Below are 129,841 nucleotides of genomic sequence, written 5' to 3' on the forward strand. Positions count from 1 at the left end.
GCCAAGAGCACAAAGATCTGATGCTAGAGACTGGGTATCTTGGTGAGCCATTTTCACCTCTCCTGAGCATGTGCATACTTGTGTACACGGGCCACAACGATCCACCCCAGTAAATTAAGCAGCAAACTATGCCCCACCCAATTATGTCAATTGCGCTCTAGAGGAACACCACAAGTCTCTCCGCCTGCTTGGTTTACGGACTATAAAGTACTTCATAATCTGACTTCAAAGGGAAACTGGATGTAATTTCAGTCATATTTCATTCTGTTCATTGGTCCATCTATTCAATTTTTTTTCCTTTTATTTTTTTATTCTTGGATACAGAAAAGGAAAAGATTATTTTTATTTTCCGTTTTTATAAAAAAGATTTTTCTTTAATTTTTTCTACTACATTTTTTATTTTTTGCTAAGTCTTTTTATTCTATTTTATTTTAATCATTTCACTTTATTCTTTTTTATTGTATTTTTTTAAATTTTACAACGTTTTCCTACTTCTTTCCCCCTATTTTTCTTTTCTTTTCCTTTTTTCTCTATTCTACCAAGCTTCTTTCAACAACCAGACCAAAACACACCTGGGGTCTAGCATCCTTTATTTGATTTTTTGTGTGTTGTTTTTAATTTTTTAATTAAAAAATTTTTATTTTATTCTTTTTTTCCTCCAAAATGATGAAATGAAGGAATTCACCCCAAAAGAAAGAACAGGAAGAAGTGACAGCCAGGGACTTAACACAGATACAAGCAAGATGTCTGAACCAGAATTTAGAATCACGATAATAAGAATACTAGCTGAGGCTGAAAATAGATTAGAATCCCTTTCTGCAGAGATAAAAGAAGTAAAAGCTAGTCAGGACGAAATTAAAAATACTATAACTGAGATGCAATCTCGAATAGATGCCATAGTGGCAGGAGCGATGCAGCAAATCAGCGAAATAGAGGACAAACTTATGGAGGATAACGAAGCAGAAAAAAAAGAGGGAAACTAAGGCAAAAGAGCAAATACAAGAATTGGAGAACTCGGCCACTTATTGAAAAAGAATAACATCTGAATCATAGGGGTCCCAGAAGATGAAGAGAGAGAAAAAGGGATAGAAGATTTATGTGAGTGAATCATAACTGAAAACTTTCCTAACCTGGGGAAAGACACAGACATCAAAATCCAGGAAACACAAAAACTCCCATTAGATTCAACAGAAACTGACCATCAACAAGGCATATCATAGTCAAATTCACAAAATACACAGACAAGGAAAGAATCATGAAAGCAGCAACAGAAAAAAAGTCCTTCACCTACAAGGGAAGACAGATCAGGTTCACAGCAGACCTGTCCACAGAAACTTGGCAGGCCAGAAAGGAGTGGCAGGTTAATTCAATATGCTGAGTTGGAAAAATATGCAGCCAAGAATTCTTTATCCAGCAAGGATGTCATTCAAAACAGAAGGAGAGATCAAGAGTTTCCCAGACAAATAAAAACTAAAGGAGTTCATGACCACTAAACCGGCCCTGCAAGAAATTTTAAGGGGGACTCTCTGAGGGGAGAAAAGATGAAACAAAACAAAAAGACCAAAAGCAACAAAGGCTGGAAAGGACCAGAGAACATCACCAGAAACTCCAACTCTACAGGCAACATAAGGCAATAAATTAATATCTTTAATATTAATGGACTGTCAATGGACTAAATGCTCCAATCGAAAGACATAGGGTAACAGAATGGATAAGAAAACAAGATCCAGCTATATGCTGTTTACAAGATATCCATTTTAGACCTAAAGACACCTTCAGATTGAAAGTAAGGGGATGGAGAACCATCTATCATGCTAATGGCCACCAAAAGAAAACCACAGTAGCCATACTTATATCAGACAATCTAGGTTTTAAAATAAAGACTGTAACAAGAGACAACGAAGGGCATTATATCATAATTAAGGGGTCTATTCACCAAGAAGACCTAACAATTGTAAACATTTATGTCCCCAATGTGAAAGAACGCAAATATATAAATCAATTAATCACAAATGGAAAGAAACTCATTGAGACTAATACCAAAATAGTAGGGGACTTCAACAGCCCCTTACAACAATGAACTGATCATCTAAGCAGAAAATCAACAAGGAAACAATGGCTTTGAATGACACACTGGACCAGATGGACTTAACCGATATACTCAGAACATTCCATCCTAAAGCAGCAGAATATACTTTCTTCTCCAGTGCACATGGAACATTCTCCAGAATAAATCACATACTGGGACACAAATCAGCCCTCAACAAGTACAAAAAGATCAAGATCATATGCATATTTTCAGACCACAATGCTATGAAACTCGAAATCAACCACAAGAAAAAATTTGGAAAGACAACAAATACATGGAGACTAAAGATCATCCTACTAAAGAATGAGTGGGCTAATCAAGAAGTTAAAGAGGAAATTGAAAAGTACATGGAAGCCAATGAAAATGATAACAACACAACCCAAAACCTCTGGGACACAGCAAAGGTGGTCATAAGAGGGAAGTATACACCAATCCAAGCCTTCCTAAAGAAGGAAGAAAGAAAGGTCTCAGAAACACAACCTAACCTTACACCTTAAAGAGCTGGAAAAAGAAGAGAAAATAAAACCCAAAACCAGCAGAAGAAGGTAAATAATAACGATTAGGGCAGAAATCAATGCTATTGCAATTTAAAACAAACAAACAACAACAACAGTAGAACAGTTCATTGAAACCAGGAGCTGGTTCTTTGAAAGAATTAACAAAATTATTAACCCCCTAGCCAGTTTGATCAAAAAGAAAAAGGAAAGAACACAAATAAATAAAATCAAGAACAGGAGAGATCACAACCCAACACTGCAGAAATACAAACGATAATAACAGAATATTATCAGCAATTATATGCCAATAAGTTAGGCAATCTGTAAAAAATGGACAAATTCCTAGAAACATATAAACTACCAAAACTGAAACAAGAAGAAACAGAAAATCTGAACAGACCCTTAACCAGTAAAGAAATCAAATTATTAAGCAAAAATCTCCCCAAAAAGTCCAGGATTGGATGGCTTTCCGGGGGAATTCTACCAGACACTTAATTTTTTTTTCCTTAGTATTTATTTATTTCTTGAGAGACAGAGTGCAAGCAGGGGAGGTGCAGAGAGAGAGGGAGACACAGAATCTGAAGCGGGCTCCAGGCTCTGAGCTGTCAGCACAGAGCCTGACACGGGGCTTGAACCCACAAAGTGTGGGATCATGACCTGGGCGGAAGTCAGATGCCTAACAGACTGAGCCACCCAGGCGCCCAGAAGTCTACCAAACATTTACAGAAGTTAACACCGATTCTTTTGAAGCTGTTCCAAAAAATAGAAATGGAAGGAAAACTTCCAAACTCATTCTATGAAGCCATCATTACCTTGATTCGAAAACCAAACAAAGAAGCCACTAAAAAGGAGAACTACAGACCAATTTCCCTGATGAAGACAAATGCAAAAATCCTCAACAAGATAGTAGCCAACCAGATCCAGCAATACATTAAAAAAAAAAAAATTATTCACCACAACCAAGTAAGATTTATACCTGAATGCAGGGCTGATTCAAGGTCAAAATAATCAATGTGATACATCACATCAATGAAGGAAAGGACAAGAATCATATGATCCTCTCCATAGATGCAGAGAAAACATTTGACAAAACACAGCATCCTTTCTTGATAAAAACCCTCAAGAAAGTAGGGAGAAAAGGATCATGCCTCGAGATCATAAAAGCCATATACAAAAGACCCAACACTAATATTATCTTCAATGGGGAAAAACTGAGAACTTTCCCCCTAAGGTCAGGAACATGACAGCGATGTCTACTCTCACCACTGTTATTCAACACAGTATCGGAAGACTTGGCCTCAGCAATCAGACAACACAAAGAAATAAAAGGCATCCAGATAGGCCAGGAGGAGGTGAAACTTTCACTCTTAGCAGATGACTTGATACTCTATATGGAAAATCCAAAAGATTCCACCAAAAAACTGCTAGAACTGATCCACGAATTCAGCAAAGTCGTAGGATCTAAAATCTATGCACAGAACTCAGCTGCATTCCTATATGCCAATAATGAAGCAACAGAAAGAGAAATCAAGGAATCGATCCCATTGACAATTGCAAATTGCAAAAGGTAGTTAGTCTGCTGCATTTTATGCAATTGCCTTTTTAAATGTTTAATAATTTTTAAGTTTGTATGTATTTTGAGAGAGAGAGAGAGATCAGGGGAGGGGCAAAAAGACAGGGGGGGAGGGAGGGAGGGAGGGAGGGAGGGAGAGAGAGAGAGAGAGAGAGAGAGAGAGAGAGAGAATTCCAAGCAGTCTCCACACTGTTCAGCAGAGAGCCTGATGCAGGGCTCACATTCACGAACGGTGATATCATGACCAGAGAGGAAATCAAGAGCTGGACACTCAACCGACTGACCCACGCGGGTTCCCCAATAGGCATGGTCAAGTAAAAGATGACAAATGAAAAGCATCCATTATCCCAGATAATATCTGAAAAATTTGATTCCGTATTATTTCTTACATGATGAAGTCCTTTTTACATCTTTTCCTGGGTGTTTTTTGGTTTTGGGTTTTTTTGTTTTTTGTTTTTTGTTTTTTGTTTTTTTGTCACTTCCTATTGCCGTGGACATCTTTTACTGCTTTAAGAATACACCGTTTAGTGACTTGTTTTATCAATTTCCTTTTGTGGACATAAGAGTGACTCCTATCTTTTTCTGGTGTACGAACACCTCAATGAACATTTTGTAGAAAATGTAGCATATATCAGTCCTAGGTGTTTCAGGATATTTCCAGAATTTCGGCTTAACACATCGTTAAAGTTCTTGATACATATTTCCAAGTTACCTGCAACTTACATCCCATTAGCAATGAATATGGCACTGGGTTTCCGTCCCCCCATCAGGAATTTTCTTTTTTTTTTTTTTTTAATTTTTTTTTCAATGTTTATTTATTTTTGGGACAGAGAGAGACAGAGCATGAACGGGGGAGGGGCAGAGAGAGAGGGAGACACAGAATTGGAAACAGGCTCCAGGCTCCGAGCCATCAGCCCAGAGCCTGACGCGGGGCTCGAACTCACGGACCGCGAGATCGTGACCTGGCTGAAGTCGGACGCTTAACCGACTGCGCCACCCAGGCGCCCCAAGGAATTTTCAAAACATAACCTATCTCCTACAAAATGTAGCTAGACAATGCCTCCAGCAGGTCACCAACGTTGTGGTCACTGAAGTGCTTTAATGCTTTTGAAAAGCATCGAGGACCTCAGAGAGCTTTTGTTTACATGGGACCTATTTGTCAATATAGAAATTAAAACTCAGACATGTTAAAGACATTTAATTTATGGTAACATTAATACACCATTATATATAAATATCTTTTTATGTGAAAGACTATATTTTACGCCCAAAAATGTCGTGAGAAGAGTGGCACTGCTTTACAGGTTTGCAAATCTGTTCAATGTATTACTAGAAGGCAGCTAGATTCTCATTTCTGCCTCTACATTCAAACGGTGACGAAATCCCAGGTCACACAGCCTCTGGAAAGCTCAGCTATGCGCCCATAAGAGAATCAGGATAAAATCGGCAAATAATATTTTAGTATTTTCCTGAAAATAGCTTTAACCACCTGACAAGGTCTCAGGAATCCCCAGGGGTTCCCCCGACCATACCACAAGAACTGCTGATACATACACTGTCAAAGACATAGTGATATTTCTAGCTTTAAGGGAGAAAACAAAAATTAATTTCCAGACATTGTGAAAGTCAGTATCAAATTTTCATCTGAATTATTTAGGAGGTCTTTTTTTTTTTTTTAAGAGAGAGAACGTGTGTGCATGGGAGAGAGGGGGAAGTGGGAGAGGGAGACGGAGAGAGGGGGAGAGAGGGAGGGAGGGGGATAGGGGTGGAGAGGGGGAAGAGAGAGAGTGAGAGAGAGAGAGAGAGAGAGAGAGAATATTAAGCAGGCTCCACGCCTGCTCAAGTTGACTTCGGGTTCGATCCCACAACTCTGGGATCATGACCTGAGCCAAAATCAAGAGTTGGACCATCAACCAACTGAACCACCCATTTCAGGCCGTCTTAAAAGACTTTTTATGCTGATATAAACCGCAAATAAATTAGTTATTATTCAACTGATTTATACTTTTCTTTTGACTTTGTGATCATCACCCTGCGTGTGATACTTGTTCTCATCCACTTTCAGTGGCTCATCCTGAGTTTTGCTAATAGTTGTAACCGGGTTTTTCTTCCCCAAAGGTAGTATGGATCCTACATCGCTTTTCTGACTGACCTAAGAGGAAAAAGAGAAGCTAGAATCATTGCATTTCTTTGAGTCAAGGCCAACTCCTCATGCAAGTACTTTCCTTTCCCTTGGATGAGGACAGTGGTGAGGAGAGAAATGGAACTAAAAATCAGGTCCTTATTTTCCTACCCAGTGATTTTTGGTCCAGTGTGGGGATAATGACATGGATACTACTGGCTAATGAAAAGACCTTCAAATCTCCGTCAGTATAATCTCTCCTTTTCTCTGAAATGTTTCCTGGTCAGCGCCTGCCATGTCCCTGGTATCTCTGAGCTGATACTGACCCTGAGTGCGTTTTCTTTCATCCTGAGTTAGCTGGGAACTTGATCAACTTTCAGCAAAGTAACTGGATGGGAGCCAGGCTAGAATTCTGGCTCGCAAGGAGATGGTGACATCCACATTTCAGAAGTCTCGTGGCATTTAAAGTGGGCTCCACTGTTCCCGCTGCCCATCCTCCTCCCCTTCGCTCTCCCTTCCCCACCAGGAGAGAGGCCCACACTGCCCCCAGATTTGAGGCCCGGAGGGCCATTTTGGTGGCACGATGACACTGGAATTACTAGTCAACGTTTTGCTCCCTGCTTTTGCAAAGACCTAGTTCTCCCTGAAACTTGTAGATAAAGAAATCCACTTTCAAACCGTAATGATTTAATGACTCTTCCCTTCCAGTAGTTTTCAGTTTCCGAACAAGCATGTTATGGGAAATATCAGGGCTTCGCCGTTAATGTTTCAAGCCAAAGGCCCAGCCTCAGATTCCTCAGATAAAGAATTGTCAGAGGAACAAGACTGTCTCCTCATGGATCTTGGAGGCACTCTCAAGGATTTTACTGATGACGACTTCTGTAGCCGTGGTTTCCCAAACCGATGGCAGATAAGCCTGCTGTTAGTAATTGCACGTACGTAACTGAGACAAATGTTTTTTTAAACATATGTAATTATCTACAAAAAAAAAAAATAGATTGGCAGTTCTTTGAGGCAGCTGATACAGGAAGAGAACATTCTAAGAGTTTCATTTCATCTCCCGTGGGGCCACCTGTCACATTTTTATTGGCTTGCAATGGAGCCCAGGCACAGAAATTCTACCTAGAAAATATTTTTAAGTAAAATATGCTCTATTCACCCTTTGTACATACAATTCCTGTGCCTAGGTTTCACTGAAAGCCAATCAATCAGTGGTTGAGCAATTATGTTTCATCACTTAACAAATATTGTTGAATAAATTAATGCCAGAGCATTCTCCTCTTCCGCAGAGAGGTCAACAGAACAGAAGTGGGTCCCTACATATCAAGCGTGGAGGTTGAACCAGGAGAGAGAAGTGGTTTGCCTTTCTGTGAGTTTTGTTCCAGAGCTCACCTAGCTTCTTCCTAGAGAGTGGAGTTGGAACATTCCCCAATAACCCAAGCCTACAAATGGCTTTCCTGTTCTAACTTCCCCATGGCAGATACTGAGGGGCCAGCATGTGGCTCTTAGTCACCATTACACATGGTCAGACTTTTCTCCTGTTTTGCCTGGGGGTCGTCCCTTCCGTGTAAGTTCCTAGAAGGCACATGTTTGGCAGACGCTTCTTTTATTTTCTCCACAAAGCCTGGAACTGGGTGTAGGGCCGCGGCGGCCAGTGCTTGGGACTAGAAGTTTAAACAAGCAGCTGAGAAACGAGGCAGGGACTTGCCGCACCTCGAGAACGGACACCATCCCTCCCGTCCCTCCGTTCACCGCCCACCCCCACCTCGCATCTATCGCAGGGCCCACCACCCGCCTCCTGGGGGCTCCCAGGTGTATCCATCTCTCCGTTTCCGCCGGGCGGCTCCTCCCCGCTGTGATCCCCATGGGGGGAGGCTGTGTGTTGCTGCTTAGCACAGAGTCAGAATCGAAGAAACCCCAGTGTGAGATCAACCCCCCAAAATGGAAAAGTGATCCTAATCACTGTGCACATTCAAAGAAATAACGTAAGCAGCCGCTGGGTGTTTACAATTAAGCCTTGCATAAATGCAAATCACGCCATCTGTATGTAGACTCCACTTACCGGGATCAAACCCTCCGCCTGCGGCCTTGGGAGCCTGGAGACTCAGACTGGGGAGCTGTGTCTCACCTGTCGGGGAAGGGAGAAGAGTAATCCAGGTGTCGTGGTGGGGATTAAAGGAGGTCGCGCTTCGCTGACAGTTTGGCACGAAACCACAAGCAATTTTTAAAAACACAACACCACAAAGAGAGTCACTACCGAAGGCTCTTGGGAGTTTGTTAGATTAACATTTCCCAAGGAGGGCCCCAGCTGCGGGGTGGCGAGCCTCGGTTCAACAACAGACCACCAGAGAAATTAAAACGGAGGAGTTTACTACCGAGGGCCCCGGAGGAGCCCCACAGCCCGCCTAGGGGCGCCACGCTGGGGTCAAGGCCAGGTGCAGGCAGAGGGAGCGGCGGGACCGGACGCACAGCGCACGCCTCTGTTGGGCTGTGCGGGTGCAGTGCTTCCGCTAAGGCCTGAGCGGTCAACTCAAACAAAAAAGCGGGGTTTGGGTCAGCTTCACCCGGATCTCACCTGAGGGGTGCACGAGGGAAGGTTCGGGGAGGCAGGAGGGACGCAAGGGCTGGTGGGGGAGTGCTATGGGATCTTACCTTCGCCCCGCGACGGCCAGCGCATGCGCTCAGGGACTCACCGGAGGGCTGGCGTCTGTCCAAGGGCCTGTGGACGCCACAGGGTGGATGCCGTCGCAACAACGTTGTAGAGAAGCTTAGCTAAACTCTCCACAGCTCTCCAACCTCCCAAAGCCAAAAACAAAAGATAAATCACTCTCTGGGATAGTTCACCCAGGAAGTATAAAAATCCTCCTTTAACGTTCTCACCGGCTCCCCAGTGAATCAAATCACAATAGCTGTGCACAAGTGTCGGCTACCTCCCTGCACATCACAGTCATGCCCCAGGCCCGCTCCTGCTCCTTCCCACTTCTCAGTCTCCCCTGTCCGCTCTCAGCCTTTTCCAAAGTGCACACAATCAGGCTGATAAGGCGCCTCCCAGGCCTCCCCCTCCCCCTCCCCTACAAACAAGGCGTCAGCTTGGTGGCCAAATGGAAATCTGGCACAGCGGGAAAAGATGGCCACCTGCCCCCACTCCCCGGAGCTGCCCCCATCCTTCGCTTGGACTGGTGTGCTGTTCCCTCCTCTCTGCCACCCTCATTATGCATACATGAGGCCAGGTGATAGTACCCCTTGGCTCTCGGATGTTCTTTTTCATTCTTTTTTATCTACGTTTCAGTTTGGATCATTTTCCTCCTCCTCCCCCTCCTTCTACTCCATGTTTTGAGAGAGAGTGCATGAGGGGGGAGAGAGATGGGGGGAGAAAGAAAGAGAGGGAGAAGGGAAGAGACAGAGAGAGAGAGAGAGAGAGTGAGAGAGAATCCCAAGCAGGCTCCACACTCAGTGCAGAGCCAGACACAGCACTCCATTTCATTAACCCTGAGATCATGACCTGAGCAGAAACGCTAAACTGCCTCAGCTATCCAGGTGCCCCTGGATCATTTCTATTGACCACCTTCAGGTTCACAGAATACTTCCTCAGCTGTGCCCAGTCTACTGATGAGCCTGTTAAGAGGATTCCTCATTGTCGCTGCTGCTTATTTCTAGAATTTCCGTTTGACTCTCATCGTCTTGACTCTAGTGACCTTCCCCACTTCTTCACGTGTTGTCCACCTTTTCCATTAAATCCTTTGACACCTCAATCATAGGTTTAAAGTCACTCTCTGATAGCTCCAACACTGGGTCTCATCTGAGTCTGATGGTTGTTATCGCTTTGCCTCTTGACAATGCTTTTTTCTAGGTCTGATAATATTTTTATCAATTACATTATCAAAGTTTTTTTTTTAATGTTTATTTTTGAGAGAGAGAGAGAGAGAGAAACATGCAGGGAGAGGGCACAGAGAGAGCAGGCCGAGGGTCTGAAGCAGGCTCTGTGCTGACAGCAGTGAGCCTGAAGCGGGGCTCGAACTCACAAAATGCTGACTGATGACCTGAGGGAAGTTGGACACGTAACTGACGGAGCCACCCAGGTGCCCTGGTCTGATCGTTTGTTGCTGAAAGCCAGGTATCATGCATAGAACAGAAGTAGAAGGAAATAGTTTTATACCTGGATCTGTGCCCATGTCTTCTATCGGGCGCTGTGGAGAGCTGAGTCCGTCTAGACTGGAGACGGCTGTTACTATGGGCACTGCAGGACAACACCAGCCTCCAAATTCCCTGGTGTTGTGTGGGCCGAGTGCGGAGCCCAGGTTGCTGGAGAATTTTCTCAATATTTTAGTCTTGCCAGGGCCTCGTAGAACAGGCCTCAGGTGCCCCCATGGGCAGGCGGCTGTTGCTGGTTACCCGATGTGCTGTGTTAGCCTCTGGGGCAACATGGGGGGTTCTTGGATGTCCCAGACAGGCGTGAACTTTGATCTGAGGCAGGTCCTCTGTGCCCGGTCCTTGTGGGTGGGCCTTTCTCAGCACACCTGCCCCTTCTCCTTGTGTCTGTGGTTGGTCTTGGGAGGAAGTTCCGGGCCCCTTCCCAGAAGGAGTGTTGGTATCCATGTAGGCCCAAGCCCTTCCTCCCCTCCTTCCTCGAGGGTAGAGGGTTTATGCTTCTGCCCCTGCAGCCGTGCGTCCGTGCCTGTGCCCAGGGCCAAAGCTTTGGCTGCCTCTCCTCCAGCAGTTTGAGGCTTTGGCTCCTGGGAGAGAAGGGCCTGGGCAGAGGCAGCGCCCATCTCAAGGCCACAGCCAATTCCCTGCTGCCGGCCTGCCCCACAGGTGGGGCTTCTTCTGGCCCCCTGCCTTGCTCCCATCTCTCTCCTGAACCCCTACTGGAGGCCTGTGGAAAAGAGCCCACAAGTCGGTGTGAGTCCCATCTGACACATGGTCCCTCACCGGATGGCCAGCGCTTTGTTAACATTTTAGCTGATTTCTTCTGGAATGCACGGCACACACCCCTTCCTCCTGTGCTGTGCCCACGTGAGCCACACGTCCCACCTCTCCCTAGAGGGGCCTGCCTCTCCTCGGAATTTGCTTTCTACTTTGCCTTGCAGAACTCAGCTAAGTTCAAGAAAAGTTACGATTTTGTAGTTTACAAACGACGTTTTTCCTCATTGTTAGGGACCCAGTGGCGTTCCTCATTTCCTCCATCCCAGGCGGAAGCGGGAAGTAAGAGCTGGCTGCGCTGGCCCCGTCTTAGATGCTCTGTCCCCCTCCAACCCACTCCTCACACTCCCCAGAGGGATAAAAGACAAGTCTGCTGGTGACACATCTTGCCTTCAATCCTTTTGGTGGCTTCCTGTCACTTTTAGGACGACCAAAATCACTTAGGAGGCCTAGACTTGGCCCCTGCCTACCCCCCTCCCTTAATCTGTCCCCATCCCCGCTTTGCTCTCTGAATGACGGCCGACAGTCTGTGCTCATTCTATTCCCTCTACCCCTGCTGCCTCTCTCCCTCGGCCAACCCTTTCCCTACCCATCCAGACCTCAGAACCAGCTCCATTTCCCCAGGGAGCCCTCGCCTGGCGCTTTCCCAACCCCAGCTGTCATGCTCACAGATCACCCTGAACCCGGCAGCACTTAACGCCTCTCTCTAGTCGCCTCCCAGCCAGTGTCTAAGCCGCTGAAGTAATCGGACTGTTTATGGTGAACACAGCACCCAGCACCCAGCTTCATAAATGCTGCTGTTGTGCCAGCTGAGAACAGGTGGAGACCACTCGGGAGCCCTGCTTTCCTGAACCTGCTTTTGCTCTGTACGTGGCAACCGTCTGGAGAGCTGGGAAATAGGTTGATGTTTCTGGGGATGACAGTTAAAGATACTGGTTGGTACTGGCCTCCTTGGACTGGGTGCCTGCCTGTCTTCGTGCTGCCTGCCACCTGCATTGTTCTAGAAGTCAGACGACCTTGGAAAATGGCCGGGCCCAAGTGAGTCTCAGGCAGGTACTGACAGGTGCAAGTGCAGGTAGCACTGGGAAACATGCTTGTATTGCTGGAAAGCGAAGACGCACCGCATTTCATGACATTAACAGGGAAAGGTTCCGAGACGTCGATGATGAAAAGTTACTAACCAGCTCTTAAGATTTGCTGCTTTGATCCACCATCCGAAGCTGTTCCTTCCTGTGATTTAACACGTTTTATTGGATCTGAAGATATAGCCAAGGATATAGAAGGTGAAATTGTTTTGATAGTTTGCTGTATTTCCAGGGATTTGTTTGGGGATTTTCAACTAATATCAACCAGCAGTTCCTGCGGTAAGTAGAAGATTGGCCGAGGCTTTATTTAGTGTAAACGGAGAGAATGCTGATAATAGCACTGTATACTGATAGGTCTTAGAGAAATTAAAAACGCAGGACTTACAGAACATGAGACCTTAGACGTAACTCTATCGTCGGTGTCAACTTTAGAAAGGCAGTATCTGGAAGCAAATCTTTTGTTGGCGGTGGTAGGCATCGCTTGTTGTTAAACGTAATTTTGTTCATTTTTGGCCTGGGAAGATGTAACTGATGCCAGTGTTGATAGTCATGTCCTTCCAGGAAATCACTGTCATCTTTATGGAAACTTCCAAGGAGAAGAACTCCCTCAAGAACTACATAACCAAGTGTCTACAGCTACTGATACTTGCCTATTTTTAGATATTTTCCCTTTCAGTCTGAAGGTAGCCCCAAGTGATTGTATGATACTCTTCAATTTTTCAGAAGTAGTTTGTTAGGGTTTTTTTTATGTTTATTTTTGAGAGCACGCTAGTGGGAGAGGGGCAGAGAGAGGGGTAGCCTGCGGATTGGAGGCAGGCTCTGGGCTGCCAGCAGTGAGCCAGACGCGAGCCTCGAACTCCTGAACCACCGCCTTATCACGACCTGAGCTGAAGTCGGAGGCTGGACCGACTGAGCCGCTCAGGTGCCCCGCGGAGAAGTAGTTGGTTAGCTTTATTCAGAGGTTGGAAAATTACGCATTTGCTACTATCAGGGGTGATGTGTTATACAGAAATGTATTTCTTCACAGAGCAAGTTTCTGCATCTGGAGACAAAAGACGAATGGGTAGAGAATATTTCTGGCAGGGTCCTTTATCTTCACATCAGAATCTCAGTTGAGACTCATCTGTGAGAGGCGTCTCATCTGTCAGCAAAATTTCTGCTTGGTGAATCTTCCATTTTTTCCCTTCAATTATTTTAACAGTGGAAATGATGGGGGGAAATGCTAGAAAATACATGGTTTCATCAACACGCTTGGTTCAAAGCTTGATCCATAATTTGAAATGTGGGGTCCTCCCTTTCAATGAGAACATGTAACCTCTTGCTGTTTTTTTTTTTTTTTAATTTTTTTTTTCAACGTTTATTTATTTTTGGGACAGAGAGAGACAGAGCATGAACGGGGGAGGGGCAGAGAGAGAGGGAGACACAGAGTCGGAAACAGGCTCCAGGCTCTGAGCCATCAGCCCAGAGCCCGACGCGGGGCTCGAACTCACGGACCGCGAGATCGTGACCTGGCTGAAGTCGGACGCTTAACCAACTGCGCCACCCAGGCGCCCCCCTCTTGCTGTTTTTTAAAGTAAGAGAGCCCCGAGCGATCACCGCCGCCTCCACGGGCCAGTCCTCAGAAAGCCCCCAAGCCCGGCCGCTCCCAGCGGGCCCCTCCTACACCCGGCACCTGCTGGCTCCGTGGGCCCCGGTGGCACCCTGCAACGACTGACTCGGGCCTGCAGGAGTCCTCCCCAGGACGGCCAGTCTGGTATCCCGCCTCCGGTGTGAGGAGCGGCCACGCGCGAATGCCGTGCCCGACACGAGGCCTCAGGCTCGCCCTGGGACAACGCCGTGCGGACACGGGGAGGAAGCAGAACAGTTGGGGGACACAGGAGCTCAAAGGGGAGAATGCAGAAGTACAGGGAAAACCAGCCGAGTCCGCGGAAGGCACAACACCGCACGTGGGATCACAGCCTCCTGCTGACGGGCCAAGAGGCACCGAACGCTTGGGGCTGGCAAGTCCAAGTCTGTGTTTGTCTCCGGAACCCCGTCGGTGCAGAGACCCGATTTCCCATGTCCTGTGGGTCTTCGCGATAAACCCCGCTAAGTGGTGCCGCTGATGTGTCTTCCCGAAGGCTTCCGGTGCCTAACACAGCAAACCGTATTAAAATGTTCCATTTTAAAGCATCGGTTTGGTAATGATCACATAATAGGGGTTCACGTCTGTGTTAGTGAATGAGGTAGAGCAAAATGCCTGCAGGACGTAGTTTTCATAGTTGATCATTCCTAACAGAAGAGCAAATAATATAAAAAATTCATTGTGGGGTGGGGCACCCGGCTGGCTCAGTCGTGGCACGTGTGGCCCTTGATCTCATGGTTGTAGGTGTGAGCCTCCAACTGGGTGAAGAAATTACTTATAAATAAAATCTTTAAAAAATATATTAAAAATTCATTGCGGGAGGAGTTAGAATTCATGTAATCAACTTGAGCTAAAAATAGCCTCAAGCCAATCATAATACGTGCTTAGTACCTGCTGTGCTTTTTACCCTTTGGCGTGACACCATCTCCAGGGCTCCCTATGGAAGGAGCGACACAAAAGTCATTTGATTTGTGATCATTCATTTGAACAACTGTTAGTTAATATGGTCCACAGTGGGAATTGCATGATGTAGCCGATGTCAGGCTGTTGAGGTGCGCCTTCTCGGCCGCCTCTCCTCCCGGTGAAGGCGAAGTCACATGGGAATAGCTCTGGGAGCTTCCAGGCCCTCGATTAGAAGGAGCGGCCCCGTTGTTGCTGACGTCTTCATTTTCTTGGATTTGGACGCTGACGTCATCATCGAAGACTCCTGACTATCTTTAGGGAAGATTTAGTAGAGATGAGAATCATCTCTACTTTCCAAAATTTTCCGGAATAGGAATCGACTAGATTCTTTTTTTCATTAAACTTGTTATTTTGAGATAACTGTATATTCACATGTTATTGTGAGAAATAATACAGATCTACCCCGTTGCCCCCAGTGGTAACATGTGCAAAACTCAGTGTAATGTTACAGCTAGATGTTCACTGTGAGTTGAGGGACAGAACATTCCATCCCCACAGGATCCCTTCTGCTGTTCTTTAAAGCCACACCTACCTCCCTATTCCATCCTCTGTGGCAATCACTATTCCGTCCTCTATGTCTGCCATTTCAAGAACGTTACATAAATGGAATCATACACAGCGTAATCTTTTGAGACTGGCTTTTTCACTTCCCTGGAAATTCATCTAGTCAACCTAGGTTGTTTGTTTTCTTGTTTTTTTTTTTAAAGTCACATGAAATGAACTGTCCCTCACTGGTCATAGCATACCAAATGCACACCCTTATCCAGGGAATAGAGTTACACTGGTTTTGATGATGTTTATCCTATGCAATCTCAGACAGATTCGAGAACTGCTAAAAGAAAGCCACCTTCCTCCAGGGAAGCTGTGTGCCCACAAGAAAGACTGAGGATTAGGCCAATATGATATTCCAGACTCTGCATTTTCACTACGATACAAATTGAGCTTAAGAGGCGGAGTAGTTGTAGGTTTATTATCACTAGATACTACATTTGATTTTTTGGTTTGTCTTAAATGTAGAAATTTAGAGAAAAAATAGTTGGTAGTTTTTTTCTTTCTTTGAATAGTCATCGACTCATAAGTTTCTTTTTAAAATTTTTAGCTTATTTGTTGTTAGGCTTTTCAGAACGTGTGCTTTAAACTAAAATATGATGATTACAGTTTCCTCATTCAGTTCTTACAACCCTGTGAGACTGATTTTCCCCCTACTCTATAGAGGAGGCTGATTAGCGAGGTTACATAATTTGCCTCAGTCACCTAGTAAAGAATTACAGAGTAAGGACAAGAACCACAGATGTCTATGGTTGACGAAGGCCCCAGGTCAGTGAGAATCCCAAAGCTACACGGTGCAACAAAGGAAAAACCTTGTTACTCGTTCTTAATAAACTGTTTTGATTATACACCAATAATGTTAACTCTCTGTAGAAAAACTGGTAAGCCAAAAAAAAAAATTGTTAATGTTTTTGTGCACATACTACTGGAGCAAAAAAATTTTTTTAAAAGAACTTTTACAATCATCTGGTTTAGGCAAGTAAAATTTCATTACATAACACAGTTTCAGTGTACCACTAATTAAGGATTACAATTCATGTTAATGGCAAAAATATTCACGACATGTAGAGTTAACCGTGCATTTCTTATCCAGATGTTAGGTCATGATAGCGTTATGAAGGTTTCAAAAGAAAAACTTTCTCATAGCCGAATTTTAAATTCCGTATTTTTCTATCAGCTCTTTTGCTTTAGCAATGTACGCACTCATGGCATCTTCCTTCGATAACCCTAGAAAGACAAGACAGATTATCTCACTGATGTATCGGGCAGTTAAGAAAGTTTATTTCACTTATTAAAGAATTAACAACCTTTTTGGAGGTTCCATGCTTCCCATTTAGCCTTGCCTTTTAAATCTAATATTCCTGGACACTCTGCCAAAAGAAGGACAGATACATTTTCAAGGTTATTTTTCACTCTATACTTCTAACAAACATTGTTCAAATGAAACTTATCATTATTTTTAAATATATTATTTAAAAATATTAACATACATATACATATATATGAAATACCAATATTAATGTCGCCAACTACAGATTGTTTGTAGAGCCCATAGAGTTCTTTCAGTTCTCCGTCATTTGGCCGTGTTTTCATCTTCTTCACATCTTCGGCGATTCTATCAAAATCAGCCTAGAACAAAAGGAAAAAAAGGTGCATGGTGCATTCACTAACTTTCGGCAGGCCCATCTATCTTGGGGGCATCTACCACCAAACACCGGGAACTCAAAAAGAAAGAGGAAGCTTTCAAACAGAATTGGAACCATTACAGTCTGGCTCCACCAGAACTATCGTTTACAGATACCTCTCCTGGTACCTGATAAACAGAAAAGATAGGGACAACTATATAAAATTCTTAATTATGAGCATTCTTTTTTTTAATGTTCATTTATTTATTTTTGAGAGAGAGAGAGAGAGAGAGAGAGAGAGAGAGAGCATGCATAATCAGGGAACAGACAGAGAGAGACACAGAATCTGAAGCAGGCTCCAGCCTCCAAGTTGTCAGCTCAGAGCCCGATGTGGAGCTCGAACTCACAAACCCTGAGGTCATGACCTGTGCCAAAGTTGGATGCCTAACTGACTGAGCCACCCAGGCGCCCCAATACTAAAAATTCTTAATACTGAAAATTCTAAAAACTGAAGAAGACACAAATAAATGGAAAGCTATTCTATGCTCATGAATTGGAAGAAATAATTTTGTTTAAATGTCCCTACCACCTAAAGCAATCTACAGATTTGTCGAAGCCAATCCCTATCAACATTCTAATGGCACAGTTTACACAGAAAAAAAAAAAAAAAAAACAACCTTAAAGTTTGTATAGAACAGTGAAAGCAACCTTGAGAAAGAAAAACAAAGCTGGAGTCATCACACTTCCTGACTTGCAACTACTGTATATTACAAAGCTAGAGTAATCAAAACAGTATGGTACTGGCCTAAAAACAAACAGATCAATGAAACAGAACAGAGAGCCCAGAAATAAAAGCATGCGTATACGGTCAATTAATTTTTGACAAAGAGCCAAGAATGTAGAATGGGGGAAAGGTCACTCTCCTCACCAAATGGTGCTGGGACCACTTGACTGCCACATACAGAAGAATGAAACTGGACCACTATCTGACACTATGCACGACCCAAAGTGGATTTAAAGTAAGGTCAAGTAAGACCTTTGGTTTAGACCATAAAACTCCTAGAGAGAAAATATAGGGGGCAGACACTGGTCTCGGCAATGATCGGATCTGACACCAGAAGCAAGGGCAACTAAAACAAAAATAAAGACGTGAGACTCCGTCACACTGAAAAGTTTCTACAAGGTAAAGAAAAGCATCAACAAAATGAAAAAGCAACCTATGGAATGGGAAAAAATATTTGCAAATCATGTATCTTTAAAAAGTGCTTAATACTGTTGGTGGGAATGCAAATTGGTACAGCCACTCTGGAAAAGTGTGGAGGTTCCTCAGAAAATTTAAAATAGATCTACCCTATGACCCAGCAGTAGCACTGCTAGGAATTTACCCAAGGATACAGGAGTACTGATGCATAGGGGCACTTGTACCCCAATGTTTATAGCAGCACTCTCAACAATAGCCAAATTATGGAAAGAGCCTAAATGCCCATCAACTGATGAATGGATAAAGAAATTGTGGTTTATGTACACAATGGAGTACTACGTGGCAATGAGAAAGAACGAAATATGGCCTTTTGTAGCAACGTGGATGGAACTGGAGAGTGTGATGCTAAGTGAAATAAGCCATACAGAGAAAGACAGATACCATATGGTTTCACTCTTATGTGGATCCTGAGAAACTTAACAGAAACCCATGGGAGAGGGGAAGGAAAAAAAAAAAGAGGTTAGAGTGGGAGAGAGCCAAAGCATAAGAGACTCTTAAAAAATGAGAACAGGGGCGCCTGGGTGGCGCAGTCGGTTAAGCGTCCGACTTCAGCCAGGTCACGATCTCGCGGTCCGTGAGTTCGAGCCCCGCGTCGGGCTCTGGGCTGATGGCTCAGAGCCTGGAGCCTGTTTCCGATTCTGTGTCTCCCTCTCTCTCTGCCCCTCCCCCGTTCATGCTCTGTCTCTCTCTGTCCCAAAAATAAATAAATGTTGAAAAAAAATTAAAAAAAAAAATGAGAACAAACTGAGGATTGATGGGGGGGTGGGAGGGAGGGGAGGGGAGGGTGGGTGATGGGTATTGAGGAGGGCACCTTTTGGGATGAGCACTGGGTGTTGTATGGAAACCAATTTGATAATAAATTTCATATATTGAAAAAAAATAAAAAATAATGCAAAAATGAAATAAAATAAAAAATGCTTAATATTTAAAAAATATAAAGAACTCATACCACTCGATAGCTTTAAAAAAATCAATTAAACAAAATGGGAAAGGAAGGCAAATGGAGAGGGTCCGATCTGCACAGATCCTCTCGCACCTCGTCACTAGTGATGTGGGTGGAGAGCCAGCCCGCCCAGCGTAGGAGGTGGAGCACAGAGCACCCTCTGGGGGAGGACCCAGAAGCAGGGCATCACCTGGGGGTGGGGGGTGGGATGGTAGGGGAAGCGGAGCACCCCCTGGGGGAGGAGAAGGAGGCGCAGCCCAGCAGCAGGGTAGCAAGTGGAGCTCCCTTTTGGGGAAGGCTGAGAAGAGGAGCGGTGGTTGGGCTTCAGGTGGGGCGTCAGGGGTGCGCACTGATAAAGGGCTTCAGAAGAAGGCAAAAAGAAAAAGAAAAAGAAAACCCCTCCCAGATAACATTCCAGACAAGTTAACTACAGCTGGCCAGACAACATAAAGAAGTCATCAGGAAAGTTGAAAGAAGCTCATTTGCAGAAGAAAAATGAAAAATACAAAAAAAGAAACGATTCCCAGAAAGCTGAAGAGAAAGCCTAAAAAGTACAGTCTAGAATGAAAGCTACTTGCTCTAAGGCTGGAAGATCAGGATCTGAGAGATTCAAGACAACAAGCAGGGAAAGCCTTTAGACAGAATTCTTCGTATGGTCCCAGAACCGACAGAACCGTTGTAAATAAGTGCCTGTCTCTTGAAAAGAAGAGGTCACCAGTGAGAAGGGCCGCAGCCCAGTTGCTGAATAATGCTTGGGGAACGCAGAAAAAACAAAATGCCAAATGGTTTAAAAGACAGTGGATGAAAAAAATTATGTTAATTAACTTGAATTTAAATAAATAAGTTAAAAATAAATAAATAAAATGGAGACAATAACAAAAAAAAAAGATGGCAGATGATCAGAAACATGAAAACTAAGAAAATCAAGGCTAAATGAAGAATGAGAGCTTGTCTGTGTAGAACTTAGTTATGTAGTTTAGAGAATTTTTCTGAAAAAAATCCAATACATCCTTATAAATTAAGAAAAAATAAATAAGACATAGAGATGGCCAACAGACACATGGAAAGGTGCTCAACATCACTCATCACCAGGAAATGCACATCAAAGCCACTATGAGATATGACCTCACTCTTATTAGGACGGTTAAAATCAAAAGACAAGAAATAGTGTTGGTGAGACCTTGGAGAAAAGGGAACCCTCCCGCGCTATGGGTGGGAACAGAAACTGGTGCAGCCACAGTGGAAAACAACAAATTAAAAATCCAGCTCCCACGTGATCCAGCAATTCTACCTCTGGGTGGAAGCAAAACCCGTCTCACAGCGATGCTGGCACCCCCACGGTCACGCCCAGTGGTTTTGGTTTTTGCTCTTCACAAGAGTCAAGACATGGAAAGTACAAGTTGGGTGTCCTATCAATGAGGTTTTGGGGTGATGGAGGGGGTTCAGAACCGATGGCCGAGAAGGAATTCTTGAAGAGGCGCAAAAGGGTGATTATTATTAAAGCACGGGGACAGGACCTGTGGGCAGAAAGAGCAGCACTGGGGTTGTGAACAGTGACTGGTTATACACTATGGAGATGGGGGAGGTAAAGTCAAGAGGAAGTGTTTTTTTTTTTTTAATGTTTATTTTTTTTCGAGAGGCAGACAAGTGCGAACAGGGGAGGGGCAGAGAAAGAGGGAGACGCAGAATCCAGAAGCAGGCTCCGGGCTCTGAGCTGTCAGCAAAGGGATTTCCAGATGCTAAAGAAGACTCATAGATCACTGGAGGCCTAGCTATTGTCAAGCTAAGGTTGTGTTTCCCTCTAGCAAAGCATTAACATTAGGAAAGTAGGCAGTCCCTGGACTTTAGGCTACTGATAAGATTGCCTTTTTCTTGTGATATTACTACTAAAATATTTGTAAATTGAGGGAGACTCTATCAGTCTAACCATTTATCTTCTGTCCTTTCCTTTGTTCTTGGGCAGCCAGGAGTGTCTGAGGAATGTCACACATATCCCACCTGGAGTGGCAAGGGGGGGTGGGTTGTGCTAGCTTGTGCTTGACCCTCAGCTTGCCTTATGGTCCCTCATCACAATGATGGATGAATGGATAAGGAAAATATTATACAGACACTTACACACACATCCTGGAATATCATTCAGCCATAAAAGGGAAGGAGATCCTGCCATGAGCAGCAACAAGGATGAGCCCTGAGGGCATTATGTGAGGTGAAGTCAGACAGAGGCCAACAAATACTAAAGGACCTCACTTGTATGTGGAATCTAAGGTCACTAAACTTAGGGAAAAGGAGGACAGATTGGCAGTTACCACAGGTGGGGATGAAGGGTGGGGAAAATGGATGAATGTGGTCAAAAGGTGGCAAAAAAAATCGATCAAGAGAAATTTCAACCCACATTTCTTGTAAGTTTAAAGCATACAAATATAACTTTTTAAAAACAACATTACACTTAGTGCAGCTTTGTTGATCCCCCTCATGGACGCTTCCCCCTCTCCTTCCTCAATCCACCCTTTGCCATTTGCAATAGCTTTGCTACCAACCAGTCTTTGTCTAGCGCTTTCACCACCTGGTTCCTCTTTGCCCAACTCCCAAAGATCGTCAGGCTGGCCAGCAGCTCCCCGTTGACATATTCTGCACAGAGGAATGTCTATGGGCTCCCAGGATTTTTAAAAAGATTTTGTTTTATATTTTACTTAAGTAATCTCTGCCCCCAGTGTGGGACTCGAACCCATGACCCTGAGATCAAGAGCTGCCCGCACCACAGACTGAGCCAGCCAGGAGGCCCCTATGTGCTCTTAGCTTTATCCCTTGTCTTATAACCTCTTCGTTTCTCTAAAAAGGGCTCTGGCAACTATTTCCTTAATAGAATTTTTCTATTCTTTAAAAAAAATAAATAAACGTTATTTTATCTTGTGTTATTTAAATCAGGGATAAGCAGGGGCGCCTGGGTGGCTCAGTCGGTTGAACGGCCGACTTCGGCTCAGGTCATGATCTCACAGTCCGTGAGTTCGAGCCCCGCGTCGGGCTCTGGGCTGACAGCTCAGAGCCTGGAGCCTGTTTCAGATTCTGTGTCTCCCTCTCTCTGACCCTCCCCTGTTCATGCTCTGTCTCTCCCTGTCTCAAAAATAAATAAACGTTAAAAAAATAAATCAGGGATAAGCAGGAAATGTCACCGGCCTGGGTATCAAACAAGAAAAGCTCAAGAAGGCATTCCACCCCCACCCCCATTTTCTTTCTCCAATGCAGAGCTGCCTTTGATCCAAATATCCAAAGTCCCAGTACAGAAAGTGGATAGCCCCAATGTAATGTCAGAACCTCAGTGATCTCAGCAGAGGTGCTGGATAAAGTTTCCTCCAGCGCCAAAGACAGAACAGTAGCACAACTAGGACAGTTGTTTCGTCGTGAACAAAAATCACTTGTAAATCAGAGAGACTGGGTTCTCCAACCTAAATAACCTGGAAAATGGCCCAGCCTCCTAATTAATCCCTACAAGGGTCTAAGAAGCATGGGTGCATGTGACAAGGGTCATACACCCTGCCTTCTCTTTCCAAGTTTCTTTCTAGGAAGTTGCCAACTGCTTTCAACAATGTCATGGTTAAGAACACAGGCTTTAGGGGTGCCTGGATGACTCAGTCAGTTGAGTATCTGACTCTTGATTTTGGCTCAGGTCATGATCTCAGGGTCGTAAGATCAGGCCCCACATCGGGCTCCGTGCTGAACACAGGGCCTGCTTAGGATTCTCTCTCCCTCTACTGCTCACGTGCACTCTCTCTCCCAAAAAACAAAAACAAAAACAAAAACAAAACACTGGCTCCAGAGCCAGACTGCCCCAATTAGAATCTCAGCTTCACCTCTTAAGAGCTATGTGTCCTTGGAAGTTATTTAACCTGTGTCTGTTTTCTCAGCCAGAATATGGGACAATAATACTACCTATCCACAAGGTTGTTGGCAAGATTAATCAGGTTAACACATGTAAAACAGTTACTTAAGTTTATTTATTTACTTGGGGGGGGGTGTGGAGAGGAGAGAGAGAATCCCAAGTAGGCCACACACTGTCAGTGCAGAGCCGACGTGGGGCTCAAAGTCACGAACCATGAGACATGACCTGAGAGAAAGTCAACAGTTGGACGCTTAATCAACTGAGTCACTTAGGCGTCCCAACACATATAAAATATTTTAAATAGTGCCTGGGACATGGTGAGTGTTTAACAAAGGCTACCATTATTATTTTAAGTCTCTTTGTGGGGAAAAAAAAACACCTAATGCTAGAGAAAACTTATTCACAATGAAAAATATGTTGATTTAACAAATAATACCAAATTGTCTTTATACACTCAGCTTTATAAGCCATGTAGAAAAAATAAAGACCAGCAAGAAGTATACTAAAATATGCAAACAGTAATTGCCTCTGATTATTGGTAAGTTTTCTGGTGTTTTACCACTTTCTATACTCTCCAAATGTTCTATAGTGTGCCCCTCTTGTGTCTATAATCAGGACAAAATGAAAATGCTCCATAAGTGCCCACGGCTTCCTAAGGGCCAGGCAGGGCTATTCAGAGGCATAGGGATCTTTGCCTCCAGATTTGCTTGCTGTAAGGTCTTATGCCCTTTCCCAGTGACAGAAACCCAATTCCCCTTGGCAAGCCAAGCCTTGAGGAGAATTCTAAGGATTCTCAACAACCATGCTAGGTCCCTGCCTTCCAGGAAGGAACTTCTGGAAAAGCATTCCTCATAATGTGGGGGAACATGGAACCATTTGATAACCTAATGAAACGCTTGGCCCTCTTTACAAGAGGTCAGCCCCTGACACAGTTTCACACACATCTTCAAGGATCCCCCTTTCTTCTCCCTTCCAGGGTAGAGAAGCCCATTCCAGAGCAGGGACCAAGATCATTCTTTCCATCCAGCGTGCCATTTTGTGGGGCCACAACTTGATACATTCCTGCTCCATGGTGTGGCTCCCATGTACCCTCTCTATGGGGCCCTTCCCAGTGCAACCATGAGGAGCTCAAGTGGGAAGAGCACTGGCCTCACATCAGGATCTTGGGTTTGAATTCTAGCTTTGAGAGACAATGCCATGGGACTCTATGCTAGCAACAAAGTTCTTGTGATTCAGACTCCGCCCTCCCCGCACCTTAACCTCAGGGGGAAGGTGTTAAGATTAAATGCCATTAAGAAAGCACATATTCTTGATTTCATTCTGTTGACTCTGCCCAGCCAGAGCTCATCACTTGGATCATACTACTTAATGCATGTACTGAACACCTATGATGCGCCAGGCCTTTGCCAGGCACATGGGGACGAAACAGGGCAGCCGGCGCCCAAGGAGCTCGGGCTCCAGTGGGAGATGAGCAAGTCAACAGTGATCACGTGATACTTGCTATAGTGGAGGAGCTGCAGGCACTCTGGGGACACAGAGGACAGAGTGTCAGCGGGCGTGGAAGAAGCCTTCCCAGAGGACATGGCGCTTAGCCCAAGCCCGAGGGATCAGCACCCGAAGGACGGACAGGGGCTTGGAAGGGGGCTCAGAATACAGTGATAGGTACAGGAACAAAACTGTATACACATAAGAGTATAATCGAATCAGTGTGTGTATATACACACTTATACCATGCACATGTATCTATGTATACATGCACCTGTATGTGCAAGCACGTACAGGCATATATATATACACGTACACATTTTTCACACATACTAGAAACGAATCCATCGTGTTAGCAGTGGTTGTCATTTGGGTGAAGGAATTCCTGATGGCCTTTATTTACATTAGTTCTCTTTCCCCAAAGTTCCCACCCTGAACATTTACTTTTTTCGCATATCAGCAAAACAGTATTTTTTATTGTAGTTTTACAGCTCTCTGCTGCCCAAAACAACTTTTGCCTGAGAGAGGCCCCTGGCCGTACCAAGGAGCGAGGCGGTGCGGGTGGGACCCCAGCCGCCCTCGCCTCCATTTCTCAGATGGGAAGAACTGGAGGGGCAGGGCCGCCTGGTCCTCCCGGAGCAACTCGGTGTCTGCCCTCCTGGGAACGTGAGCCTACTTGGCGTTTAACCAATCCCCGGGGTTCGCAAGGGTTGCCATAGGGAGCCCCGGCTCGCCATCCATAGATGGCACCGGTGCGGTCCCCACTGTCCTAAGTGGACGCTCGCGAAGCAGGTGGGAGTGTCCTCGGGGTCACAACGGACAATTCGGGGCGGGCGGGAGCGGGGATGAGGGAAGGGGAGGAAACGGGGGCAAGAGCACTGCAGGCAGCAACTGTGCCAAGTTCCAGGTCCGAGCGGCCCGCCGGCCAGGAGCGTCACGCTTGCCACACGCCCCACCGTAGCGATTCCCTCGGGGGGGGCGGGGGGGACAAACCCTCCCTCACGGCCTTCGACTTACCTGCAGAGACATGGTCACAAAACCCAACCGCAGCCACACTCCCGACGCACACTCACCCAGACCCCGCCCCGCGGCTCCTTAAATGGCGGCGCGCCTCCGCCCGCCAGCTCCCATTGGTCGCGCTCTGGGGCCGGATGGTTCCCATTGGCCATTGGTTCTGGGGGCGGGGCTGAGCTGTGAGCCGCACCTGCCGTGTAGGAGGCAGCCGTCCGGCTCTCCAGCCTCTGCACCCTCGGTTGCGAGCGAGGGTGCAGCGTGGAACTGGAAAGGGAAGGAGCTGGGAATTTAAATGAGTTCCTCTCCGCTCTTGGCTCGCTCCCCAATTCTTTCTCAAGAGACCATTTTCAGGAAATCCAGAGAGGTCTCTGCAGGGCACGGAAATCAGTGGGGATTCCTTTTTGTGTATATATGTAAACCGAGAAACCTGGACTGTAGGCAGTATATTGAGACCTCTCACGTCTCCTCTCCCATCTCTAGGTACAGTTCATCGGCAATGAAAAAGGCGTCTTCTCTTTAAAAAGCAAAAATACGTTCTGAACACGTGCTGCAACCACCCTAACTAGTTCTCAGTTAGGGCAAAGGCACAAAACTACGTGCGTATTCAATTTGAGCCCTTTCGCCAGGGGAACAAATCCAACGTCACCGCAGCTCTACAGATACACAGAATGAGGTTGTGATTCACATTGGATTAATTGTTCAAAGAACTGGAACAGCATTTTCTGGTGATATGAGGAGTTAATTTTCCACTCTTCATTTATGTTTTTATATATTTTTAAATGTTTATTTTTGAGACAGAGCACAAATGGGGAAGGGACAGAGGGGGAGAGAAAGAATCCCAACCTGATTCCACGCTCCAAGCGGGGCGGGAGGCGCTCTGTCCCACAAACCGTGAGATAATGACCTGAGCTGAAATTAAGAGTCAGAGGCTTAACCCACCGAGCCCCAGGTACCCCACCTCCCCCGCCCACCACTACCTCCAACTCTTCATTTAAAAGAAACTTTCGTGGATGACTCAGTTGGTTGGGTGTCCAACTTCAGATCAGGTCATGATCTCACTGTTCGTGAGTTCAAGCCCCCGGATCCGGCTCTGTGCTGAAGCTTGGAGCCTGGAGCCTGCTTTGGATTCTGTGTCTCCCTCTCTCTGCCACTTCCCTGCTAGCACTCTATCTCTCTCAAAAATAAACAGTATTGGGCGCCTGGGTGGCTCAGTCGGTTAAGCGTCCGACTTCAGCTCAGGTCACGATCTCGCGGTCCGTGAGTTCGAGCCCCGCGTCGGGCTCTGGGCTGATGGCTCAGAGCCTGGAGCCTGTTTCCGATTCTGTGTCTCCCTCTCTCTCTGCCCCTCCCCCGTTCATGCTCTGTCTCTCTCTGTCTCAAATAAACATTAAAAAAAAAAGAAACAATATTAAAAAAAAAAAAACTTTCATGGAGCCAGGTGCCCAGAAGAACTGACAAATTCAGGATTTAGAAAGTTACTGACTTGAAACGTCTAACAATACAACATATAACCATTCAAGAGATGGGAAAGATAGGCCCTAAAACACTTTAGCTTGTTTTTTTTTTCATTTTAGCTTGTTTTTGCATAAAACTACATTTAAAAAAATATTTGCTTGTCTTTTTCGTGTAAATCCCTTGGTTTTTAAATTTTCTCCTTGAAAATTTTTTCATGGTGTAATCAATGAATTTCCAAGTAAAAGACAAAAAGCTAATGTTAACAAAACGCACTGGCCCGGCTTTTTTTTGGTTTTTAGTTTTTAAATTTCCAGGTGATGGGAAATGCACTGTGGGGTACAAAGGCAAAAGGCAGCTTCAGGACAGTGAGTGCTTTCTCAGCTGGGGAAGCCCTCAAGTGTTCCAGTAGGGAAATATGGGGTGAGGGCCAGTATCCGTGTGGACCTGTAGCTGAGACATTTGGGCATTGTAGTCATTATAAGAAATCAGGAAAAGAAGGGCCTCTGACTCCTCCGGGTCATGATCTTGAGGTGCGTGGGTTCGAGCCCTGTGTGGGGCTCTGTGCTGACAGCTCCCAGGCTGAGCCTGCTTGGGATTCTGTGTCTCCTTCTCCCTCTGCCCCTCCCCCACTTGCGCTCTATCTCTGTCTCTGTCTCTCTCTCAAAAATAAACATTTTTTAAAAATCAGGAAAAGGGGAAAGGGAAGGTACGCTGTGCTGTTTTATTATCTAATGTTAAGAACTCTTTTCAAAGCATGTTCTCTTGAGTTGCCCTCCTCTGACCAGAGGCTAGAGCCACGGTGCCTTGTTCCAAGGAACAAAAAGAAAGAAAAGACAATGGATATATTGATGTCTCTGTCCAGTGATAATAATATACTAGGTACAGTGAAAACCCAGCTTTCTGGAGCCCTTAGGAAGTGAATCAATTTGGACAACCAAGTTCTTTTTTTTTTTTTTTTACTATATTGTTAAATATTGATTACAGATCAATATACATACATACACTCATATATATGTAAAATTTTAAAAATAAAGGGCACATTTATGAAACTACCACCAGTTTAAGAAATAGAACATTACCAGGGTGCCTGGGTGGCTCAGTTGGTTAAATTGACTTCGGCTCAGGCATGATCTCACAGCTCATGAGTTAGAGCCCTACTCCAGGCTCTTTGCTGGCAGTGCAGAGCCTGTGTGGGATTCTCTCTCTCTCCCTCTCTCTCTCTGCCCCTCCCCACTCATGCCCTCTCTCTCTCTCAAAATAAATAAGTGGACATTAAAGATTTTTTTTAAATAAATAGAACATTATCCTTACCTTTGTGACTCCCTTGATTCCATTATATCCTATCTTCCCCATTCATTCATTCAAATAGTTACTGAGTGCCCACTATGAGCAAGGCACTGTTTTAGGTTCTTGAAAGACATTAGTCAACAGAACAAACAAGAATCCCCATCCTTGCATTACATTCTGGTAGGGCATTGCAGACAATACCATATATAATAAGTGAATTCTATAGTCTATTAAAAGATTTTAGATTATAAGTGCAATTAAAAAAATTTTTTTAAGTTTATTTATTTATTTTTGAGAGTGAGAGAGCGAGAGCATGAGAGGGAGAGACAAAATCCCAAGCAGGCTCAGTGCTCTCAGCACAGAGCCCGACATGGGGCTCGATCTCAGGAACCAGGAGATCATGACCTGAGCTGAAATAAAGAGTCGAACGTTCAACCAACTCAGCCACCCAGATGCCCTGATAAGTGCAATTTTTAAAAAGAGCAAAAGAGATGGTAAGTCTTTTTTTTTTTTTTAATTTGAATCCAAGTTAATTAACATATAATGTAATAATGATGTCAGGAGTAGAATTTAGTGATTTATCACTTACATATAACACCCAGTGCTCATCCCAACAAATGCCCTCCTTGATGCCCATCCCCCATGTAGCCCAACCCCCCACAAACCCCTCCAGCAACCCTCAGTTTGTTCTCTGTATTTAAGAGTCCCTTATGCTTTGCCTCCCTCTCTGTGTTTATCTTATTTTTCCTTCCCTTCCCCTATGTTCATCTGTTTTGTTTCTCAAATTCCACATATGAGTGAAATCATATGATACTTCTCTTCCTCTGACTGCCTTACTTCACTCAGCATCCGTCTTGTTGCAAATGGCAAGGTTTCATTCTTTCTGATTGCTGAGATGGGCAGTCGTGGGTATGTGGGGTAGAAGAGGTGACCTGCAATGGTAAGTAGGGAACACAGGGCAGGTCTCTTTGAGAAGACGGCACTTGAGTAAAAGCTTGAAGGAGGTGAAAGAGCTGATCAGGAAGACCCCCTAAGAGCTGCATCCAATACAGAGACCCTCAAGAGTGAGCTTCCCTGGCAGGTGTGAAGAACACCAAGGAGCCAGTGTGGCCAGAGCAGAGGAGCAGAAGAGGCCACGGAATAGAAGATGGAAACCGGACAAGACCTTGCACAGAGGCATTTGGGGTTAAATGGGAGTGAAACAGAACCACTGAAGAGTTTTGAGTGCGATCTGCCAAGATACCACTACTTTTTAAAGGGATCACTCTTGTTGCTGTGTTGAAAATAGATTGCAGGGAAACAAGGTTGGAAGCAGAATCTTTACCATAATTATAATCCAGGGAAGAACTTACGGGGTGTCTCAAACTCAGGTGGTAGTAGTGAGAAGTACCTCAGATTCTGGATATATTTTGAAGGTAAAGTCAACAGTAGTCCCTCAAAGATTCTACATGGGATGTGAAGGAAAGAGAGGAGTCGGGATAATTCCAAGAGTGTTGGCCTGAGTCACTGGGAGGCCCACTGGTGGAGTAGGTTTGGCGGGGAGCAAAGATCAGAAGTTTAGTTCTGGACATGTGAGTTTTGAGATATCAGACATCCAAGTGAGATGTCAAATAGGCACTTGGATATCAAGTCTAGTTTGGGCGGGGTACATTAATGTGGTACTCATGAACAGAGAGATAGTATTTAGAACCCTCGGACTGGGTGACTCTAGAAACTGAGTGTATATAGATGAAGAAAGAGGATTGAAGACTAAGCCATGGGAAATCGCAACATTAAGAGCTTGGAAAGGAGAGGAAGAATGAGCGTAGGAGACAGAGAAGAAGTGGTCATTGAGTAAGAGAAAAACCAAGAGAATGTGGTGTCCAGAAAGCACATCAAGTGAGAAAGCATGTCAGGGCGGAGGAGGACTGAGAGTTATCGATTGGATCTTGGTCATTGTCAAGATCACTGACAACTTGGAGAGAGAAGTTTCAGTACAGTGGTGGGGGACAAAGGCTGATTAGAGTGTGTTTAAGAAAACACCAGGTGTGGCGCACCTGGGTGGCGCAGTCGGTTAAGCGTCCGACTTCAGCCAGGTCAGGATCTCGCGCTCCGTGAGTTCGAGCCCCGCGTTGGGCTCTGGGCTGATGGCTCGGAGCCTGGAGCCTGTTTCCGATTCTGTGTCTCCCTCTCTCTCTGCCCCTCCCCCGTTCATGCTCTGTCTCTCTCTGTCCCAAAAATAAATAAACGTTGAAAAAAAAGAAAATTCTAAAAAAAAAAAAAGAAAACACCAGGTGTGGCGCACCTGGGTGGCTCAGTCGGTTAAGCATCCAAATTTGACTCAGGTCATGATCAGATTTGACTCAGGTTTGTGAGTTTGAATCCGGCATTGGGCTCTGTGCTGACAGCTCAGAGCCTGGAGCCTGCTTCCAATTCTGTGTCTCCCCTGCTCACACTCTGTCTCTCTCTCTCTCAAAAATAATAAAAACATTAAAAAAATTTTTAAATAAAATAAAAAAAGAAAACACAAGGTGCAATTATATAATCGTTTTTTTGGACTCTCCCTTTGTTTATCCCTCCACTCATGTCACACTGTCTTAATTATTAAATCCTACCTATTTTGTTCATCTTCACAAAGCGTTGTTCTGACACTTTGCTCTTCCCTCTAAACTCTAACATCCATGAGTCATGTTCCACAAAAGAAAATTCTTGAATTTTTCTTAGAATTGCATTGAAAAGCCACATCAGTTGGGTGGGGGAGGAGAAGCAGATATTTTTGTGACAGAGTTTCACTATTCATGACTCATATCTTTTTCAATTAGTTTTCTTTAATGTTTTCAGAGAGTTGTCCAATTTTCTCCATTAAAGGTCTACACATCTTATGTGTATTTTTTTTTTTTTTTTAAGTAGGCTTCATGCCCAGCACAGAGCCCAACTCGGGGCTTGAACACACCGTCCTGAGATCAACACCTGTGCTGAGATCAAGAGTCCGATGCCTAACTGACTGAGACACCCAGGAGCCCCTTAAGGGGATTTATTTCTAAGTATCTTTATAATTTTTTTATTATGTTATAGATGAAGTCTTTAAAAATTTTGCATTGTTCATCCTTTTGTAACTGGTACAGAGAAAGGGAATTGATTGTTGTCTATTGACTCTTTATCCAGCAGCCTTGATAGATCTCTTAAGTTTTAATTACTTTTCAGTAAACGATTTGGGGTTTTCTATTTATCAAACAATAGTCTATGAATGATGATAGTTTTACTTAGTCCTTTGCATTCCGCAAATCTTTCTTTTCCTTGCCTTTCTGCACTAGCCAGGACCTGAGTATAATAATGGCCAGGAATAGTATATGGTTCCTTAAAGGTAACGTGTTCAGTGTTTCACCATCAAATGTGATATGTTCACTGCAGCTGGCTTATTTTGATGGATATACATGTTTTAGTGGGTTAAGGAGGTTTCTTCCTATTTGTAGTTTGGCAAAACTTGTTTTCATAAATGGATGTAGAATTTCATCAAAAGCTTTTTTTAATGTCTCTGTTGGGATTGGGATGATCATATGTTTCCCCTTTAATCTTTTCAAGAGAGCTTACATGAATTGATTTTCGATTGTTAAACCAACCTTGCATTCCTTATTAATTTTGACTTGAACTTGATGAAATGTTTCTCTTTTTTTAAATACATGACTGGACTGTGAGTTATATTTTGAGGGATTTTTCATCCATCTTTATTTTGTAACTTCCCTTCCTCATACTGTCTTGTTTTGTTTTGGTTTTTTTTTCCTGTATCAGCATTATGCCGGCACATAAAACGAGCTGGGAAAGCATCCTCCTGTCTCTGCGTTCTGGAATAAATTGTGTAGAATGAAGAAAATTACAAATGAGAGAAGGTCGCACAGCAGCCAATGACACAAAGGCTGATTTTCTGCTTGCTGCCTCCTTCACTTCCAGTCCCTGAGGTTAAAGCCACTGTCCAAGCACAAGGGAGTCTAATGCTTACCCCACCCATCCCCCAACTCGCGGCCAGAAGGAGCATCCGAAAACACAAGCGGCATTAAGCGTGCATATATCAGGGGCAGCCGAGCTTTCTTATGATAAACTCCGAAGTATTTTTGGCAGCAGACTTTGCGCTAATGCTAGTGAGGCCCTCGGTGAAAGTCACCCGGGAGATTTTTCCCAGAAGAACCCATTAAGGGTTCTGACGCCCTGCCAAACTGCCCTGTGGAAACACCAACTGGCCTCCCCCATGAGCACACGAGAACCGCGGGCCAAGCGCTGCAGAGCTTTGGCGGCTCCGGCACAAAGAAGTCCACAGGGCCTCCGAGGTCTTGCCCAGGTGGGGGGGCCGGTGCCCGCCCCTCCCCTTGTCTCCCTGGAGGCTCCTGGCAGCCTTTTAAAGGTTAAGCTGCGTGGTTTTGGAAGCGATGCTTTTGAATGCCGCAGAGGTGCTGCTGTCCACTTAAGTGGAACTCCACTGAGAGATGGCTGTGAGCGCGTGGACCCTTCTATCCACCGTGCAAAATCCCCTCGGCCGGAGTACGCTGCACACACAGCGGGGCAAATTTCTTCCTCGGCTCCTACTGGCCACTCTCTGTGTGCAGCCCCTGGCCGGTCTCCTGCACCTTCTCACTGGGCTGCATGAAGTTCACGTTCTTTCTACCCCGTGTCAAGTGTAATGAGCACGGCTTGGCCTCCCCACAGGTCTCCTTTATCACCGTTTCTGCTCTCAGTCTGTGAGGTCTGAGTGTCTCCTATCAGTGTTTGCTTTCAGGTTCCTTCTGGCAAACCTGAAACACAGATGTCTCAGTATAAACTTGAACCTGAACCGGCTGAAGAAGTTCTCAGTGGTCCCCTGCCGCCCCCTGCCTCCGGAATGGCTCATCTGTGGGAAGTTGCCAAGGGAGATCGGGTTTCCTCCGGCCACACCCCGGAGGAAATTGGTTCCCTCTGTGGCTTTGCCACTGCTTCTGATGTGTGGACGGAAGAAGTGGCCAAAGGGACACAATTGGGAGTCTGTGCTGGGCTGGGGCACCTGAGAGGTCTGGGGGGCACAGCCCTGAGGCCTGACTGGGCCGTGGCACTTGGGTCCCTGTGGGTGCGGCCTTGTTGGGAGACTGGGGTGCAGAGGTGGAGTGTGGAGGGGAGCACAGGCTGTGGAGGCCCCAGACTCTGGCAGGGTGAGGCTGTCTCTGCCCTTGTGCACGGAGGCCTGGCCGAGGCCAGCCTCCTCCCAAAGCAGGGAATTCAGAAGTTGATTTGTGCTGGTGGAGGGGCCACTGTTTCTGAAGGTGAGGGTGGTCTCTTCCTCTCCAGGCAGGGTGGGGGACTGGTGGAACTTCCACCCTGACACCTGACCGTTGTCAGGTGGCCCGTGTTCTGTGTTGCTCCTCTGAGCGCTCTTAGAGCAGGAATCAGAGGTGAGAACAGCCAGTTCACGGCTACCTCGCTCCGTGTTGCAGACTCCACGCTGTACCTGGTGAGATGAGAAAAGCATGCTGCTGTTGGTTAGCTCAGCCGAAGCCTGGGGTTTCTGGGCCACGACATGGCCCTCCAGCTCGACTCCCTCGTAACTCAGGAGCAAACAGGAGGTCATTGCTTCCTTGTGCTTACGGCCCATCAGCGAGTCTTGATCTCTTCTTTGTGTGAGTCCCGGGCACGATCAACTCACCCAGGCTTCGTTGTAGTCAGGGAGTGGCTCCGCCTAAGGGTTTTCTAGTTCATCTCCATGACCTGTATTCATCCATAGATCTTGGGCTCTAAAGTGCTCTCTTGCTGAGACTGACAATGAGAGATTTCTTGAGCAGTTTTTCACATTTCCTGCATATGTAAAAGGGGATATGGTCTATTCCACTGAGTACTCCTTGGAGGCAGGGGTCCGCTGACCAGTGTCTACAGAACACCCTCAGATTCCACACACCCACCACGGTTCCATCTTATCTGGCCCTGGAGGGGTTCCGGGGCAGCACGGAGAGGGGGCTGCCAAAGGAGACACCCAGCTTGTTGCCAAAGGTGAATTGTGACTGCAGCCAAAGTCTTCAAACTTACCACGTCAGCATCCAAGAACATGCCTTTAAATCTACGGACAACACACTCCTGGTGACCATACCCCACAGACATTATCTGATGGAATTTGCCTGCGGCCTTCTTTTCTTGCAGACTGCCGTGAGCCAGTAGGAACTCAAGTTCCTCTCTTTCACTAGAGTATTCCAGGACAAGGCAGAGTCTGGATCACTTCAAATAATTGTTTTGGGATGGTTCACGGCCTTCCTGATTCTTATTCACAGGATAGTCTCTTGAGTTTGGAGGAGTTCTGCTAAGTCTTGTCAATGATTTTAATGACCACCTCTTTCCTAAGGCAGGATGCGTCGAGCCAACTTCAGCTTGGCCAAGTTAACCTTTGGTGATGGTCTTGAGAGCTGGTGGCTGGCCATATGGATCCTCGTGAGCAGAGACAGCAGAGAGGCCCGGGGGCATGTTGGACTTACTGTTGACTTTGGAGTCAAGGTATCCCAAGGCCAACTTAAAATTGGGAGAAGTTGGTGAGAAGCTTGGCCCACGTCACCTCAAAAGAAAATTCCAGAGTCCACCTGATCAGCTGATCTTTGTAATGGAATCAAAACACAATGCTAGAGGAGCATACAAATAAACAAAACTGAACACTAACAAACTAAGTAAAAGGAGAAGATGAGAAAAAAATTAAAAGGAAGAAATGAGAAAAAAGTAAAGAAAAAAATGAAAATGAGATAAAAAAAGGAATAGTAAAGAAAAATGAGTGAAAAAATAGTATTTAGAGTGGTATTAAGTACATTCATAATGCTGTGTAACCATCGCCAGTATTTCCAATATTTTTTCATCCTCCTAAATAGAAACTCTGTGCCCATTAAACACCTTCTCCTCCCCTTCCCCCCAGCCTTGGTAACCTCTCTTCTATCTTTTAATCTATGAATTTGCCTAGTCTGGGGACTTTATACAGCATAATTGCACAAATGTTTGTCCTTTTGCAACTGGCTTATTTCACTTAGCATAATGTTTTTCAAGTTCATCCATGTTGTAGCAGGTGTACGTTATTCCTTTTTATGGCTGAATAATATTCCATTGTATGTAAATATGACATTCACTCATTCGTTGGTGGACATCTAAATTTTTTCTACCTTTTGGCTCTTGTGGATAAAGCATCTATGGCCATTGTCATACTAGTATCTGTTCAGTCCCTGCTTTCAATTCTTTTGGGTATATCGTAGGAGTGGAATTGCTGGGTTATATCATCATTCTACGTTTTAACTTTTAGAGGAATTGACAAACTGTATTCCACAGCAGCTGCATCATTTTACATTCCAACTGGTGATGTAGTAGGGTTCTGGTTTCACAGTATCCCTCACCAACACTGGTTATTTTCTGCTTTTTTTTTTTTTAATGTTTATTTTATTTTATTTCTTGAGAGAAAGACAGAGTGCAAGCCGGGCAGGGGCAGAGAGAGACGGAGACACAGAATCCAAAGGCGGGTCCAGGCTCTGAGCTGTCTGCACAGAGCCCAAAATGGGACTTGAACCCATGAACCGTGAGATCATGACTTGAGCCAAAGTTGGATGCCTAACCGACAGAGCCAACCAAGCGCCCCTCTGTTGCTTTAATAATAGCCACCCTCATGGATGTGAAGTGGTATCTCATCATGGTTTTGATTTGCATTACCCTAATGATTAAGGATGTTGAGCATCTTTTTATGTGCTTATCGGACATTAGTATATCTTCCTTGGAGAAATGTCTTTTTCAAGTCCTTTGCCCATTTTTGAGTTGGCTTTTTGGGAGACTAACTCACAACCCCAAGATCAAGAGTTGCATGCTCTACCAACTGAGCAAGCCAGGGGCCCCATGGTTTTTTGTTTGTTTGTTTTTGCTTTTTGTGATTGAGTTGTTGTTCTTTATATATTCTGAATATTAGTCCCTTATCAGATATAATTTGCAAAAATATCTTCCCCTGTGGCTTTTTACTCTCTTGATGGTGTCTTTCGATGCACAACATTAATTCTGATGAAGAACCAATTTATCTATTTTTTTTTTGTTGTCTGTGCTTTTGTTGTCAGATACAAGATATCACTGCCAAATGCAATGTCACAAAGATTTTCCCCTATGTTTTATGAGTTTTATGGTTTTGGCTCATAAGTTTGGATCTTTGATCCACTTTGAGTTTCATTTTTCATGAGGTATAAGTAAGGGTCCAACTTCATTCTTATGCATGTGGATATCCAGTTTTCCCAGCACCATTTGTTGAAAAAACAGCTCTTTCCCCATTAAAGGGTCTTGGCCTCCTTGTCAAAAGTTAATTGACCATTTATGTGAGAGTTTATTTCTGGGCTCTCTGTTCCATGTATAAGTCTGTCTTTATACCAATACCACACTGTTTTGATTACTGTAGTTTTGTAGTTCGTTGTTAATATCTGAAAGTGTGAGCCCTCCAATTTTGTTCTTCATTTCCCAAGATTGCTTTGGCTGTTCAGGGGTTCTGTGAGATCTGATATGAATTTTAGGATTAAAAAAAATTTTTTTTTAATATTTATTTATTTTTGAGAGAGAGAGAGAGAGCATGAGCAGGGGAGGGGCAGAGAGAGAGGGAGACACAGAATCCAAAGCAGGCTCCAGGCTCTGAGCTGTAAGCACAGAGCCCAACGCGGGACTCGAACTGATGAACCATGAGATCGTGACCTGAGCTGAAGTCAGATGCTTAACAGACTGAGCCACTCAGGCGCCCCTAGGATTTTTTTAAATTCAACAAAACGCCCATTGGGATTTTGATAGGGATTGCAATGACTCTTTAGGTCACTTTGCGTAGTATTTATCAAGACGAGCACTTCTTAATTGTGGCTGAGCATTTAATCTGGAAGACAAACCACAGACACAAACCTAATGCCTGATTCCTGCCACCAGAGATTATGTTAAAGGCTGTGGGGTGCAAGCACCAGGAGTGACACAGCAGGGCTGAGATCTATTGTCTGAAGCAAAACGGTAACTCTTTTATTTATTTTTATTATATTTTAAAATGTTTTTTATTTATTTTTTGAGAGAGAGCACGTAAGCAGGGGAGGCGCAGAGAGAGAGGGGGACAGAGGCACAAGATAATGACCTGAGCCAAAGTCGGATGCTCACCCAACTGAGCCACTCAGGCGCCCGCTAACTCTCCTTTTAGAGTAGCCTCTGCATAGTGTGTGTGGTGGTCCAGGATTATTCAGGTCCTACTGACCTGTTCGACCTCATCTTTCACTGCTCTCCTTCCTCACATGCACATCCCACCCCCAGCTATCCAGGCCCATGGCTAGCTACCACCCCACTGTCTGGAATGCTCTTCCCCATCTTCTTAACTGGCCAGGCCCTCTTTCAAGACTCGCACCTCCTCCTCCAGGAAGCCTTCAGGGTAAGAATTCTCTTTAGTGTGGGCTACAAGCCTGCAGCCACTTCTCTCCTCTCCTGTCATTCTCACCTTCCTTCCGAGGGCTCCCCCTGCTGCTTGGGTCTCTTTCCCTGTTCTAACAGATCAAGCACACTCCTGCCTCAGGGCCTTAACCTTCCCCCACTCTTCCCCGGCTCAGTCCTCCACTTCCTCCAGGTCTTGGTTGAACCGGCACCTCTCTGCGAGGCCTTTTAGCACCCAGCCCAGCTGAGACACAGAGAGAGAGGGAGACACAGAATCTGAAGCAGGCTCCAGGCTCCCAGCTGTCAGCACAGAGCCCGACGTGGGGCTCGAACTCACGAACCATGAGATCATGACCTGAGCCGAAGTCAGACGCTTAACCACTGAGCCACCCAGGCACCCCAATATAAATGTCTACTTTAAAAAAGTCTAAAATTATAGGTTTATTTTTATGTATATCTATGGTACATTGTGAATAGTTACCTGTAGCTTATTTTGTATCATACAGACACTTTATTTCCAAAATTACTGGTGCTGGCTCTTTAGGACCTATAGAAAATCTAAAGCCTAGATTCCTATCACATTAGGCCTCTGCCCTTAAAAAGAAAACAAAACAAGGGTACCTGGCTGGCTCAGTCAGTGGAGTGTGTGACTCCAGATCTTGGGGTTGTGAGTTTGAGCTCCACATTGGGTGCAGAGGTTACTTTAAAAAAAAAAAAGAAAACCTCAAAAAATAAACAAAACAAAACTCTAATAAATAGAATCTATTAAAAAAAAAAAAGAACATCCCCAGACAGCTCTTTGACCATTTAAGATCTTTCAAATATCTCTTTTTGAATAGGACAGCTCTCCTCCAAGGCCCCCTGCCAACTTTGCATGTCTCCATCTAGCCATGTAGGCAAGGCTTGACTGCAGGGGCAGAATGCCTGAGAACCCTTCTGCAGCGATGGTCCCTATCTTGTGGAAGACTCCCACAAAGGTGTTTCTCTTCGGGGCGCCTGGGTGGCTCCGCTGGTTAAATGTATGACTTCAGTTCAGGTCATGATCTCATGGATCGTGAGTTTGAGCCCTGCATCAGGGTCTGTGCTGACAGCTCAGAGCCTGGAGCCTGCTTCGGACTCTGTCTCCTCTCTCTCTGCCCCTCCCCAACTCTCTCTCTCAAAAATAAACATTAAAAAAAATTTTAAAAAAGGTGTTTCTCTTCCATATCCCTAGTTTTAGTGGAGACTAATGCTTTTCACCTTGCCCCCTGCCCTCTCTGCTCGCCACCTTAGGGTATATATAGCTGCAGGTCTCTGTGTAAGTCTATGAAACTGCTCAGCTGAAGTTTAAAGCTGGCTTGTCAATGCAGTGACCCCATCACTCATGACACCTATGGTTAGTGATCTCTGGGACTAGGGATGTCCCGTGGGCCTAGGGAGGCAGGGAACTGATAAACATGCTGATCTTGCTTTTGCTGTCTCAGAAGTATAATAAATGGCCTACATCCAATTAGATTCTTTTTCTCCTTACTGGCCTTATCTATGGATGTGTGGCACGTCACCATGCTGTTGCTTAGAGATCGCTTAACGGCTTGAAATGTCTCACGTTTAGGTTGCATCTACAGATACCTAATGACACGACTTATCACCAAGGCCCTTAAACCACTCTTACATCACGACAAGCATATAAATCTACCAAGAGTCCAATTCTGGAATTAATGTAAAAAGTAAACTTCATTATTCAAAGACCAAATTGAGGCTTTACAGGGCAAAATAACTGAATAGCTGTCATTACAAGGTTGTATATACAGGGGCGCCTGGATGGCTCAGTCCCTTAAGCATCTGACTTCAGCTCAGGTCACGATCTCACAGTTTATGGGTTCAAGCTCCTTGACCGGCTCTATGCTGACAGCTCGGAGCCTGGAGCCTGCTTTGGATTCTGTGTCTCCCTCCCCGTCTGCCCCTCCCCCACTCACACTCTGTATCTCTCTCTCTCTCTCTCTCTCTCTCTCTCTGTGTCTCCCTCCCCGTCTGCCCCTCCCCCACTCACACTCTGTATCTCTCTCTCTCTCTCTCTCTCAAACATAAACATTTAAAAAAAGGTTCTATATACATATGTACATATATATACATATACACCACGTGAGTTAAAGTGATAATTTGAAGACTATGTGAGAAACATTGAAAAAAGTTATATGGAAAGAAAATCAGAATACAAAATTTAATCTGTATTATTGCACAATTTAAATACATGCACAAACGTGAAACAAATCAGAAAGGAACACTGAAAGGAAATGTGTTTTGAAGTAATTGGGTCACGGGAGAAGCGTTTGGTTTTTTTCTTGCAATGTTTGTGTGATCCAACTTCTTTGAAGTGTGGTTATTCATTTTAGCAAAATTCTTGTGGCAATTATATTGGCAGTCTCAAAATAAAACACATGCACTAAAATCATAGAGGCTATTGTTAATTTTTATTAACTCTTAATTCAGATTGTTCCTAGATTTATCACAGTTACACTTATCCAGCACTTTTTCTGTGCCACTGTGCTAATCATCTTACAGAGATGATCTCTTCTAATAAGCACAACAGGTACTATTTTTATCACTGCATGGAGAGGGTTAATTAGCTTGCTTTAGGAGTCAGATACTTGGCCAGGGATGGAGTTAGGATTTCAATCCAGGCAGCCTGGCCCCAGAGCCATGGGGTGTAAATGGTAGGTAATACTCACAGAGGGAATGCAAACTGAGAAGATGCTACACATCTAACTACACAGTCTGGAACCTTAGGGGGACAAAAATTTATTCACATTTCCTTCCCATCACTCTAGCATTTCAATTAGGTATGTGCGTCTGCATTTCTGTTACAGTTTAAAAGCTAGAGATCTAAGACTACTTTAAAACTGAATGTTGGCAGTTCATCACGAACCAATAAGATTCATTTTGTGAAACAAAAGCCTGTTGTTACACTCAAACTCATTGTAACTTCATTCTTTTTAATCTTTTCAATTGTGATTAAAAAAAAAAATCAAACTGTGCTTTAACCCTGTGTAACCTGCAATAATTTTTGACCCAAGGGAACACGGTTTTTTGTTTTGTTTACTTTATCGCCAGTTGGGCGCTATGTAGGTGACAAAAACTGAAAATACAGGAAATAGATCCAAAAAATGGAAAACAAAACGAGCAGTGAAGAGATTGAGGACGGAAAATGTTTGAGAAAGATGGAGAGAGGAAAAGTAAAGTGGGGGAGGGGCGCTAAATTGGGCTGGAAAAGAGAAAGGAATGGGGTGGGGAGGGAGCAGGCTCTTTAAGTCAGAAGCAGCCTACTTTCTTCTAAGTTCTCGCCACAGCTAAATCAACAGGTTCAGAGGCCTGACCTTGCAAACGTCCTTCAGCTGTTTTGCGGCTGTCCGTGCCTTCCTAGCGACTCCATTCATAACCGTTAGTTACCACTGGTCGGAGTTGCTACGGCGGACATTTGGAGGACTTTTCTGAGCCGCTGTCGCAGAACGCAAAGTCTTCTTTACTCTCTCCTTTCAGGGGGCTCATGATCGCCTACATTGTTGCCTGTAAGCACTTTTTTTTTTAAATCGCAAACCACCCCTCATCCCCCGTTTATCTTGATTTTCCTGGTACTGGGGATGCGACGGAGATGGGGGCACTGGGACAAGGACTAGGGTTTTGCGTCCCCTTAGGCAAGCCAAATACAGAAAAGCGGGAAGAGAGACAGAGCCAACACCGCCAGGCGCTGAAAGGTAGAAACTGGATTAGTAGGGCGTGGGCGACGAGTGAAAAACCAGCCCTCCCGCGACTACCGTAGAAGAGCCCCCAGACCTAGCCTCGGAGACGGTGAGCGGCGGGTTACCACGGCAACCGTGATGTCTCGCGAGACAGACATTGCGCCTGCGCACTGAAGCGATAGGACGCGGTCCTGAGCCTCCCAACCCCGCTCCCAACCAAACTCAGGCTTTTTGCAAGTTCCTGCCTCCAGACGCTGTGGGCAGACTCTCTCCCCGGTGAGTGTCAAGGCGGGATGACGAGATGGGAAGCTCTCTGAGCATTTGGAAGGCGGAGCCGGGTAGGGCGAGGGCTCTGCGCACGCGCGTCGCGGCGCACGTGGGCGCCGTGGGGTCGCGGTCGTTAGTGGAAGTCGGACCAGGGGGACGCGGAGGACGGGAGGGGCGCGCCGGGTGGGATCGAGCCCGGGACGCCGCGGAGGGCGGAGGCCTCGGGGCGGTGGGCTCGCGAGCTCCCCAGGTCTTCCCCGGGAACCCCGTCTCCTGGGCCGCACCCCCCTCGCCCGGACCCGCGTACTTTCCTGCCTCCGGCCCTCGGTTTACTCCCCTCTGTCCTCCTGGAGTTAAGTGTCTGTAGGTACGAGAAATAGTAAGACATAGTCCACCCTGGTCCTTCAGTGCTCCGCTGCCTAGAAGCGGGGACGGACCACAAGGTAACTACAGTTAGGTATGGTAAGTAGTGAGGAACGAGGGTACTAAATACGGGGGGGGGGCATGCACGGGGAAGGGGTGACTCTGGGACAGGAATGCAGCCCCCGGGAACTGAGGCTGTCCTCCCCTCTGCTACCGGATCCGGAGACCGGAAGGCATTTCTGAGGCCTTCCTCTGCTCCGCTCCCAGTTGATGACACTAAGCCGAGTAGATTCTATCTCTTAACTGTTTGAGCTAGGGTGTATTTCTGTGCCTTTCCTTCCGCGGCGACTCTAGTGCAGGTCACCGTCAGGCCTTCTCTGGGAACCTCTTTGCGCCTTCCGCTCTTGGCAGCGGACGCCACCAGGCCGGGAATCCGCGAAGATCTTCTTGCATTGCCTTTCTAATCACTCCACTCTTCTGCTTTAAACGTTACGGTTGCTTCTCATTACAAGGCTTGCAAGGACTTTCACCCTCTGGTCTTTGTCTACCTTTGCTAATAACCTCACCGTTTCTAGCATCTCTGCCCCAGAGACCTTGAACTTCACTTCCGTGAATGTGTTCCCTGGGATACTCTTTCGGCTTCCTACTCCCTTTGGCAGGCACTCTTCAGATGTAGGGTTAAAAAGGTCACTTTCTCCAGGACTTCCTTGCTGACGCCCTCAAATAAGTCAGGCTTCTGCCACGTGCTTACTGTCCTGCAGGTTCCAGACCTCAATGTGCACATCTTGTTTTATTACCTGCTGATACGTCTTTTTCATGGGCTCTAAGCCTAGTGAGGCCAGGAATGGTTTTTACTTGGTACTTTATGGCTCCGTGCATTGTGGATAATCCAGAAATACCGGAAGAAAGAACGACGGTGGTGGGGCTGAAGGTGGGAGGGTATTGCAGGCAGGCAGAGGGAATAGTGTGTCTGAACATGTAGAGCTGGGGAACCGGGGGCCTCGTTAAACAATAAGTGGTTCCGTGGCGGGGTGTGATCGTGCCTGGTGGGGCATAGAAGGTGAAAGGCTGGTGGGGAGACGAGGGGGGGTGGGCAGAGTGGGGAGGGCCTTGTATGTCAACCTTAGAGGGTTTGTACTTGAGCTTCTAGGTCGTGGATGCCCCCAAGACATAGCGCAAAAGGCACCTCAGCAAGGCCTGTTTTTCTCCTCCAAAACTGTTACTTCTCATCAGTCAGTACTTTGTTTTCTGGATCATGTGACCTAAGACTGTGCTTATTGAACTGCTTGGTTCTCATCTCCTCGGCTAGATTCTGAAGGTGGGAGTTCCCACGCCTGTCTTGGCCTCCCCTCCGGAGCACATAACTGTAAGTATTTACTGAAGGATTTAAGTATTCTGTGCTGTTCGAATACCGAGGCACGCGGACAGACTCGCGGTTTGGCAAGAGCCCTGTTAGATTTGTCTTGCTCGTCTTCATGACCACCTTCAAGCTGATGCCAGCCTCCCCCAGTCCCCACTTCCTGATTCCCGGAGCTTGAGGGGAACACGGGGAAAATGCAGGACGAGGAGTCCTGTGCAGTGGGCTTCTGCGGCAGATACCGAGGCTCCGGCAGAACTGGCACGAACAGGGTCTGACCTTGCCTGAAGGAGCTGAATTTTGGATTTCTGTTAGAAGGTGACTTAGGAGGAGGAGTGACTAGTGGAGGTCAGGAGGCCATTTCCAAAGGCCGTCCAGTTTTCCACAGCCCTACCCCAGCAGTTCCTAACCCTGTTCAATATCAGATTCACCTGGGCAGCTTTTTACAAGTATAGACGCCCTGGCCCTATTCCCAGGGCTCCCAGTTCAGTACATGCGGTATAAGGACCAACCCATCCGTAGGTTTTAAAAAGCAACAGGTTATTTTTGAGGTGCAGCCAGGATTGAAAGGACATCAAATTTGGGTCCGGAAAACCAGTTGTGACTTTGGGCAAGGTGCTTAAAGTCAAGGCTATTTTCTTACCTGCACGTTGGGCAATCATATGGGAGTTGTGTGAGAATCAAGTGATACATGGAGAAAGTGCCTTCTCGCTTCTGACACGCTCCACAGAGACGCCTGTCACCATCAGTAGTAGCCAGCCTGGGTGAGCGGAAGTTTAACTGGAGCGGACTTCATTGTGCAGGGGGCATGTCGGGGAAGGCAGGCCTCAGTGGGATACATGGTTTGGAATGAGGGACTGTCTGGAAGGAGAACATCTGGTTACCTGAAAACAGGGACAGTTCCAGACGCCAGACTCGTCGGGGGCTGGCTTGTTTAACCCCCTTCAGCTTTGCCACGTAGGTCACTATGGGCTGAGCCCCAGGAAGAAAGGAGGCATAAAAGTGAGGGAAGAGAAATGCGCTTGCTCTGGGAAGGAGAGCCAGGATGTGCTTCCCACATCAGTGGTTTACAACAGCTTCTCGAGAAGGAGCCTTCCTATTTTTCAAGTTTCATGACAAAATTCCCCTGATTTTCAGCAGATTGCCAGTTGGAGGAGCAGTCTCTTGGAATAACCGGGCAGGGGGAATGTATGCCCGTGTCTCTAGATGTTCGAGGAGGGTCACACAGAAGCTTAGGGTCTGGGGAGGGAGGGAGGCTTACAAAGGGCATAGAACGAAAATATCATTTGAGTTTTTAACTGTGTGCGTGAATTAACTCACACCTGGTCGGTAATCATGAATGGCAGAGGCTTCCGGGCGCTCACAGTGAGCTCTGTGCAGGTGGACTTGGTTTTGGTTCCCTGCCGAGCCCAGTGACTGGAACGCTGCCTGCACGCCGGAGGTGCTCAGGGAGTGTTTGCTGAATGAAGCCTGAATGGAGAGCATCTTAGAAAATGTTGGCAGAATTGTAAGATTAATACCACACAGTCCTTAAAAGAATGACCATGAACAGGTAGAAACATGGAACGTTTTTAATAAAGGAAATAAATAGAACGTCACGGTGATTGCAGTAATGCAAAAACATGTATATATTGCTTGTATACGAATAAAGACAAAGTCATGAAAAAATGGGGAAAATAAATGCCTTAGTCTTAAAAGAGGTCTGGTGTACGGTCACGTACTCAGTTCTGTGGAATGAGGCTTGCTGTGGCCCATCGAGAACCAAAGTACAGGTAGGATACTCTTATGACATGCACTGCCAGTAACACGAGTTTTACTTTGTCGTTTGCTTCTCCACGAGAGATTTTTCGGAATGGCCGCGGCTCCTCAGGCACCGGGGAGGGGCTCCGTTCGGAAGACGAGACCCTTAACCGTAAAGACCTCGCTGAACAACCCTTACGCCATCTGCTGGAGCGCGCTCGAGAGAGAACACATGCACTTCATACTGCAGACGCTTGAAGACAGATTTAAATCTCTTGGGCTTCGGAAGATTGAGGATAAGAAGAAAAAGAGAAAGCAGTTTTTAAAAAAACCAAGCCCAGACAGGTGTGGCACAGAGGTTGAGAAGAGTGAGGGCCCGAAGGAGAAACCGCCAGAAGGTAGCGAGCAGGGGTCAGGGTGGACCCCCGTGGACGTCAGGAAGCAGCTCACCATTGGCATCAATGAAGTCACCCGCGCTCTGGAAAGGAACGGGCTGCTGCTGGTCCTGGTGTGCAGGTCAGCCAAGCCCGCCATCCTCACCTCGCACCTGATTCAGTTAAGTCTGAGCCGGGCGGTTCCCGCTTGTCAGGTTCCCCGGCTCAGCGAGAGGCTCGCACCGGTCATCGGCCTGAAGTGCGTCCTGGCCTTGGGGTTCAAAAAGACCACCACGGCCTTTGACGCTGAAGTCAGAGCTATAATTCCCCGAGTACCCAGCTTACACGTGCCCTGGCTTCAAGGCAGACCCGAGGACTCCGGGGCAAGTTTAGACACTGTGTCCTCAGAAAGCCGAGACAGAGAGGTTTTGGACACGTCCTTTGAAGACCTCTCTAAACAGAAAAGAAAGCTTGTTGGAAGTCAGCAGGCTGTGGTGTTACAACCCCTTAAAATAAAGAAACTGATTCCAAACCCCAATAAGATAAGGAAACCACCCAAAGGTAAAAAAACGACCTCAAAGTAATCTTGGGTCAACTTATCATTTCGCACAGTTGTAAGATGACACTTTATGAAGAAGCCTTGGAACTAATAAAATTTGTTATTTTTACGTATATTCTTGAATACTTTTGGTAACATCCGTTTCATACGTATAAGACTCTTTGTATAGCCGGATGGGCTGACGCTTGAAAACACTAAGTGCAGAAAATATCCAGAAGTACGAATATCGTAACAAAAGTTTATTGCAACTAATGTCCATGCTTGTATAAATTCACTTTCCAAGAGGCTGGTACCAATGCTAGTAAGCAAGAAAATCTGCATCCCACGACACTTAACATCTTTCTGGCAGGCTTGGAAGGTGTGCCACAGTAAACAGGTTCTAGTTAGTGCTGCCGGTGAGAGTAGACTGCAGATGCATCATCAGCTTTAAAAGAGCTATGAAACACCAAACAATACATCGTCTTTAGAAACATCACAAAAACGGGGCACCTGGGTGGCTCAGTGGGTTAAGCGACCGACTTCGGCTCAGGTCATGATCTCGCGGTTTGCGGGTTTGAGCCCCACATCGGGCTCTGTGCTGACAGCTTGCACGGAGCCTGGAGCTCGCCTCTGATTCTGTGTCTCCCCCTCTCTCTGCCTCTCCAATGCTCATGCTCTGTCTCTCTCTGTCTCTCAATAATAAACATTAAAACAAAAATAAAAAAAAAAATCACAAATCTTTTTTTCTTAACTTCCTGTTGATTTAACTTTGTAGGTAGGCAAATGCATGAGCTTGGGAGAAAGGCTTAATGTTCATAAAAAAAAGCCAGACACGGTATTTTGAATGGCTGAAGTTCACCCCTTTACATGGTTAACTTACTTTCTTGGAAATATAACATGGGTACAAAGTAGGCCGGTAATTAGGTGAAATAAGTCAGGAAGAGAATTAAAAAAAGTAAACTGATGGGGCGCCTGGGTGGCTCAGTCGGTAAGCATCCAAAGTCGGCTCAGGTCATGATCTCATGGTTCATGAGTTCAAGCCCTGCATCAGGTTCTCTGCTGTCAGTGTGGAGCCCTCTTGGGCTCCTCTGTCCCCCTTCCTCCCTGCCCCTCCCTTCCCTTTCTCGCAAAAAGAAACATTAAAAAAAAATTTAGTCCTAATAACTTTATCAACACAAGCGATTTTACTGATTTTCAATTTTGAAATATTTACTGGTAATCTGCCTAAATTATAAAGAGGGAAATGTGACATTTATTAACTAGTGCATTTAAAAATGACAGGAAAACTGAATTCTACAACAATTATGTAAACAAAGGAAAAGTGCCATAGTCTCATCACGAGGGGAGCTTGTGATAAAATCTGGCAATTCTGCAATTATTTGAAAACCTGCTTCATGTAAGACTGTGCCATAAAAATGAGTGGAATATAATTCCCAACTATAGTCTTGACGCCAGATTAAATTAAAATCCCTAATTCCCAGCTAGAGCCTTGAGTCCAGATTAACTTAAAATTCCATTTACTTGGGGCGCCTGGGTGACAGGTGGTTAAACACCTGACTTAGGCTCAGGTCATGATCTCGAGGTTCGTGAGTTAGAGCCCCACGTGGGGCTCTGTGCTGACAGCTCACGCCTGGGGCCTGCTTTGGGTACTGTGTCTCCCTTTCCCTGCCCCTTCCCCGTTCATACTGTCTCTCTCTGTCTCTCTCAAGAATAAACATTAAAAAAAAATTTTTTTTTAATTAAAAAAAAATCCCGTTTACTTAATTCTTGGTGTTTCAATGAATTAGTTCAGTTTTGCTTCCAAAGCCACTCTCCTGTTAAGGAAGAATGGGGTAATGCAGTTGGGTCCGAATCATTGGTCTTCAAAAACCATCCCCGTCCTCAGGCACTACTGTGGCCCCCCCCCCCCCCGGCGCCCTCTAGTGGTGGTCTCGGGGCTGCCGCGGCTGTGGGTTTAATCTTGTGCAGAAAGTGGCTTTCAGCTCTTTAGTGTAAGTCAGAGCTGACAACATTTTTTTTCCTGTAAAGGGCCAGGTAGTAAATACGCTAGGCCTTTTGGGCCATACAGTGCTGTCAGAATAACACAACTCTGCCTTTTGTAATGTGAAGCAGCCACAGGAAGTGCGTAAGCAAGTGAGCGTGGCTGTGTTCCAATGACACTTTATATATGGATGCTGAAATCTGCATTTCCTAAAATTTTCACATCACAAGATGTTATTTTTCTTTGATCCTCCCCCCCCCCCCCCAACCCCCGGAACCATTCAAACATGTAAAAACCATTCTTAGCTCACGGGCTGTACAAAAAGAGGTGATGGGCTGGATTTGGCTCGTGGGCCATAGTTCGCTAGGTCCTGCCTGGTATAAGGTACGACCAGTTTCATCTGACCGCTTACAACATGAAGACTATCATATTGTCGAAAATTCAATTTTTCTGGACTGAAGAGCCTAGGCACTGGTACAGTAAAGGCAGGAACAAGTATATCTACTTTGTGGTATTTGAGCCAAAGCCAGTTTCCACGTGGCCTCGTTCACGTTTTCCCCCTCCTGGACTACTGGCAGTTAATATGCACGTAGATATGTACACTGAGAAAACTGGTTTTCAAATTCTAGATAAAAACACCATCAGTAACAAAATTATGAACACTTATTTACAAATAACATTTTCCATTAGCATGACAGCTTTCATGATAAATTAAAGTCAGCATAAAGGAACATGTGCAATTTTGCATAAGGAATAAAAACATTCAACTATCAATGTCCTGATAGCACTAATAAATTCCACTGAGCATTTCTTTTGGCTTTAGAGCTTTTATTTTCTTTGCCTCACATCTCTTGTTGCTGCCGAGAAGAAGCGAGTATGTGCAGCAGCAGCAAAGTCTAGTCAGCCATGGGTGTAGACTCACAGAGACCGTGTTTGCACAAAACTTTGCTTCTGAAACCAATCCACTGACCTGTTGAAGATCAAAGTACAAATCTATGTGTTTACTTATTTGGCGACTCTGCTCCTGGAGAAATAAATGTACTTACTAGTCCCCGGTACATTTTGATCTCACTATATACTTAGACACCCCCCACTCCTCACTGAGTTACACACGTCCCGGTTCCATAAACGCTCTCAATCACACTGTGCAAGGTGGGGAAGTACCGATTTGCCAGATGGGTCCTTCATTCTGTTACATGGACAAACAGACCAACACTTAATCAAAGAAATGCAGCAGTTCATCTCCACACAACAGCAAAGATTTGCTTACACAATTCTGTGACTTCTGTTCAGTCCATAGAAAAACAGTCTCTTTTCTACAGAGAGGAAAATTCCCTTCTCTTCATCAGGAGACAGCCAAAAGTCTGAAAATACGAGGAATGTGCTCTTTGTACCCTTTCATCCCTCCTACAAATAGGTGAACAGTGGAAAAAAAGAATGTTAACATTCTAGCTAGAAAGATGTACTATTGGTCACGTATGGGTGTTTTTTCATCTTTTCTGATTGTTACCGACGACATCGATTTTGCCGAAGTTGTGCTTTTATTTTATTCTTCTTTGGAATGGCAGTTCCAGGAATCATTAAATAGAATATTAACAAATGATGATGCCAGAGTTCTAGAAATAGAAATATCCATCTATTGTAATACTAGTCCAACCTAGGGAGGGAAGAAACATAACAGGTAAGCAAGAAAAAAATAAATTATCGTGTAACAGATCTGTGTTTTAAAAGCTACTAAAAAACACCTTACCAATCCTAAGGGAAGCAAGTATGGGAATTCCTAGGTAAATGTATGAAGTTTATAAAGGGTGTGTCAACTTCACTTACCTTTTCAGAATCTGTTCCTGGACATCTCCAGTTGTACAGATAATACTGCAAATTGCCATCTCCTATGCCAAACTTGAGTTTTTCCAAGAAGGTCTTATTTTCCATCAAATCTAGTGCATTGAATACATCAAATCCTTTCTGCCAATATAAAAAGGATTTAAAAATTTAAATTTCAAAGGACCAGAGTGTTTCCTCTATTATGTATTTCAGTGTAATATTTAATTCATCTACTAACAGCTTGAATATGCATTTCTCCTAAAGAGGTTTAATGTCTATAATCTATGTGTAGGTGAAGAACTCAGTTCAAATGGTCTTACAAAACTAGCAGCGAGTCTGATGGAGTCAGGAGGCTTACCCAGAAATGCTCAGTCCAAATCGGTAGTATATTGGCTAACACTAACATAATCTATGAAGATCTCAGAGAATATTCTGTCCCTGTTTTAGAAGGAACATTTTGGGGGCGCCTGGGTGGCGCAGTCGGTTAAGCGTCCGACTTCAGCCAGGTCACGATCTCGCGGTCCGTGAGTTCGAGCCCCGCGTCGGGCTCTGGGCTGATGGCTCAGAGCCTGGAGCCTGTTTCCGATTCTGTGTCTCCCTCTCTCTCTGCCCCTCCCCCGTTCATGCTCTGTCTCTCTCTGTCCCAAAAATAAATAAACGTTGAAAAAAAAAAAAAATTAAAAAAAAAAATAAATAAAAAAAAAGAAGGAACATTTTGCCCAGATGGCTCTGTCTCCAGAACTGTTAGTTATTGGCCTTTTGAAGTTCTGACTTAGCTAGAGCTTTAACGACTTCAAGTGTATCCTTGTCTTGGGCTGCTGCTGGGAAGTAAATTCAGTAACATTTTACTAGTAAAAATCTAATTTCTTAAAAATGTTAAGTAATAATACCATGAAAGACGTGGTATAGATGAAGCCTAAATTTCTATTTCTCAGGGGTTTTGGTTTAAATCATTTATTGTCGGCCTTTTATGGGGGGGGAGGAAGTAGCTGAAAAAGAACAGGATCAAAGAATCTGGATAACATTGACTTGGGGATCCAAGAGTACAATGTTAAAAAGAAAAATGTTTTCAGTTATCAAATGCCAGATAAATGCAGATATGTCTCATGTGTTGTTCCCGGTTTCTCACAAATAACATTTTCTCATGTTTAATAATTACATCAAAATAACTGTTAGCTAATTTCAACTTTTTTTTTCTTTTTTTTTTTTGAGAGAGAGAATCTCAAGCAGGCTCCGTGCTCAGTGTGGAGCCTGACGTGGGGCTCAAACTCACCATCGTGAGATCATGACCCGAGCCAAAATCAAGAGTCAGACACTCAACCAACTGAGCCACTCGGGTGCCCCTCAACTTCCTTTTAAAAGAAAATGTTTATTTGTAGCAAGAATTTAACAGTTATCCTAATTACTACAACTAGAAAGATACTGCAAAAATAGGACAGCACATTTTGAATTTCTTTCATTTTTCAAAATGCCTTTTAAAATTCAGAGACTAGTTGAGTCCAAAAAAAGGTTGTTGTTGCTAATTATTCACTACAACACAAACACGTATGTTCCTTATATCAAGCATCATGTATTTTCCCTATATTCCTTGTATTATGAGTTTTATGCATTCTTATATGAGGGTTAGGAGTTTCTAATTTGGGGGCACCTGGGTGGCTCAGTCGATTAAACATCCGACTTCAGCTCAGGTGATGATCTCAAGGCTCGTGAGTTCGAGCCCACGTCAGGCTCTGTGCTGACAGCTCAGAGCCCGGAGCCTGTTTTGGATTCTGTGTATCCCTCTCTCTGTCCCCCTCCCCTGCTTGTGCTCTGTCTCTCTCTGCTCTCAAAAATAAACATTAAAAACAAAAAAGTTCCTAATTTGCACAAAATGTTTTTGGTTAAGTTGCAAATAGAATTAATGATGCAAACAGTCACTGAAGTTTTAAAAGAAACTCTTATCAAAATTGTTCCTCTGATGGTCAACAGTAAAAAAACATCTCAAATGAGGGGCGCCTGAGTGGCTCAGTCGGTTATACAACTGACTTCAGCTCAGGTCACGATCTCGCAGTTCGTGGGTTTGAGCCCCGCATCAGGCTCTGTGCTGACAGCTCGGGGCCGGGAGCCTGCTTCGGATTCTGTGTCTCCCTCTCTCTCTGTTCCTCCCCTGCTGGTTCTCTGTCTCTCTCTGTCTCTCAAAAGCAAATAAACGTTAAAAAAATTAAAAAAAAAAAAAATCTCTAATGAATTGCACCCGTGTGGAGGAAAATACAGTAAGAGGTTTTATACACACTGACACGCAGATATGGAGAAACAGACAAAAAAGGAGTCAGTCACTTACCAGCTTGGCTATAATGAGTGCGTCACTCATGAGGTCCAGCAGGGGCGTCTCGGTGTGAATGTTGTAGAAGGAGTAGGCAGCTTTGAGGCTCTTGTGAGCAGGGTGGTGCATGACTGTGGAGGGGAGTGTGTAGAAGCTCAGGAAGTCAGTTAGTTTACCACTGGAGTTCTAAAGGACAAAGGTAAGTCAGGTAAATACCTCCTTGAACACGCTGCATCCGTGCATTTAAGCGAACTTTTTGATTTCTGACTTGTACGGGAACTTTATGAAAAAAGGCAGCACCTCCTACCTCTCTGTCAGCAGTCTGGGTCTGGGGGGTCCTTAGGGTATGTTGGGTAGAGCCTGAGAAGCAGCATGGAGTTAGGCCCTACTTAGCCTAGTGCTGGCTGGCAATTTGCCTAACATTCTTAAGAAGCAGAATGTTCTAACAGGAAAGTTTCCCTTAGCTTGACTAATGAGTCTCCCTAGACCCTTGGAACAGAGATGAAAGCAGATTCACTGTTTTTGCAGAAACAAGAGCTCCAGGGACTGGAAGGCCATCTTCCCCAACTAAAAGATACTGTATCAATCTAACATCTTCTTGGCACAGAGCAAGAATTTTATCAGCTTAAAGTGAGGTCAACAGAGTGTAGCAGCTGTTTTGAGAAGCTTGTGAAAGGCAGACACACCTGTGAATCTGAAGCAACCAAAAATCAAAAGGGACCCAAACAATGGTCTTGATTTCACCATCACTGGTATACCTTTTAATATAAAAAGCCAGTATTGTTTGGGTTGTTTACATTAGCTCTGGTGGCCTATGCGGATGGCATACAATTCAAACTGTGATATGCCTGAATTATACACAGCTGGAGAGACTAGACAACACATATGTTCTTGCTAGTATTTCTTTTGGCAGAAAATTCCATAAGGAATATACTGTTTTTCTTAATGCTTCTGATATACGAAACCGGTTTTCAGACATTAAGAAACTAACCATGTTTTGCTAAAGTGATTCTCTACTGCTCTGTATGAGCAGCTAGCTCAATATTCGAGTTGAATTAAAGACCTCAATTTTCAGCTTTAATAAGGACTTCCACTTGAAAAACAAAACTCACTCGATGGGCTCAATAGTGGAGTGAAGATGACAGAGGACAGAAATCACTGCACTTGAAGAATTCAGTAGAATTTACCCAGTATGAAAAAAAAACAGAGAAAATAGACTGGGGAAAAAGAAAAAAAAAAAAGAATTAAGTCTCAGGGATCTGTGGGAGAACGACAAAAGACCCAACAGTCCTATCAGTAGAGTCCCACAAGAAATCAAAGAAAAAGAAAAAATGTGGAGCTACAAAAGCAGAAGAAATAATGACTGAAAAGATTCCCAGATTTGGCAAAACACACACAATAAATTCAAGAAGCTGAGCGAATCTTAACAGGAAAAACCCAAAGAAATCTACTCCAAGATGGATCCTAATTACAGTTCTGAAAACTAAAGACAAAGAAAAGTCCTGAAAGTAGCCACGGAGAAATGAGACATTACCGAGGAGAATACCATTACGTTACCATTACCAAGAGATTCATATTACAGCAGGTTCCTCATCAGAAGCCACAGAGGCCAGGAGGAATGCACATCATTTACAAGTGCTGGAAGAAAAGAACGATCAACCATGAATTCTGCTTCTGGTGAAACTACCCTTCAGGAATGAAGGAGAAATGAAAACTAAAAGAATTTGCTGCTAGTAGACATACCTTTAAGACTGGCCAAAGGACATTCTCCAAATAGAAATGAAATAATAACAGAAGGAATCTTAGTGCATCAGGAAGTAAGAAGGAACAACAGAGCAGAAATCCTGGTACATACTGTAAACTATGCTTCTCCTCATGAGTTTTATAAATCTACTTGATGACTGAAACACAAGTTGTAAAACCATCTGATACTCAAGACAATATTTAAAAGTCAAAAAGATGGAGAGCCTGGTGGCTCAGCCAATTGAGTGTCCGGCTCTTGGTTTTGGCTCAGGTCATGATCTCACAGTTTCAGGAGTTTGAATTCCTGCATGGGGTTCCGTGCTGGCACAGTGGAGCCAGCTTGGGATTCTGTCTCCCTCTTGCTCTGCCCCTCCCCCAACTCGCACTGTCCCTGTCTCAAAATAAATAAAAAGTCAAGATAAAGGGATCTGATGGAAGTAATGTCACTTGAAGTGGTAAAATGTTGATTGTTGAGACCAGTTGCCTGTGATGAGTCACACACACACACACAGACATGCCCACAGCAACCATCATGCAACCTATATAAATATGCTCAAATGCACCATAAATACATCAAGATTAATCCTAAAGAAATGTTCAAGGGGCGCCTGGGTGGCGCAGTCGGTTAAGCGTCCGACTTCAGCCAGGTCACGATCTCACGGTCTGTGAGTTCGAGCCCCGCGTCGGGCTCTGGGCTGATGGCTCGGAGCCTGGAGCCTGTTTCCGATTCTGTGTCTCCCTCTCTCTCTGCCCCTCCCCCATTCATGCTCTGTCTCTGTCTGTCCCAAAAATAAATAAAAACGTTGGAAAAAAAAAAAAAAAAAGAAATGTTCAAGTAATCCACAGGAAGGCAAGGAAGAGAAACAGAGGAATAAGAACCAGAAGAAACAAATGGAGAACAAATAATAAAATGGTAGACTTAAGCTTGAACACATCAGTAATTATCAAACATAGATGATCTAAATACACCAATGAAAAGACTGGCAGAGTGGATAAAGAAACATGGCTCAATGACATGCTGTTTTTAAGAAACTCACTTCAAATTCAATGATGTGGGTAAGCTGAAAGTTAAAAGGCTATATGAGTCATACCATATAAACATTAATTTGAAAACAGGAGTGACTATATTAACATCCAATCAAGTAGACTTCACAGCAAAGAAAGTTACCTTAAACAAAGAGGGATATTACATGTTGATAAAAATACTGATCCCCTGAGAAGACAGAAAGGTCCTAAATGTATATGTACCAAACAAGACCGTCAAAATACATCAAGAAAAACTGAGAGAGCTGGAAGGAGAGATGGGCAAAATACAAAGTTATAGTCGGGGACTTTCATACTCCTCTCATCAACTGACAGAACTGCTGGCAAGAAAACCATCAAGAAGCAGAAAATCTGAATAATAACAAAAGGATCTAAATGGCATATAGAGAACAAACACCCCACCTCAAAAGAGCAGAATACACATTTCACACACATTCACCAAGATAGACCACATGGGCCTAAAACAAACCTCAAGAACCTTAATAGAGCTGAAATCATACAAAGTGTCTTATCCAACCATAATAGAATGAAACTAGAAATCAACAGGAAATCTCTGAGCGTGTCAAAGTTGAACAGAATTCTAAATAGTCCGTGGCTCAACGAGGAAGTTCCAAAAGAAATTTAAAAATATACATAGAACCAAACGAAAATGAAAATACGACACATTAAAATACTAGGATGAAGCTAGAGCAGTGGAGGGAGGGACACTTAGAGAACTATGTGCTCACATGTAACAAGGAAAGGCCTCAGTAATCTAAGTCCATCCCTCAAGGGACAAGACAAGGAAGAGTATGATAAGCCCAAAGAAAGCAAAAGTAAGGAAATAATAAATATAAGATCAGAAATCAATGGCACCAAACATAGGAAAACAGAGAAAAATCAATAAAACAAAAGTCTTGTTATTTGTGGAAAAAAGTCAATTACAGTTGATTTGATGCAAACATAAAAAAAGAAGACACAAATGTATCAGTATCAGGAATGTAATAAGCATTATCACTATGGATCCTGTAGCCATTAGAAGGACGTGAGAAAAATGAAACAACTTTACTCTTATCAACTTGAAAATTTAGAATTATAAAATGCTGATAAAATAAAATTGAAAAGATTAAAATAAAGAGAGACATATCATGTCTATGGACTGGAAGACCTGTCAGTTCTCCCCAAATTAATTCATAGGTTAATGCATTCTTTTTTTTTTTTTTAATTTTTTTTCAACATTTTTATTTATTTTTGGGACAGAGAGAGACAGAGCATCAACGGGGGAGAGGCAGAGAGAGAGGGAGACACAGAATCGGAAACAGGCTCCAGGCTCTGAGCCATCAGCCCAGAGCCCGACGCGGGGCTCGAACTCACAGACCGTGAGATCGTGACCTGGCTGAAGTCGGACGCTTAACCGACTGCGCCACCCAGGCGCCCCCATAGGTTAATGCATTCTTATCAGAATCCCAGCAAGGTATTCTGTAGACAAAGACAAGCTTATTCTACAATTTATGAAGGAAAGGTCAAGGAAATAGATCAAAATAATTGACAAAGAAGAATAAAGTGGGATGAATCACTCTGCCTCATATCAAGGCTTCTACAGAGCTATAGTAATTAAGACAGGTGGCAGGAACAGACACCACAGATCAATGGAACAGAAGAGAGAACCCAGAAATACAGCACAATTCGAGTATTATTATTCAACACATCCAAAAACTTTTAGAAATCAAGATGTTAAAAAAAAAAAAAAAAGGCAAAGTATATGACCAGCATACAAATGGCTAACAGACGATGTTCAAATTCATCAGTAATAAGAACAGATTAAAAACAAACCATGTGATACCCATCAGACCAACCTAAATTTAAAGTCTGATAATAACCAAGTGTTAGGATGTGCAGAAAGAGGAACTCTCATTCGCTGCTAAGAGATACTTTGGTGAGCTATCTGGCAATCTCTAGTGATGGTTAAAGACGTGTCTGACCCTTAGACTCTGCAGTTAGACTTCTGAGTATGTATCCTAGGGCAGCAGTTCTCAAAATGTGGTCTGTGAACACCTGTGGGTGCCCGAGACCCTTCCAGAAGCCCGTGAAATCAAAACGATTTTCGTAACAGCACTAAGAAGTTCTATGCCTTCTTCACCGTGTGGACATCGGCACTGAGGATGCAGAAACAATGGCGGTGCAGCTCCCCGTGCCTCAGCACAATACAAGGCAGTGGCACCAAGCTGTACGGTGGTCATTTTACTCTTCACCGCCACCCCCTCGTAATTAAAAAGAAGCTTCACTGAAGCATGTCCGTGACTAAAGAATTATTAATTGTATTAGCTCTCGACCCTTAAGAACTCATCCTTCTAACATCCTGTGTGATGGCCTGGAAGGAAGCAACATCTAGCCCTTCTGCGTCTGCAAACACAAAGGTTGTCTCAAAGAAAAGCCCGAAGGTATAGGGTTTGGACGATCTGTAACTCAGCGAACCAATTATTTCCCAAATGACCAATCTATGACATTACAAAGTCATACACTGGGGAAAGAATGATCAAAGCACAAGATGCACCAGTGGGTTTTAATCTAACAGAATATGAGCCGTTCATTAACACGCTTTCAGAGAGAGACTATTCAAAATGATTTGAACAGGCTATTAAAATCCTCATTCTTTCCCTTCTCTTCAATACTTCCCGTGAAGGATTTTTCCCCACATGCTTCAGCCAAAAGAGCACATCACAACAGATGGGATGCAGAAGCAGCTGGGAGGACCCAGCTCTCTTCTAGTAAATCGGATGTTAGAGAGATTTGCAGAAATACAAAACGTACCATTCTTAATTTTGTTGCTTTGGAAAATAGGTGTTTTTCATGAAAATCATGTTATTTAGGTAACATGTTTATTCTTGTCCTATTGTTATTAAATAGTATATATATATTTCAATTATTTATCGTTTTTTAAACTAAGATACAACTGACACATAACATTATATGACTTTCAAGTGTACAAGGTACTAACTCAATATTTGTATATACTGCAAAATGATCCCAGTAAGTTTAGTTAAAATCCATCACCGCATGCAGTAATAATTGTTTTTTCTTATGCTAAGAACTTTTAAGATCTACTCTCTTAGCTCCTTTCAAATATATGACACTATGCTGTACCTTACATCCTCACGACTTATTTTATTAACTGGAAGTTTATAGCTTTTGACCCTCTTCAACCCACCCCCTACTCTGGGCAGCCACCAAGCTGTTTCCTGCATCTGTCAGGTGTTTTTGTTTTTGTTTTGGATTCTACATAGAAGTGAGAACATACAGTATTTGGCTTTCTCTATGTGCTTTATAAAATAATAAACATTTTTGTTTCAACTTTCAATGTAATAAATATCTGTAAATATTATCCCTAGAAATAAAAGAAAAATAAAAACAAAAAAAAAAAATTGGGTCCTCAATAATTCTTCAGTCAAGAAGTCCTGAGATCAAAAACTTTGAGAACTGCTGACCTGGAGAAACTTACACAAGTGCATAAAGATCTGAGTATCGAGATGTCCACTCCAGCGCGGTTTTCAGAAATAAAAGCTTGCTGTTCTCCAGAAAGGTCCTTTGAATTCACCCTGTCCATTTTCGCCGCTTCTGCCCTCACTTGGCTGTCATCCCCTATCCGGACCGATGCCCGACAGGGCTGGCAACACACTTCCGGCTCAAGGCTCGCAACTGAACGGGTGAGTAGGCCACCACCAGGACTTCTAACTGCCGCCTCACTCCTCCTCTCCTCCAGGTACTTACCAGATTAAATCTCAACTTTCCAACCTAATCCCATGTCACCCAAAAGAGGTTCTAAGTGAAACGTCATTTGAACAACAAATTCCAAGCTTTAAAAAAAAAAAAGGGGGGGAGGGAGGGAGGGCTTAGAAAGCATCATGTTAAATCTGTCTAACCAATCAACAGAAAATCCAGACTGTCACTTTTCCTTCCTGAACAAGGGTTTCTTTCCTTCCTTTCCTGAACAAGGGTTAAGTGGCTGAGTTTTACCATCTCAACCAAAAAGCAGTTCAGTTAAGCCAGTTTTGTGAAACAAAAGGGTATTAAACTTTGGAGTGTATGTCAGCCAAACTGGCATTTTCAAAACTGGATAAAGCAATTGATCACACAGGGACCAACAGAAGAGCATCCTAATTTCCCATTAACAACTAGTAAAAATGTGCTCTACTCCAGGAATGGAAACTGTAAGAAGAAAGTGGTTCTATCAGGGTGAGCAGAAATCTGGTCTAGAACCAGAGACACTAGAGAAAGAAGGAAAGGGAGGGGGGCATTCTTTGATTCTTCCAGCAAACAGACCTGACCAGATGGTGTTTTCACACTTCTCTGTACTATCTTATCACCTCATCTTTACCTCCACTACAAACGTGTCGATAATGTGCTCCTGGGGGAGGAACCAGTGAGCTACGTCCTCTTCATCCATCACCGGGGCGAGATGAAACTGCTTCAGGTAAGTGTTGGTTAAGTCGCGAACCGCCTTGATGTCTCTCGGTTCCATTGGCCTCAAGCCTGAAGTCTTGGTGGCCTTGTTGCAGTAAAAACAAAACAAATTGGGAAGTTTAAATAGAAGAGGAATAAAAGGCCAGCTGTCTCGGCGTCACCTGGGAGCTTGTCAGAACTGCTGAGTGCTGCGCACCACCCCCACCACCTGCACGGGTCAGAATCTGCAATTTAACAAGATTCCCTGGTGATCTGTATACACATTCAAGTTTGAGAAGCACTGACTGAGAATATACGTTCGACGGCGTACTGTTCCCTCTGTCCGTGTGCCTGCTCTTTGGTCAGTACTGCCCGTGACAATACTGCCCAAAGTCAGAGGGAACACTACAAGCTGATCCGCGTTCCAGAGCCGCGACTTTTAACAGCTCACATCACAGGGCAGAACGATCTTATCAGCATGTGTTCTAGAATACTGTGCTTTAAAACTGCCCTGACAGGTTGAAAATGCAGATGAAAACAGTTAAGAATCTTACTTTATTCAATGGCCTGCGAAAAGGCTGTTGGAATTTTGTTCTTATGAGCAACAAAAATGAAATAAAAGTAAATCATGTTGGTCAGAATGGGAAGGGAGAGCGTTTTAACAGTCAGCTATTTTCTAAAGGGGAATGGCGAGCGGCCGAGTCCTGGCCCTGGCCTCTCACGCCATCTTTTGATTCAAAGGTGATCAGAGCAGGCAACTGAATCCATCATTCCAGAGCATCACGATTTCTGTGAGGAACAGAATTAACCTAAAGGTCCGAACAGGTCACCATGTGGATTTGTTCAACTGCTTGTCCTCAAGAGTTCCAGACATCACTTAGCTCCCTGGGAACTGCCTGGACACCAGGACACTTGAGCCTAGAAGCGGGAAAACCCACTACATGTGCTTGTTTGTACAAAATATTAAAATAGTTTCATTTGTCCAGTTAACTTGATTTTCTTTTAGAAATAGTGGGCACATTAAAAAAATATTTTTAACGTTTTTATTTATTTTTGAGAGAGACAAAGCATGAGCAGGGGAGGGGTAGAGAGAGAGGGAGACACAAAATCCGAAGCAGGCTCCAGGCTCCGAGCTGTCAGCACAAAGCCCATCACGGGGCTCAAACCCACGAACCGTGAGATCATGACCTGAGCTGAAGTCAGCTGCTTAACCGACTGAGCCACCCAGGTGCCCCTAAATAGGGGGTACATTTTAACCAGTAAGTAACTATATATAAATACTGCTAGTCTACCTTTCCTATTCTAAGTTATTTTTAAATACTTTAAAATTCAATAGTGCCTCTAAAATTAGACCATTACAGTTCCTGCATGCCCTAGTCTAGAAGGACAGGAGAAGCCGATGGTGGAAAATAGGTTTTCATCCTGAGTGCTGGCTCCGATCCATCTCAGTGGCTGTGCTGAGGTTGCTAAGGGTCCATGACAAACAATGCTGACTGATTACTGATTAGTGGGATTGAGCAATTTGTTCTTTGTATTTACAGACCAAATGTCCTTACTATGTGCCATTCTGTTATGATTCATGTAATCTATGAAGACACAGGAATGCAGCTAAAATACAGTGTAATCGTCTAAACTGAGAGAATATAAGTCCTTAACACTGTAGAGAACTCATGTGGCCTTTCTGTGGAGCACAAAGCGAAAGGACGGGAAATCTCCAGGTCCTAGCTTCCATCGAACGCTTAACCCCTCAATCAGGCAGGGCAATAATGGCCCGAATATGTGCTGAATGAATGCATGAATGAATAAATTCCTATGTTTTGTACCACAATCATTTACCTAGTAAGCTGTGGTGAAGGCCGCAGACAGGGAAAAAAAGTCAATGTCTGCTCTGCAAAGATGAGATTTCTTTGCCTGGCACTTATGCGTAAGCCTGGCGTAAATTCTTTTCTTCTTTTGTTTCCCCTGAACCAATTTTAGTGTTTGGTAGCATTTCTATACTGCAGATTCACGGGAAGATGGAACCTATGTGATTTCCAAATACTGTTAAATGTAATCAATACATATATATATTTTTAAATAGTTTTATTTATTTTTGAGAGAAAGATAGAGACGTGCAGGGGAGGGGCAGAGACGGGGGGGGGTGGGGGGAGACACAGAATCCAAAGCAGGCTCCAGGCTCCGAGCTGTCACAGCACAGAGACCAATGTGGGGCTCGAACTATGAACTGCGAGATCATGACCTGAGCTGAAGTCAGATGCTGAGTGACTGAGCCACCCAGGTGCCCCTAATCAATGTATATTTCTCAATGCTAATAGGAAAACTAAAATATATATACAAAGAATATATATTTTTACTTTTTTTAAGTTTATTTATTTTGAGAGAGACAGAGCATGCACAAGTTGGGGAGGGGCAGAAAGAGAGAGAGAGAGAATCGCAAGTGGGTGCAGAGCCCGATGTGGGGCTTGAACTCACAAACCGCGAGATCATGACCTGAGCCCAAGTCGGATGCTTAATGGATTGAGCCACCCAGGAGCCCCTAGAAAGAACGTATTTTAAAAAGTCATTTAAAAAGATGATTTTCTTCCATGAGGATGACCTTGATAAATTTTTAAGCAGCCCTGCTCAACATTAAACTGCTTTTTCTTTTGCCACTGGTTCAGTAACAAGATCAAGCGATTAGATTCACTAATGAAAGCAACAGGATACATGCATCTGTTAAGCAGACATTCAGAAATGAAGAAGAAGCTTGCCAGCTTCTTCCTAGACCAGAACATTCTTCTGCAGGACAATTCTCATTCACTGAATATTTATACTGCAAAATCACTAAAATCAACATCTTTTGCCCGGCAGACATCTTTAAAGCAGCAGTTCCCAAATATTTTTGTCTGAAACCCCTTTACCCTCTTAAAAATTGAATATTCCCAGAAAGTTTTGCTTATGTGGGTTCTATCTACCTATATCTATCATACTAGAAATTCAAACAGAGAAAATTTTAAAATAAAACAATACTGGAGCACACATTCCATACGACCACTGGTAGACTTTACAGCACATCTGCAGGATAATTTCAGCGAAAAATGCATTTTATGTTTCAATGTTATTACAAAAATAGTGTTGACATCACAGACTCCTCTAGAACAGACTCGAGGACTTCCAGGGGTCCCAGGACTACACTTCGAGAAGTGCTGACTCAGGTCTCCAAAGGTGAGAATAAGGGGTGGTAGAACTGAGAATGGAAAACTCAGGGAAACAGTGTTTGGGCCAACAGGCAGAGAGAATGTATATGCACTAGGCAATTCGTAAGCACTTCAAGTGCTTTTATGCAGAATTTTTTTTTTTTTTTTTAAAGGAACATCAGACAGTATCAGCTATAAGAAAAATGCAAGGGGAGCCTGGGTGGCTCAGTCAGTTAAGCGACTCTTGGTTTCAGCTCAGGTCATGCGATCTCACAGTTTGTGCCTCACATTGGGCTCTGCACTGATGGCATGGAGCCTGCTTGGGATTCTCTCCTTCCCTCTCTCTCTGACCCTCTCTTGCTCACACTCTGTCTCAAAATAAATAAATAAACATTAAAAAAAAAAAAAAAGCAAGATCCCAGAAAACAGAGGAAGAATATTTATTTTTGCTGGCTCATAATGGCCATGTGTCTCAGGCCCTAAACTTGCTTCTAACATCATAAAGTCACACACTCTCCAACACATCTACAGAAGCAAGAAATAAATTTTAAAATGTGAAATAAACCCTCAAGTTATAGCTGTGGTCCTCAGAAAGAGGGGGGGAGAACGCTAAGCCTGGATAAAAAATGATTAAGTTTTGGCATAACCCGAAAGAGAAAGGTGGTCATGTTTCGGAGAATTCAATAAAAAAAAAAGACATTTCTAGTGACTGAGAAAATCCAACGTTTCATAAGCAAACTCTGTGGTCTCAATCAGACTTACTTTCCCAGGGTCCAACTAACATGCATCATTCGGACTCTGTTCACTGAAATATGTGTAAAATCTGCTTATCAGTACATCAGAGAAAAAAGGCTCAGCGCTCTATTAAGAAACAGAAGCTGTGTTGTTCTCTGTCGAGCTATGTGGTGTAAACTGTCTTAGAGCCAAGATTCCAGAGCAGAGATGGAAGCACTGATTACGGTTATTGGCTTTAAAAAGGCAGCAGGAGGGTGCTAAATGGCAAAGAACGCTTCTGTGGCTACTGAAGGTAGAACGCTGGGTCTCAGGACGTCTTCCTAAGTGTGTCCTGCCAGCAGCACCGAGGGGGGACACTGGGACATTAACCTGCCTCCAGTGTTTTGCCTACATTAAGTGCCTTCACCTTTAGGAGCACTGACCAAAAAAAAAAAATCCAACAGCAAACATAAAACAAAGCCAACGTTTACAGGGCAGGGACAGGCTTAACTCTTGGGAAGGCCCCAGCATCTCAGAGAGCAGAGGTCATGGCATGGGCCTGTGCGGTTCTCTCCCACCTAGGAGACTCTGGGCAAAGCAATTTCATTGCTCTCTTCCGTGAAACCGGGCGAATGCCCCGCCCCTCTCTGTTCCGAGTAAGAAATGAGGCCGTGGACACGCGGTGTCTATCTAGTACCGCGCTCGCCATAACAATCCTAGCTCCTGTGTTAAGAACTCCATGAATACGACAAGTAAGACATGAAGCGGAAACAGTAATGACGAATCGGAAGATGAGACTGACCCGGAGCAAAAGGTGTATTCAGGAAGGTTCTTCTTACACGTCATGGTACAAAAATGTTCTTAAATCACACGATTGCTTAAAATCACCCACCTGGGCCCCTAGGAGGGGCGGCCGTGGCGTGGTAAGCACTGCAGTGTCCCCCGCTGCTGCTTTTTAAGATTTTAGTTTTAAACCCTATGACCTAGCAAATGCACTAGTAGCTATTTATCCAAAGGATACAAAATTCCTGACTTGACAGGGCACATGTACCTCAGTGTTTACAGCAGCACTCTCAACAATAGCCAAATTATGGAAGGGGCCCAAATGTCCATCAAATGACAAGTGGGTGAATGAGATGTGGTGTAAACGTGTACACACACACACACACACACACACACACTCACACTCACACACGAGTATTACTTGGCAATGAAAAAGAATGAAATCTTGCCATTTGCAACGTGGATGGAACTAGAATGTATTATGCTAAGCGAAATAAGTCAGTCAGAAAAAGACCGATATCCTCTGATTTCACTCATATGTGTAATTTAAGAACCAAGATGGATTAATATAGGGGAAAAGAAAGAAAAATAAGATAAAAAACAGAGACGGAGGCAAACCGTAAGAAACTCTTAAATACAGAGAACAAACTGAGGGTTGCTGGAGGGGAGATGGGTGGGGGATGGGCCAAACGATGACAGGCATTAAGGAGGTCACTCGCTGGATTGAGCACTGGGTGTTGTATGTAAGAAATGAATCACCGCATTCTATTCCTGAAACCAATACTACACTATGTTAACTAACTTGAATTTAAATAAATAATTTTTTTAAAAAAGATTTCATTTTTAAGTAATCTCTGTACCCTACGGGGGGGCTCAGACTCACAACCCCAGGACCAAGAGTCGCATGCTCCACCGACTGAGCCTGCCAGGTGCCCCAGCACTGTCCAGCGGGCCCTCAAGAGGCAGACCCTCAGGTGGCTGCCGTGAGCACCTTCCAGTTTTCTAATATCTGTACTCTCACCTCTTCTGCCCTCCTTTCCGTCATTATCTTACTCTCCCTTTTCCTCTCCTTCCCTATAACGGGATGCAGGGAGGGCGACTGACACACACACCAGAGAGCTCCCACCCGGACCCTGTCGACCATCCTTTCCTGTGTGTGCCTGTGCTCCAGTGACGGCAGGTAGGGACGCCCGATGGGACCGGGCCATGCCGCCCCCCGGGGTCGTCAGAGGTAACGGAGGCGGGAGCTCAGGGGTCTAACAGGCGAAACGCGGGTGTCTGGGGTGCGCACCCCAAGTCCCCACCGGTCGGTGACGGGCCCGTGTCGACCTGCACGGGCCTCCATCTTCTCACAGGAAAATGCAGACGAGGCACACCAGCTTCACAAGGCTGTCGTGAGAACACGGCGAACGACATGCGTGACAGCACTCTGTCAACTTCAATTTACTGGGAAAAAACAAGAACAAAAACCCAGTGCCTGACCAGTCAGTGACTTGTTACCAGCTTGTTAGAGCTGTTACCTGAGTTGATCGATTTTTGTGTAAAAACGTAAAGGACGAAGGACAAAAGTCAAAAATCCTCTTACCAGCTCAGATTCTAATCACCCTGAAAAAAACCCGATGAGAGGTATTAAAAAAATCCTTCTACAACCTACACGTAAGCAGGCACTTTCCTTACACACAAGCCGGATGGCTTTGGGTTCAGAAAAATGAAATTTGGGGAGACCACCACAGCACAGCACGAGCCCCCCGTGAAAACTGTAGGCACGCCTGCGGGTTTCCAACTCCAACGCCCGGACGGCGGAGTCTTTCTAACAGCTAGAAGGAGGACGCTGACGACAGCCGGTGCCCGCAGAGGGGGTGTTTCGTCTTAGCTGTGTGCTGTGCTCACGGCCGCCTGCGCCTCTACGTGACTCTGTCCCTCTCGGGTCACTCCAGGTCTCGGCGGTTGGCTTCAAAAGAATCCTGGCCAGTAAACATTAGCTGTTATGTTGACAGTGTGACATCTTTGAAGGTCTTCCTACTTCTGCAGTTCGGTGCGTGCATCTCCACACGCGGGCCCACCCTCCCTTCTGCTGCTCCAGCCCCGGGGCATGTGGACCCTCCCCTGTCCTGTTGCCGCAGTTTTTATCTTCCTCTCTTCTGATCTGTGTTTCCTCTCCCATCATGGCCTCAGAGGAGGTGAGTTAATTGGCTTGCGCCCCACTCTCTACAAAAACAGTTAAGACAAGGGAAGAAGAGGCCTTCTGATCCTTCTGCCACGTTGCGAAGCCTGGAATGATGATCTTGGTTATCTCTGGCGATTGGTTTCCTTCACCTCCGGTTTTGTCCTTATGAAATTCTGCTTAAGGTCAGAAATTAGTTGATTCCTGCCTGTCATCAGAAAAAATACATCAAGGGGCACCTGGGTGGCTCAGCTGGTTAAGCGTCTGACTCTTGGTTTCGGCTCAGGTCATAATCTCACGGTTCACGGGTTCAAGCCCCGCTTCGGGCTCTGAGCTGACAGCACGGAGCCTGCTTGTGATTCTCTCTCTCTCTCTCTCTCTCTCTCTCTCTCTCTCTGCCCCTCCCCTGCTTGCTCTCTCTCAAAATAAATAAACATAAAAACAAAACAAAACAAAATACACCAATTCGTGTGGCAACTACTGATTACATGTACTTGGTAAACACGAAATGGCCAAATGACAAAAGGAACCAGGGTCTACTGAACCTAGAAAGGCCACTACAGACAGCTGAAGGCCTCCCAATCTCCCAATCAAGCTAAAATATTCACTGAACTACTTTCTAACAACCCAAAAGAAAGAACAGCTCTGATGAAATCAAAACTTCAAATGAAAAGATCCCATCTGTGATGGACAGATTCCAAGATGGCCCCCAAGTGATGCTACCTCCTGGTGTTCACACCCCTGTGCTCCTCCTGAGTGTGGGTGGGACCTGTGACTCACTTCTAAACAGTGAAATACAGCAATGGTGGTTGGCTGTCACTTTCATGAACGACTACATAAGGTTCTAATTTCCATCTTGCTAGCAGATTCAATCTGTAGACTCTCTTCCTCACTGGCTTTGATGGAGCAAGCTGCCATGTTGTCAGCTGCTGCCCTATGGGGAATCCCATCTGGCAAAGAACTGAGGGAGGCCTCTGACTGGCAGCCAGCAAGGAATTAAAAGCCCTCGGTCCCACTGTCTGCAAAAACTCAAGCCTGCTAACAGCCATGTGAGTTGGAAGTGGACCCCAGTCAAATTTTCAGATGAGACCCAGCCCTGGCTGATACCTTGAGAGAACTTCACGAGAGACCCTGAGGCAGAGGCCTCGGACAAGCTGGGCTTTGACTCCTGACCCACAGAACTTGGGAAATTATAAATGTATGTTCTAAACTGCTAAACTGGGGCCCCTTATGGCTCAGTTGGTTAAGCATCCAACTCTTGATTTCAGCTCTGGTCATGATCTCATGGTCATGAGACTGAGCCCTGCGTCAGGCTCTGCACTGGGCATGGAGACTGCTTAAGACTCTCTCTCTCTGCCCCTCCCCAGCACTTTCTCTCTCAAAAAAATAAATAAATAAATAAAATAAAATAAACTGCTAAACTTGCAGTAATTTGTTACACAGCAATAGAAAATTAATACACCATCCAAGCTCCAAATAAGGCAACACTAGTAAGCACGTTTAACTTTTCCCCTATTAAAAGGCAACTTACCATGTTGAGAATTTGCTAGTTTAAAAAGATAATTTAATGAAATATTATTTCCTCTCCTTGGCCTCTCCTCTAAGCCTTATTCCTTAGTTCCTTTGTGTTAAGACAGCATCAGAAGCCTCAACTTTTCTTTCTTTTTACGTAACAGATGGTAAACACTCAAAATTTCAAAACTTACATGTCTTGAGTTCAATCCCATCCAACCACAAACTGAAGACTTAAAAAGCCTTAAACAAAACAAAATAAAACCCTGGTATTTTCAAATAAGCTCCCTGATTTTCCTCACCCAGAATTCTAAAAAGCTACATATTCACATCCTCAAACACATGAGCCAGTTTTTAAGACTCTTGCAAATAACCTTTTTCTACATTAAAAGCTTTAGCTGTTACAGCTTCGAAAAACTCCAGACCATTCTTACTTACATCCGGAAGTCTGTAGAGCTTCATTGTTCTCTGTAAAGTCATATTTCTACTCAAGTGAGAAAATTTCACTTCTACCAATTTTCTGGGGTTTAGCGATCGATGCCAGTATCTGGAATACAACGAAGGTTTTAAAATCTGATCGATTTTCTAACTCTACCAGCTTTTACCCTTTGTCTCAGCTCAGTTGTCACAGAGGCATTTAACGAACACCCTTGCCGCCCCCTGTGCAGTGTTGGATGCTGGCCCTGTTCTTGTATAATTAGCTTGGTTCTTTTACATCTAAAACATGTCCTGCTTTCCAGTTACATTCCTTTGTATTTTGTGACCTTTCATCTCTGCCAGTAAAGAGCTATCATAAAACTGTAAGATAAAGTTAAAAATGCCCGGTCTGCAAGTATTTAACGACCACTGTTGATTCTACAGAAAGCAAACTAAGAAGTTCTAAAAACATAGGAAAACATCCCCTCTAAATTAGTAGCCGTTGCTTTCATCTAACGCACATCAAAGAAAACAACTTTCTGAGAAACGACCTTGAGTTTCTTAGGGATTCCAGTTTAGACAGATGATTTGTATTAAGATCTACCTGTGAAGTATATAACTAATTGAATGGGAGACAAGCCATTTTACAGTTTCACATTTTTTACTGTTTAGTGGAAATTTCATCTTATTTGAGTCAAAAACAGTCAAGGGAGAGAAACTCGTTCCCATGCTTCACAAACAGGTTAGTCAAGGGAGAAATCTGATAAACCATTTTCTCCCTGGATTGACCTCTGAAAGCGTGATGAGAACAGATGAACTCCCATAAAGAGCTTAAGCTCTTCCTGCTCTTCGCAAGCAAGTCTGTTTGGGCTTCCCAACTGGTGTTTACCAAACTTTTGGAACAGTTCCTGAGAGCAGTGCAGAACAACGCGTGAATCTAAGCGTTTGGAAGGAAGAAAAATGGTAGTACTCTGGACATTTGAATTTCAAGACCACGGTGCCCTGGGTTCCCCAAGGTAGGGGCAGCACTAGTCTTTCCAACAGAAGAGACGCAGGAACACAGAACCGGCGCTGTTAGCAGGAAAACTTTTTATCGCCAGGTGGCTGTATGGTAGAATGGAAAGAACACTGGTCTCAGTGGTGCTTGGGTCTGGTCTCCACCTCTGCTACCAAACCAGCTACAAAAGAACAGGTAAAAGGCAAAGTTTCCCAGTTACATGTGAGAATACTACTGGTAGCCACTTGGCAGGAGGCAAGATTCAAGGTGAGCGTGCGGCACTGTTACCTGCATGTGGCCACTGGCTTGGGAAGAACCACTCCAGCGGTATAAACGGCCTGAAAAATACCTTCCAGGTTTACTCTTCTGGTTATTTCTCGAATTAACACCGGGGCTACCCGCTTTGATCTCAATTTCTTATGAACACAAAGAAAGTTGATTTCTACCATCTTCTTCACACTAAGAAAGATGTCAAAAAGTAGAGCAAATGTAAGACGAAAACGTTTTTAAAAACAAGACAACTCCCATAAAATTGCAAAGAGTAAGAAACCGAGAGACCTCCTTCAACAGAACATTAAAGAAAAACAGCCCATCGTTTAGACATTTCACAAACTCCGATGGATACGCTACTCCCCATATGTCCCCTGCCAAAATCACTATCACTATAGGCCATGGAGACCCAGACCCCCTTGTCCTGAAGACACTTGAGGACTCTGGTCTTTTGTAAGTTTTCACTTTAGAAAGTGGATAAGATGTACCTCGAAGTTTCTACATCTGTTTTTCCTGTAATGTATGCAATGAGGACAAGAACGGGGTCACCCAGATGCAGAATCTGGTAAGATGTTGCACTGGAATCTAATGCAATTCCTAGGTCCCCAACAGGTACCTTGGCCAGACAGAAGCTGGTAAGTTTCTGAGCTACGGTAAACCTTTCAGGGCTTCAAAGCCCATTTCCTGCACTGGTTCTAGATACACGGGCATTTCATTTGGCACCAAGATACCTTGACATCAAAAGTTTTTGAGCAGCAAATCAAGTAACCCAGTACAATGAAAGGTAAACAGACCTGTTATGGATTAGCTCTCTGACTTTCTGGGCTAAAGACCGGAGCAAAAACACAACATAGTTATCCAATGGATAAAAAGATTTTTTAAAAATCTCTCCTAAAATTTATTAAGATAATTTTTTTTCTCTAGAAATAAGTATGAAATACCTATTTATATCTTTATTCAGACACACACATAAAACATCTGGGTGTGTGGGGTGCCTGGGTGGCTCAGTCGGTTAAGCATCCGACTTTGGGTCGGGGCATGATCTTGAGGTTCTCAAATTCGAGCCCCGCATCGGGTTCTGTGCTGACAGTTCAGCACCTGGAGTCTGCTTTAGGATCTGTGACTCCCTCTCTCTTGGCCCCTCCCCTACCCAAACTCTCTCAAAAAATAAATGTTATAAAAAAAATTAAAAACAAAAAAAATAACATCAGAGTGTCTGCATGTATGAGACTGAGAGGCAGACACAGAGCTGCCCTTTTTTTGTTGTTCACGGTCCAGTTTTCTTTTTTTTTTTCTTTTTTTTTTTTTATATGAAGTTTATTGACAACTTGGTTTCCATACAACACCCAGTGCTCATCCCAAAAGGTGCCCTCCTCAATACCCATCACCCACCCGCCCCTCCCTCCCAGGTCCAGTTTTCTTTGATTAAATCAACTTTATCTTTTTGAGCAGTTCTAGGTTGGGCAAAACTGAGCAGAAAGCAGAGTTCCCGTAACCCCCTGCCCCCACCGTAAACAATCTGCAGGAGTAATCTTAAAAGCCCATTGGAACTGCAATTCTGGAAAAGTAACACATCAAAACTGACACGGACGAGCTTGAATACGTACCTGTCATAAATCCGAATGTTTGCCGGGATGGCACTGATGAACCCCACTAGCTTTTTGTTCGAAGACACTCTGACCCCACAGTGCCACTGAAGGAGCCAGCCTGGGGGACGCAGAGCCCTGAAGTCCATGCAGGCAAGGGAGACAGGTGCCGGTTAGTGTCCCGGGACCCGGGGAGAGACGGAGCCACGCGGTCCCGACCGCCCGCGCCCGGGGCCGCCCCTCGTGGCGCCAGCGACACTCACCAGAGCAGGAACTCGGGCGAGTAGTCGAACCGGAACATGCTCTCCTCGTCTTCCACGTAATTCTCATTTAACAGCGTGTACAACTCCTTGAGCTGTAATATCAAGCGAGCGTCCTTTCTATGGCGCTCGGAACCAACTCGGAAGCAATTTGTGCGAAGGCAGGTGCTGAACGGAAGGCCTGTACTCACCACATCGGCATTACCCAGATCTAAAGTGTCCCACATGAAACCCTGCGGCAGGGAATACGGCTCCCGACGCACGTTGTCCTTATCTGCTTCGATGGCACCGTGCGAGGTTATCACTTCATCTGGAGAGGGACACAGAGAAAGGCAGAAGGACAGAATATTCAACGACAAAGTATTCGGATGACCCAAAATGGTCCGTTCCGTAAAACGACACCATTTTTAGGGGCCTGGGGTGGAATATAATCTTTGAAACCATGCTACCGTTTCAGCCACTTCTGGAGTGACAACAGGGCAGCTGGGTAGTGGAGAGGGGCTGCTATCTCACCAATTAAATAAGAGGAGAAATCCTTTGTCATGCAGTGACAAGGTGTTTATTATGAAATGACAGGGACTTCTGAGCCTCAACCCCCAGATTACAGAGCCCCCACAGAGCACAGCTTGGAGTCCGTGTCCTCTTACTCTGCATTTCAAAAACCTGGTGGGGGGGGGAGGGAAGGGCTGCAGTGACCTCTGACCCCTCCCAGCAAAACCTACAACTAATTTCAGGACTGTTCACTGCTCTCCTCCTGGAATGTTGCCACTACAGCCAAAGTCATAAACGTGGCTAGCGATTTCCACAAAGGCGCCCTTTCCAGGTTCCTTCCCCACGGCTTCCCAATGCAACTGGAAGAGAACCCGGGCTCTTCCTGTGGCTGACGTCCACCTGGCCGCCCACCTGGCCTGGCTCTCCAGATCCATCCTCAGGGACCACCCTCAGGCTCATGGCTCACGGCTTCCCTCCCTCTGCGCGTGAGGCCCTTCTCCTGCTCGCCACGTGGCTGGCAGCTTGAGTGTTTTCAGATAGAAGCTTACGCATCGCTTTCCCCACAGCATCTTTCCCTGACTAAAGCTTTTTCCTGCCTGGAGGATGCTCTCCCTCCACCCCCACCTGGCCACCACTTTTATTGTCCTTCCCCATCACTGTTTCCCCGGTACGTTGCCCACGGCATTTAATAATGGACACTCAACAAAGAACTGATAAATCTTACTCAGCTGTCAAAAAGAAAGAAACCTTGCCGTCTGTGACAACACGGATGGACCCTAAAGGCATCATGGGAAGGGAAGTAAGTCAGAGAGAGAAAGACAAATACCGTATGATTTCACTTATATGTGGAACCTAAAAACCAAAAATTCTCAGCTCACAGACACAGACTGGTGGTTGTCGGGGGGTGGGGGTGTGTGTGAAATGGGTGAAGGGGGGTCAAAGGTACAAACTTCCAGTTATAAAAACAAGTTCATTCTGGGGATGTCATGTACAGCCCGTGATTTATTTGGAAGTTGCTACGAGAGAAGATCTTAAAAGTTCTTACTATAAGAAAAAGAAAAACTGGAACTTTGTGTGGTAATGGATGGTAACCAGACCCGCTGTGGGGGTCATTTTACAATGTATGCAAACACTGTATCCTTATGTTGTACACCTGAAATTAAAACAATGCTATATGTCAATTATACTCCAATGAATAAATAAATAAACAGAACCGGAAGGAAAACAAGGAACAAATACCTGCTGAATTAATGACCCTCAGGTACAGGTTCATGGCATCACCTTTTTAGGGGTGGAAGCCACAGGATCTGTACCAGCTACAAGGGGTTTCATTTTCTCTTTCTAACCCCTGCCTTTGTCACATCCCTCTTTATATCCGCTCCACCAGCTCACCCCCCCCCATGAATACCTGAGGCTCCATCAGGCCAGTCTGAGTAGTCAGATTCTCAGCTGCTCCCTTAGAGTCCCTCCAGGACCTCTGCTTAGAGTCAGGCTACAGGAGGCTTTCTTGTCCCCCAGGGCACTGACCTAAAAACCACCAACAGCTTGCCAAGCAGCACTCAGCTAAACCTAAAACATTCAGTCAATAGACCTACACTGCTTTAGCTAACGGTCCCTCGATTCAATGGCATTTAAAATCCTGTAAATTCATGCTAGAGTCTCCCTCCACTACCAAATACATTTATTTCTAGAGCCTGAAAGAAAAGACCAGTGAGGATAACTGCTTTCTTTTATCTTTCACACTCCAAATCCCATGGTTTTTAACATGTGTGGCTGCGAGATGAGCGGTAACTTTAAAAAGTGTGAAAACCACTATTTGAAGGCACAGACGATTGTTCTCTGATTTTTATACGACAAAACTGGTTATTTGTACGTAAGTGAACTATTATGAGATCTGGATGACACGTAACCCTTTACCTGACACAGATGCTGGAAGCTGAACAATCAAGAAGGAAAAACACAGAAATAATTATCATCTATCTTCATATGAGGATAACAGTAAGCAGTGGGTTTAGATTTTAATGCAGTTAAAACAATTTTAGTGCATTTACATCATCACCCTTTTTACTGTGAAAAAGAGAACACTTCAAACGATGTTTATGGACGTGTAACAGGAGAAAGAGCGATGCCCGCTGCCCGAGGGGCCCCCGGAGACCGCCCGAGGGGCCCCGTCCCCTCGCTGTGCTGCCATGTTCTCCCGCCGCTAACAATTAACACCAGTGGTGAGTGTGCAGAATCCTCTTGTTAAGAGGCATAACATTTTCCATTTCAATTAGGTTTAATAGGGAAAATTTCCTGTGTCTTTTGGAATAACTGAGATGTGAGACGGCTAAAAATTTATGTACAGGGAAAACTCTTCCGTGAAGCTTAAAACCAAAACTGGTTCTGAGACTGTCTTTTATATATATATATATATATATATATATATTTTTTTTTTTTTTTAAGTTTTTTTAAAACTTTTTTTATTTTGGGGGAGAGAGAGAGGGCATACAAACAGTGGAGGGGCTCAGAGAGAGACTCCCAAGCAGGCTCCACACTGTCAGTGAGGAGCCTGATGTGGGGCTCGAGCTCATAAACCGTGAGATCATGACTAAGCCGAAACCAAGAGTCGGATGCTTAAACAACTGAATCACCCAGGCGCTCCCTTTTACACATTTTTAAAAATATACCAATGTTTCAAGTGAGAAACCTGGTTTTTTTTTATAGGAAGAGGAATGCGACTCTAAAACTGTTTCTCCTGAAAGCCAATATCATGACGCGATATTTATATTTTAAAGAAAAATATGACTTTTGTGTAAATTTCTAATCTGTGACATAAAGCAAATATGTTAAGTGAAGTTCCTTTTGTGTTTTTTGTTTGTTGTCAACCTAGCTGTGTTTTGGGGTGGGGGAGGGGGGGTGCGGAAAAGGCAGAAAAGCTTACTTAATTTGGGTACCGGCTGGGTGTCCCAAAACTGGTATCTGTGTTTGGCAGCCTCATCAATGTTCCTGGCGGGGCCCTGGCATGCGGACAACAGCTCCATTGCTCTCTGGATATCCTGCAACTTCTGCATTGGAATGGTGGGATTCTATAACAGCAAAGACACACAGACACAAAGATGAGGAAGCTTACATGGCTCCAAAACCTGGGCCAGACACGTGTGTATCTGCCCTGGAGACTACAACACCAAAAACACAATCTTCCTCTAAGCCTGGTCAGGGTCTTGGGCTCAAGCGCTAACGCACTAAAACAGAAGTGAACGCATTATGTTAAAGATCACAACAGCTCTGTAGCTTTAATGGGGCTTTGACAGTTTTGGAAATCTGAGGTAAAGCCAACCACCCGCTGGCTTCAGGGTCCCACCTGGCTGCGAGGGGTCGTCACCATCACTCATCTGGAAGGAGTGGCAGGGAGGAGTGACACGCATGCATGAGTCACTGCCCTACAGCAGCCAGTCAGGCACACCCTTGGTGTCACTGTTAGGGTTAATGCTCGGCAGCGGCAATGTGGGGACAAAGGAAAGGACTGCTAGGATGCAAACCAGGCAGAAAAGGGAAATTTTAGTTCAAAAAAAAAAAGGAAAAAGAAGACAGAAAGAACGGTGAATTGAGTGCTAAGCTGGGAAGGAAGTTAACCAAGAAAGAAAATCTCACTACGTATGCCTTCCTCCTGGACCACCCCCTGCCCTCTCCCAGCCCCGATCCTCCTCCAGAGACAAAACCTTCCAAAGAGCAGTTTCTTCCGAGAGTTTAGCTCTTTGGCAACCACAGCCTGTTTTCCCCAACCCAAGTGTTGGAAACTAACCTTTTTTAAGTAAAACATATTCTCAGTCTGGAAAAATGAACGTATCTTTAAATTCTAAGGTTCCTTCCTCGAAGCCAATATTCCTCTTATCTCTGAAGATTCCCAGCTCTTTTTTTTTAATCCCTCAAATAATGTAATTCCACATGGAAAATGAGACTATTCCTAAAATGAGAGCACGCAGTGCTGAATAGTAAAATCACAGAGTTTTTTCAATACACAAAATGATTAGTTTTTGAACTTTGATGCCACACGAAGAATGCTCTTCATGTAGTTCAGAAGTGGTTGACGAGAATTTCAGAGCCCTTCGGTTTTCCTGTATGTCAACACACCATGGGCACCAAGGAGAGGTACCATCGACACTCGCTGGTTTATTAACAGTGGCTCTGGACTTCTGTTCAACTTTGAATCTGAGGTCTGTGGTCTGGGGTTGATCCTTTGACTTGGGAAGCTATACCCATGTGCCACAGTACAAAACAGGGTTTATTTAACACGGACTGCCCTGTCTTTGATTTGTCACTGGGTTTGCTTAGGATTCTTGCCACTACAATAACTTAAGGAAACAAAGTGCTGGAGTCTAACCAGAGATGGGCTGAGGTCAGTATCGTCTCCACTTCTAAGTCCAACGGCATCACCCAGGACTGCCACAATTCTGTAAGCTGTTTATCTGGTATTTTCATAGAGGTCTAAGTCACGAAGATCAGATTTCAATTACACATATTAACTTGAAAAAATACTTTGGCTAGTCCCATTTATTGTATTTTTAGATTTCTCTTGCTCTGGTCTCTTCTGAACCTCCAACATAAGAGGGACTGATTGCCAGCAAAATGAAATTTACATGCATTTGAACCCCCAACAAAGCAGTCTCTTTGAAGACCTATAATTTAACCAGGAACTCAGAGCACAGCATATTTCAACCAGTAATGCTTGAACACGCACCCGTTTATCTTTTTAAAAGCAAATCTGAACCTACACAGTGCCTGCACTGAATCTGTCATGCGAATTTTCCTTTCCTAATTTTGGAGTTAAATTCTCAATCCCTAACATACCAAACTCAAGCAGTTTTGCGACCGACATGAATCAGCATCTTTGCTCCAAAGGAGCCAATCCTATCTCAGCTCCATAAAGACCTCAGAGTGGTGTCAACCCTACCTCATTAGCCTCATCAGGTTGACTAGCAGTCTTTCCACAAAATGACCATTCATGAAATATTTATATCTGAATGCTCACTATTTTAAGTGCTTTCTTAAAGTAGATACAAGTGAGCACAATTTTCAAATCCGTGGTCATAAAGCAGCAAGGAAAATTCAGCTATGGTATTTTCTTTTTTTTTTTTTAATATAATTTATGGTCAAGTTAGCTAACCTACAGTGTATATACAGTGTGCTCTTGGCTTTGGGGGTTGATTCCCATGATTCATCGCTTACATACAACACCCAGCACTCATCCCCAGCTATGATATATTCTTAAAACTATCCATCCACCTTCCACACAGCAGCACCACCTGAGGGGAAACGATTTGGTGTTAGGGGAGGTGAGGACGTGTATCAACCCCATGTTAGCTTCCCGCTACCATATCCCTACGTCGGGCACACCTCTTTTCGTCGGTGGAATATTAAATACCAACAGTGCCCTTTACCCTTTATTTTCTCAATTTAATACCTTGGAAAAATGTCCAGGCCCTCCACCACTAAGACGTCTAAAGAATCCAGACAAATACCATCTTATTCTGGCCCGTGAGTGCAGAGGAGGGCATGGCCGAAACACCACCCGCTGTAATTTACAGGGTTATCCAGAGCCAGCATCTGGTGTAAGGGAAAGAAGCCCCAGTTTAAAACAAAATGCAATGGAGGGGCGCCTGGGTGGCTCAGTCGGGTAAGCGTCCGACTTGGGCTCAGGTCATGATCTCACAGTTCATGGGTTCAAGGCCCACATCAGGCTCTGTGCTGACAGCTCAGAGCCTGGAGCCTGCTACAGATTCTGTGTCTCCCTCTCTCCCTGCTCCTCTCCCACTCACACTCTGTGTGTGTCTCTCTCTCAAAAAAAAATTTTAACCTTAAAAAAAATTTTAACCTTAAAAAAATTTTTTTTAAACAAATGCAATGGAGAAAGGCCCACGTTAAAACATTGCGATGTATTCTCAACTTAAAAAGAAAATAATTTCTCTACCATATGATGCAAGCAGTTCCTCCTGTGGTGACTAGCTCTAGTTTCTTGTAAGTGACCTTCAGAAGTAAAGGAAGAGTGCAAAACCACTGGGGGGTGTGGAGAGGGCAACAGGCTGACGGTGATGGGAGAAGCAATACGGAGGGTCACAGCGGCATAGAAGTGACACCGCAGGGATCCGACGAAGCGACTGAGGAACGGGAAAAATGAGTTTACGGTGCACCTTAATTGAGTGACCTCGGAAAGTATGCCAGGTGGACAGAGTATTTATTACCTGAGAGACGAGCTGAAAAGCGAGGGGCGGGGGAAGACCCCGTTTTCTTCTCACCCCACAGAGGGAAAACTGGGCAAAGTAAGTATCCTCTCAGTGACTCCTGGTCCTTACGAGGAAAACAGTAACAACAAGAGAGACTGCCTGCAAGTTCGCTTCTCGTGATAAAGTGTCAACTGTGCACAAGGAAAAAAACCTTCAACCCCACGAAACTTGCATAGTGCTAATAACCACCATGTAGGCAGTGCTTTATAATACAGAGATCATTTAACTGTAACCTCCTCCTCACGGCCCCGTGAGTTGGGGCAGGAGGCAAAAGGCATGACCCCCACGCCGCAGGTGAGGACACAGGCGCAAAGGGGGTGACACCCACGCGTCTCGTGAGCCCACATTCCCCGGTCCACTCCCGAGCCCTTTCCGCTATACCATGCGCTACCCAGGAAACCCACACGGAGCTGTGACCATCCGCGTCATCTCTGCCTCGTCCTCCTTCGAATCTTGCCCCTTTCCACGCTGTGAGTTTCTTGCATCAAGAAGGCTCTGTGCGTCCCTGTGGCCAGCACACAAGGCCTGTGTTCACGGCCAGGGGGACCGCGGCTGGCCACACAGGAAGGGGCGCCTGCCATCTGTCCCACCAGAGCCCCACGAGGCCGGCAATCTGCCAACACGGGGCTCAGCGGGACAACTGCTGGTTTGGTCCTGGATGGGTGTTTCTCCAGCGGGAATGTTAGGAGCGATTTCCCACCCTCGGCAATGGAATTTGAGAACGGCCACTGAAGACTGCTCAGACCCAAAGTCAACGGAAGACTTACCCGTGGCTGCTCCCGCTGAAATCTGCTGCCAGATGGTGTTGTGCTATTCAGGTAATTAGACAGACACCCAGAAAAATTACAATGTGAATATCTTCTGAACTAAAAGTAATTAAATAGTAAGTGTAACTTCAAAAAAAAAAAAAAAAAAAAAAGCACACCTAACAAGCTCCCAATGAGACTTAACTTCTTTCGCTACAATCTACGTACTAATTTGCTCTGAGAAAAAGGAAAATTGCAGGCTCTATCCACATACACACAAAAACTCAGTCTGTACCTCTTAGTTATTCAGGTACTTAACATCAGCTTCAGGAGGCTGTAAATAGCCTCCAGGTACAGTGCCCTCCAGCATACAGTCACAGCAAATCCCTAAGGGTGCCCCAACACGGCACCGAGCTGCACAAAGCAGTTCTCGCGTGCTTGAGAAACCACAGAGGTGACAGTAAAACAGGGGGCTCACTTTTGAAGGCTGCTGGATTTTAATCTCCTGGGAATCAGATGCCGAGTCTGACTTGGTGCCTCCGGAATTTGGTTTCTCCTTTTTTCGCTTCTGCTTCTTCTTTTTCTTTTTGGCACCCAAGTCTGCTCCGGGACTTCTGTTAGGAAATTTACAGAGGGCAAAACAAGAACAAAAAATCATTATATAAAGTTAATCATTTAGGACAACACAAATTAGACACAGGCAGGGGGAAAAAAAGCTGTCAGGATGCATGATACCGTGATTTATAAGAAACGAAGATATTTGATCATTCAGATGACCAAGTATATAGCTCTCGTACCTATTTCCTACGTGACAAGAGCTTAAAAATGTCTCTTATGTTAATGATGTGACTTTTGGAAAGCGCCTAAGGATGGGGGCTGGTTGCCAGCGGTGCCTACCATGTGTTAGACGTTTGGAACTTTCAGTCCCAGCCCCCAACCCCCAGGGAGGAGAGAGGGGGGCAGCAGAATGGCCAATGACTTCATTAGTCACGTCTACGTAACAAAGCCTCTATAACAACCCAAAAGGGCAGGGTTTGGAGAGCTTCTGGGCTGGTGAACACGGGGAGGTTCAGGGAGAGTAGCGGGCTCAGAGAGCACAGAGGCTCCACACCCCTTCCCCACACCTGGCCCTGCGTATCTCTCCCACGGGGCGCACCTGATTTCTTTTCTGATAACCCGGTGATCTAGTAAAAAAAAAAAAAAAAAGTTTCTCTCGGTTCTGTGGCTGTTCTAACAAATCGAATCAGAGCAGGGGTCTTGGGAACCTCTGATTTACAGCTGGTTGGTCAGAAGTTTAGGTGACAGCTTGGGTTTGTAGCTGGCGTCTGAAGTGGGGGGACAGGGTAGGGTGGGAGCAGTCTGGCGGGACTGAACCCCTACCCCAGGGAATCTGATACTACTTCTGGGTAGACAGTATCACGGCACAACTGTATGAGAATTCTACTTGTGACCTAGAACTGCCTGGTGTCCTGTGGGAAGCCCCACCCCCTCACACACAGGATGGGATTAGATCCAGAAACTCACAACAGGATGTAAAGCAGGAAATGAAATTTAGATGCAAAGTTAACAGGACAAGTAACAAAGAATCATCAGTCTACACTCAGTCATAGTACAGGTGCTTAGATCTCAGATATCATTAGAGCAGGAAGACTGTAGATACAGATCATATTTTATCATGGAAGTCAAACAGCTCTCACATGTATCACTGCTCTGCTAACCTACTTTTTAGTCAGCCCTTTAAGGGAGAGATACATGTAAAAAACTCCATTATAAACATCTCTTGGGTACAACAAGCCACTAATCTCAACACCACAGAGCCAAAGAAACCACTTCTCTGCAGAAGGGAAATTGTCCTTAATAAATAATTTAACAAGAGGAATGAACAACAAAAAATTCTACGTGAAAAAAAAAAAAAAACGTTCACTGGTAAAACATTTCTGTCTGGAACTCTTGTCAACTTATGGCTGTCACCTTCTGAAAGAGCAAAAGAAACACAGAGAGATTTGCAATTTCCAGTTAACTGGGTCTACGCTACCAAAGTATTCCCAGAAGGTAAGTTAAAATTCAGAGTCCGAGATTACTACTGCATTATTGCCTGGATGTAGGGAAAAGTGATAGAAACAATCAGTTCCATTCTATTGTTCTCAATTATCTGTTGCTGCCTGCTTTCTCTCTTGAATTTTTACCTAATTATCAAATATATACATGCATCATACAAGACACAAATCTTACTGATAAATATTAACAGCTTTAGAACATTGTCCTTCAAAGGCAGCCAATGGTTTTTCTGGTATATATTCTTCCAAAATATTCTTTCTTCTCTAAGCATGGCTTAATTTTTACTATGAATAAGTTGGGTTTTTTTTTTCTTTTTCTTTTTTTCCTTTTTGACGGACCATATTATGTGTGAGAGCAGGGTAGGGGCAGAGAGAGAGGGAGAGAATCCCAAGCCGGCTCCACACTGTCAGCTCAGAGCTGGATGCAGGGTTCGACCCCATGAACCGTGAGATCATGACCTGAGCTGAAATCAAGAGGTGGATGCTCAACCGACTCCAGACACTCCTATCACGAATAAGTTTTAAACAAAAACCGAATCTTAAAAACGTACCATTTGCTGGGGCCCCTGGGTGGCTCAGATGACAGAGCATCTGGGCTCAGTAATGATCTCACGGTTTGTGGGATTGAGCCCCACGACAGGCTCTGTGCTGACAGCGTGGAGCCTGCTTGGGATTCTCCCTCTCTCCCTCTCGCTGCCCCTCCCCCACTCACACAGGCTTGTGCACACGTGTTCTCTCTCTCTCTCTCAAAAATAAACAAACATTAAAAAAAAAAAAACAACATACCATTTGCCAGCTTGCTTTTTTTCTCCTTCCACTTAATGTTCCTTAGACTCCTTTCCATGTCAGGATACACCGAGCTACCTCATTTCTTTTTAGCAGGTGGAAAGCATTCCATTGTGTAAATATGTATTTTATTTAACCAGTCCTATATTAAAAAATGCTACTGCCAAAAAAAAAAATTCTGGTATTTATATCTTTATGCTTTCACAAAGGTGGAAATGCTAGGTCAAAGAGCACGCACATTTCTAGTTTTAGTAAGAAAATTAAGATCACTTTACTAAACTGTACCAATAGGCTCTCCACCAACAGTAAATCAGTTTCTGGTTCTGCATGTAAAGAGCTTAGAAATCAGTGCTCCATCCTAACAGACTGAAAAATCAACAATTCCTACTGGATCCAAGAGAAAGGCAAGGGCACCGGGCAAACTAGAGGCCCCAAGACTGGAGATGGATGGGTGAATACAGGGTATTGAGGCTTCCCAGAGCAAAGCCAGAGGAGTGCACATCTCCATGGGAGCCGCTGCTCAAGGAAGAAAACCCCAAATGTAGGGCGTGTGGGTGGCTCAGTCGGTTAAGTGTCCAACTTTAGCCCAGGTCATGATCTCATGGTCTGTGAGTTCAAGCCCTGCATCAGGCTCTGTGCTGACAGCTCGGAGCCTGGAGCCTGCTTCGGATTCTGTGTCTCCCTCTCTCTTTGCCCCTTGCCTGCTTGCAATCTGTCTCTCTTTGTCTCTCAAAAATAAACATTAAAAAAAATGGAAGGGGAGGGGAGGGGAGGGGAGGGGAGGGGAGGGAAGGGAAGGGAAACCCCAAATGTAACAGACCAAGTGCTGGGGCCTGCGTGTGGAGAAGGGGACCCACACTTTACCTCCAGGAGCCCAATCAGGTTCCCACAGCAAATACCAGACAAAACTCCTCACACATGCCTGGCAGTGGGAGGCGAAGAGGTGACGTTCTGAAATCCGCCAGTGCACCGTTCTCAACAAGGCCTGGCCCTGGGAGAAACCAGTCGACCAGAGCCTAACAGACATGGGGAGAGGAAATACCCGACCCCAGCCCACTGTGGCATCCTGTCCCACATACGGGGGAGAAGAAAACTGAAGAAAGCACAAGTGAGTTCGCAGTCCAGAGGCACAGGTTCACTAAAGGCCAGCAGGGGCCCAATAGCGGGACCACGGAACTTCCCCGGCCTCATCCTGCTTGCACTCTCTTTCTCTCTCAAAAATAAATAAGCATTAAGAAAAAATATTTGAAAAAAAAAAAAAAAAGAAAAAATATCTGAAGTAACATGACTGAGAATTTCCCCCATTTTGTCAGACACCAAACCACAGACCCAGGAAGCTCAGAGAACACCAAGGAGGATACATGTCAAAAAACACTCCGCCTCAGCCCAGGCATTATCATTTTCAAACTACTGAAAATCAAAGATTAAAAAAAACAACAACCCTGAAAGAAGTCAGAGGCAAAACACACCTCACCTATAAAGGAACAAAGAGCCGTTAAGTAGACGAGAACGTCAGTGTCCCAGCCTCTCTGCCAATACTGAAATATTACCATTCTTTTTCATCCCTGATCGTCTGACAGGTAGAAAAGTCTCACTGCAGATTTAATTTTTCTTTGTTTAATCAGGAGCGCGGCTATACATCTTTTCGTGTTAATGGACCACTTCTAGTTTTCCATGAATTGCTCACTCATATCCTCTTTCTGTTACCCCTCTCTTTAAAAAATTGATTTGTAGGTGGTCTTTAGAACCACGTGGATGGAACCTATCAGGTGTTAAGTATTTTTATTTCGGGCACTTTTCTTTCATCCTTCCAACGGCCCTGTGCAATACTGCTTCATGTCTGCATCACACTGTCTAGGCTGTTGTGTATAATTTAGATTGCAAATACTCTGCCCGGTGTATTTTTTATGGTATCTTCTCCTGTACAGACATTTAACATTTTGGTGGAGCCTAATATTTAAAAAATTTTCCCCTGTAGCTTCTGGGGCTTTTAAACATTGCTTATTAGAAAGACCTTGCCTATTCCAAAACTATATGATCATCCTTCTGTGTTGTCCCTCTATTGACTCTATGACTTTTGGAAAATAATATTTAGCTTTCCAATTCATTTGGAATAAAAGTGTGAAGTACCATGTCTCTATTTTTCAAGAATACATTATAAACACAAGCCCCGTTGTAACATAACTTGTTATTACTGGGTCACACTGCACCTGCTAAAGACTGATAAGCAAATACAATAAGGGAGGCAGACCGGCCGATTTACTGGATGCAATGACATAGTGAGCTTCTCTTTTTGCCAGATACCATGCCGGGTGCAAGCAATTTCCAAACATGTCTGAAAATTCTTTGATACTTTTCCCAACAAAAGGTGGAGTCAATTCCTCTCCCCTCGAATCTGGGCAAGCTTGTCACCCCTGCTCTTTACCCAGCAGGAGTGACACCGTGTGATTCTGGAGGCTAGGTCACAAAAGGCCATGCAGTTTCCACCTGGCTCCCTGAGGATGTCACTCTGGGGGCAGCCAGGAGCCATGGAAGAGGTCCAAGCACCCCAAGAGGGCCGGGCCAGCGGATGGCGGACAGGGCACCGGCCTGGCCTCCGGGCAGCTGCCGGCAGCAACGGGGGCGGGGGGAGGGAGCCCGGCAGGAATACCAGCTCCGTCAAGCCTGCACCTGCACAAGATACCAAGCAAGAAACTGCCTTTCCACCTCCTTACCCACAGCAGGTGCGAGCATAACGAAGTGACCGCTGTTCTGTGTCACTACCTTGGCGATGATTTGTTACACAGCAATAAATCTGGATCAGAAATGCGGTGCCTGGAAATGGAGGGCCACTCTAATAAATCCCCAAAACACAAGGCAAGGGCGCCAAGAAAAAGGGAGACAGTATTTCATGTCATGATCATTTCAGTGACTTTTTCATTTTCAAATATGGAATCTGATCGAGGAAGGGAGACCCGTGTTACATACTACAGGAACATTTATAAAGCTGTGGCCGGTGATGATGTACAGAAAATGTACCTACAAGCTGATGATCTAACTAAAAAGATTTCTGAGCAGGGGGTTGCAGCTGCTGGCTTTGCCCAGCTGTTGATAATGGCAAGAGAGAGATCAACTGAAGAATAAGCTATTCCGTTTCCGAGTGGAAGTCAGAGCACATATAAACTCACCCAGTACTTTGTAGGTTAAAAAATAAGTGTTCCTCATCCCCAGCATCTCCAGAAGGCAAGGGGTTTGCATATTAAGAAATGGCCTCAGGACAGAAACTCAACACTAGGGTGGAGCTGTATGACCCTTTGTGAGGACCTGAGAAAGATCTAAGGTGGTGCCTCTGGACGTTCCAGACAGACAAAAGGCCTTCTAAATCTCTTGAAGGATGGGACTTGTCTATCCTCTGTAAACAGAGCTTCTAAGAATCTCTTTCCTACAGCATCCTTACCAGGAACCCAAAGAGAAAAGCTTATCTGAAAGAAGAGAATTCTGGGTGGCTTTTGTCTAACAGAGTGGATTAAAATGAAAACTGCAGGACAGCCCCCAACACCTTTCTAAAAACATTATACTGCTTGAAAGAGAGCAGAACAAAATGGAAACAAGACTTTGGACCCTCAACCTTTTATAGGCAGGAAGCAGACAAAGGTTACTCACTCAGGTGCAAAGTCCATTTTCTTTTGGAAGGGTGATTGGAAAGCCAGCACCAAGAGCCCGAAAGACAAGACACCAGAGCCACGGAGGACAGCTCCCAAGGACTGGGACTGAACTTGGATTCAGGAGCTGGAGACACTGATGAGGGAGCGTGGGGCAGGTTGAGGGCAAAGTGCAGGCTAACAGCAGCCTCTCCCCCTGCCCCTCACCATGGGACATGTATGATATTCCTTGGACACTCCAGGCTACCCAAAAACAGGAAAGGACAAAAACAAACAAAAAAGGTTAAACTGATAAGAATATCCACCAGCTTACCAGAAAAAGGCAATCCCATCATAGCCTAAAGTCCAGGAACTCCCGACTGTCTTAATACTTTGCAACAGGGAGAAACAACCTTAGCTTGACAATAGCTAGGCCTCCAGAAAGTCTTTAGCATGTGAAAGTCTGTTTGGGAAACTCCCTCTTGACTCTATGTCCCCCCACTCCATAAAACAATGTCTCCCCACAACCCCGATGCAGCTCTTCCTGCCCATGGTTCCCGTCCATGAGCTTCAATAAAATCACCTTTTTGCGCCAAAGACATCTTCGAGAATTCTTTCTCGGTCATCAGCTCTGGGACTCACAAACCCATCACCCCAAAACCTCATCAATACGCTCCTGATTGGATTTCAGAACTGCCACAGACCATTGAGTATGGTTTGCTCTCTACTAACCCGCTCTGGGATGGAAATATCCACCAGGGCTCTCTGACATCTGTCCACCATTTCACAAGGGATGTGTAGGAAGTGGACATGATCACACCTAGACTTAGTTTACATGATGAGATCCTAGACTTAAAGCTTGAGCCTGATATATAAGCCAAAACACAGATATGATTCTGGAAAGGGTCTTAGGGAGAGTAAATGTAGTCCACATATGGGAGAATATAATTTTTGGCCAGAAGATGGACTGTGGTAGTTTTCAACACGCACTCAACACTTTTAAGACTCCTTCCAAATGAAAGATGGTGTAACAGACAGTTCACAATTGGTTACTGCTTAGTTTTCACCGGAGACTAACGTTTCTAAAAGTAAAAGGTCTGATCGACGTAATTGAGACTGCCAAGAAATGACCAGAAAAGCAACTCTGTATGCAGGGAAAGTAAGACATGTCTTTTATAAGAAAGTTATGAAGAATGGGAATACATTTTTATTGAGGGAAAAGTAGTAACTTGTCCTAAAATGAGACTGGCTATTTAAAGAGGGAAAACTTAAAACAAAATCTGAATGTGAGAAGAAAGTTGTAGAAGGTCTGTGAAGGAAATCATTGCTTTTTGGGTTTTGTTTTGTTTTGTTTTGTTTTGTTTTGTTTTTTTGAGAGAGAGAGAGAGTGAGTGCATTCGAGCTGGAGAGGGACAGAGGAAGGGAGAGAGAATTCCAAGCCTGCTCCACACCTAACACGGATTCCATGTAGGACATGATCCCAAATCAAAAGGTGGATGCTCAGCTGAGCCACCCAGGAGCCCCGTGAAGGGAATCTTTGGAAAAGAATTTTATGTGTGCTTAGGACTCAGGCAGGCATGAATGAATTTTAAAAGGACACCTGTATTAAGGATGAAGCTTGGCTCTTCTCTCTGTTAAAAAGACAAAGTTTTCTCGGATTGTTGGTCTCCTCTTGATAAGAGATTGTAAACAAAGCTTTTTTTTCTTTATCTGCCCAGAAAAACAGTTTCTATGCTGTGTCTTTATCAGGTGTTTGATTACTTAAGACAACAGAAACTTCTCATTATTAAAGGACCTAAGTTTTGCTAACAACTTAGGTACCCTTCCACCCTTGGTTAAACAGATAATTAAATATTAAGTTTTGTAATGATCTGTAATCCTATTTGGGTATGTGCTTTAAAACCTTCTGAAGTTTTTAACAAAAGTTCCTAAATACCCAAATCTAAATGAAGTCTTTTTGACTAATTAGGCATGTTCATTTGGAATGTTATTTGGGGAACACTGTTAAATAAATGATAAACCTTCTTAGGTTATGTTGTATGGGTAAATGGTATCACTGTTCTTATATAAAATCTCTCAAGTTTTAATATGTCTTGGTATAAGGTCATCACTTGGCATTGTTTTTTTTGTTTAATGTTTATTTTTGAGAGAGAGAGAGAAAGAGGCAGAGTGTGTATGGGGGGAGGGGCAGAGAGAGAGAGGGAGACACAGAATCCGAAGAAGGCTCCAGGCTCTGAGCTGTCAGCACAGAGCCTGATGAGGGGCCCGAACTCAGGAACCGCGAGATCATGACCTGAGCCAAAGTCGGAAGTTTAACTGACTGAGCCACCCAGGCGCCCCATCCCTTGACATTCTAATTGGTGAAACGCTGCATGTCACAGAAATAACCTAATTTCCTTGCCAACTGCATTATAATGAACTCTCATCAAATCTTTAAACATGGCCATTTTTGAGTCGTTTATACTTTGCCTTTGCTCTTGGAAAGTGTGTTTCATGTTCAAGGAGATTCATTGAAAGGGCTTTTGATAACTACAGGTTTCTGATATCTTTAAGATCGTAAAATTAAACTGGGTAAGAACTAAAGGAAAAGCTGCATTCAAACAGAACAAGAAGTGGCAACAAGGGACTGAATGGACTGAGGAAGATGACAATAGTTTTGTGACTCTGGTTTGAGCTGGTTCTCTAACGTTTGCTCTTCCAGATTTAAGGAAACTGTCATACCTATGACTTGCATAAACATGATAAAATATTCCTTTGTGAACAAACTGAAACATTTATCTTTCCTCCCTTCCCAAACCCTCTAGATTTCGGAAACTCTCAGCGAGCCTTCTTTCCTTCATGGCAATTAAAATTATTTGCATAAGTTCAATAAAAATCTGTCCTCCTTGTAACAGGACACCACTGGAAATGCTGGTTACGCTATCAAGGTTTTGACTGGAATGTCATACTGGAGAGACACACACAGACTCCAATATGACCACACAGCTTCAAGGAACTAATTCAGGTTGACTTCATGCAGCCAACAGAGCGCTTGCAAATGGTGGCCTGACTCTGCTTAGAGTTCCCAGCAGTCTTAGGAGGTGAGTAAAGAAGGTCACTTCCTGATGGCTGCAGGAAACCGTAGGATGTTTTGGGGACCTCAAGAAGAGGAATTCGTCCAAATCTATAGGTATTTCAGGCGATCTTTTTTTTTTTTTTTAATTTATTCATTTTGAGAGTTAGCATGCACGTGAATGGAAGAGAATGTGGGGGAGGGGCAGAGAGAGAGGGAGACAGAGAATCCCAAATAAGCTCCCTGCTGTCAGTGCAGAGCCTGATGGGGGCTCAAACTCACAGACCATGAGATCGTGACCTGAGCTGAAGTCGGACACACTTAACCGACTGAGCCACCCAGGTGCCCTACTGCAAGGCGAATCTGAAGGCAAGTATTTGGCTTGGTTTCTGGCCCTGAGAAGCTATTAAAAGTTCAATCTAAAATTCATCATAGGGGCGCCTGGGTGGCTCAGTTAACCGCCAGACTTTGGCTCAGGTCATGATCTCCCAGTTGGTGGCTTCGAGCCCTGCATTGGGCTCTGGGCTGTCAGCTCAGAGCCTGGAGTCTGCTTCAGATTCTGTATCTCCCTCTCTCTCTGCCCCTTCTCAGCTCACACTCTGTCTCTCTTTCTCTCTCTCTCTCTCAAAAATAAATAAACGTTAAAAAAATGTTTTTTTAATTCATTATAAAAAGTCCCAGCAAAGCAGATTTATAAGAACTTATACAATGACTATTCTTGCTGTGCTTATGCCAATAATTCGGCCAAGTTTTTTAAAACTGGACTTGTTTTACAAACAGATTAGTCTACTTTGGCTATCTCTGATGAAAATGAGAGTGATTTTAATTTTTTTTTTAATGCTTATTTATTTTTGAAAGAGACAGAGACAGAGTGAAAGCAGGGGATGGGCAGAGAGAGAGAGAGAGAGAGGGAGACACAGAATCAGAAGCAGGTTCCAGACTCTGAGCTGTCTGTCAGCACAGAACCTGATGCGGGGCTCAAACCCATGAACAGTGAGATCATGACCTGAGCCGAAGTTGGACACTCAACCGACTGAGCCACCCAGGCACCCCAATAGAGTGATTTTAGAGAGAAAATTTATATTTCAGTAACACACCTTTTGGGATATAAAATTCTAGCTTTGGTGGTTTTGGGATGTTTGTCGCTTGCCTAAGCTAGACAACTTGAGGTAAACTTCAGAGAATGGGCACAATAGCTCATGTATAGAGACAATCTTCTTGCCTATTACTCAGCGGGGATAATAACAGGACCCCGTGGGCACATGATTATTTTAACAGTTGGACAATAGGATGGACTTCTCAACGGTTGTATAAGTCAACTATCACCGTGACTTACTACATGGCTTACTTACTACGTGGCTGGGACAGCAAAACGCTCCTCGAAAGCCAGAGCAAACCCCACTCCATGGGTTAGCTATGGACTTGTGGAAATAGTGGATGGCCCACCTTCCTTATGATTAAAGTGGATGATGCACTTAGGGATGCCCATATCTCCCAGAGGAGTTGTCTCCTACATGCCAGTGATTCCTTGTAATCAGGACATTGTTAAAGCTAGACATCAGGCAAAGAGGGCTTCTTGATGGTTTTACCCTTCATCATGTTTGTCCCAGGAGCTGCCTCTATCAATGTAGAATTACAAGTAAAGGCTTTGGCTAAGCATACAGTGGCCACCTTTAATTAAACCCAGCAAATAGTCACCCTCCTAAATGATGAAACCACATAAATTTGAAAAGCAGTCCTTCAAAACTGGATGGCCCTTGGGGCACTGGGGTGGCTTAGTCAGTCTGACTCTTGATTTTGGATCAAGTCATGATCCCAGGGTCATGGGATCAAGCCTCACATCAAGCTCCATGTTGAGCATACAGCCTGCTTAAGACATTCTCTCTCCCTCTCTCTTTCTCTCTCTCTCTCTCTCTCTCTCTCCCTCTCTCCCCGCACCACCTCACCCTGTCCCTCTCCCCTGCTAGAACTCTAAAAAACAAGACAAAATAAAACAAAACACAGCATGGCCCCTGATATTATGACTGTAGCCCAAGAAGAAACCTATACTCTCATTAAAACAGAATGTTATGTCAGGGGCCTACGACGTGGCTCAGGTCTTGATTCCAGTTTGTGGGTTCGAGCCCCACATCAGGCTCTGTGTTATCAGCGTGCATTGAGATTCTCTCTCTCTCCCACTCTGTCCCTCCTGTGCTCACTCGCTCTCCCCAAATAAATAAAGTTAAAAAAAAAAAACAAACCAGAATGTTGCGTCTACACTCCAAATTACCCGAAAACTGAAGCCACAGAAGATTTAAACAAACATATCACTGCTGTAAACACTCTAGCTCTAGATTCTTTTAGTACTTGGCTAAATTTGATTCCTTCCAAATGGAAACATGCCCTGCTTAGCATTGCTATATTTCTTGTTCTTTGTGGTTGTTGTTTGACTTTTTTGTATTCGTCAAATGGGAGCCTATGCTATTCGCACAAGCGTGGAGACAGCCTTACCGTATATTTCGGGAGGGACTAGGGAAACGAAATCCTATCCTGTCAGAGTCCTCCGGTCTGAAATCCCTGCGTCATCCCTGGTCAGCAGGAAGTGGCTACAGAAGACGTGGGCTTGTCCTTCCATAGAACTGGGATGCTGTTCTGCTGGTGGGGATGTGAAAAGAGACCTCCACTACCTCTATTTTGACCTCAGTCAGTACTTCCTAATTAAGTTCTTTCCAGCTTATCTGTCAACTCAGGCGAAAGACCCTGCAGGCAAAGCATCCCACACAGGAACCAAAACTACCTCCTCAAGCAATAGGGACTCCCTAGACACCAGCGAGACCCCTAAGACAATGATCAACCTGACCTTGACTGCCCCCCTGCATGTACCCGCCGACCTCTGTCTCATGTTTTCCTTATATAAACCTGGAAGTACTTTGGAGACACTCTTTGGAGACACTCTTTGAGGCCTCACCGAAATAAATTCCTTTCTTGTTTCACCTCCACTCATCTCTCTGCCTTTGGATGTTGTCAGTGGTGAGGGACTGACCCTGGTCTATTTGGGACCCCTCGAGCCAGGTGCTCTTGCACCCCTGTGCCCTGGGAATAGTCCCACTCCCCGGAATGTGTGCACTTACAGTCTTGTGGCTCACTCACAACCAAGCACTCACAACGGATGTGTCAATATGTGACTTCCAAGTCTAGTGAGAACGGCAAGCGGCCCCCACCCACTTCTTGTGGAAGACTCTTTCGGTCAGGCGACCCTGAATCCAGCCCTGCTGGGGGGCCAGAGGTGGGCACGCGGAGGGAGGAACATACTGAGCCACAGCTACCGGCCATCCACGCGAGTGAGCCACCTTGGGTGTCCAGTCTGGCGGAGCCTTCCGCTTACCACGGCCCCAGCTGAAATCTGAACGTGGACTGCATGAGCCCCAGTGAGAAACCCTTGCAACCGGGCTCTTTCCAAATTCCTAACCCACAGGATCTGTGAGCCTAATGAGATGTCTGTTGTTTGTTACAGAGCACCAGTTACTGGAACAACAGCAAACAGAGCAAAGTCCTGTCTTATGAGGCATATCATCCTAAGGCAGTAGGTAAGATGCAAATGGGAGGCCCACAGGAAGCTAAATGAGACAGGGCCTGTAGTGTGCAGTCTAGCGGCTTGCACAAAGAAAGCCGGCCAATAAGCAGCAGGTACTGCTATTACTACGTGGATAAGCATGTTGTTTTCTCTGCCAGGACATCCGTGTCTCCTTTGCTGCCTGGTAAACTGCTTATCACTCAAGATTCACGCCAAGAATCACCTCCTCCGAGAAAGCTTCTTGCTCCTCCCCTAATCTGATTAGGTACCCCCAACACAATGACCCCCCTGTCATTGCCATCTCAGCATCTTTCTATGTAGCACACTCTAACCTGGTGCTCTTATCTGCTCTTCCCACTACAATGTGAGCTCCATAGGAACAGAATGTCTGTCATTTCTCCGTAAAATGTATGAAATAGTAGAAAAAAATATATCAGTCTCTGATCATCAGAAAGACCAAGCCATGATTGGAAGCTTGGAATTTTCAGGGGCGCCTGGGTGGCTCAGTCAGATAAGTGTCCAACTTTGGCTCAGGTCATGATCTCACAGTTCGTGAGTTTAAGCCCCACATCAGGCTCTGTGCTGACAGCTTGGAGTCTGGAGCCTGCTTTGGATTCTGTGTCTCCCTCTCCTTCTCTCTCTGTCCCTCCCCTGCTCATGTGCTCTCTGGCTCTCTCTCTCTCTCTCTCTCTCTCAAAAATAAATAAACAATTAAAGAGAAAAAAAGAAGCTTGGAATTTTCAGCCCTCCCCCCCATTCTCCAGAGAAGGGAGAGAGGCTGGAAATGGAGTTAATGACCAATCATGCCTACTCACGAAGCTTCATAAAAATCCTAAACATACATACGGGATTTGGAAAACTCCCAGGTTGGGAGTACACGGAGGTGCTGGGAGGGTGGCGCACCTGGAGAGGGCATGGAAGTTTCACGCCTCTTTCCACATACCCTGCTGCATGCATCTCTTCCGTCTGGATGTTCATCTGTACCCTCTATCACATCCTTTTACAGTAAACTGGTAAACAGTAAGTCACCGTTTTCTTGAGTTCTGTGAATTCAAACTAATTGAACCTGAGGAAGGGGTTGTATAATCTCCCAACTTATAATTGGTTGGTCAGAAGCAGGGGTGATGACCGGGGCCTGAGACTGGCATCTGAAGCGGGGAGGGGGGGAGTCATGTGAGATGACCTCCAGGAAGACAGTATCAGAAAGGAGTTAGTATGTAAGGCACCCAGCTGGTGTCGCAGAGCTGCTAGGCGGAAAGCCCACACCCCTGGTGTCACAGTGCTGTGATGTGGCAGGAGTGGGAAGGTAAAGGAGAATCACAGCAGGAGAGCAGGGTTTTCCTACTCAGATGTGTGGTAAACATTATTCCTGCTCACCAATATTTTTTTCTCAAGTAATCTCCACACCCAGCATGGGGCTCAAACTCACAACCCCGAGATCAAGAGCTGCATGCTCAGGGCACCTGGGTGGCTCAGTGGGTTAAGCATCTGACTCTTGATCTCAGCTCAGGTCTTAATTTCAGGGTTGTGAGTTCAAGACCCACACTGGGCTCCACAGTGAAGCCTACTTTAAAAAAGAGAAAAAAAAGCGGGGGGCGGGGAGGGGGGTTGCATGCTCTACTGACAGCCAGCCACTCTACCAGTATTTCTGAATCTCCTCCCCCACGGCCACTGGAAAGTACCACACGTATACATCCCCATCCCCTGGAAACTGATGTGCGAATAGGCAGTTCACTCAGCCAATGGGAAGTTAGAACAAGTGACAGGTGTCACTCCTGGGGGAAAGGTGGAGAGTCATTACACTTTCCTCTTTGCTGACTTCACCCTCCCGCCAAGCCCTGCAGCCCTGACACAGGAGCGGATGGAGCCTCCTACCTAAGCGACACCCCTGATACCTCTAAGGAGTGGGGGACCCTGCCTGCACGCACACAGTGTGGGTGGGAAACAAACCTTTGGCGACCTACACAACAGAACTGTGAGCTTTTTTTTATTTTAACCCACAGGATACCTCAGAGTATCCTAATTGATAACAAAGCCTTATCACCCAATAGCAAGGTCATAAAGGGACTCTTCTTTCCTTCAGTTATTATGTATTAAAATCATAAACTTTTCCATTTAAAATTGACAATTCACTCCTCTGTAAAGTTGAAATATAAAAGGTATCTCCCAACGTTTAAAAAAAAATCACCCCCCAAAAAAAGAAAGGTGGGGGGCCTGGGTGGCTCAGTCAGTTAAGCGTCTGACTTCAGCTCAGGTCAGGATCTCGCGGTTTGTGAGTTCGAGCCCCACAGTGGGCTCTGTGGTGACAGCTCAGAGCCTGGGGTCTGCTTCGGATTCTGTGTCTCCCTCTCTGCCCCTCCCCCACTCCACACTCTGTCTCTCAAAAATGAGTAAATGTTAAAAAAAATTTAAAAAAATTTTTAGAAACATACATAAATAAAAGGTATCTTCCATAGTGAGAAAAACTATTGAAGAGACAGTGCTTGAGATGCAGATTCATAGTTCCCTGTTCCTGATCCTAAAATAGAAAGCAGTGCGCATTTTTGGAGACAACATGAAGACCTAGCCAAATGGCACCCAAGTGGTCTAAAAACAGTCATGCGTTCCTACCCCAAAATGAGTGGTTTATTTTCATCAAATTTGTACTATTGTGATGTTTATATTTAAAATCATCTGGTGGCTAAAGACAACCATAAATATCTGACTAGCAACTGGGCTTAAACACATCAGAGCCACATACTGGCGCAGGAGGTATGCTGTGGGTAAGTATGGTTTTGCGAATTCTCTGATTTGGGAGTCTGAATATTTCAGGAATGTCCCTGCGTAGAGAGGGTACGGCTGGCACCTTTGTACAGTGGTAAACTAGCTGAACTGTGACTGTGTGGTTAATGGATGTACCACATGGTGTGGGGGGGGGGCGTGTAACAGATGAAAGCTATTCACATTTGCATCCCTAAGGTCTGTGACGCTCTAATGCCTGACATTAGTAGATTTTCATGACCAATGCTTGTTGAATCAATGAGTGAATAATTCTGGCTCTTGAGATGACTCTAATCACCTATTGCCAGGTGTTAAAAAACTCTGAAAGCTACAGTTCTCCTACCTACAGGGTAAACTTACTATTGAGAAGAAAAGCTGGTAAATGCAAATAAAAAGGGCCAGCCAGATGTCCGAGGCCAGATACTCCCTTAACATGCTCTGGGCTTCTGTATCAGGCTTGTCTCTGACATGAGCCAGCAGCCAGGAACCAGAAGCTTGACTATACTAGTCCCGCCCAACCCAGAAGCACATTATGTGTAAAAGATGAGTAAAACCCGAGCTGGATGCTCAGCTTTGGACGTGAGTCTGCTGGGCTGGCAGCAGTGCGAAATAAACAGTCTTTTCTGGTTCCCCAAGAGCCTGACGCTTGTCTCTTCCTGGGTGCCGGGTATCTGCTGTAACACTATAGCCTATCATCACGTCTTTATTGTGCATCTACTATGTGCTCAATACTTTGTTGGGTGCAGGGGGTGGGGAGTGGTAACTAAAGTCATCAAGACATGCCCTTGGCTTCCCAACCCAGGGAATTATCCCTGTCCTGCCTCAGTTCTTTTACTCTGCTGGTTATGGCTTTTCTGGAAACCACTGGGAGCCTCTTCTGTCTAATACACCTACTTTAAAGTATCTCCAAATCTCTAAAATGCTTTAATCCAGAGGGATAGAGAGTGAGAGATTATGACTAGTCTGAATGCCTGCCTACCCAATTGGACGGAAATTTCTCCACCAATGAAGAATCCAGAAATTTTTGTCCTGAGTGTCAATTTTGTTCTATAAAAGATAAATTAGGGGCGCCTGGGTGGCTCAGTCGGTTAAGTATCTAACTTCAGCTCAGGTCATGACTTCGCAGTCCCTGAGTTCGAGCCCTGCGTCAGGCTCTGTGCTGACAGCTCGGAGCCTGGAACCTGCTTCACATTCTTTGTCTCCTTCTCTCTGTCTGCCTACCCCCCACCAAAAGTAAATAAACATTAAAAAGTTTTTTTTTTAATTATACTTATTGTGGTAGAATGGAGAAACTGCAATCATTTTTGTTAACTCTAGCTCACCAAGAATTTTTTTTCCCCCTTTTCCTCTCCTTCTCACTAAATTAGCCATCCCCTCCTCCAAACTCCCAGACGGATCTGATGGCAGTGACACAGTGATAAGCAGCAGAACTTCCTCACCCCTCAATGAGGAAGAACTGCTTTTCCACTTTCCAGAAGCCTCCGGCAGATTACAGTTTGGAGATGAGAACTGACAGGCATACAGCTTCACACTCACAAAGACAACTGTAATCCCCAAAGGTAACAGAGTGCTGGCAGGCACGTGGACAAAGCCGAACCCTCACTCGCTGTTGGCAGAAATGGAAAACGGTCTGGCAGCTTCTCAAAATGCTAACCACTGCCAGGTGGTCCCACTCCTAGGTGTATGCCTGAGAGACGTGAACCAGCCACGCAGACACTTGTCCACGAACGTTCAGAGAAGCATCATTTGTAATAGCCAACGAGCAGAAAGCACCCAAATGCCCACCAACTGACAACTGAATAAAGAAGATGCGTTTACATCCATGCAATGGCGTATTTCTCAGCAATGAAAGACGAAACACTGACACGTGGATGGAGCCTGAGAACATCAGGCTAAGGATTCCATTTGCACAAGATGTGCAGACCAGGCAAATCTATGGAGACAAAACAGATCAGTGGTTGTCAGGGGCTGGGAGGATGAAGAGGGCCGGGGAGTTACAGCTAAGTGACACAGGTTTCTTTTTGGGGTGATGAAAATGTTCTAAAATTGATTGTGGGATAGTTGTACAACCCTGTGAATCTACGAAATGCCACAGAACGGTACACATTACTTATTTTAAAGTGGGACAGCCCAGGGGCGCCTGGGTGGCTCAGTCGGTTAGGCGTCCGACTTCGGCTCAGGTCACGATCTCACGGTCCGTGAGTTCGAGCCCCGCGTCGGGCTCTGGGCTGCGTGCTCAGAGCCTGGAGCCCGTTTCAGATTCTGTGTCTCCCTCTCTCTCTGCCCCTCCCCCGTTCATGCTCTGTCTCCCTCTGTCTCAAAAATAAATAAACGTTAAAAAAAATTAAAAAAAGAAAAAGAAAAAAAAAGTGGGACAGCCCAGACAGAGCCAGAAAGTCCAGTTAGAGTCCACACTTTTTTTTTTTAATATTTTATTTTTGAGACAGAGAGAGGGAGGGAGGGAGGGAAGGGGGGAGGGGCAGAGAGGGGAACAAAGGATCCAAAGTGGGCTCTGTGCTGACAGGCTGAGAGCAGCAAGCCCGACGCGGGGCCCTCAACTCACAGACCGTGAGATCGTGACCTGGGCCAAAGAGGGACGCTCAACCAACTGAGCCACCAAGGTGCCCCAGAATTGTACACTTTTAATAGGCGAATTGTAGGGTATGTGAAGTATATCTCAACAGAACTGTTAAAAAAAAACCAAAAACTGGCAGGTGAAACTCCTGTCGCTGGAGATGTCAGGATGATGTCAAGGCCCACGTAGATCAAGCGTTGCCCGTGGTGGCATATCTGTGGTCTGCCTTCTGCAGACCAGGAGGAGTGTGTGACACTCAGATGTCATAGCCCCTGGGTAGGAGAGATGCTGCCGGATCCTCAGAATAATAAAGAAAAAGCCCTGCTCGAGAAGACTCTTCTTGGCAGGGTGCCTGGGTGGCTCAGTCAGTTAAGCATCTAACTTTGGCTCAGGTCACGATCTCACGGTTTGTGAGTTTGAGCCCCTCATCGGGCCCTGCACTGACGGTGCAGAGCCTGCTTAGGATTTTCTCCCTCTCTCCCTCTCTCTGCTCTCCCCCACATACTTTCTGTCTCTCAAAATAAATTAATAAACTTAAAAAAAAAAAAAAGACTCTTCTTGGAAATCCAATGAAGAAAAACGGACTCAGACTCTCAGGGCTTGAGAGTGACCACTGAACCACAGTTTAGCCATGGAACTCACACAGCCCTTTTATAAAGATCTCTCGGTTCTGGGGCACTTGGGTGGCTCAGTTGGTTGAGCGTCCAACTTCGGCTCAAGTCGCCATCTCACGATTCATGAGTCTGAGCCCTGCAGCGGGCTCCTCACTGACAGCCTGTCAGCATGGAGTCCCACCTTGGAAGCTCTGAAGCAGGCTCCAGGCTCCGAGCTGTCAGCACAGAGCCTGATGCGAGGCTCAAACTCATGAACCGTGAGATCATGACCTGAGCTGAAGTTGGACGCTTAACCAACTGAGCTACCCAGGCACCCCAGAGTCAGGCAAAATTAAGACACAGAATAATATGTTCCAAACAGAAGAAAAAGACAAGGCCTCAAAAAAGAATGAAATGAAATGGAAGTAAGCATTCTTCCTGAAGAGTTCAAAGTAATGGTTATAAAGATGCCCAATGGACTTGAGAGAACAATGGGTGAATACAGTGAGAACGTCAACAAAAACATAGAAAATATAAGAAAGAACCAGTCAGAGCTGAAGAATACAATTAATTGAAATGAAAAATACACTAGCAGGAATCAACAGCAGATTGGGGGACACAGAACAGATCAGCGATCTGGAAGCCTGGTGATCTGGAAATCACCCAAACTGAACAGCAAAAAGAAAAAAGAACTTTAAAAAATTAAGATAGTTTAAGGAACCTCTAGGACAACATCAACATCAAGCATGTTAACATTCACATTATAGGGGTTCCAGAAGGAGAAGAGAAAGAGAAAGGGGCAGAATACTCACCTGAAAAATAACAGGTGAAAATTTCCCTAACCTGGTAAAGGAAACAGACATCCAGGTCCAGGAAGCACAGAGAGTTCGAAAAAAGATAAACCCAAAGAGATCCACAATAAGACACATTATAATTAAACTGCCAAAAATTAGAGAATCTTAAAAGCATCAAGAGAAAATCAGTTGATTTTCAGTTACATATAAAATCAGTTACATATAAAAGAACCCCCATAAGACCACAAGCTGATTTTTTGACATAAACTTTGCAGGCCAGAGAGAAGTGTCATGATATAGTCAAAATGCTGAAAGGAAAAGAACTTAAACCGAGAACACTCTATCCAGCAAGATTATCATTCAGAACTAAAGGGGAGATAAAGGGTTTCCCAGAGAAGGAAAAGCTAAAGCAGTTCACCCACAGTAAATAGCTTTATAAGAAATATTAAAGGGACTGCTTTAAGTAAAAATGAAAAAGCCATAATTAGAAAAAAATCTCACTGCTAAAGGCAAGTGAGTAGTATATGCAACCCAGAAGGTAGCAGAGGCCAATCACTCACAAAGTAGTCTGAAGATTAGAAGACAAAAGCAAAAAAATCAATTAAATCTACAAGAATTACTTAAGAAACACACAAAATAAAAAGATGCAAAATATGGCACCGAACACATAAAAGTGGGTGGCGAGGGCGTTAAACTATAGAATGCATGTGAACTTAAACAAACACCAACTTAAAATAGACTGCTATGCACATAGGTTGTTATATATGAACTTCACAGTAACCACTAACCAAAAACCTGTAATAAATATTCAAAAAATAAAGAGAAAAGAATTCCAAACATAACACTAAAGAAAAACCACAAAGAAGAGAACAAAGAACTACAAAAACAACCAGCAAACAGTAAACAAAACAGCAATAAATATACACCTATTGATAATTACTTGAAATGTAAATGGACTAAATGCTCCAGGAAAAAAGACATAGGATGACTGAATGGAAAATAAATAAACAAACAAACAAACAGACCCATCTGCATGCTGCCTACATGAGACTCACTTCAGACCTAAAAGCACACACAGACCAAAAGTGAAGGGATAGTTAAAGACAGTCCATGCAAATAGAAACAAAAATAAAGCTGGGGTAGCAACAGATATCAGAATATACTTTAAATTCTTAAAAAATGTTTATTCATTTATTTTGAGAAAGAGAGACAGAATAAGTGGGGGAGAGACAGAGAGAGAGAGACAGAGAGAGAGAGAGAGAGAGAGAGAGAATATCCCAAGTAGGGATATCAGCACAGAGCCCGATGTAGGACTCAATCTCGTGAACTACGAGATCATGACCTAAGCCAGAATTGAGAGTCAGTTGCATGACTGACTGAGCCCCCCCAGGTGCCCCAGACAGAATATACTTTAAAACAAAGTCTATATCATGAGACAAGGGAGGGCATTACATAATGATAAAAGGAGCAATCCAACAAAAGATTTAACATTTGTAAATATCTATGCATCCAAAAATGGAGCATCGAAATACACAAAGCAGGTGTTAATAAATAGGGAGAAACTGCCAGTAATACATTAATCGTAGGGGACTTTATTACATCCCACTTAGATCATCCAGACAGAAAACTAATAAGGAAACAGTGGCCTTAAACCACATGTTAGACCAGATGGACTTAACAGATATATACAGAATCTTCCATCCAAAAACAGCAGAATACATATTTCTTCTCAAGTATATGTGGAATGTTCTCTAGGAGAGATACAGGCTGCTAGGCCACAAACAAGTCTCAGTAAATTTAAGATTCAAACCATATCAAGCAACTTTTCCAACCACAACAGTCTAAAACTGGAGACCAGGAGAAAACTGGAAAAAAAAATAAAACAAAAAACAAACACACACACACACAAAACCACATACATGCAGAGACTAAATAACATGCTACTGAACAACCAATGGGTCAGCAATAACAACAAAAAACAACAAAGAAGAAATTTTTTTAAATGCCTTGAGATAAATGAAAATGAAAATACAATACTCCAAAATCTATGGGACGTAGCAAAAGCATTTTTAAGAGGGAAGTTTAGAGTAATACAAGTCCTTTTCAAGAAAGAAGAAAAATCTCGAATAAACAATCTAATCTTACACCTAAAGGAACTAGAAAAAGAACAAACAAAACCCTAAGTTAGAAAGGAGGAAATAATAAAGATCAGAGTAGAAATAAATTAATTAGAGACTAAAATAACAAAGAAAGGGTTAGTGAAACTAAGAACTCATTCTTTGAAAAGATAAACCTCTGGAAAGACTGATCTAGAAAAAAAGAGGACTTGGGGTACCTGGGTGGCTCAGTGAGTTAAGTGTCTGACTTTGGCTCAGGTCATGATCTCGCGGTTCATGAGTTTGAGCCCATGTCAGACTCTGTGCTGACAGCCAAGAACCTGGAGCCCGCTGTGGTTTCTGTGTCTCCCACTCTCTGCCCCTCCCCCCCCAACTCATGCTCTGTCTCTGTCTCTCTCTCTCAAAAATAAACATTTAAAAAAAAAGAGAGAAAAAAAGAGGACTCAAATAAATAAAAAATGAACAAAGTTATAATTGATACAACAGAAATACAGTCATAAAAGACTACTATGAACAATTATATATCATTTGGACAACATAGAAAAAATGGATAAATTCCAAAGAACAATCTTCCACGGCTCAATCAAGAGGAAATAGAAAATCTGAACAGATCCATTATTAGTAATGAAATTGAGTCAGTAATCAAAAACTCTCGCAAACAAACTTCCAGGACCAGACAGTGTCACCGGTGAATTCTACCAAACATTTAAAGAAGAGTTAATATCTGTTCTAAAACTACTCCAAAAACTAAAGAGGAAGGAATGCTTCCAAGCTCATTCCAGCATTACCCTGATACCAAAACCAAACATACACAATACAAAAACAGAAAATTACAGGCCAATATCCCTGACAGAGACAGAGGCAAAAATCCTCGATAAAATATTAGCAAACTGAATTCAACAATCCATTAAAAGGATCATGCAGAATGATCAAGTGAGATTTATTCCTGGGATGCAAGGATGGTTCAATATTCACAAATCGATTCAATGTGATACAGCACATTAACAAAACAAAGAATAAGAAATCATCTGACCATCTCAACAGATACAGAAAGAGCATTTGACAAAATGCAACACATATTTAGTATAAAAACTCAATAAAGTGGGTACAGAGAGAATTTATCTCAACATAGCAAAGACTACATATGATAAACCCACAGCTAACATCATACTCAACAGTGAAAAAAGTTGAGAGAAACTTTTCCTTCAAGATCAAGAACAAGACAAGGAGGCCTACTCTTACCACTTTTATTCGATATAGTACTGGAATCCTAGTCACAGTAATTAGGTGAGGAAAAAAAAATTAGAAGGATGCAAATTGGAAAGGAAGAAGTAAAACTGTCATTATTCATACATAACATTATACTATACATAGAAAACTTTAGTCTCCACTCCAAAGCTAATACAACTAATAAATGAATTTGGTAATGTTCCAGGGTACAAAATTAACATACAGAAGAAATGCTGCATTTCTGTACACCAGTAACTATGAAAAAGAGAAATTAAGAAAACAATCTCACTTGCAATTGCACCAGAAAGAATAAAATACCTAGTAATAAATTTAACCAAGGAGGTAAAAGATCTATACTCTAAAAACTATAAGGCATTAATGAAAGAGATTGGAGAGGATACACATAAATAAAAAAGATATACCATGCTCATGGGTTACAAGAATTAATATTGTTAAAATGTCCATACTGCCCAAAGCATCTGTAGATTCAATGCAATCCCTGTCAAAATACCAATGGCATTTTTCACAGAACTAGAACAAATACTCCTAGAATTTGTAGGAACCACAAAAGGCCCCAAATATCCAAAGCAACCTCAAGAAAGAACAAAGCTGCAGGATTCACACTCCTGGATTTCAAATTATACTATAAAACTACTGTATCACTACAGTATGGCATTGGCACAAAAACAGATACAGAGATCAAGGAAAAGAATAAAGAGCCCAGAAATAAGCCCAGGCTTATATGGTCAATTAATCTACCACTAAGGAGGCAAGAAAATACAATGAAGAAAAGACAGTTTCTTCAATAAATGCTATTGGGAAAAACTGGATAGCTACATGCACAAGAACAAAACTGTATCACTTTCTTACACCATATATGAAATACGAAAATAAACTAAAAGTGAATTAAAGACCTAAATAGAAGACCAGAAACCACAAAACTCCCAGAAGAAAACACAGGCAGTAAGCTCTTTGACACTGGTCCTAACAACATCATTTTTTGATCTCTCTCCTCAGGCAAGGCTAACTAAAGCAAAAATGAACAAATGGAACTATATCAAACTTGAAAAGCTTTTGCACAGCAAAGAAAACCATCAACAAAAGGCAACCTACTGAATGGGAGAAGATATTCACAAATGATATAGCTGAGAAGGGGTTAATATATAAATATGTTAAAATATATAAAGAACTCATACAACTCAATATAATAAAAATAATCCAATTTAAAAAAATGGGCAGAGGACCTGAATAGACATTTCTCCAAAGAAGACATCCAGATGGCCAACAGACACATGAAAAGATGCTCAACATCACTCTTCGTTAGGAAAATGCAAATCAGAACCACAATGAGGTATCACCTCACACCTGTCTGAGGGGCTATTCTTAAAAAGGTAAGAAATAACAAGTGTTGACGAGGATGTGGAGAAAAGGGAACCCTCATGCACTGTTGGTGGGAATGTAAATTGGTGAAGCCAATGTGGAAAAGAGTATGGGGTTTTCTCAAAAAGTTAAAAATAAAACTACCATATGATCTGCTAATTCCATTTCTAGGTATTTATCCAAAAAAAAAAAAAAAAAAAAAACCAAACCACCACTAATTCAGAAAGATATCTGCATCCCTACGTTTACTGTAGCATTTTATATATCATAGCCAAGATATGGAAGTGACTATATATATATATATATATATATATATATATGTATATATATATATATATACACACACACAATTACACATACATACATATACATACATACACAGATACATACACTCCATGGATTATTACTCAGCCATAAAAAAGGATGAAATCTTGCCATTTGTGACAGGGCAGATGGACCTAGAGGGTATTACATTAAGTGAAAGAAGTCAGACAGAGAAAGGCAAGTTCTGTATGTTTTATATGTGGAATCTAAAAACCAAAACAAATGAACAAATAAAACAGACACAGATGCATAGATACAGAGAATAAACTGATGGTTGCCAAAGAGGAAGTAGGTAGGGGGATGGCCAAAATAGGTAAAGGGGATTAAGAGGTACAATCTTCCAGTTATACATAAGGCATGGGGATGTAATGTACAGCACAGGGAACATAGTCAATTATATCGTAACAACTTTATATGGTGACAGATGGTGACTAGATTTACTGTGGTGACCATTTTGTAATGTATTTAAATATTGAATCGTTATGTTGTATGTGAAGTATTCTTCAATAAAAAGGAAATAAATATAATCACTAAAAAAAAATAATCACAATGCCTTTACAAAGGAAACATTTAAAAAATACCACAGAGCTCAATAACAGACAAAGAGATCAATGAAATAGCATAGGCAGACCAGTAACAACCCATGATGTACAGGAACCTGCTATATGACAATGATCACATCACCAACAACTGAAGAAATGAACTTTCAGTAAATAGTATCAGGAAAACTGACTTCCTTTGTGGAGAAAACTAAAATTAGTTTTGTACTTCCCACAAACTACAAAAATAAATTTTAGGGGCGCTTGGTTGGCTCTGTCAGTTAAGCATCTGACTCTCGATTTCAGCTCAGATCACCATCTCGTGGTTTGCGGGACTGAGCCCCGCATCAGGCTCTGCGCTGACAGCACGGAGCCTGCCTGGGATTTTCTCTCTTCTTCTCTCTCTCTGCCCCTCCCCTGCGCTTGCTCTCTCTCTTTCTCTCAAAAGAAATATACTTCAAAAAAATAAATAAATGTTAAATGAATTAAAGACCCAAAGTTAGAAAATATAACTTTAAAACTGAAGGCGGTGATATTTGTCAGTGTAGTTAACATCCACCCAGGGCCTAGGATGGTGTCTGGAATATAGTAGGTGCTCGAGTAAACACCTGTTGAATGAAAAACTGAAAGAATGAGATAACAGCTTCCTAACATCAGTGAAGGAAATCATTCCTTACGCAAGGACTCAAAAAAACAAACCATAAATAAAAGGCAATAACCTGACTACATCGGAGTTAAATATTTTGTGGCAAACCCATTATAAATAAAAATGTTAAACTACATAACGAGGCAAGATATTCATAAGGCACATGATAAAATACTACCAATGGTCACAATCCACAAAAAGCTCTTTTCGCCTTCCCGTTTTCTCCCCAGCACAGCACAGAGAGAAAACACGACATCCGGGCTAGGATTGCAGGCACTAGCTAGGGGTCTGACCACCTGGTTTTTCATTCTGGCTCCACTACTTTCTAGCTGTGTGACTTGGAATATATTACTTAACCTGTCTGTGCTTTGGTTTCCACAGCCGTAAAAGGATGGAGTTTTGAACAGACAGGAAGAATTGCAAGAAGAAAACGAATTAATACATGTACGAACTTAGTACGGTAGATGGCACACAGAAATCACTCAATGTTAACTATCTTTATGATTGCCCTGCTTTACCTCTTCTCGTAACTTACTGGTAGCTAAAATTGTGCTATGTATTTATTATTCTTCCTCTAACTAGTACATGGGATGCACAAAACAGCATTTCCCTTTGTATTTTTGGCGCCTAAAGGAGTGTCTGACATACAAAAGATCCTCAATAAATATTTGCTGTGTGAATGAGAAATCAATTTAAAAAATCAGTAAGAAAGAGACAAAAGACTGACAGAAGAATGGGCTATGAGTAAGCCCTTCACAAAAGAGGAATCTCTAACCACCAAAAAAGTCGTAACAAGATGCTCCATCCACCTCCCTGGCAGGAAGGAACATGAAAACAAAACCGCCTCAGATTCTACTCTTCATCTGCTGATTTGTTTAACATTTGCACGTCTAACAATATCAGAAGGATGGGAGGTAAAGGAACGCCCGTATAACCACTGGTGAAACGTGAATGGACAAAGCCACTCTGGAGAACAATCTAGCGCTGGCTGCCATCCTCGCCCCCACCAGCCACGGCAGCAGCTTTGCGGGGCACTCACCGTGCCAGGTGCTGTGCTAACCAAACACCTCACGGATGTCAACCTTGTGCACAGTCACAACTTGTAAGGCAAGTGCTATTATGCTGATCTTCTCGTCTAACAGAAGAGGAAACTGAAATCCAAAGAGATGAAGGAACCTGGTGAAAGTTGCAAGAAGAAGGGCCAGGACGCGAGTCCAGCTGGTCTGGGCTCCAGAGCCCACGCAATTACTACACCATAACGCCTCTCCCCCATGCATCTCCGCTGGCTGAACATCTTTTTTAGATATACACTGGCAATATTTAGGTCTTCGTTTGTCAACTGCCTATTCGTGATCTTTGAACATTTTTTATCAGCCTCTTGGTTTTTCAATGAATTATAACAGATGTTTAGTGCTGTGTGTACGTTATGTTTAGGATGCCAAATCCCATGACTAGATGGAAAGGCACTACAGGGGACAATGCATGAGGAGGTTTGGATGTAGTTTAGGAACGGTACAAGTAACCCACAGGTGCTTAGCAGTGCCCTGCAGACAGAGGAGAATTCGCACCCGCAGCTGTAAGTGGGCCAAGGTAGAGTCAAATCCTTTGGGTGCGCTGGCCTCAAGCCTCTCCTCATGCTGGATCGGGACAGCCATCTCCAATGTTGATCATGTGGCCACCCAGTTCAATAATGGATTTGACCCACGTTCAGATTCAAGAGTCAGTCTGTTCTGGTCAGCGGCTCATTCGTGCAGTTCCAAGAATGACTCCTTTACCCTTTTTCTTCCCGACTGTAACACTCAGTCCAGAGCAAGGTGTCACCACCCTTCCAGCTGCCATCATGTGGCTGTGCTATCGCCAGACCTGAAGATTTCAGCCACCTCATCAGTGAGGTGGCTTCGTGCCTTTTTCAGCACATTCCTTCTCCTCATGGGGCTGATGCAGGAAATATATGTCCGAGGCTCTCCAAAGCGGCGTTATCTCCAATCAAGCAGTAAATCACGGACCTGCCTTTGGAAGGCTCAGAGCTCAAAGATGCCCCCCCAAGTTTATGGCCAGTGAAGGTCAGAGATCATTATAAAGGTCAGCCAAGGGGGCTGCAGTTGGGTAGAGGTCACAGTGGGACCGGCCAACAATGTCAATGTTTACGCAGGTGTTGGCAGGAGGGCAGTGACTTCAGTAAGCCCTAGATTCAACCCAGGCCCAGTTGGGGTAGAAGCAGCTGGATGACTCCTTTGCTCGCTCCTGGTCTACCGTTTGCTAAACAATCCCCCTTTTTGAGATATCTGCTTGCTTCCAAATTTTTTAGTCTTTCAACTCTTACCATAATGTAAATGTGGGAAAATGTGTCCTCATTAGCGTTCTCCGGCCATAATCATTTCCTTATTATCAAACAATTCTGGTGCCTACTTCCTATAAAACCCAATTCTGGTAAGAGTTAATGTGAATTATAATAAAATTTTACCAATATGCATTAGCAAGAAACTAGTCTAGTGTGATTTACAGTTTGTGAAGTTAAGGCCTGTCTGCAGACAGTCCAAGATCAGAGTAAGGGAAGAAATATTTAAAATGTAAAATGAAATTTTTAAATATATCTTTATTTTTTTTTTTTCAACGTTTATTTATTTTTGGGAGAGAGACAGAGCATGAATGGGGGAGGGGCAGAGAGAGAGGGAGACACAGAATCGGAAACAGGCTCCAGGCTCTGAGCCATCAGCCCAGAGCCTGACGCGGGGCTCGAACTCACGGACCGCGAGATCGTGACCTGGCTGAAGTCGGACGCTTAACCGACTGCGCCACCCAGGCGCCCCATATCTTCAAATTTATTGCATAAATTAAAAGACAAAGTACAAATTGTTCACCTATTCAACAAATTTCTTTTTGTTTTTAAAGTTTTTCTTTATTTATTTTGGGTGGGGGAGCAGAGAAAAAGGGAGAGAGAATCTGCGTTGTCAGCACAGAGCCAGATGCAGGACTCGAACTCACAAACCATATAATGACCTGAGCTGAAATCAAGAGTCGGATGCTTAACCCACTGAGCCATCCAGGTGCCCCTCAACAAACAAATTTCTCAAATGCTTACCTCTTTTGTCTCTTGGCCAAAACTGTTCTTAAAGATGAAATGATGAACATAAGTGGAAAAAAAATTTTAAAAGGCATGAGGTAGTCGGCGGAGTGTATCCCTCAAGATAGTCCAACTTAGTGAAAAATTACCTATTTCCTATGACCTTCTCTCACTCATGCTCATGGTATTTTTCTGACAGAATAACTGATATGGGGCGCCTGGGTGGCTCAGTCAGTTGAGCATCTGACTTCAGCTCAGGTCATGATCTCACGGTTCGTGAGTTCGAGCCCCATGTAGGACTCTGTGCCGACAGCTCAGAGCCTGGAGCCTGCTTCGGATCTGTGACTCCCTCTCTCTCTGCCCCTCCCTGGCTCACACCCTGCCTCTCTCTCTCTCATAAAAAAATTAAAAATAGAAAAATTAAAAAAAGAATAACTGATATACAGCAGCTCCTACTTACATGACTTTTCCCATTTCTGGGCCTGTCAGAGGCAGATATAGTTAACCAGCCATAAATAAATCTTTTTCCTGGCTGAGAGTCATTGCCATATTGTATTAGCATCATTATATTTAATATTAATGCATCAGTAAAGTTAATAAATCAGTGTGCTTTTCAAATGATATTCCTATTTCTAAATTCCTTTACATATCCATTTCTTTTTCTTTTTCAATTTTTTAATGTTTATTTATTCTTGAGAGAGAGACAGAGAGAGTGCAAGCAGGAGAGGGGCAGAAAGAGAGAAGGAGACAGAGAATCTGAAAGCAGGCTCCAAGCTCTGAGCTGTTAGCACAGAGCCTGACGCGGGGCTCGAACTTGTAAATTGCGAGATCATGACCTGAGCTGAAGTTGGATGCTTAACGGACTGGGCCACCCAGGCGCCCCACACAGTTTTGTTTTCTACCTCTTTTCTATATCCTAATGCTGATCACGGACCTCATCAAATCTCTCATTACAGAAACATTCCATACGTACATGAAATCCTTGTAGTTACAGAGTGTGGCAAAATATTTTGCTCTCTTCCCCCAGAAAAATCCTGTGAAGAAGTGAGGGGCAAGATCTACACGGCCGTGGAGAGAAAAGCCGTGTCTGAGGAGTGATGCGGCTGCCATAGCAACAGGTGAGGCCAGCACCTGGAACCACAAAAGTGAACTTGGGAGTTCTCGAGCACAGAGGGCTATGCCAGCCCCAACCCAGAAGGGAGCTAAAGGTCACAGTCCACTTTGGGCTGGTAGAGGAAGGAGACAAGGAAATTTTTTAAAGGCACCCCAGAGCTCAGAGAACTTAAATTGAGGCTTAATGACAGAAGTTTCTTGATTTCTGGTTTAATACTAATTTCAATATGCCGCACGGCCTCTCTAATGCTTGTTAGCTAAAAAAGACACTAAAATATTCATTAAGAAATATTTTGGAGAAGTGATATACATACAAAGATATTAATTTCAGCACTGCTTACTGGCAAAAAAAACAAAAAAACAAAAACCGGAAACAACCTCGTGATCTATTCACAGGGGACAGATTAAATAATGGCACACCTAGTCAATGATACAACATTCAACTTTTGAGCTTTCTTTTCTTTCTTTCTTTCTTTCTTTCTTTCTTTCTTTCTTTCTTTCTTTCTAAGAGAGAGTGAGCATGCGGGCGGGGGAGAGGAGCAGAGGAAGGGAGCAGAAAGGGGAGGGGTGAGAGAGAGAAAGTGAGAGAGAATCCTGAGAAGACTCCATGCTCAGCAGGACCCTGGGATCATGACCCGAGCCGAATTCAAGAGTTGGACGCTCAACCGACTGAGCCACCCTGAGCCACCCAGGTGCCCCCAACATACAGCCTTTTAAAAAAATTTTTTTTTAACGTCTATTTATTTTTGAGACAGAGAAAGACAGAGCATGAATGGGGGAGGGGCAGAGAGAGAGGGAGACACAGAATCGGAAACAGTCTCCAGGCTCCGAGCCTTCAACCCAGAGCCTGAGGCGGGGCTCGAACTCACAGACCGCGAGATCGTGACCTGAGCTGAACTCGGACGCTTCACCAACTGAGCCACCCAGGCGCCCCCATACAGCCTTTTAAAAAAAGAGGTTGGTCAGGGTGCCTGTGTGGGTGGCTCTGTCGGTTGAGTGTCCGACTTCGGCTCAGGTCACGATCTCGCAGTTCGTGAGTTCGAGCCCCGCGTCGGGCTCTGTGCTGACAGCTCGGAGCCTGGAGCCCCTTTCAGACTCTGTGTCTCCTTCTCTCTCTGCCCCTCCCTGATCGCGCTCGCTCTCTCTCTCTCCCTCTCTCTCGTGAAAATAAATAAACTTAAAAAATATTGTTTCAAACAATAAAAAAGAGGTTGGTCTATGTGCTCCGATATCCGTATTTCAGAGACACACCGTGAAGTGGAAAACTGAGGTGCGGCAGCGGTCCGGCTCGCTACCATCTGCACAGGCATGTGTAAGCACGCACGCGTGCACACGCACACCCGTGTCCCTGTGTATGTCGGACCGGCATACGCCATCGCAAGGACAGGCCACCGGCCAGCAACAGCAGCTGCTCCTGAAGAGGGACACTCAGCTGGGAGAGCGAGACTCCCTTTCCACGGGACACCCTTTTGTGCCTCTTGGATCTCGCAACCATACGCTCAACAACCTATTCAAAATATTCTTTAATTTAACAAATTAAGGTGGATACGGAGCCACAGCTAATACACCAACGCTGTATTTGTTAGCACACGGGTCGGGCTGTGTCGGGTAACGTCCCAAATCCCAGAGCATCCGGCACAGAAGCTCACTTCTCTCTCGGGAGTCTCCGTGGGCCCCACAGGGACGTTCTGTGACAAGAGGGGCCAGGCTCCCTCTACTTTGTTCTCTGCCAGCCCCAGGACGTCTGCTGGGTTCACCTGTGACTTCCCATCACACACACCGCGGCCGGCGGCAGGGAGGACGGAAACACTCCAGGAGGCAGGAAGGAGACAGAGCTGACTTGGGAGAAGGGGCCCCCTAGCAGCCGCGGACCGAGAGCCCAAGAGCAGACTGAGTGACCGATGATGAGTCTCCACCGAGTCGTAAGATGGAGCGGCCAGTCGTGTCACAGGACTCAGCGAGGGCTATGATGTTCCCGGGACACCAAATGACAGGAATTTCCAGGACAAGAAGAGTAGATCACATTTTTTAAGGTATATACCAAGGAACTGTCTTTTTGCCTAATGATACATTCTGACATTCTCTATTAAAAACGACGTGATGGGGCACCTGGGTGGCTCAGTCAGTTGAACGTCCGACCTCGGCTCAGGTCAAGATCTCACAGTTTGTGAGTTTGAGTCCCGCAACGGGCCCTGTGCTGTCAGCTCAGAGCCTGGAGCCTGCTTCAGATTCTGTGTCTCCCCATCTCTCTGCCCCTCCTCTGCTCATGCTCTGTCTCTCTGTCTCTCTCTCTCTCTCTCTCAAAAATAAATAAACATTAAAAAAAAAATTTAAAAAACAACGATGTGCTTTTGCAAAAGCAAGTTTTTTCCAAAGTTTATTTATTTTTGAGAGAGACAGAGAGAGAATATCCCAAGCAGGCTTTGCACTGTCAGCACAGAGCCCAATGCAGGGCTTGAACTCACAAACCGTGAGATCATGACCTGAGCCAAAACCAAGAGTCCAACTGACCCACCCAGGCAACCTGTGAACTTCATTTGGAAAAAAAAAAAAAATGTCTGCTTTCATTGGTTTTTTTCTTCAGTTTCTACAAAATGTTAATCAACACCCAAAGGATAGTAAACAGCAAGTATCCCTCCCCCATGCCCCAAAAACACCAAATGAAGAAATTATGGGCAATTATCATATTAACTGAATCACCATCATTCTCGGAATGTACTACATGAACTTGAACATGAGTGAACACTGCCATGGGAATAAAGGAGCCCATATTTCCCCTGTGTGTGTGTGTGTGTGTGTGTGTGTGTGTGTGTGTGTGTTTGACGCGGTAACAGAAACACAATGTGCTCACAAAAGAGAAACTGTATGATTAAAATCCCACCTCTGTTAGGGATGCCTGCTGGGCGATGTGTGCATTGGATCTTCTCCTGTGGCTTGAAGAGCTTCCTAACTTACAGGAACCCAAAACACCCACAAAAGCACTACCCTCTCAAGTGTCAAACCAGCCGGGCTGTGGAGCTGGGAACCAGTGTGAACCAGAGGGAACCAGCAGGCTCAAGTGGATTCCTCCAGCAGTGCTGTCCACGGGAGCTGCTCAACACCAGACTCCCGAACACGTTTTGCTTCTTCTAGTAAACTGACTATGGAGGCTTGACCCATCGCAGTGCTGGGAGGCAGAGGGCACCAGGGGAAGGATGCTGGCCTGCAGGAGGCCATGGGGGGGCAGCTACAGAATTTGGTCCAGAAGGGAGAGGAGATAGCCACGAAACAGGAAGAGAAGAAAAAAGATCTCACTGCAAATTACATTGATGCTATAATTAAAATTAGTCCTTTAACGGGCCTGAAGAGAAATGCAAGAGGGCTCTCTGTAATCAAGCTGCAAAATTTTTTTAAACGAGGAAATGCATTCATTTATTTTTAAACTCACTGACATTTACTGTACTCATTACACTTGAGAAAAGTGACTGAAGAGGTGCTCAGGTTGGTAATCTCTGACCTCCAGGGAGATAAGCGTGAAACACTATCAAACAAATCACTACTTTATTGATTTACAGTCCATGCAGTTTAATGCACAGGCGAGAGTTTACAGTCACATGGCAAGAGGCCCAACACCTACATCTGAATCTGAAATGTGGCCTGCACCAGTTACATAAACTTGGAAAAGCACCCTTCTCCTCATCTGTTGCTACAAAGGTTCAACAAGAAAAATGTATACACGAAGTAAGAAGAACATACCGGAAGTTCAAAAAATTAGCAATTATTTTACACACCGGATCCTCTGCAGCACAGAACCCAACAGAGAATTCTACATCTCAAGTCCTTTCAATGAGAATTAGGAGAAAAAAAAAATCCTTCACATATTCCTAATGCACATGGGGGAAACTTTTTAAATTAGAAATTAATTTGTCAAGGGGGACTAAGAACCACTGAATCCATTTGATAAATCTTTGTTAGGCCGCCAGTATGTTCAGTGCACCAGATATGGCAAAAATCAGAGCCTGCAAGCACGGCGTCCGTGCCCAGCCTACTGGTGAGCAGACAGGTGGACACACATTCATGTTCTGCAGACATGTTTGGAGGTGTCAGCCTTGTTCATGATCTCCTTTTCTGAAAAGGACCACAGATCTCACTGTGGCAGGAAGGGCGGTAGGGCCTCTGGCAGGGATTATCACCTTCAGTGGAAACCTTAGCCAGACCTTGAACTTGGAGAAGGAGGCAAAGGTGGGAAGATGCAGAGAACACACTCGGGGAGAGAGGACCCCCAAGAACATGTGCGAAGCCCTGGCGCAGGGACGGGCACGGACAGGAAATCAATCCCTTTGGTGAACAGTGATGTCTGACGGCGAATAAGTTGTTTTCTGCCCTACGCTATAATCAAACCTCTCCCCCTCATTATTCACGAAACCCTCAGTCAATGGTGTGCACAACAGCCTTACCTTAGTGGTTCTTGGGGGCAGGGGATGACAGACAACAAAGTGACCCAGGGTCAAAGGTCTGAGGAGAAAATGGAAAGGAGCCTAAAGCATCTGGAGCTAGCGATGGGCAGGCTGAGGACCGTGAAAGCCTCAGGCTCTAAGAAACCGCAATCATCCTGCCTGAGCTTGAGCCACTGTGTTCAGATATTAAAAGTGTGATTCTAGGATGTAAAAGGATGCAGAAACCCTCAGGTTATAGAAAGATAGGGGAAAAATTCTAGAAACTTCTAGACTAAAAGCAATTCAAAACAAAGAAAGAGTAAGGTTTCCTATACAAGAAAGGGAAGCAGATTGGCAGAGAAATAACATCTGTGCCACTAAATGCCAGATGATAATAAAGCGTTTGTGGAGTTTGGAGAAAAATGATTATTACAGAATTACACGCATGCCCAGACTGTGGTTTATGCATGAGGACAAAAGAAAGACATCTCCAGACATACAAGAATTCAGAAAATATATCATCTGCATACTCTAATAAAAAAAAAAAATGAGGGGCACCTGCATGGCCCAGTTGGTTGAGCGTTCAGCTTCGGCTCAGGTCATATTCTTCGCAGTTCGTGAGTTCAAGCCTCGCACGGGCCTCTCAGAGAGCCTGCTTTGGATCCTCTGTCTCCCTCTCTCTGCCCCTTCCCCACTCACTCTGTCTCTCTCAAAATAAATAAATAAACTTAAAAAAAAATGAAAAAGTACTCAAAAAAAGAAGGTATGGTTTACAAGGAATAGTGATAAGCAACAAAAAAGGAAAGTCTAAGAAGTTTTTGACAATATGGATGTGAGTATAATGTAATAGTTAAAAAAGTTTTAATGGAATATAAGGGCAAAAATAAAAAAGCTACATGGAATTAAAATTCCAGACTATTCCAACAAAACCTAGAACATGTAAAGGAAGGAAAAGTCAAATATCCTACGCGTTTTGTCTTGGTAGAATATTTTAGATAATGGTTAATTTTTGACATTGATAGAGAAATACAGATAAAAACATACTTGTTCACAACTTAAAGATCATTCTCAGAGTTTCGAAGAAAAGTAGGGTATAGAGCTAGAAGGAAGAAATGTCGAATATCCAGGGAAGACAACAGAAGAATAAAGAAATATTCTGAGTACCAGAGAAGCTTCAAGAAGTCAAAAGCAGGATATGATCTGAGTTGTCCACAGAAAGGGCCATTTAAATTTAAATTAATTAAAATTAAATAAAATTTAAAATTCAGTTCCTTAGTCACACTAACCACCTTCCAGGTGGCTAGTGACAGCTATTGGACATTCCCATCACTGCAGAAAGTTCTAGCAGACAACACTGTCAGTGAAAAACACAAGGTAACAAATGAGTCCACGTAAAGTTTGATCTCATTTATGTTAAATATGCACTCTTTAATATACATTACAATGTTAGCGGATTAAACTGTCAATCGTGGTTTCTCTAGTAAATAAGATGACCAGGCGCCTTCAACTCTTTATACACCTTATTGTTTGATTTTTTTTTAAGTAGGCTTCAAACCCACTGCAGAGCCCAAAGTGGGACTTGAACTCATGACCCTGAGATCAAGACCTGAGCTGAGATCAAGAGTTGGACACTTAACTAACTGAGCCACCGAGGCACCCCCTGCTTGAATTTTTAATACTGCATATTTTACTCTTAAAATGAATAAAAGCCAGAAACATATTTTCAAATACAAGAACAAAAAAAAAAATCAACCAACTTTTTCTTGAACTTGGTACAGAATTTGGTTCCACTCCCTGAGTTAACTAAGCAACTGACTTTAACTCCTATATATTTAGTGTGGACACTTGTGTTAACAAACAACTTCAGCATGATGAAGAGTGTGTCCCATACCTTGATATTTTCCAGAGTTTAGGTAAACTTCTGGAAAAAGTTTGTTCTGAGCCCAAAGTGCTATCACATTTCAGATGCAAGTCAGAGCAGACATTTGATGATTTCAGACTGTTACTGGAATTGAGGGAGTTCTTGGGCATAAGCTGTTAACACACCTTTCCATTTAGATCTACACAGTTGATAACAGATCAGATTTCAGAAAGGGCAGCTCTGAATTATCCTACGAAGTTCCCACAGCCGGTCTCAATGATACACAGATAAAGTCAGAAAGAACAATATACTGTGCAGAGAATAACTTCAATGTCCCCCCTATATGGGGTGTGGGAGAAGACAGGTTACGTTCTTTGTTCTTTGTTCACTCCAAAGATTTAATCTTTACCAAATACCAGACCTTCATTTTTCTAAGGAGAAAAAAAAAAAAAGTCTTAAAAATGTCTCAGAATAACCCTCAAATACTACAACTATTTCGTATCTACCTCAGGGAATAATTTGGCCATTCATCTGCCAACAACGGCATATTCATAAATGTTCATGTTACTCCCTAGGTAAATATTCCTGGTAGCCGCCTCCTATTCCACCACACTGAATATTGAGGAAAACGCTCTTGGTGGGAAGGAGATAAAAGCCATCAATCTGTCTAGGAAAATGTTTTTCTCTTTCCTTTTTTTTTTTTTTTTTTTTGCATTGTGAAAATCGGTGTTGGTAAAGCCAGAAAAGGGATTTGGTTTTGTTGCCGACCTGAATGCTAATTTTATTTGGGGCCAATTGTGTGACAATGCCTCCAACACTGGCCCATAACTATGCTTCGTGTGAGGTGTGGCAGGACGAGTAAGAGATAATTACCACCACCCGGTGTACTTTACAAATGGGGAAAAGATGCATAAAATGGGGCAAGGACCAGAGGTGCCTGGTGGCTCAATTGGTTAAGCGTCCAACTTTCAGCTCAGGTCATGATCTCATGGCAGTGCGCGGGCTCGAGCCCCACATCGAGTTCCATGCTGACAGTGCAGAGCCTGCTTAGGATTCTCTCTCTCCCTCTCTACCCTTCCTGTGTGTACCCTCTCTCTTTCAAAATAAATAAACTAAAAAAAAAAATAAAATAAAATAAATAAAAATGGGGCAAGAATGAAAAAATAGTGAAATTTGCCCTGTCCTCAAAGTTTCCCCAAATCCCTTCCGAAGAAAGTAACAGAAACCACCTATGCATCAAACGGAGAGAAGTGTTAAAGGTCCATGAGTATTTACCTAACCTCAAACCCACCTGGGAGGGCTGCACGGGAAGTCACCCTAAAGGGAACCTCTTTAGTAGCAGTCAACCCCAGTAGAACAGAAACGTTCAGTCATCTGAACCCTTTCTAATTATTCACATAGAAAGCTGGACTGAAGTAAAATTTCATCTACTTAGAAAGTCTTTGTTAAGAAAATTCAGTACAAACACAATTACTTTAGAACTTCCAATTTGCTTGACAGTTTTCAAGTTCCTTCCATGCTCTTTACAAGGTTACTTCCCCTAATTGTGAGGCATATGTTACAAGGGAGTGATTTAAACAATCTAGGTAATCCTTTATTGGTCTTTTCACAGAGCATAAAACATTTCATTCATGGGCTTGAAATATTATCCACAAAAATGCAATGATCTTTTAAGTCCATAAAGAAAATTCCATGAAAATGAAAGAAGAAAAGCATACATAGTAATGTTGACATTTTGGTGCAAAAGAATCTAATTTGGTATTTTCCTTTTATCTAAGGCTCTAGTTGCAACTAATATGTCTAAAACAAGCAGTAAATACATGACAGCTGACCCCTGAACATCGGGGGTGTTAGGGTTCTGAATGCCTACGCTGTCAGAAATCTTTTTATAACTTTTGACTCCCCCAAAACTTAACTACTAACGACACAGTGGTGACCAGAAGCCTCACTGATAACATGAGCAGTCAATGAACACCTATTTTGTATATATATTATATATGGTATTCTTGCAATTAAGCCAGCTGGAAAAAAGAAAATGTTATTATGAACATCATAAGGAAGAGACAAAATATTTGCATAGTGTGCTGTATTTATGGAAAAACATCCGTGTATAACCGGACCTGCGTGTTTCAAACCAGTGTTGTTCAAGCGTCAACTGCATACTCAATAGTGGGAGGAAATTAATTCCTTCTGGCCACCAGGATAGCATTTAGTAAATTACTGCTTTGTGTACTGACCCACACCTCGTGGCCTCAAAGCGATAATTCATCATTCTTAAGTAATCTCTACACCCAACGTGGGGCTCGAACTCAAGACCCCAAAATCAAGAGTGGCAGGCTCTACTGACTGAGCCAGCCAGGCGCCGCTTCAACAATTCATCATTAAAAAGTAGAGTGTTTACCTACGCATTCCTCCAAAGGCTCCTTATTTGTAATTTAATTTAAACTGGTAGAGAAGGAAGAGGTCAAGCAGAGAAAACCTCTTTTCAAATGTTAACATTTACAAACTGGAGCGATGTAAGAAAAAAATCCAGGTTTCACTGAGCCATACCATCAGTACACAAGTCAAATAAAACACGAATACCCCCAAATCTGGCACACAATTCAAACCCCCCAAAAAAGCAGTCCAACAAGCCCAGCAACATGAATTTTTACTGCTCTCCTCACATTTAACAGACTACCAAAAAAAATCCATTATATCAATCTCTTACCACTAGAAGCTGTTGTATTACCCGTTCTTGGTTAAAATACTTGTCTACTGGGCATCTCTACATTTCGAGTAACTGTGCTAATATATGCTATGTGAATGTACAAGACTGAAAACCTCTGAAGGGGACAGAGAGATGCCTCTGGGTGCCGATCCGGGAAATTCACACAGCCAAGGAAGCCACGGCTTCCCAGATCAGTGGACACACAGATAAATAATTCTCTGTAGCATGGACGTTCTGGACTGTGTAGGCAAGGAGGTACAGATCAAACCTTCCAAAGACTTAATAACAGAAATTACAGCGGAGAAGAGAAAAGTCCAGGGTCTCCTCAGAAAGATAATGGACAGGTGGCTGAAGTTATTGGGGTAACCCGTCCCATGTGCACCTGGGCCCATTCTAGCACTAACACTATTGTCTCAAAAGCAAATTTATATTTAGCTAGCTATCACAGGCACATTTCTATCACTGCATAAACCGAACTCAGGCTCCGATTTCTGTAAGAATTTCCTTTCCTCTTAAAAAAAGAAATTCTAGACTTGAATTGTAACATTCGGTACTTGGAGGCGCCACCCAAGAATTCATTACAAAAAAAAAAAAAGCGACTTGCAAATGGGAGAAAGATTTAGTCAGCTTTTCTTTTTCTTGATCTCTTTTAATATTTTCTAACACATTAAAAGCTCAGTAAAAGTTCTTTTCTTAAACAAGTCTCCAAGCAGACGTTAAACAGAATGCAAATGCTTTACACTTTAAATCGTCAATCACTGAAAGAATCCTCTCCATGAACTGAATAAATAAGCCATCTGTGTCTAAGGCCTCCCTATCATGTTTTCAAGCTGACCCACTTCTTCAGTCACCACGGTTTGCAAAATCTCACATCCAAGGGGCGGCAGGAAGTGCTCGGTACCAGCGCAGTGTGAAGCCGACGGGGTAAAAGGGTAATGCAAACACCACCTTTAAGGACACCAGTCTTATTTAAAATGACCGCCTCCCCCCTCCCAGACTCTAAAAACAGAACTTCAATACCCTTAACCGGAAGCAATCTTTTCTCCAAAGCGAGAGCAAATCTAGTCTGCGGGGGAGAAAGGGGAGCCGGCCAGTGAAAAGGAATCAGAGGAAACCTGATCGGGTGCTAAAATCCTTGGTGCCTCTGGCTTTGGAGATCAAACACCCGCTTTGCAAGCAGGATCTGTTCAGACCAGCGGGAGCTGGCCCCCAAGCCTGAACCCAAATCAGCGGACCGGACCTGCTTTACGGAGCTCTGCAGGCACGCCGGGCAGTGGCAAACCCGCGCGTCCGCGGGGGCTCTCCGCGCGGGGCGGGAGGGGACAGCGGCCGCGAAGCACAACTTTCCGCAGTTCCGCGCCTCCAGCGACCAACCGACCCGGCGCAAATGTCAAACCACTGCCCCCCCCCCCGCATCAGCTCCTCTTTTTTTTTTTTTTTTTTTTTTTCTGGAGGTGGTGGCGGCTGGGGGAGGGGTGGGAAGGTCTAGAAGGACTTAAGGAGAGGATGACAAGGAACGGAAGGGGACGACTTCCCACAAACGGGGCCGCCACAAAGGGACGGGGACCGCGCCTCCCCTAGGTCCCGCCGAGTCGCACACCGGCCAGGACCGCACGTCGCACCCGCGGGCCGGGGCCGGGCTCAGGAGGCGGCGGGGACGAGCAGGGGCCGGCCGGCCCCGCGGCAGGTGACAGCGGCGTCGCCGGTCCCCGCACGGGGGCCCCGCGCCTCCCCGCCCACCCCGGGCCTCGCCTCCGCCGCGCCGCCCGCGAGCCCCCGGGAGCCGGACCTCAGCGGGCCTGGGGACCTCCCGCCCCCTCAGAGCGGCCCCGACCCCGCCCGCGCCCCCGGACCCGGCGTCCGAGCGCAGCCTGCGCCGCGCGCTGTCCCCGCGCCCCGTGCCGCCCGCGCGCCTACCCTTTGGCGTGCTCCGTCTCCTCCTCATTGTCCCCGTCTATCCCGCACGTGTCCTGGTCGTCCAGCTCCAGGCTCTGCTGGCTGGCCGCAGACTCGCTGTCCTCCGCCATCGCGGCGGCGCGGGCTGGGAGGCGGCGCTCGGGGCCGCGGGCGTGGGGGGCCGGCGCGGCGGCGTCGCCAGCAGCTCCCCCTAGTGCCGCCCGCCGTCTCCTCGGAGCCAGGAGCCGGGGCGCCGCGCCCACCGGCCCCGCCCGGCCTGGGCCCGCCCACCGCGGCGGGGGCGGGGAGGGGTGGGCACGCCTCGCGGCGCCTGGGGCGGGGGGAGGGGCCGAGGCGGAGACGGGCTGCGCGGGGTGGTCGCGAGCCCGGGGGAGGGCGCGGGCGCCGAGCCCCTTGAACCCGAGCCCGCCCCGCCCCTCATCTCTGCCGCAACACGCAGACTCCCAAATCCGTGGGTCTTCGTTTCGGAACGCGGTCCCCGCGATTTGACACCTCTACAGGTTAGGAAGCGCTTTTAACCATTGCAGGGATCTTCAACCCAAGAATAGGCGTGCCGAGGCTCCTGATTTCTAGAAGCCTCCCCCACGCATACATACACGCATACATACAATTCCATTTCTTGTAATTGTCTTTCCAATACACTGTAAAATCAAAGTCAAAACAGAGGGCTTCCCACCTCCCCACCTCCCCATTCCAACAGACTGGCAGGCCTAAAACTCTTAGAGAAAAATTCTGAGCTGCCCCTGTTTTCAGTGGACATCACAGGCAGTCCGCTCAGAGCGCAACAACCATCTTGGGGGAATTGGGGTAATCCTGTCCGTGGCGCTGGGGAACTGGACAGTGTCACGTAGGCCACTTTGGCTCCGCCAAGGAGAAGTCATAACCTAGGCCTCCAAGCAAAAGTGGGTGGTCTTCCGGCTGAAACGTTCTGCGTTGCCTCCGGAATGAAGAAGTTTCCACGAGCTGCATGGATTGCCAAATAAAAGGCAGGTGACGTTTGGACTCTTATTTGCTGTACGCAGTCTGTACACAGCAGCCCTTCCTTTGCTTTCCCGTAACGGTTGGTGTTCAAAAGTCCTCCCAGACCGCAGAAAGGTTTTACGGTCAGTGGATAGTTATCAGAAACTGATCAACGAGCAAAATAGAACTTTAAAAAGCCACTTGAAATTTTCGGTGTGCGTCAGTTTTTTTGCAGAAGGTATTGGGGGCATTTTGTGCCTCCCCACCCCATTCCGCCCCCCAAGGGAGACTATGCCCTTAAAATGCACTGAGGTGGAGCATATAAAGACAAAAATTGCAGAGCGATTTCAAAGCCCATCAGCTTTTTGTGACTGATGGTGTTGAGCCTGCTAAGGTTCTGTAAGAAGTGTAAAAAGGGGCCAAAACATGAAGGAAATCTAATACTATCTTTCACAATTGCAACTATTTCTGAGGCAGAAAGTCACTTGTGGCCTCTGGCTTCAAACTTTGGAATAAAGGCAAATGTAGATCACAGAGCTTCCTGCGGCTTTTGCCTTTGAACATTAACAGTCGGATAACTGTAACCTAGTTGGGTAACCAGCAGGATCATGACCAGGAGCAAGTGTATCTGACCCATCACTAACCTATCGGGAAGGTTCTTGAAGAGATTTTAAAAATACAAAGCAAAGGAAACTCAGCAAACATATTTATTTGGATTTGCAAGAAGCTTTGACTAAAAACCTCTCAGAAAAAAAAAAAAAGAATAAGAAAATAATCCTGGAGAAATAAAATGAGGGCATCAAAAATCAGTTAAACGCTGGAAAACAATGACAAACAGGGAACATCTGTTCTCCAGAATGGAAAGGAGTTGGCCCAGACGTCTGTTCAGTACAGGATTGAGGTATTATATAATACAAATGTTTGCCATTGAAAATCACTTGAAGGAGGGCAAAGTTTGCAGATGACCTGGGAGATTTCTAAATCCTATTGTCATGTACAGAAACTATTTCTAAAAATGTTTGCTTCTTTCCCTGACTTAATCCCAGAGTTTGGGGAATGGGAACCAAGGGGCATCTTCCAGAATCTCAGGTCCAAGAGTGACGTGGGGCAAGAGAGTACCACAGAGTAGCTAGTAGTGTTAGAGGCCCTGGAGAATTTCCTATCCTGCTAACTCATCTCCTATTATAGATGCAAGACCATAGCTGTATAATTGGTCTTGTTTTATTTAAATGATTATAACTTTTTGGTTTTTAAAAAATTGGGGTCAAATACACATAATAAAAAATATACCATCTTAGCCATTTCTAAGTGTGTAGTTTGGTGGTATTATGTATAATCATGTTGTGCGACCAATCCCTGGAGCTCTTTCATCCTGAGAAACTGAAGCTGTGCCACTAAACACCTCCCCATTTCCTCTCTGACAGCCAGCATGCTGCCCTCTGTCCCTATGAATGTCGCTACTCTCGCTACCTCCTGTACACGGAATCATGGGGGATTTGTCTGCTGGGGGTGGCTTCACTTAACATGATATCCTCAGGGTTCATCTGTGTTGGAGCCTGGGTCAGAATTTCCTTCTTTCTAAAGCTTTCGAATACCCATTGTATGGATATAAACGTTTGTTTCTCCGGGTCTCCTTTCATAGACATTTGGGGTCTTTCTGCTTCTTGCTCTTGTGACTAATGCTGCGATAAAAGCGGATGAGAAACATCATTTTGAATCCCTGCTTTCAGGTTTTTTTGGCTATATATCCAAAAGGGGAATTACTGAATCATCTGGTAATTCCATTTTTCGTGTTTTTTGAGGAACTGACACAGTGTATTCCATAGCGGCTGCAACCATTTTATGTTCCTACCAACAGTGAACACGGGTTGTGATTCTCTACATCCTCACCAACACTTGTTATTTTCTATTTTTTGTAATGCTAGTAATCCTATGGGTGTGAGGTGATATAACCAGAGATTTATATAGAACCCTTGTTTTTGCTTGTAAAGTGCATTTTTTTAGACCAAAATAATAATAAAAAAAAATTGTAAAGCCACATCTACTACAAGGATAAAATGAACATAGTTACTGTGGTCCGTTAAATAATACGAGATGACTAACTTAGTAATTTTTAATTACAATGAAAAAAATCTTACATAAGTCAGTCTATCATTAGAAGGAGATTACACATTAGCTGTAAAGTAATACCGCATAATACTTAACCTCAAGGTATATTTGAATATTGTCTCTTATTTTCATCTCTGGATACTATAATGTAGTATACTATAGGATACTGTAGGATACTGTAGGATACTATAATAAGATTATGGAAAGAGGCAATTAAGAGAATTTGACAACAGGACTAAAGGAAAAGCCCAAGAAGTTCATGTTATTTGCGCTCGAAATCTAAAGGTTCATTTTGGAAGGGTAGTAAGTGGAGGACCCAACCTACCCCATTTTTTCAGAGGAGAGGAAACTATTGATATAGTTGAAAAGAGATTTAATGAATCAGAAGATAGACCTGAGAAATAACCCAGAATGCAGTTCAGAGAAATACAAAGATGGAAAATTTAAAGTTAAGAAACGAACTTGATAGAACAAAAAGATTTAGCATTCATTTCACAAAAGTTCCAGAAGGAAAGAATGAGTTCCAGAGGGAGAAGATAGTGGAGAAAAAAGGAGTTCCAGAAGCAAAGAATGGGGGAAGATAGTACACTAAAACCTTGGATTGTGAGTAACTTGTTCGGCAAGTGTTCCACAAGATGAGCAAACATTTCTAACAAACTTTAACTTAAAAAAATTTTTTTTAATGTTTACTTATTTTTGACAGAGAGACAGAGCATGAGTGGGCGAGAGAGAGAGAAGGAGACAGAATCTGAACCACGCTCCAGGCTCTGAGCTGTCAGCACAGAGCCCGATGCAGGCTCAAACTCATGGACCCTGAGATCATGACCTGAGCCGAAGTCGACTGCTCAACCGACTGAGCCACCCAGGTGCCCCTAAAAACTTTTAACTTGATAAACGAACGATGTCTTGCAATATGAGTAGTATGTGATGCCAAACATCACATGATCACAACTGAGCCAATGGTTTTTCTGTCTCTCTCTATGGGATTGTGGGTGATCATCTCCCAGGCTCCAAGGCTCTGTCTCAGGCCACGGTGTTTAGCAGAATTCAGTGATTTTTCAGAGTGTTGGAAGGTGCCCAGAACTGGCACTAGTGTATTTTTTGTCACTTTAAAGTGGACAGTCCTTTGCTTCTCCATACAAGAGTAAACTTAGGAATGCTTGGCTTCATTCTAGGTCATTGAATAGCTTCCTTGTTAAAGTTGCACAAAAAGAAAAAGATTCCATCGAGCCAATAGATAGCAGTGATTCTGTTAGTGATTGTGACATAACCTTCTCTCGTCTCCCTCATACCAGCCACAAAGGTTTTCAAGGGTAAGTGCAGGTTAATTTGTTTATTTTTCTCTATATTTTGTATTTTCTTTATTATTTTGTATTAAATTACAGTATTATAATGATTTTTATATGGATGCTTTTGGGTTGTGGAACTGATCATCTGAGTTTCCATTATTTCTTATGGGGAAATTTGCTTTGATATACAAGTGCTTTGGATCATAAGCATGTTTCTGGAACGAATTATGCTCACAAACCAAGGTTCTACTGTATTTGAGGAAGTAATGGAAGTGTATTTTCCATTGATTAAAAAAAAAACAAAAAACCATGAACCTTTGGATTTATGTATTATCAAGTTACCAGCAAGATTTTTTTCTTTTTTTTTTAATGTTTTTTTTATTTATTGGGTGGGGGGCGGCGGGCAGATAGAGAAGGAGAGAGAGAATCCCAAGCAGACTTCGGATGTTAGCTCAGGTCCTGATGTGGGGCTCAATCCCACAAACTGTGAGATCATGACCTGAGCTGAAATCAAGAGTCAGACACTTAACCGACTGAGCCCCCCAGGCGCCCTAGAAATGAACCCAATTCTTAACCTCTCCCTGTATTTATACCCTTTGCAGTATGACTTTGGCTCTCTTTCCAGGAAAAGCCCTTGAATTTGGGCTGGCTTTTTGACCTGCTTCGGCCATCTGAACGTGACGGAAATGATGGTGTGCCAGATCCAAGATTAGGCTCAAGAGGCCTTGTGTGATTCCTCAATCTCTCTCACAATCTTTCTCCCAAAATCCTGCCGCTGCAACAAAGACAAGCCTAGATAGCCTCCTAGAAGGATAAGAGACTCCATGGATAGGGATCTTCCAGATAAGACCATCCTAGCATGAACCAACCATTAGCTCACCTGCCCTCTGTAGATACACTCATGATCTCAGGAAAGATCAGCTGAGCTCAGCCTAGATGAGCAGAATCGTCCAGCAGACCTGTAGATTTGTGAGAAATAAGTGGTGTTTTCTCAAGACACTAAATTTTGTGGTGTTTTGTTACGTGACAATTGGTAACTGACACAGAAATTGGGATGTATGGGATGCCTGGGTGGCTCAGTCAGGTAAGCATCCAACTCTTGACTTCAGCTCAAGTCGTGGGATCAAGCCCTTCATCAAGCTCTGCGCTGGGTGTGGAGCCTGCTTAAGATTCTCTCTCTCCTTCTGCCCCTCCCCCCCAACCCCCCTCTCTCTCTCTCTCAAAAAAAAAAAAAATTGTAAACATAGGATGTTGCCACACTAAATGTGTGCTATTGGTTTTACAATTAAGAAGGAAGCGGGGCGCCTGGGTGGCGCAGTCGGTTAAGCGCCCGACTTCAGCCAGGTCACGATCTCGCGGTCCGTGAGTTCGAGCCCCGCGTCGGGCTCTGGGCTGATGGCTCGGAGCCTGGAGCCTGTTTCCGATTCTGTGTCTCCCTCTCTCTCTGCCCCTCCCCCGTTCATGCTCTGTCTCTCTCTGTCCCAAAAATAAATAAACGTTGAAAAAAAAAATTAAAAAAAAAAAAGAAGGAAGCAAAGATTGGAAAAGTGGTAAGGAAACCATAAAAGGCTAAAAACAATACGGTGTCCAATGTGTATTTTCAAAACATTTGGGTAAAATTCTTGTGTTTAGTAACTTACAAGATAGAAAATATGTCTAATATACGTTAGACTCAAGAAAGATCATTTCGAGGCCGAATATTCAAAGTGTCAGTTGGTTACCCTTAACTGCATGTGACAGGGTTCAGCAAGAAAGAGATGAGCTAAGGAAAGAAGCCGCCAGTTTGCAAGCAGCATTGGAAGGAATCTAGAAGGACCAGAACTTGCAGTCTTAAAGACAGACTCAGTCCTGCTTCCCAGCTGTGATTGCTGTCTGTATAACAGGGGATGTTTGGAAAATGCTGCCAGATCCCTAGTTCGCGCTTTCCGGTCGATGCCCCCCAAGCCCTGCCCATGACTTTTGCATCGTACTGCCTATTCCTGAGAGCTGCTCTCTTCAGGCTCCTGTTTCACTTCTTTTTTTTTTTTTTGAAGTGACTCCCTTTCTAATTGTTAAGTAACTTATGACTACATGCATTTGAGAAGCACTTTTGATGAGCACTCAGTGTAATTTTCACCTCTGACTGCTCAGCGTTCTGCTGAAAAGCTTTCATACTTGCTCAAACCAGTAGGGTGGGACCACAGTGAACCCAGCAGACCAGCTGCATTATGCAACTTCACGCCTTGCCTCCCGGAGGACAAGGTGGGACTTGAGGGCGATGTGAATGAAGGCTCCAGGGGATGCAGAGATGATGCCATGCCATGAACTACAGGGTGCCCTTACCTCTGTAAACAAGAACGTCTTTGAAACCACACCGCTTGCCCAATCCCTTGAATATATCCAAGCTTTTGTCCACCGGGGCATCACCAGATAGTGTATTGCCAAAGTTCCTCTTTCGTTTATCAATAAAGATGATACATTTTTGTGTTCATATTTTAGCAATCATATGTCAATATAAACAATTCCTGTCTCAGGAAACATAACGTAGTGAATGAGAGCATGAGTCTGCAGTTGATTCTGGCCCGCAGTTGCCACCCTCTAACACGCTGACTCTGGACTTGGTGATTATCACACTTTAGTATTGTCCTGTGTTTGCATTTCTCCTGGACACTGAGCTCCTTCAGAATGAGATCCGTTGTCGGTCATCTTTTCAGTGTCTTAGAGGGGGCCTGGCATATAGCAGGCACATAATGACATTTTGTTGAGTCAAATTTAATTTTAGCCTCCTTCCATCACTGTGGTCTTCCCCAGGAATCACAGGCACAATTTTCTGAGAGCTATGTGCAAGGACTGGTGAGCAGAATTTTCCAAGGCTGGAGCACGGGCTCTGTGGCTCAGCACACACAGTTTTATTTCCACTTGGTAAGAGCGAAATGCGGTAGTATGTGTCAAGAACTGCAAGCGGTCTGAGATGTTACCTGGCTCACAAGCTAACAAGTGGGCTTGTTACGGTGTTATTGCTGCTAGAAGACACGAGCTTCCTAGTTCGGAGACAAAGGACTTTGTCTCACGGCACAGTAAGATGCAGGAGTCGAGTGTATTTGTGTCAGTTCTTCTTGTCCCCAAGACCCACAGGGGCGATGCAAGTGAATGGCTGCACTCTCAGGAGTATAATTTTTAGGAGAAGAAGCTTGAGCTTAGGGAAACAATCGTTTTTTTTTTCTTGTTATTATTTAACAAAATATTTTATTATTTTTTTTTATTAAAAAATTGTAGGGCACCTGGGTGGCTCAGCATTAAGCATCTGACTTTAGCTCAGGTCATGATCTCACGGTTCTTGAGTTCGAGTCCCACATCAGACGAGCCCAAGCCCTGCATCGGGTGAGCCCCGCTTCTCTCTCTCTCCCTCTCTCTCTCTCTGCCATCATTCACTTGCACCCTACTCTCTCTCTCTCTCTCTCAAAAAATAAAAAATAAAATAAAAAATTGTAATCGTGGTAAAATGTATGTAACATAAAATTTGCCCCTGAACATTTGTGCCCTTTTTTGGAAAAAGGGTCTTTGCAGATAAAATTAACTTAGGGAGCTCAAGACGAGATCATCCTGGATTACCCAGGTGGGTCCTAAATCCCGTGACACGTCCTTCTAAGCGTGAAGCAGAGGGAGATTAGACAGAAGAGGAAGACACGGGCAACCAGGAGAGAAGGCCATGTGAAGACGGGGGCAGAGATGGGGATTATACAGTCCCATGCCTAAGAATGCTATGCCATGGGAATACCAGAAGCTGGAAGAGGCTAGGAAGGATTCTCCCCCAGAGCCTTCAGAAGGAGTTTGGCTCTGGTGACACGTTAAGTTTGGACTTCTGCCCTCTAGAACCAGGAGAGAATAAACTTGTGTTGTTTTAGGCCACCAAATAAGTTTGTAGTAATTTGTTATGGCATCCCCAGGAAACAAATACAACACCACACTTAGCAGGTATGAGTTTCCTGGAGGAGATGGGCTTTGAGATGAATTTTGAATAAAAGGAAGAATTCTTGAATCTCGGGTAGACAGCAGGAGCCTCTGATGACATATTGAAGGGGAAAGACGGAAACCACATGCCTTGTGCATAATTGGCAGGGAAAGGATCTGGGAAGTGATATAATTAGGATAATTTGATAAAGAGTCTTGAAATCAAATGTGAATAAATTGAATCCACCGCAGAAGCACCCACCGATTATGTTGTCAAAGATACAGGTGGGGGAAATGGATGTAACTACGATGTCTTGAACTTCTTATGAGGAACAGCATCTGGAGGCGAAACTGCCAGTTACTCTGACTTGTTTCAGATGAGAAACGACCCCAGTCTGTCCCAGAGACTCTGCAATAGATGAAAAAACAAAAACAAAACAAAACAAAACAAAACATAAAAACCAAACACACACTTTTAAATAAACAACAACAAAAATCCCCCAACATTTCAATTTCAGCAATGAGCCGGTGGCAGGAACGAATTCAAGATTGTTTCGAGGTGCCGTGCCTGAGGGAGAGTGACAATGGACAATCCAGGGGAAATGTGTTGGATGCTTAAATGTAGTTACCCAGCTTTCTTATAAATACAGTGAGGCACAATTGCATTTTAAATTAATTCCTAGCATGCCAGCCTTTGCATTTTTTAATGTTTACTTTTACTTGGCACGTCAAATTGATTTTTTCACAACAAATATCCAACAACTTTCGAGGATAAAATCCCAGGTAAGCAGTGTTTTCTGCGGTTAACGAGTATTTATGGAGTATTTCCTCCGTGGGTGACGGGGAGGGTGAAACAAATGTGTGTTTGCTGGACGCCAGGGATAGAGGCAGAGACTTTCTTAGATATTATTTCACATTATCTCTACAACAGCTCTGTCATGTAGGGATGATTCCTATTTTCCATTTAGGAATCTGAGCCTCACAGAGGTTATGTAACTTATCCAAAATAGCGTCTTAGCAAATTCTTCTAGCACTCACAGCACTGGTGCGGTTGTCTGCTTGTGAGAGCAGATACTTGCGTCCACAATGCACCACCCTCTACCTGTCATCAGCATCCACTTGCTCCTGTGACACTGCAAATGGCAACTACTCACCCTTGCCAGAAGCGGCACTATGACAACTTTTATCAGTGAGACATCAAGATGCCCCCTGCGGGCCCAGGGGAGACCTGAACGAGTGACATATTCACGGAGCTGATTCAACTACCGTGAAGCCACTTGACAGAGGGGAAGGATGGGAAGAGCCTGGTCTTCGTGGGGTCACAGACCCTCTGAGCTCCAGGACCTCCACCTGCCAGCCTCTTGTCAGGGAAGAAAAAGAATCTCTTAGGGTTTCAGGTTCCTTGTATTGGGATATCCTGTTACTTGCAGCTGAAAGCATTCCATCCCATATGGGCAGGCCAGGCTTGTCCCCGGATGCCTGTGATGGGGTTTTGGAGGGATGGGGGTTCAGAGCTGATGGCCAAGAAAGAATTCTTGAAGACGTCTTTGGTGCAAAAAGTGTGATTTTTATTCCAGCATCGGGACAGGACCCGGGGGGCAGGAAAGGGTGTACTGGGGGTGCAAGAGTGACTGGTTATATACTAATGG

General features: G+C 44.3%; 3 protein-coding genes across 8 annotated transcripts; 1 reads left to right on the plus strand and 2 right to left on the minus strand.

Moving 5' to 3' along the window:
• Positions 1–16,575: 16,575 nt before the first annotated feature.
• On the minus strand, positions 16,576–41,163 carry ACBD7 (acyl-CoA binding domain containing 7). 2 transcript variants are annotated; one of them, XM_047067323.1, is made up of 4 exons: positions 41,104–41,163; positions 16,934–17,051; positions 16,730–16,792; positions 16,576–16,649 (listed from the first exon to the last, which is right to left on the minus strand). In XM_047067323.1, exons 1-4 carry the CDS (start codon positions 41,161–41,163, stop codon positions 16,576–16,578), a joined length of 315 nt encoding a protein of 104 aa, XP_046923279.1. The 2 variants fall into 2 exon arrangements, with proteins under 2 accessions (XP_046923279.1, XP_046923280.1); XM_047067324.1 differs by lacking the exon at positions 41,104–41,163 and adding an exon at positions 25,631–25,642.
• A 514-nt stretch (positions 41,164–41,677) lies between these two features.
• Positions 41,678–46,239, plus strand: RPP38 (ribonuclease P/MRP subunit p38). 5 transcript variants are annotated; one of them, XM_047067147.1, is made up of 3 exons: positions 41,678–41,742; positions 43,247–43,462; positions 45,296–46,239. In XM_047067147.1, the coding sequence occupies exon 3, from the start codon at positions 45,306–45,308 to the stop codon at positions 46,149–46,151; it is 846 nt and encodes a 281-aa protein (XP_046923103.1). In that variant the 5' UTR covers positions 41,678–41,742; positions 43,247–43,462; positions 45,296–45,305; the 3' UTR covers positions 46,152–46,239. The 5 variants fall into 5 exon arrangements, with proteins under 5 accessions (XP_046923103.1, XP_046923107.1, XP_046923104.1 ...); XM_047067151.1 differs by having other exon boundaries at positions 41,684–41,742; positions 43,406–43,462; positions 45,294–46,239; XM_047067148.1 differs by lacking the exon at positions 41,678–41,742 and adding an exon at positions 41,920–42,195 and having other exon boundaries at positions 45,294–46,239.
• Positions 46,240–48,380: 2,141 nt separating this feature from the next.
• On the minus strand, positions 48,381–120,014 carry NMT2 (N-myristoyltransferase 2). Its single transcript, XM_047067288.1, has 12 exons — positions 119,905–120,014; positions 79,277–79,412; positions 74,713–74,857; positions 71,489–71,607; positions 71,301–71,392; positions 71,059–71,175; positions 69,470–69,640; positions 68,206–68,314; positions 59,354–59,524; positions 52,231–52,398; positions 49,914–50,051; positions 48,381–49,743 (listed from the first exon to the last, which is right to left on the minus strand). The coding sequence occupies exons 1-12, from the start codon at positions 120,012–120,014 to the stop codon at positions 49,723–49,725; spliced, it is 1,497 nt and encodes a 498-aa protein (XP_046923244.1). The 3' UTR covers positions 48,381–49,722.
• Between the last annotated feature and the right edge of the window lie 9,827 nt (positions 120,015–129,841).

Source organism: Lynx rufus, unplaced genomic scaffold (assembly GCF_022079265.1).
Source record: "Lynx rufus isolate CCGP_SWC_20201006 ecotype Redwood Valley unplaced genomic scaffold, mLynRuf1.p SCAF_7, whole genome shotgun sequence".
NCBI classification, from domain to species: domain Eukaryota; kingdom Metazoa; phylum Chordata; class Mammalia; order Carnivora; family Felidae; genus Lynx; species Lynx rufus.

What these genes read in the sequence shown, in the direction of transcription:
- NMT2 (XM_047067288.1), bottom strand. Translation starts at nt 120,014, where the DNA reads ATGGCGGAGGACAGCGAGTCTGCGGCCAGCCAGCAGAGCCTGGAGCTG. An exon ending in CCAGCCGGTACCCAAATTAA is followed by an intron (nt 71,608 to 74,712) that starts GTAAGCTTTTCT and finishes GTCCCTCTCCAG; the next exon opens with ATGAAGTGATAACCTCGCAC. An exon ending in CACTCATTATAGCCAAGCTG is followed by an intron (nt 50,052 to 52,230) that starts GTAAGTGACTGA and finishes TTATATTGGCAG; the next exon opens with AAAGGATTTGATGTATTCAA.
- ACBD7 (XM_047067323.1), bottom strand. Translation starts at nt 41,163, where the DNA reads ATGAATGGAGTCGCTAGGAAGGCACGGACAGCCGCAAAACAGCTGAAG. An exon ending in AGCTGAAGGACGTTTGCAAG is followed by an intron (nt 17,052 to 41,103) that starts GTCAGGCCTCTG and finishes CTTTTGTTCTAG; the next exon opens with GCTGATTTTGATAGAATCGC. An exon ending in AGCATGGAACCTCCAAAAAG is followed by an intron (nt 16,650 to 16,729) that starts GTTGTTAATTCT and finishes TTGTCTTTCTAG; the next exon opens with GGTTATCGAAGGAAGATGCC.
- RPP38 (XM_047067147.1), top strand. Translation starts at nt 45,306, where the DNA reads ATGGCCGCGGCTCCTCAGGCACCGGGGAGGGGCTCCGTTCGGAAGACG.